The sequence below is a fragment of the Balearica regulorum genome, chromosome 4, assembly GCF_011004875.1.
Source record: "Balearica regulorum gibbericeps isolate bBalReg1 chromosome 4, bBalReg1.pri, whole genome shotgun sequence".
Classification (NCBI taxonomy): domain Eukaryota; kingdom Metazoa; phylum Chordata; class Aves; order Gruiformes; family Gruidae; genus Balearica; species Balearica regulorum.
The window spans coordinates 37,010,144-37,154,322 of NC_046187.1; the positions used below are offsets into that span (position 1 = coordinate 37,010,144).

General features: G+C 37.6%; 1 long non-coding RNA gene across 1 annotated transcript; it reads left to right on the forward strand.

Annotated features, from left to right (window-relative positions):
• The first annotated feature begins 382 nt into the window (after positions 1-382).
• LOC142601555 (uncharacterized) lies at positions 383-65,378 on the forward strand. The gene is made up of 3 exons (XR_012835074.1): positions 383-620; positions 15,839-16,022; positions 65,146-65,378. It is a non-coding gene; the product is annotated as an uncharacterized LOC142601555 (long non-coding RNA).
• The last annotated feature ends 78,801 nt before the right edge of the window (positions 65,379-144,179 follow it).

Below are 144,179 nucleotides of genomic sequence, written 5' to 3' on the forward strand. Positions count from 1 at the left end.
CTAAACAGTGACTGTTCCTTCTATGGGGATGGACCTGGTTAATTCCTGGGATAGCTGCAGTTATGAAGGGGTTGATGCACTGTGTGATATCAGCCTAGCTTGGTTGGCAGCTGCCTTATGTCCTCTTCCTATGACAAGAATTGTTATGTGCAGTCTTGCAGCATAGGCAGGTTGCCCAATATCCATATTGCTCCATATCCCGCTAATGGAATTTTCACCTTGCTATACTTGAGATAGTTATGGCAAATAGTATCTGGCCTCAAGTTTCTGAAATTACAAATACCCTGAGGCAAAAAAGAAAAGAAATCCCAGGCTGTTGCTAGTATACATTTTGCAATTTGGGAACACTCACCAATACATTTTCATCTTTTTGTAGGGTGCAGCTGGTGCTATGCAGCCATATGGTCCATCCCTGACAATGGCTTTTTAAAGCTGTTTGCTTGCCAGCAGAAACAGGATATGGAAATGTATGCAGAGTCGTCATTTGAAGAAATGGTGTTTCCTGTGCACTGTGGTTCATGTGGAAGCAGAAGAGAATGAATGCCAGCATGCGTGCATCCTCAATAAGTAGGCATATTCATATTGCATATTTTATTGCTGAAGAAGTTGAGTCAGTCAAGGTAATTGATTTGCTTACTTGTGTCTTATTCTGGGTCTGTGAGAACAGCAAAGATTGGTGGATAAGAATTTTGTAACAAATAGGATATGGTCTCCAGTGCAAGGACAACTTCAAGATACAAAAAGGGACAGTTTGCTGCACGTTTTACACTGGAGCAGTGATTTGATTCAGCTGCCTGAGGAGGTTTTGATTTAAACTTAGCATTAAAATCAAATTAATCAAGGTTCTGACTATGGTCACACTTATGAAACAAACATCATTCTGAACTGAGGAATTCTTACTTTATACTTTGATATGTGACTTCAAATTTATGTCCTTCCTGGGATTTGTGAACTTACATGACGTTAAAATTGCAAAACATCCTTTTTTTTCTGTAGTCAAAGGTGATTTCAATATTTTATCTCCAGATTTCCTTGCCCTAGTTCCAAATTTTGTTACTCTGTAAGCAAATACGCTTCTCTACAGATAGTGAGGTTAAGAAAGGAGTCACTAGGAAACAGATTGTACTTCCCTGAGGCATCTAACACCTGCTTGATCATACAGAAGAAAGCTGAGCTTGATCGTAGTCTTTGAGAAATGTAATCTAGATGTTCAGAAATGTTTACTACTTGAAAGATTTTTTTAGGTTAATCAACTTTTTAAACTGTTTATAAAAACCTATCATAGGTCTCATACGTTTTGGTAGTCACAGAAATTTAAAGAAAAAAAGAAAAGACATTTTAAAAACTGTTTTCAGTTGCACTTTAATGTCCTTTTACATAAAGACTTTAAATTATTCTATTTCATAAAATCATAGAATGGTTTGGGTTGGAAGGGACCTTAAAGATCATCTAGTTCCAACCCCCCTGCCATGGGCAGGGACACCCTCCACTAGACCACATTGCCCAAAGCCCCATCCAACCTGGCCTTGAACACTTCCAGGGATGGGGCTGCCACAACATCTCTGGGCAGCCTGTTCCAGTACCTCACCACCCTGATAGTAGTGAGTTTCTTCCTAACATCTAATCTAAATCTACTGTCCTTCAGCTTAGGGCCCTTAACCCTTGTCCTATCACTCCATGCCCTTGTAAACAGTCTCTCTCCAGCCCATCTTCAGGTACTGGAAGGCTGCTATAAGGTGTCCCTGGAGCCTTCTCTTCTCCAGGCTGAGCAACCCCAACTCTCTCAGCCCGTCTTCATAGGAGAGATTATCTAACCCCCTCATCATAATTTTACCATCATTTAATATTATTCATAATTTAATGACTCTGATCAGAAATTAATATTATTCTGTCTTAAATTAGGCCTATTTGAAGGACATTATTGCAATACATATGGTAATGTAGTCTCATGAAAACTGACCTTTGGACTCAGCCAAAATCTTCCCCTCCCCATGTGCAACAGTTACTAGATACATTTATGTAAAAGTTGTGGTGGGCTATATGTGTGTATTTTGAGCTGGGTGAGTGACTACAACAGCAAAATGATTTGAGAGATAAATCTACGTTTAAATAAACTTATTGCTGAAATAGGTGAGAAGTAATAAACCAGGATTTCCACTAGGAAAATATGTGCAGGAAGTTAATACAGATAAGAGGAACTGATAATGTCATAATGTTATTGTCCATTTATCTATAACAAGGTTTTGCCTGTATTTCTGATATTAGTTGTAATTTTAGACTCAGTGTTCCGACAACAGCTGCAGCACAAGTATTCAATTAAAATTAATTTTGAAATATAAAATACTTAATTCCTTTAAAAAAGAGTTACTTGGCTTTTCATGTACTGTGCTTTTTAGTTTATAAAGTAATCTCCGAATTCTCCACTTTTAGAAAAAGTTTGTGTTTTAATGCAGGTGAATGCCAGCAATGAGGTGAGCATTCTAAGAGAATGTGGATTTCACACAATTGTGGGTTCCGGACTAATTGACAAAGAACTGAAGATTATATTTGTTCTGAATTTAGTGATGTCGTGGTTTAACCCCAGCCAGTAACTAAGCACCATGCAGCTGCTTGCTCACCCCTTCACCTCCCCAGTGGGATGGGGAGGAGAATGGAAAAAAAACCCTCATGGGCTGAGATAAAGACAGTTCAATAGGATAGCAAAGGAAGAGGTTAATAATAATAAACATAAAAGAAGTGATGCACAAATGCAATTGCTCACCACCTGTGAAAAACCCCTGATGCCCAGTCTGTTTCCGAGCAGTGATCCCGCCTCCTGGCTCACTTTCCCTGTTTATATACGGACATATGGCAGGGAATATCCCTCTGGCCAGCCTGGGCCAGCTGTCCTGGCTGTGCTCTCCCAGCTTCTTCTGCACCTGGCAGGGCCTGGGAACCTGAAAAGCCCTTCACTTAAGTGTAGGGACTACAACTGCCTAGAAACAACTGAAAACATAAGTGCGTTATCAACAGTATTCTCATCCTAAATCCAAAACATGGCACTATACCAGCTACTGGAAAGAAAATTAACTTTATCCCAGCTGAAACCAGGACAAGTAGTCAGAATCACAAGAAGTGCTTTTTGACAATTGTGGAGATGCTGTGTACCTCAAATCTAATTGCTTGCAGGCATTTACTGAAAATGACATTTGTGAAGTAATAGAAATGACTTGCAAATTTGGAGGGGATTTGGCCAGTAGTTCTTTCAAGGGAATAAAAAGGAATAGATTTGGGGAAATCTGAATTTTTCATTTTAGCATATTTCAAAATAAGGGTTCTTCCTTTTTCATCAATATGCAGCTATTCAGAAAATTGTGGAAAATTATAATAAAAATACAGTGGTGGAAAAAAAATATTTTCTCTCAATCCTTCCTTTTTGAATAAATTATCAGAATGTGGCAATCTTCTGAAGATGAAGAAAATTTAAAAAATTGTTTGTTATTCAGTTCACATAGCTAAGAAAAAATAAATACACTAAATCCTTTACCCATCTGGTTCTAATGCAATCACTATTATTCCATGTTCTGCTTAAATCCTGTGTTTAATATTCATTGTATATTCTCACCCTAATGAGTCATCACATTAGTAGGTGGCAACATTCTGTAGAAAGAGAGAGTGAGAGGGAGATGAAAGCTGAGCATTACTTGGGGTGATTAAAATGATAGATGTCTCAGAGCATCTTCTCTCTTTTTCCTGTCCTTCTTGGTTTGTTGGAACACAGCTCTCTTTCCTTGTTGCTGATAATATTACTTAGTAGTGAAGTAAGAATGTTTTTAAAATGTGAAAGAATGTGTTTGAAAAATTCAAAGCACTAGGGAAAGATCTAGACTGTGACCCAGTCACACAGATTTACTTGTGTACTCTGATTTTGCCTTCTCCTGAATATATATGTAATAACTGTCTTTTGTGAAGATCCCCAAAAAGTCAGAATGAAAGGGGAAGGAGATAAGATAATTTAACTGACTTCTCTGACCAAGAATTTTACTACTAAATATGGTATGTTCAGTCAGATTTAGAAAACAGTAAGTATATTCCTAAGTGAATAATCCACTGCCAAGGTATAAATAAAAACATAAATGTATTTGTTTAGTAGTTATTATTCCCAATGTAATATGACCAATATTTGTTTATAGCTGTTGGTATTCTGAATTATATTTTTTTGCTAGCAGAAACTGCTCATTCATGAAGTGAAATTACTTTATGAAAATACTGGTTACAGCATTTAAATGCAACCTGATAAAATGAAGAACTGGTATTAATAGAAGAATGATGAATAAATACCTTGCTAAACTGATCTAATAGCCTTGACTTATTTTAACCTTATGAATGAAGGAGTTTAAAATAAACTTGCTTTCATACAGTTGGGGTTTTTTTTGTTGTTGTTTTTTGGTTTTCTAAAATAGCTAGAATGCCAGAGAGCTGATTTCCATGGACTCTTACTGAAAGACTCACCCTTAAGCCTCATAAAGGTGAATATCAAATCCTTAGTCACTGCATGTGATGATTTTCAAACTAAGTTAATCAATACTTCAAAATAATTGAATTTACTACATACATCTCTTCCCAAGAGATGTATGAAGGATGGTCTGAAGTAAGCAGCACTGTGAATCTGCCATGTTTGTACTGACCATGTCAAGCATGGTATTGATATTTACTGAAATTAAATTTTAGGCTAGTAGGCTTAAAACATTTTAAATTTTCTTTTCACCTTAGCATACTGCTTTTACTTTGTCTCTTATCTACCTTGCTGTGTGGGATTCAGAGAGCTGAAGACTGAGGAAAAAATACATTGATCTTGCAGTTTACAGTTTATCAGAAGCACAGCAATAGCGGAGAATGTAGCTGGAAGGGAACATGTTTAGACTGTAGGAAATAGTCTGAAGAAGGGGAGGAAGATGGAGAAAAAGAAATAACAGTTGACCTCTGTGGGTCATATCATATGTAAGAACAGCAGAAGCTACTTTTCAAAAGGAAAAAACCCTGAACAATCCAGCCCTAGGGGACAAAATAAAACTTTCCTGGAGTTTGTAGTAATATGTGGGTAAAGACTAGAGTTCAGAGATAATCTCAGAATATTTAATTCAGGCATCAGATTTTGGAGTCATTAAATAAAAAAAATCCCTGAACAGTTGTGAAGTAAAAATCTTACTTTTTTACCATTAAAGTATTCTAAATTCTGCTGAAATGGACATTTGTTATTTGGTTATTAAGAAGTATTAATTTCACAAGATAAAAGGTAACAGATTAAGAAGTTATAATAGGAGATAAACACAAATCAATAAGAAAATTTTTAGTTCAACACACTCAAAGTTTTGAGATGTTTTATAACTGGAGTCAGCTCTGAATTTGGAAATTAAATTAATTTGTCTATGTCCTGTTGGAACAATACATCTTCACTGAAGTGGATGAGGCCACACCTCCTCTCAGAACTTGAAAGTTTTCCTGAATGCCTATGGGACTGAATATCTACCCCACAGGGGGATGAATTTGAACATTTGAAAATGGCCACTATCATTTTAAACATTGAATTAAAATCCTCTGAGGTTTCTTAATTTTAGACATGCTGACTAATCGGAGTCTTTTTCAACCAGTTTTTTTTCCTGGTTAAGTAATCTTTTATGATTGATTAATAAAAATATGTCGCACAGGCAAAATGAGAAGGAAAAAAAAGAAAAGAAAAAAAAAAGTTGAATACTCTCCTTACCCTAAATATGCCTGTCTGCTTTGCAGTTTCTTAATGCTAATATTAAATGCACAAAGGAAATAGCAGAAAAGGCTCTGTTCCAGTATTTTGCTGTATTGACATGAAATGCTACTGTAGTTTCAAGGAAAGCAGATTTTAAAGAAAGATCAGTCCTGTGTTTGTGAGGTGATTGTCCTATGCTAATTAAGTAAAATTTGGAGTTCTGTATGTCCAACAGTTAGACAACTTTGGAATTCTGATCAAAGCTCCTTCCTGTCTAAATTAGAGAAATTGCACCTGTCATCATATATATACAATTATCTTGTAATGATGCAGGAAAAATGGAAATATTTCAAAGTGAATTTGGAAATCTATTTAACAGAAATAGATGAAGACGAAAGTGGTGTGGAGTAGTGGTGTCTCTCCCTGATATGTGCTCTAGAAGATTTACTGAACATTTACAATAACTGCATGAAGATAGCAAAAACATTGTAAAAGATTGAGTATAATGAACAATTCTCCAAAACATTGCCTTTTGAGGAAATGTCATGTGGAAGCTGCAGGTGGTTCATACAAAGGGAGGAAAAAAAAAAAAAGAAACAAGGATTCGATATGTACTGGAATAGAGGGGAGCAGGAGATCCTGAGGCTTTGGGAATCTGTTGGATTTTCTAACACAGGGGAGGAGAATCTGCAGAATTGTAAAGGGGTGTTCAGGGAGCTGACCCATTGATGAAGACTGGTAATGACGAAGAAAGGAGAACTAGGACTGCAAAGAAGGAAAGATATCAACCAAACTTTAGCTGCAGCTAAAGTAATCTCTTCATCTATGCAAAAGGCAACTAATATTTTTAAGATCAGTGGACCATTACAGCCAGAACCTAGTTTGATTCAACATTGGGTTTGGTGTTAATACCAGTGGGATACAGGGAGATGAAGGTAAGGAAGGCAAGTTTTATGTGATGACTTGTTGTTTGATTGTCATATTCAATGATGTGAGAAAGGAAAATACACTGTTGAGACAGTTTCTGTGTTATTTTTTTTTTTTATTTTCTTTACTTGTTTCTCAGCTTCCTTTTTTTTTGACCTGCATTGATGTATTTCAAAGCATCTCCTTCTTCTCATCCCATAGAATTATGAATGAACATAGATGATGTCATCATTAGGTTTGGTGTTAACTCAAATATTAGAGGAACAGAAAGGGAGGCATAACATTTACCTGAATGTTTTTAGACTCCAGGGTACTATTTGCAGGTGTAAACTCCCTCTGATGCATGCTCTACTGGCTTATATCTAGCTTAAATTTGTAGTGCAGCATTTGTGCAGGAGGAGGAACATCCACCAAAAGACCTCTCTCTGACTGTGAATGAGGTATGTTATCATTTAAACTTGACTTCAGGCAACTGTCATTTTGGAGCAAGTTGTGGCACTATCAAGAATACAGAACCAGAGGCATCGCAGATGAAGGTAGCAGGCTACACAAGAACGAATATACCAGCGTGAGGAAAACAGATAGTGCCCCAAATAAAATATTATTCAGTGTTAGAAAGAAGTCCATACATCACAAATGTCCCCAAAGTGTAGAAAGGTTGTAACATGGAGCTGAAATCAGTGGTTTAAGCTCAGTGCCACTCATGACCTTATGGAAACGAATGAACAAAAAAGTCAGAACTATGGCATGTATTTGACTGTGGCTTCAAACTTTTCTGTGAATGATATCAGGATTTGTTTTATTGATGTGGCTGCTTTCTTGGTGATCAAAGCAGCAGAGTACATCTCTACAGGAATAGTTTGGTGCAAATCTAATGTGGCTTATGCATACATTAGTTATTAATTACTACCAATGGAATAACACATGTGTAACATTAGGACTCAGAAAGGACAGTCCGTGTAACTACTTACTCTTTGGGGTCATATTAAAAGTTGGCTATCTTTTCAGGTTATCCTGAACATTGATGAGCAATTAAATGGGTACATTTTGATTTACAGGGAGCCAAAAGAATGCTGAGCTGCAAATATGCTTAGGTTCCAGAGACTTTTAACAGGGGTATAAAAAGAGAATTCTTCAAATTTGCAGTGAGAAAGAAGACATGGGCTCCTCAAAAATATCAAGTTGTTTAAGAATTAGGTGTCTTCTCAGCGTTTTCATAATTTGAACTAACAGAAACATAATCTATTGTTCAGTAATCACAGGTGAAAACTAGGCCTTGTGGGAGTCGATAGAAATTCTGCCATCAGAATCAAGGGAGGTATGATTTGCATACTAATTTCTGGATGTGTATGCATTATAGTAATGAATAGGTATAAAATTGCATATACTATACTCTGGGGTCTGTAGCCTTGGATATGAAAAGGTTGAGTCCTAAATATATCTATTAACAAATACACAGATTTTCTGAGAAAATTCTTAGATGCAGAAATTTACTGCTGGCTATATACAGTATGTGTGCATATCAATTGCGATGACACAATAAGGAATGTTATAGATTTTCAGAGAAATAGTGTGATATCAAGTTTAAAAGGTACTTGAGGAATATAAACTACTGATGAAAACTGTATGCAAGAAAAAGTAAACAGTGTCTCTATGCATTAGAAGAATGGTGTTAAGAGCATTAAACGTGATGGAGGTTTAAACTAGCTGCATTAATGTATATATTTTACAATGTATATATATAATACAGCACCATTTTTAGGAACAATGAACAACACACTGACATTTTCTCAAGTTTTCCTGTAAGGGTATGAATTTGGAGAGAGCATGGATCACTAATTTTTTTCTGGAAAGCAGCAGAGGTGGATGACAATTCATATTTTTAAATTATATGGGTTTTTTTATGTGTTCCCTTTTTATTCACTTTCCATGTACATTTATGTGATTGAGTTTTGTTGGCATGGCAGTTTACAAAAATTAAGTTTCAAAGTCGTGTGCATGATGATGAAAAGAAAATGGATTTTAAATGTACTTGCATAAAGTAATCTGACCAGCAGTGTTTGCACATTCATCTGCTCAGGAAACAGGTCTAATGGTGATGTTGATTTCTGCCTACTCACAATGAGTGAAGTGCACAATAACTTGTGAGCTCTTTAAAATTGCCCTGAGAACTAAGGCATTTCTCAGAAGGTTTTAACAGTTGTGTTTGTGTTAGGTTGAGTGATTGCAAAGATCTTGTCATTTGGTATAAAATTGTTAGAAGGGTCCAATAACCAGATAAGCTGGAGAACATTTTGCTGTAACTTTAATGTAGATTTTATTTTCACTGACCTTTAAAAATACTTTTATTATTCTGTGTTACTTTTTCCCAGCTTCCCCCTACATCCTGTCCCAAACTCACTTGGTACTATCTAAAAGAATACATTTTCTGCCTCAGAGGTTAAAAATTAAAAACTTTTCTAAATTTCTCAGAATAGCCTATATTTTATACAAGTTATTTGCAAAGAGTAAAATTGCACAGCAGTTCTACAAAGCCTTTGGAACCTATGCATAGTGATCTTGATTTGCAGTATTCATATACCTTTCATGTGAATCTGATGAGCACAATTTAATTCTAACATCTTTTTAAAGGTCTTGATCAGTTCTGGTTGAGTTCTATTGGATCAGGACTAGACAGAGGGAAATTCTTATTTTTGGGTAATCTTGTCTATTCCTTTTTGAATGGAACTTCCTTTTCTTTTATATTGTGCTCTCTGGAGCTTTGTTCAGGCTAGTTTTTAAAAGATTGAGTGATGGGTCTTCCAGTGGGAACCTACAAGATCTTTTACAAAAAGTCTCTACTGCTGCAGATGTATGAGGGAATAGAATATGCGTTAATGGATGTCTTTAATCGGAAGTTTCGAGATGTAGTCTAAGTTCTAATGGCTGGATCATTTTATTTCTCAATGAATGCAAAACAATGCTGTTATTTAGATATTGCACTGTTAAAAAATGGAAACTTGCTGGGGACAGAAGGTGTTTCTTCTATTAATTGAGTTACAATTCCCTCTGTGACACTGAAATGCAAAGTTAAACTTTTGCCAGACAGTAATGAGCAGCCTGCAGTCACACAAGTTATGTTTCCCTTATTTAATTAATTGCCCCAAAACTAAATAAAAGAGGGGTTTTTCTAGTTTTCTCTGTTATTCTGTGAAAAACATAAAAAAATATAATGGTTCCACTGGGCCAATACACAAAGAGATTTCATTTTCAGTCTTTAATACCACATTTAGGTTCTCTTTCTAGATTGATCTATTACTTCTTCCATTTTATCTGTATAGAAATTAAATACTGTCGCACAAATTCATGTTGCAGAGAAAAGTCTTTACTATTGAAGGTGGATTGTATCCTTCTTGTTTGCAAGAGTTTTGTTTTATTCCCTAATGAAAAAGTTGGTTGCTGAATTACAGACTTAAACTAGAGCATATAATTTCAAACTTTGTCCTTTATAGTCTATTAACCTAGCTTCTGTTTCTTCGCATTTTTCATTTTCACATATGGATCCATTACATTGTGCCTAACTGAAAATACAGTCTTAGAGCCAAAACATTCCATGTTTCTTTGGCTTCCAAATTAGCTTTGGGTTGTTGGTGGTATTTTTTTTTTTCTTTTTTTAAATCTCTGTCAAACTAGGTGTCAAAATTGTGTAAGAATTGTAACTTGAAGGATCCTAGTAACATATAACTATGTTCAGCTTGAGCATGGTTGACAGCACAACTATGTAGTGCCTAGTCAGTTTAGAACATACAGGGTGAGGAAAACTGTATTAAGTCCTCCTTGGCCAAAGGCGCACTAAATACATATTGGCATTTTTGCATCCCTTTGTATTTAAAAACAGTAAAATAGTGTTTTCTTTAATGATTACACTTTATTTGTGTATGTTTTCAGAAAGCTACAACGTTTGTGGTGATACTTATCTTCCATCTGATGGTGGAAGACATAGAAGTTGAGGGGAAGGAAAATCTTATTTATGTAGATTTTGGGGTCCTACAGTGACTTGCAATCCAGCTTGCAAGATACATGCAATGCTAAAATTATGCATTCAGATCCATAGCCTGGGTCCTCATAATGTTTCTTTGGGATTGATAAAACTCCTTTTTATAGTACAGCATAGCCAAACATCAGTATTAAGCACTTCCATTCAGTCTGATGAATAGAACTAATTTAACTTTAATTAAGTCCAAAGTGACTTAACTAAAAACATTACTGGCAGCTGAAAAGCATGTAAGCAAACTGCTATCTTTTCTTCCTTCATTCAATTTTTGTTCTCCTTCGGTAGTTTTTTCTGTGATCTATTGAAAAGAAACATTTCTGGTACCCAAATAATAGAGTATTTCACTAGACTCATGTTTCTTGCATAGAAGGAAGCAACAACGACAACAAAACTAAGACACGGCACATTGTTTAAAGGGACATGCAAACAAAATGCATTTTCTTATTGGGTATTGTATATTTTTTCCCCAAGTATATGTTTCTTCTGCTCTGGTATGTATAATTTGATTTATCATATGCTGCAATTTAATCTTTAGTAGCTCTTTTTAAAAAGTCAGTTCAAGTTATTTATGTGTACAGGTGAAATTTCAGTGCATTCTGGTTTAGAGGTATCAATATTTTCCAACACTATTTACATGGGATTTTTTTTTCTTTACTGGTGAATTACAGGTAGGGTAGGACAAAAAAAAATTCCATAGGTAGTTAAAAAAAAATTTAAAAAAAATCTAAGATAAGCAGGACTTCTTATTACAAAATTTCTCAAGCAGTAAGTATTATCTATCTCCAAATACCTAATATTGCTTTTTGCAACACCCCCTACGCAGCATTTTGTGAAGTTCAGTCCTTTGGTAAAGCTTATGCTTTCTTCAGAAAGTCAGATTTTTTTCAGAGCAAGTGATTTACTTGAGACTGAAATAAATATATGAAATCAGATATTTGGGACTTACTGTATACCACTGTATGAATTCCATTTTGATTTTTCTCTTCTTTATGATGCTGATTTTTAAGACAAGAGTTACATTTATGGACAAAAAAGTAGTTATCAGTGCTTTGTTATGATTGCCCTGACTATGAAACATTATATTATAGACAACATCCTATCTAAGAGTAATAATTCTAATTTCAAGGATGTTTGATTAAAAAATGTTAATCTGCTCTGATGGAGTTAGTATTTGGTCACTAAAAACATGAAGTTCTCAGAAGTTATTTTCCCTGCATGTCTTTTTGTAATCTTGCATACAAATGCAAGGCCTAGGAAAATATCTCATCTAATAAAGCAAGGTCTTAATCATCAGACTACATACATTATTTTTGTTAAGGCACACAATTCTGTATGGATACAAGAAAATAAATGCAAAAGAATAATAATTTATAAATCTTTGGTCACTTCAGTAAAAAAACCCAACCAACAACCAAAAAACCCCCTGGCTTTCACTGTACATTCTGTTTTGCTGGTTTCTACACTGGGAACCAGACTTCATCACAGGTTAGTGTTCTATGAATATTTTATTGATTGGCTGATTCAGTCTTCCTCATTAGACGAGAGAATGAACTGAGACACCCCCCTTAATGCAAGTGGAAGGTGACCACCCAGCGGCTCTCACCACCAGCAGTATGCATTCCTTTCAAAATTTCAAGGAAGTCAAAACCATCTCAGGTAAATTGCATGGCCTACTTCAGACTAAAGGAGGCCATATAAATTACAGAGCTGATACAAATATAAGAATTTTTTTTTTGTTTTTCACATTTGAGTAAATATCTAGTAAGTTGATATCAAACCATGTGTTTGCAGTAAGCCATATAATAAGCTTCATGGGCATCTGCTTGCTATTATTCGTTCAATGTCTTCCTTCAAATCACACAATGTACTTGTTCAACCTGGAGAAGAGTAGGCAAAGGATATGATCGAATTTCTGTCTTCAAGTGCCTAATGGGGGGTTATAGTGAAGATTAAACCAGACTCTTCTCTGATGTGAGCAGTGAGAGGTTGAGAACCAAAGGACAAAAGTTTCAGTTCCTTCAGATGGAAATCAAGGTGATCAAACACTGAAACAGGTTGTCCTGAGAGGTGGTGGAATCTCCATCCTTGGAGATACTCTGCATTCAGCTGGACAAGGTTCTGAGCCACCTAATCTGACTTTGGAGTTGGCTCTACTTTGATAGTGTGTGTGTGCTATAGGTTGGATTACATGAACTCCAAAGATCCCTTCCAGCTTAAATTATTCTATAATTATACAATACAGCTGAAGTGGGAAATTCATAGCAAAGTGGTAATGCCAGATGATTTTAAATTTAGATTGCAGTAATGAATATCCATACAGAGTCACCTGAATGCCAGATGTCCTACATGGTTGCAGTGCGGTAGTTTGCAAAGCAAGAGTCATCACATTTTGAATAAGCATTGTAGAAAGAATGGATATTTACTTTGGGATCTTTCCAGTGGGAACAAAAAAAGTAAAATCTGATTCCACAAATCAGAAGACTAGTATAAAGCTTCATTTCTGTGTAACCATGTGCGTGTAACCTGAGTGAGCTTGGCCAAACAATAATAGCATTTTCAAGCTGATACATATTTACAAGGTCTGCAAGTAAATAAATCCATTCCAAAATGATTTGAAGTCTGACTGCTTTTCTGATAACTGGTGTTTGTAAAATTGGATTGCTTATCTCTACTGTGGGTGATCCATGCAAGAAGAGAAATCTTTGATGTGAAAGTGAGTCTTGAAAGCTCCTTAAAAACTTTGATTTTTTGCTGAGCTCAAACTGAGGATACACCTCTGCTAGCTCAATGGAATCTGTAGGGGATTAAAAGAAATCTTTAAATGATCGTGTGATATCTATTACTGGACAGAAGAATAGCAATATCTTTTTCTGTCCACTGTACATCTTTCCCTCATACTGTTTCCTCTTTTCAACCGTAGTATACTTCCTCTTCCTTACACACCCCATCAGGCTTTTTCTATCAGCCAGATATGAATTTCAGCTCTCATTGTGGACTTGCAATTCTTTTTTTTTTTTTTTTTTTTTTTTTTTTTTTGAACAGCAACCATAGCTTTCACCAGAAATAGGAGTTATTTGTCCCTTTTGGTGTCCCTTTTCATCTCACTCAACATTATGGCTCTGACAGAGTTGTATATAGCCAAAGCATTTTAGCAAGCTTTTATTTGGGTGTTCAGCAAGTTTCCTTCAAGGATTTTGCAAAAGTTACTGACAGATAGTATTTTGTAGAAGTATTTGAGAATTTTACATTATTTTTCATGGGAGCAACAAGCTTGACACCTAAGGAAACTCAAGTGTTATCCTACAGTAGCTTTCCAAACATCATAACTCATTGTGTGTTTTGTTATCTATCAAATTAAGAAGGCAGAAAAAGTTTGTATGCATGTATGTTCAGCAGAGTGATGGAAATAGTGAAGCTAAGCAAAAGCCAGATCCTTTAGCTGGTCAATGCTTATTTGTAGCCTGATGGTGAAAGCAGAGGGAATGGTATAATAAGCAATTTTGGAATAAGAATGATTATAGCGTTCAGTTTAGCTGAAGGACAAAAGGGCAAGTGGCTTAGTCCTCCAAGCACTATATCAGGGAATCTATGAAGAAAAAACCCTTAATTTTCAGACAATCCCAATGTCTTGGAGTTGTTCTTAGTTGTAGCCTTAATATATTTGGTATGGAAAAGAATTAAACTTTCCTTTTTTTAAAAAAAAATATGAGATTAAACATTAATGACAAAAAAAGCCATTGGCCTCTGGGATGATTTCAGGGCTGGGATTTTAAATACCTTGTCTTCTACAGTGATGTTCTGTGAAAAGCATGAATGAAAAAGCATTCTAAAAATTTGAGTGAGTTTGTTATTGATGTGAATTAGAATGAGGTAAGCTAGCAGAATATATATTTTAAAAAAAAAGTGAAATCAATTCATGTTCATTTATTTACTTGCTTACAACTTAGATATGAAATGCAATCTGAGAACAAATTGATATTTCATTTTCGCTTAATAAAACTGAATTGAAATAAGTGATACTCCAGCTGAGTACTGCATAGTATGTTGATTTTTTCCAATTCCAGAAGAAATTAGTTATCCAAATTTGCTTTGAAAAAAATTGCCGTCTAAACCATGAAGCTGTCTTAGTCTCTTGTTCAACTCAACACTAAAATAAGAAGTCATTATTTAAACCAGCCCATTAGAGAGCTGAAGTGTAAATAACTATTTATTCTAGTTCTCTGGAGGAAAATGCAGCCCTGAAAATTATTTAATTGTACTTATAAAGGACATTCTGACAAAAAATAGAAAGAAAAAAAAGGAAAAAAAAAGAAAAAAAGGGAGAAAGAAGGAAGGAATTAATCTGACAGGGACTTATCAGCATCAATATAGTGAGAAACAAGTTAGAGGAGTTAATAAACTATAACTTGTCCTGAGGGAAATGAGGCTTTGACTTGAAACATCTTTTTCTAATGTTAACATCCTAAAGACCACAGTCTGCAAGAACCACGCAGGGTGGAGAGGCATGTCAACAAATATGCAAACATTGCCAAGTTATCCATCATCTAACTGTGCTACACAGAAATTGTGCTGGTGATAACACCTTCTAACTGCCTTAGATGGGGGGGGGGGGGGGGAGGAAAAGATAGTTTTATCAGTATTTAGGATTGTGTTTTCTTCTGTGGGAATGGATCTTGCCTCGAATTCCGGGTATTAAAAATATGTTTTCTGGAAAAAGCAGTGGACAGAGAATTGGTGACTCCTACTGAATCATCATGGAATGCTTGGTTAGTGAAAACATGAGAGGACTGACGCCCAGCTAAGTTCAGCACAAGAATATTTAAACCCTTTGATCAGTGCAGCTGTACAAGGAAGAAGAAAATTATTTTGCCTGAAGCCACAGCAACAGTAAACACGGCTCCCCAACCCTTAACAGATATTTCCATGCAGTTGGTCTCTGATAACCTATGTCAAGGCCTTTAGGAGGCCAATGATGATGTCAGTCTGTGGCCATGGTTTCACATATAGCTGAGACAATATCTCAGCTGCAGAAGGGAGCTGCCCTGGGCTTGGATGCTGCGTGGTCCTGTCCTGTGCAGTCTCTTCTGAGCCAGCTGAAGGACTTCACCTCAGCTGCACAATCTTGACACCTTTTCTCCTCCCCTTCTGCACAGGAAAGAATGAAATGATGCCTGGAGCTTCAAGGTGTCTTTCGGAATTGGAAGTTCACCTCCTCATCTGAAACCAGTCATTGCTGATATGTAGCTGTTGCAAAGTGAAGACCTACCCTTTTGCCCTTCTGCTGAAATCCCAGGTCACTTTTTCAGGATCGGCAGACTCACAAGGAACAGGTTCAAGGTTTGTCTATCTCAAATCCATCTCTTAGTTCACCTGCTCTTCTCTCTACTCTCTTTCCATGCGTAAGCAATCATTACGTCTGTCTGGACAGTATTTAAATATGTTATTCAACAGATGATAATTTATTCAATAATATTTGTTTCGTATTTGTTTCGTATTTGTTTGGTTTTCCAACTGGTCTGACACTATTTGAATGCAGTATTCTGTAAAACTATCTGGAAGGCTGGGTTCTACCTTTCATTGAGCTTTTATAGCATCCCTCTCTGTAAACAGACCCTCACAAAAATGAAAAAATACTAACAGTGGATAAGAGTGGCAGAATGGAGACTGAATAGCTGAATTCCTTTCTCAGTGCTGCTCCAGAAGTGCTGAATTACTGACCTTGGGATGTGAACTGGTCAGAATGCAAGAAATCATTTTACTGTGGAGGAAATAGATAATAATCACATTTTTATTAGAAGTATGTGTATCTCTATCAGCTCAGTTTTGTACTGTGATGTACTGGAGGAGTTAACTTGTTTTCTGTGACAAATGAGTAAATATGTCAGCTGTGCCAAGAGAAAAAATTACTCTGATGAACGTGCGGGTCTGTCAGAGATTATCCGGTGTTGCTGGTTGAACAGTCAGTATGAATACTTTTGTACTTGTTTCAACTAAAATTAGCTGGGTTTGTGTACACTTTTAAAATTGTGGATCTTTGATAACTTGACTCAGATTGTGGCTGTGGCCTTAGACGGTCAGAGGGACAAAGTTGATTCAGAATGCCAAGGGCTGTCAGTATGATCTGATTGCAGATACGCCAGGACTACAGCAGCAGGACATACCTTTTAATGTTGGCAGGTAAAGACTGACGCAGAAGGCACATCAGCACATGGTAAAAAAGACACAGAGAGAACTTGAAGCAAAGAGAGCCACCATAATGTGGGGAAAAACCTACAAAAGAAGAGAAGAAATGCTTTTGATATCTTAAGCCAGAGAGGCAGGCAGGGTTGCCAGTGCACATTGATGGTGCAGCATCCTTTGCCCTTTTAATTCAAGAAACCTAAGAAACTAACAGAGTGTGCTACTTGGTTAACAAAGATCATTCAACATAAGTCCTAGGAAAGATAAATCTCCAGGGTTCCTTTGGGGTTGGATGGAAGGTGATTGCTATGAAAAGAAACATGTATGCTGAAGCTGGTAAAATAGATTTTGGCATTGTGGAGTTCTGTGACCTAACCTTGTTTGTGTTTGTAATGTACATTGTATCTACAGCAGATAAAACTCTTATCCAAATTGTATTTAAACCGTTAAAATCTCAAACCTGGAGTCATGCTGATGCTCCAGGTCAAGGGCACATCAATATTAAAACAGAAGCTTTTGCCAATGTACTTAAACATCAACTTGTTTAAGCTTGTTCCACGTGTGCTCCTGGGTCATGTCATGTTGTTTTTTCTGTGAATTTTGTTTCCCTGCTGCAGCGCTTTACCCTTGCACAATGCCTGTTTCTGAACCAGATGGCAGAGAATTCAAACGTTAAGGGTCCTAAATAATCCCCTTGTCTAATGACTGCGTGTGAGAAAGCTTGTCCTTTTTCTCTCAGACATATCAGCCTGGCTATGAAAAAGGGAGCAAGGATAGCACTTTATGAAGATTAATAAAAGATGTCTAAAAAAACTTTCCTTCTTCACTCCAGCTTCTCATCTCAGTCACTGCCGACTGCAAAATCATTGGCCTTGTGCACTCAGTCAGCAGTCCCCTAACGCAGGAGTTAGCAAAAAAGGCAAGGAGACAGAGCTGGGAAACACTACTTTTCTGCTTCAACAACTCGTTACAAGTTGTGGACTGTATTTGTTGGAAATTTGTAAATGATTAGCAGTAACTACCATGGTTTTGCTACTTAGTTTTAATTTCCGTGAAGGAAGATGACCCAAAGAACAAACGCAACTCTGTACACACCTGTTTTACTTAATACTTCCCTTTAACAGAGCAGCCTTCACTGATGTGCTGTATGCTTTTGAACTAATCAGTGTACCTGTACCCTGTGTGATTTCAGCTCACTATCTGAAATTTAGGGATAATTTTTCCATTGTTAAATCTTTTTCAGAATCCCTGAGAAAAATATTGTGTTTGTGTCAAACACTAAAATCTTTGAAGAAAAAAAGGATGCACCTCAGTTGGTGGTGGCTTCTCACTCCTGCTCTTCCTAGTTTTTCAACATAGATTATGTCAACCCAGTAAACTGTAGTGGGTCTTTTGCTTCCTTGTTTGTTGGTTTGTGTAAAAAAATGGTGAAGCGATTATAAGGGAAGGCATTTGCAATCTAATTTGTTGAGGTGTTTTCTTAATGTAAGACCTGTAGAAGATGATGTACCTAGTGGCTTTATACTCATAGACAAAACATAGACATTCCAAAGCCATAAAGCATAAAGCCATAAAGACTTTGGTTTCAGCCTGCTTGTTTTGAGTGTGACTGCTGTACTTCAGGTGTTTAGAGGTTGAGTGTTGCTCAGATTTTAAAATAAAATATAAGGTTTTCTAATCTTAACTACTGTAACTAATGATATGATTCTAATGAATTGTGATCCATGTTACTACAGTGAAATATTTACAACAGTTGGAAATGTCAATTAGATTATAGGGTATTTACCAGATGGATTTTATGAAAAACCAGAACAAGGATGGGGACTATGAAAGCTTAATTTGTTGGAATGCTGCCAATGATACTCTGAAGATCAGGCATAATTCAGGTGAGTGTATTGTCTGCCATCCTGGGGATCTGCGGTCGCTATGTGCAACTATCGTTGCCAAATGTCTGGACTTCTCCAAAACAGGACTGCAAAATAAATAAATAAATAAATAAAAATTGCAGCTACATAGAAGTCAACATAGAATTAATAAAAAAGATAGTGATGTCAGGCATGATTTGCAATATAACAGTATCAATTATTCTTGTAATGATGGGAAACTGTTAAAACATGCAAGCAGATCAGCAGGAGTGGAAAGTTTTCAGTCTAAGATTTCTTCATGTTGTTCGGTGTCTTGTTCCTTTGCCTGCCTTCAGTCACAGAGGTGTCTATTTTGTGGAAGGTGTTAACCAACTGCCTGATAATCCTACTCCTAGCTGAATAAAGGAGGGGGAACAGTTAAAGGAGCAGTTACTGAGGTATATCCTTAATACACTGAGAACAGGTGGTAGTGTTATTAGTCATTCTCTTTTTCATTTTCATGAAATATTGTGCAGAATCAGTGACATATAGCAAATAAACATTTAAAGGCTTGGGACTTTTATTGCCTTCAATCTATTCTAATATATTGTCTCCACACCTTTGTCAGTAAAAATGGTGCAGAAGCCTTATAAAGACCCACCCTACTAGTGACTGCGTAAAAGAACTTAAACAGAACAGAGATTAAAAAAAACCAAACAAAAACCAAACTATAAAAAAACCCCAAAAACCCAAAACATAGGAAAGAAAGATACAAATCCTTTTAGAATTTTTTTCAGTTATGTTTGAGCAGAGAAGTGGTCATGGGCCATAATGATTTATTTTATTGGTGCTGCTTTTGTTCTAGTTTGGATTTATTTGTATTCATATATGAGCAGAGGCTGATTCTCTTACTTTAACTCTCTCACTCAAAATGTAAAGAAGAGTATCTGCAGTATATACTCAGTTAAATTATATTGATGTAAAACTTCTATGAAAAGAAGATTGGCCTTGTGGTTGGGATGATCTCATACTGAGAAAGTTATTGGTAAAATTTATCCCTGAATTTGCATGAGCTGTGACATTCTCATATATATATATATATTTATAAAATGTTTTTATCATTTAGAAAGTACAAATAATGGAAATATTATATAGCAGACGAAGAACAACATTCTATCATTTTTCTAATCATGCCATGCCTATGTATGAAATTGACCACACTGCCCAAACTGGATGAATAGGACAGTGAATTAAGGACATTAAAAGAACAAATTAAAAAAAGCTTCTATTCAGACACTTTTGTTCTGTCATTAGCTCTCCATCAGCTCTCATAAAACGTAGACTAGCAAAACAGTAAAGTAGTAACTGTATTTGGGTAATGGCACAGACAACAGAGACTGTTGAAAAGTGCTGGTGACTCCTGTTTTTTCTGTCACTGAGTGTAGGTAAGAGCCTGACTCATAATAAAGTGAGTTAGCAGCAGAAAAATTTGTATGATTTATTCTAAGCATTCAATATGCGTGTGCATGTCACTGTTCATTCTTACTGAACAGCAGGTCAAGTCAAAGTTCCAGATAAAACAATTCATACTTTAGATGGGGAAAATGCATGAGCAAGACAGACGCAGAGACTTTGTGCACTTTGACCTTTCAGCTGCCCACAGGGTTCAAATGCCAGTTACCACAAGAAACGCATCAGTCCTCGTTCCCTTTCTAGTTGTACAGATCATAGAATCCAAAGTATTTGCCTACCCAAGCTGTTCCAGTAGTTTTCTTTTTCACATCACTATAACACATTTGAATTAATTGGTTGCAGCATAAATTTTGTCATCAGCCTTCTTCACTTTGGCAGTGGAGCACTCATAAAAACTTAGACTCCTTGGCGTTTTTGCTTTTCGGTATATGAAATTCATTACACTGACATTTAATCACTTCAAGATTACCACACCAATTTTTTCTAATGCTAGTAGACTGACATCAGAGCAGAGGTACACTCTGCAATTTGGCTTACAAATGAAGTACTGGAAAGTCTGATGAATCAGAGTCCTTAAGCACGTAGTTAATTTGAGCTGATGCCCTCTTGACTTCAGAAGGAGTATACCCTTTTCTTAAATGTTTGATCAGGGCGGTGAAGAACATCAAATGCTGGCCTTTTATGCATTGCTTTCTGATTAGATCTTTGGAAGACAGATGACTGGTATGTGATTACCGAGTAACCTTCATGTCATTTTAACAGCAGCTCCACTACTCCCACTTATACTTAGAACTGGAAATCTTTCAAGATCACATAAACTATTACAGCCAGTGCGTGAACATGCTGGAGGAACCAAAGGGACAAAGTCAGGATCTGATCTGTATGAGGTGTGGGAAAATAATCTTTTGCTGATAGGGACCTTGATGGGATGCTGAGAGGGGGAGGGAGAGAGAGAAAAGGACAGATTTAAGTGTCTGTAAAGAGCAGCTGGAAACGAAAAGCAGAGAGATTTAGAAAATGAGATTTACGAATATAGTATTGCAGCTTTCCAGCATAGTTGAGAAGCTGCTGTATGGATAATTATTGAAGAACAATACTGCAGCTTACAAATATATTTGTTGCTTACAAATCTGGGAGAAACTGGATGCCTAGAAGATCTCTAGAACAAAAATAAAAAGTGCTCAGGTGCACTTCAGAAATTTTTCTGGATCTATTTGAGAAGAACGCATAGTCGGTGAAAATATGTGAACCAGATTAATATTTAAGAATGTATTAGATAATACAGTTCGGAGTCTACTGTAAGAGAAGCTCATGTTCTCTGGGATGTCCTTTCTCACTTCACTGTCAGTTATTCTGCAGTCTATAGAGCACCCAATACAATTATCCTTCAGGAAATAAATTGCTATTTAATTTCTAGCACTTAGATGTCCTAGTCACCAGGTATCATGTTCTTACCTGTAGTGGAAAAAACCCTCATAATTAAATGTAAGGGATTTTCATGTTTTCCACGCACAGAAATGTTGGAGCAATTTTGCCATGTGCTTTATTTTCTTCTATCCAGAATTGATTTGTTTGAGTTTCTTATGGAATGCCAAGATCACTGATGATGTCTACTAAGCTCTCAAAGTGTGTTGCTTCTTTTCACAATGCTGTGTTAAACCCTTCCTGTGTTAAACCTTGTCTTAAAAGTGATTTTTTTCTGTAACAAAGTCTGAACAGTTTCAGTATTTGCATGGGGTTTTTTCCACTGAACTGCTAACATTTTTTATTTAATTTTTAGTGGAGACTTAGAGTACTTGTGCTCCTTTTGTTACAAGGCTGACATCTACCAACTTTCTTTTTCTTTCATCTTATTTGAAAGAAAGCCGAAGAAATTACTTGCATCCAATACAATATAAACATGCTTGCTAGGCTTTTACTGAAAGAAGTGTTTTTATTGTAAGGAGACAATGTGAAATTGTAACAGAGAGATTCTAAAGGTCTTAGGACTCACCATCTTCCATGGCTCTGTCCTCTAGCATATGGGTAGAGATCTGGACTGGTTTTTAATCAGAGGTAAGCAGGAGGGCATGCATCACATTCAACAAATAAATTAACTATTCAGTTCCTCTAAGAAAAAATTGCTTTGTTTTTCCTTGTTACTCCCATTACAAGTTAGCTTGTTTTCTTGTAGTGATTATTACTGAGTATTCAGCAACATTCTGCCAAAGATCCACAATAATGTTTAATTAAATGTCTTGCAAATGTAGCCAGTACTTGTTAAAACTCTTTACTCAATAACTGAGCGTTTAAGCAGTCAGTTCAAAAGTGCTTGGACCTTTTATTTGACATGTACTTTCTTTAGTATATTAGACTTGAATCTCTGTGTTTAGTTTGGATGTACCCTGCACAGCTGAGTTTAAAGTGTATGTCAGTGCAGGAACTGTGTGACAAAAGTAAACAATTTTTATACTATGAAAATGCATAGACATAATGTTAGAGTTTCTTTACAGCAAAGCATCCTCTCTGGTGATCAGGAACTCTATCAGAAAGAGTCTAAATGATTAGCTGGGTGGTTAGGAGAAGTTACACAGAAAGCAAAAGAAGGAAGCTTTTTCTGGCAGAAAAGGAAGACAATCATGTATTCTTACCAACCCAAAATTTCCTCCATGTAAAGCATGAAGTTAAAGAACTCCAATAAGTTAAAGCAAAATGATAGGCGAGCACCTGGAAAACAGTCACTGTTATATAGTATGTGGAATGAATTGACTTATTTTGTGAGGATTTTTTTGAAGAGAAAAGGGAAGTAAAGTATACTGGAACACTTGAGTTATAAATGACATGTTAAGTATATGCTATAGATTAGTTAAGCCAGTTAAAACTGGTAGATGTAGCAGCAGTTCTTTATTGTGAAAAATAGAAAAAGCGTAAGTCCTTTATTTGAAGATGTAGTATCCAAATCTTAGCAATGGTCTACCCAAGACAACTTTGTCCTTCAAACATTTGAGTTGAAGGGTTGGTTTGACTACAGTTCTGTATGAGACAGAGGGATGGAAAATAGGAGAAGAGGAGAGAAGAAGCACTCCTAGAATTACAGCAGAATAAATGACAGGCAGAATCTTTAGAAAAAGTTTGGAGGTTAAGTGATGTGATGAAGAAATTTCCAATTGGTTATTACATATTTTTCATTGAGTTCAGTGAGGTACTCTCGAGCCAGTTGAAACAAAATACCAAGCAAAGAAAATTATGTGTTGTGCAAGGGTGTTTACTTTAGCAGGATGTTCCCAAAGCAGTGAAGCATGGGATCGGCAGGAGACAGGGAGGCAGGCAGTGCTGGCTGACCAGTGTTACCTCACCTTCTCTTTACCAAGAGGCAGTGCTTTGGGTCTAGGGAAGGAGGGGGCCTCACTGCAGTCTCACCTCTGGTCTGAAGGCTGAGATAGCACAGCCTCTCCCCAGCCTTGTTATTACAAGGGCACTGTGGCGTCACTGAGATGCAGAGAGGTGGCAGCAGCGCAGTGGGATTCTGCCCTTTGGTCTGCGGGGAAGGGAGGTAACACCACCAAATGGATTGTACCCTGCGCTGGCTTTGCCGTGCAGTGAGGTCAGGGATTGCCAAGACAACACTGAGGGGCTGGGAGGCAGAAGATGGAGTACATACACTACTGTTGATCTGAGGAACTGAACAGGAAAGCACATAGAGAGGGTTGTGAGATGGCTGGAGAGCATGAAGACTGTTGACTGTGAAATCTGCCTAAAACAGGGCAAAATAATTTTTGACAGTTGAGTTTCTCTGCCTCTGCACACTCGGCTAGTGTGTAAGCAAACAGTAGCATAAAGAATATTTCCAAAACTTCTTCCCATAACCAAATTAAAGGTGTAAGGGGAGGAGGAAATCACTGTCATCATCACATAGATGACAAACTGTAATGAAGGTTTAAGTTTCCCCACCCCTCAAGCTAGAGAAACTCGTAAACGTCTTAATTTAATTTTCTAAAAAACTATCTGGACTGCTGGTTTTTTTTTTTCCCCTGACAATAATGGCCATATTTTGTGCCGTTAGAGAGCAGTGAACTTCAGCATTGTTAAGTATGGAATACATATTTTAATGCCTTTAATAACTTTGTCACCATCCTTGGTGTTCTTATTTTGATTAATTTTTATTTTTAAAAAATTTCATTTTACAATGAACTTTGTAAAGGATAAGGAAAAGTTTATGTAACATCAGTGCCATATTTCATCAGTCATCTCTTTCTCACGCTGTGAGTAGTCATATGGCTTACACTGATACTATTGAAGTGGGAGCTGAGAAGCTGATGGTGACGTATAGAATTTTTCACAAATAAGAATAAGCTATTAATCTATTGAAATGCTCAAATCATTTGTTTCAGGGTGCTTTCACATGTATAATAATAAACCAACACATTTCAACAGTCAATTACGTCCAAAGAGGAATCTAATAGCAAAGCATAAGGGTGTTGAATGCTTAGAACCTAAAAAGGGAAAGTCAGAACACAGATGTTCAAGGATGGTCTGAAACAAGTGACTCCCTCTTCTCCCTTCAAAGTTGTCCAGGCTAATTCCTAAAGTCTTTTAGGGAGTAGTCTGAAAGCTTAAGGTGAGCACAGGTTCCCTTCTGCTTTATGTACAGAAAGCTGTAGAGCCCTTGACTTAAGATCAATATGATAACCTTGCTGTTGTGGATCAGAAGTACTGTCACTCTCATGAGCATTTCTACTGTGAGGGGAATAACAGGACTATTTGAATGACTTTACATCTGCTACATGAAGAGCAACATTTGGTGAGTACTGATATAATCCAAGGTGTGAACAACTGTGACAACGTCTATGTTGATTTTTCACAAACATTTTTGTGTAACTCATTTTTCTCTATTTGTATTTGTATTTCTGCTTGCCTAAAAGCAGAATGTTAAGTGAAAGTTATCTACGACGTTTCAAACTAAGCCAGTAAAATGATGGTGTCACAAGGGCAGATGGAAGCAGCATGAAGCTAAGGTAAAGTCAGACTGCCTGCATGGAGCAATATGCACACCAGGAGGTGGCCTTTGGGAATATCCTCAGAAAAGGAAAACTTGAAATGATGGAAAGCTATGGCCAAGAATTACTTGTACAGCAAGGCAATCCCACTGGATGTTGTGGAGGCTACATGTGATTCTAAGAAATACTCAGCTCATTCTATGAACAAAGAGAACCAGGTAAAGAAAGATAAGATATATGTAAAGTATGCTGGTATTTGGCTTTTGACTTTTCTGGTGTGAGTTACTTTAACTGGGTGCTACTTTAGACCCCAGGACACAATCCTTTGCCTTGTCCAAAGCCAAGTGGGTCTGTAAGTAGTATCGAGAGTATCTGGGAGCAACAAGCTGGAAACTGATTGAACCTGAGCAAATTGCAGAATTCCACATATCTCAATACCAGGATGTAAAAAGGCCTGAGGATAGAGACACGCCACGGCAGCTGAATATTTGAGCAGAACCAACCTGGTTCCACCTATGCTGACCATCTGTCTAGATGATTATTCATTGTAACTAAACAAATCCTGATCACCCTGGATCTTCCGACAAGGTCAGTGGATCTTCACACAGTGGTGGGTGTTGTATGTGGCAATAGATATTTCTTAGTTTTCATTCTCATTTGGTGAGAGATATATACGTGCTGCTAGTGAATTCCAGGTGATACAAAAGCAAGACGAGAGAAGCACTTCCTGGGATTTGGGTGCTGCTAGGGTGTATTGGGTCTGGCTGAGATGGAGTTAATTTTCCCCACAGCAGCCCTCACAGTGCTGTGTACTGGTAGCGAGCAAGGTGTTGGTAACACATCAGGGTTTTGGCTACTACTGAGCAGTGCTGGCACACATCAAGGCTGCCTCTCTCCAACATTTCTCCCCGCCTCAGCAGTAAGCTGGGAGTGGGCAAGATCTTGGGAGGGGACACAGTTCTGACAGCTGACCCAAACTGACCAAAGGGATGTTCCATGCCATATGACGTCTGCTCAACAATAAGAAGCTGAGAGATAGGGGAAGGAAGTGGGGGGGGCATTGTTCCTTATGTTTGTCTTCCAGAGAAACTGCTATGCATAATGAAGCCCTGCTTCCCGGGAAGCGGCTGGACATTCCCTAGTGATGGGAAGTAGAGAATATTTTTTTGCTTTTGCTTTGCTTCCATGCATAGTCTTTTGTTTATTAAACTGCCGTTATCTTGACCCACAAGTTTGGAGTTGTTTTTTCCATCTTATTTTTCTCCCTTCCCTGTTCTGCTGAAGAGGGGAGTGATAGAGCAGCTTGGTGGGCACCTGGTGTCCAGCCAAGGTTAAACCACCATATCAGGGAAAAAAGCAAGAACTGTAGCTGTGTGAAACAGGAACAAAATGTCCCCCAAACGCAGCTCGAAAAATAATATTCTCAATTGACATTTAAGAACAAGAAAGATGTTTGCTTACATGTCAGGCAAACAAATGAAATGAGAAATATGTCCTTAGGTACTACTTTAAATACAGTGGGAAATGTGAGGGAAGGGCATCAGAAATAACAATAAACTGTGTGAACTCCACAAATGGCAACTTAAAATGGCAAAAGATCCATATTGTATCATTCAGTACCTTTTTTCCTCTGTTGCCATTCCTAAAGGCAATAATAGGAATTAAGGCAGCTTTTAACTGGTTCATTGATAAAGAATTTTCAGTTAATTCAAATATCAAAAGTGGTGCTCATTTTCTCCTCAAATTCCAGATAATTTTGTCCTCTGCCAGTTCCTTTCTTTTTCCCTAATTTGGTGTGGAAGATATGCGCGCGCGCGCGCGTGTGTGTATATATATATATATATGAATTGCTTCAGCTTATATCCAGATTTGTAATCACATGTGGTCTGGGCACGCGTTACTTTTGCGCATCTGCCTGATGTCAGTGAGTTGGCTGTTGGTCTCTCTCACACTCCACCATTACATGGGAAGGCAACGTTTAGTGTTAAGTCCAGTCTCCAACAGCTGTGTACAAGCATGCAGACAGCCAGTTCAGGGAGATTTGAAAATATCTGCTAACATGCTATCATATGCCACCTGTAATGGAATGTTTCCCATTACCATATAGCATTAAGGTTTGTAGTACAAGGGCGAAGGCACAAATGTAATGAGTCTCAGAAAGACAATGTGAATGCTCACCAGTGTCCCATCCCCTGCACTAATATTGTATTAGTTAAATGAAACTCCAAACTGAATTGAGTCTATGCTGCATGCTATGGTGGTGAACGTGAAAAAAAACCCCCTAAAAACTCAAACAGTGAATGCTGCAGACCCACCAAAAGGAAAGAATTCCTTTCCAACTGGTGATGATTTACCAGTCCTCTTGGATACGTGGTTTGGATAAGTCCCACATGTGTACGTAACTTCTTAGATATATGTAGCCATGTAGGAAAGCTTGCAAGAGAAATAAGAATTCTTATCACAATGAACTCTTTTATCTAGTTATACAATTTTATACATAAACTTATTAGTCTTCATCTTGAAATAATAGAAATTCTTTGCTGCTTTCATTGCTCTAGCTGGAGGCCTTTTCCTGAACTTGTTGTAAAGATGTATTTATAGCTGATTCATTACTATTTGATCTTGTGCTGATCATACTGCTCCATTTAGTTCTCTCTAATAATTCTAATCATCTTTCTTAGCAGTTACTCCAATTAAAGTTAATCTTCACTGAAACTGGTTGACCAGAACTGTACACAATATTCCTAATTGGGCCTTTCGGTTCCTCTCACAACAAATGTCTTTCCTCATGCATTTGTAATTCATTAGCCCTTTCATAGCTTCAGCAATCACTGTTCATAGTCCGTTCTTCCAATGGACTACTTCCAGTAGAATATATCTTCCAATACACCTACTTTTTTTTGTACTTTCAACCTATATGATCAGGAGTTCTTAACAGATGTCCCCAAGTGCATGAATCTGCTCTTTCTACTATTAAATTTTATCTCAATCAGTCAAATCAATACAGTAATTTAATGTTTTTATAAGATAATTTGGTCTTTGTAATAATGACAATACTGCACAACTTTACATTGTCTGCTAATTCAATATATGTTTTTCCTTAAGATCTTTAAATAATTTATTAATCAGGACTGATAAGAAGACACACAGTAAACTCTCCTCATTCCATGGCTACCTAGTCAGTATAAGCTGTTGCTGATCCCTCTGGCCAGATCCTTAGCAGCTTTAGAAACCTTGTATTACCACTTGTCTTCACCTTTAGCAAACCTTTTATGCCAGGGATATTGCATCAAATGTCTTATTTATATCTCTGATAAATAATATTCTTCTGTCTAATAGAGCATATAACTCCTGAAAAGAGATTGGGTTGAGATGATCTACTGTTGATAAAGCCACATTATAATTTATACTACTCTCCATGTATCTCTTTGCCCTTAATTCTTCTCCTAAACTCCATTCTGGGTCTTTTATTTTTTTTTTTTCCTCTCCATTAAGTCCATTTAATAAGACTAGTGGTTCCAGAATTGGTCTTTGTTCCCATTCTTCTGAATATAGTTTCTGCGTTTACTGTTCTCCAGTCATAAAGATACTGCCTCCAAAAATCCTAGCAGTTGGACTTGCAATTTCATTTGACAGTTTCATGTTTCTTTATTCCAACATGGAGATTATCCAGCCTGTCTTATTTTTGCTTTATGAGGTATTAAGAATGTTAACAGTTATTTCTCTCTGAGGTGTCATAATTTCTGATGCTCTGCCTTCATTTTTACTCCTTACTCTACTAATGTCCTCATCATTAACTTTTTAGAAAATGGAGGCAAAATGTACATTTAATATGTGGATCAGATCTAGATTAATGTTAATCTCTATTAATCAAATCTATATTAAATAATAAATTCTACATTTACAGCACTGTAACTTTTTTTGTTCTCCATGCTTCTTTATTTTTATTATTTGTAAAGATTTCTTGCTGATTCAATGGTAAATGGAAAGTCGAGCTCAAGAAATCTCAGCCGTTTTCCTTTCTACATCCTGTAAGTTCCGAGGACAGTGCTCTCTCTTTGCTCTTGGTAGATTTGCACGTGTACGAAAGCAGCTGATTCACTGAAGGAGGCCCATAAGCTTCTTCTATTAGCTTTTTTTTATTTCTTGCTTGCAACGTGAACTCTAAATAGCGTCTGCCCTTTGATTTAAAGTAATTCCTTGCTTTCTATGTTTTAAAAGCTCTGCATTCCTGAATTCATTCTGTGTGGTTTCTTTAGTTCCTTTCTAAAATCCCAAACATTAGTCATAGGCTGTTGTCTGTCTTGCAGTTTGATAAAGACTGATTCAGCTCATGATCAATCAATCCAAGATTTTTTTTTTCCTGAAAAGCTGTTCTGTAAGACCTTATTTCTTGCTAAACCTATGTCCAAAACAGTGTTAATTTTCATTGGTTCACTGAGTATTTATTAAAGAAATCTGTCTTTTAGCAAGTTCAAGACTACCTAAGCCTTCAGCTCTTAGTGATGGCATTTATATTGCATCCAAGTTTGAGAGATTCGTCTCCCACATTCACACTCTTTATTTCTCATAATCTTACAGAGATTTCTCTTCGTACTCTATCCCAAGCTTAGTGATTCTGTAACAGTACTCCAAAGCTCTTTCTTCTGGGGCTTCTTAACTTTTATCCCATAGAGAGTGTGATTTTTTTCACTACAGGATTAGTTTTCAACCTACGGTCCACAGGTCCAGGGAATTCCAGTGTCTACTTCTTTAGGGTGAGGAGAAGGTAATTAGAAAAGGCAAGTTTAGTGTCAATAGGCTGAAATACCTATGTTCTATCTAGACAGCTTCATGCCTCCCTATTAATTGTCATACATTTCTGTAACATGCAGAGCTGCCCAGTCACCTCCAGTCTTATTTCCATCCTTCTTGAATAACTGAAAGGTTTAGCTCTTTTACTCAAACCGCAAATAATTTTTCTGCTTGTTTCCATTCCTGCAATATCCAGTTAAATTTTATGCTTGATGTTAAGCTTGCTAGAACTAGTTGAACATGTTTTACTCAAAAAGTAATTCACTGGAGAATAGACACTTTTTCCTTTTTCAAACCAAATTAGGAAATATTTGGGTTTTTTTGTAAGCTTTCAGCATTTTGTCCAATACTCCAAAATACAGGTTGGAACCAACATATTATAATACTAAAACCTGAGTGTTTCCTACTTTTTGTTTCTTCCTCAGAAGAATAAAATATTTGATTTAAAATTAAAGTAGTTCTAATGTAAATATTTTTGTTTTGGGCAATACATTTCTGAAGTAGCTCCTGACCAAACCCTCCTTCAGAAGTTGTGCTTTGCTTCATTACCCAAACACTAACTAGTCAACTGACATTAAATGCTTCTGACAAAGTCAGTTGTTTTTGAGGAGAAAAAACTAAAAAAAAAATACAAAAGACTGCAAAGTATCAAAATCTTCTCTGTGACAGCTGTGCTTTTAAAGTTTAGCGAACAATAGCATAGCTAGATGAGGTTAGAAAATTATAATATTTAACAGGGGAAAAAAAAAAAAGCAACAATCCTTCAAGCAGCCAGAACTAATTAGTGAAGACATTTTAAAATCCTGTTATTGAAGAGGCTTGATTTCGAATAAATGTCACTTCCTTTCCCCACATGAAGAGAGAAAATTTCACCTGTCGTGCTTTATTAGGATTATCAGGAGTATATTGCTGCTGAGCCATCAGGCAGGACTGCAATAACTCTCAGTACACTGGTCAGCAATTACTGCCAGCACCCAAGTATGAAAAGCTGAGTAGAGAAAACTGCCTGTTTCACTGGATATTTTCTTTCCATGTGATTTGCTACCCTAGGTGCTATAAAGCACCTTGTTCTCAGAATTTTCCGTGATGTTCTAAGGGCACCTTGTGACTCTCCCCAAGGACAAACAAATAATTTCACACCCAAATAAACCAATGAATGGAACTGGGTGGAAAAGATGGTTTTCTACTGTCTGATGTAATCTACAGGTAGATTCCTAGACATAAAATAATCAACAGGATTCTCAGGAAATGGAAGATTTTTAGAAGTCAATGTTCATCCTAATATTTTAATATTATGATGTTAATATTTACAAATACTCCTACTGAGCAACTGACTTCACTAGTGTTATTTTAAAGTTAATACTAAATAAACTACTATTTTACAACCGAGGATTAACTACTTACAATCTGGTGTTTGCTTTCTCTTGTAGGATCCAGGTGTTTCACTTTCAGATCTTCTTGACTGATGATAACTTTCTATATTTGTTCTTCTTTTGTCTGGAACCATAATTGACTTTTAAGTGTATTTTGCAAAAGATTTGCTCAAGAAATGGAAGATTAATGGCCATGAGCCCGTGAGTTTTTCCACCTTTTTTCCTTACAGATTCTAATCTTGATATAATGTATAACTTGAACATTAGTTTTAGGTGCCTGATCAGCAGAAGTACTAATGCACAGTGCTAATACTTTGGCTTTATAAGTTCTTTCTAGTGTAGAGAGCCAAAGCTTGAAAGGGATATCTGTATTTAGTCTTTTGTAAAACTGAAAATAGCATTCCTCATTTGCAGGTGGGAAAATGATGTGCAAAAATTTATAAATTGCCAAACGATACATTTGAATCTTACCTAAATATAGAATGTCCTATCCTATTGTTATGAAGAAGAGACAATAATTCTTTATTTATTATTAGGCTTTCTATTATTATTAGGGCTACAAGGATGATTAGGAGATTGGAGCATCTCTCATATGAGGAAGGGCTGAGAGAGCTGGGTCTGTTTAGTCTGGAGAAGAGCAGACTGAGAGGGGATCTCATCAATACTTATAAATATCTAAAGGGTGGGCGTCTAGAGGAAGGGGCCAGACTCTTCTCAATGGTGCCCAGTGACAGGACAAGGGGCAACGGGCACAAACTGGAACACAGAGGGAGTTCCAACTGAACATGAGAAAAGACTTCTTGACTGTGAGGGTGACTGAGCACAGGAACAGGTTGCCCAGAGAGGTTGTGGAGTCTCCTTCTCTGGAGATACTCAAAACCCACCTGGACGCCATCCTGTGCAACCTGCTCTATGTGATCCTGCTCTAGCAGGGGTTTGGACTAGATGATCTCTAGAGGTCCCTTCCAACACCTACCAGTCTGTGATTCTGTGATTTGTCCTGACTAGCAATTTTCAGGTGTCATTTTTATAAAATCCAGTGTAAGAGCTGTAAAAAGTATATGTTATTTGCACAAGGAAATTGTGAATTGATATCAGAGTGTGAATGAATCGAAACGCGCCCATATTTAGAAGATTTCTTTAAAAATAAAAGTGAATATCTGACTTCAAAGCAATATTTAGAATATCCAGGTGAAATTTTCAAAAGTGCAATATGATTGTTCACATTGAAAATAACATTAGCTATTAGCTATTGCAGCTATTAGCTATTACTTATTAGTGTTAGCTATTCGCTACAAGATGTTCATCAATATGAGAGAGTTATTCTGAAATTGCTTACCTGTTTTAAGGGATCTCTTCTATAGTGATTTGACAGTTGAATACCTCTGCAATTCAAACAGAAAGGAGCCAAAGACTAGAAGATGAGCTGGTCCACAGTAGCAATCATTTATTAGAAAATACTTTCAGATTTTGAGATGAGAGAAAGTTTCACATCTTGACATTAGGACAGATGAAATAATTTAACATGGCTGTCTGGCTTGCAGAAAACTTTCTGTTTTCTGAGTCCATTGGTACCAGTTGGTTTAATGAAGAGGAGCAGGAGACCTCATGCTAATAAGTTCACTGCTTGCTGTAGGTGTTTACTGCTTTGTTGGGGTTTTTTTACATCCAAGATTATGTGCTGATGTGCATGGCTCATTGCTGGAATGACTGTATTTAGGATGAGAAACACAGTTCAGTAACTTGTCTTCTAAAGAAAATGTGTTTTAAGAACTGCCATTCAGCTAAGTTTCAGTTCACGCCTCAAAAGTAGTCAGAAATAGAACCATCGCTCCAGATCCTGATAAATATCTTTGCACAGTGTCAGGAGAGGTATTGCATATATGTGGGATTTTATAGGTCCTTAAATGAGACTGAAATATGTTAGAGAGAGCTTGTTTTTCTCTTGAATTTATTTTTGGGAGGAGGGAATGACAGCTTTCCAGCATTTTGTATACATTCTAGTTTTCCTTTTAGCGACTGGCCTCTCTCCTTAGATATCCCATGATGAGACCTTTATGCCCATGCATGTTGAAAGAGATTAAATATCTCCAGCATGCATATGTGCAAAATGTGTCCTTTGGGGTCAATTATAATGAAGGCTGGGGTAAATGGTGTGAAGTGTTTTGAACTGTTAAATGAATTTGTTTCGAACAAGCTTTCTCCTTCTTTTCACCTCTCCTTGCTCTCAGATAGTCTGACAATCCCAAATGTTCACAGAATGCAAACCCCAAGGTTTCATGCGCTGCGGGAAGGAGACACATTTTACTTTCAGTTGCACAACAGTAGTTCAATTTGCCTGTAAACTTATCCAGTTGGCAGAGTGTGCAAACATCCTGCAACATAGCCGACCAACTGCAGCTAAACACAGCTTGGATTTTTACTATTTCAGTTAAACAACGAGGTCAATATTTTATTAGATATCAATCAAATCTGAGTATTAAATTCAAGCAAATGGTAGCCTGCTGGTAGTTTGTCCTGAGCACCCACTGTATCAGTATCGCTGAACAAACTGTTCTGTGAAAATTATTCAGTGAGCTCTTTGCAAGGTACAGGAATGTTCAAAGCTTTCCTGCCCTTGACTGCTACAAGATAGCCTGAATTTCTGGCTTCGTATGATATTACTCCACAGTTAGTGTGGTGCGGATGATGGCAGACCTCAGACACACATAGCTCTGAAGTTATTGTACATCCATATTGCAACACTTGTGTATTTCAGATGCTTCAGACTAGCTCCAAAGAAGGATTTGTGAAAGCTTTGAAGCAGTATTTTTGTAATTCACTGTTGGATGCTAGTGGAATGTGTGACAGCCTCAAAATAACTTTTGCAGTGTTGAGAGCTGCTTGGTTTTTGGTTCAGCTGGAGCTTCTCCAGACTGTCTACTACCTCTATGGCAACTGGGAGCTACACTTGGAAAATATTCAGTGAACTGCAGACTGTTGTTGTTTTTTCTGCCAAAAAAGTCAAGATCTGTTGAAACCCTGACAGCCGTACCTTGCCATGGAGAACATACTCCGAAGAAAAAAACAAATGACCATTAATCTTGATAGTACATTACTGTCTAATGACTAGTTACATTTTATACATCAGTTTTTACCACCTAGATACTGCTGTCATAGTTTCCCTGAGCAACCACCAGTTTATTTCTCTTTGCAAATATGTCTTGAAGCTTCATGTCTTGTCTTTTACTTTTAGTCCAAAATTACCACTGAATGTTACAGGAATCTATGGGGAATTTATCTGAATAAGAAAAATAGTATGAAGATCCTTTTGGAAAGAATATTGGACCTGAAATAACTAGGGAAATGACTGATGCCAAATGGGTGATTGACTATGATGAGAAGGACCTTGCAATAAGTAGTTCTGTTTCAATGTCACTGTTAGCTTTCCTGTTAGCTTTCACACATTCACAGGTGTCTGAGACCAAATAATTTCATTAGTATTTGGAGTTACCATTACTAAATGCTGTTCTTTTCTACAAAAGTTTATTGAGAAATTTTCCTTTGACATAGCTTCGTGCATACAAGTTAATTTGGCTGCAGCTATGGAAATTGAACCAATTTCATGATCCATATTGATAACCAACTGAATTTATGTTATGCTCCTGCTTCTCTGAAGTGCACTGAGTCACAAAGTGTTACTCAGAAATACTGACGTATATTTGGAGTGAATGCCAGAAATATGAGCAAAAACCTTCATGCCAAAGTAACCGTATTTGGTTGTCAGATATGCAAAGATGAGGGTAAGTGGGTGCTACTGTCATTCCTGCTGGATTAAGAAAAGCTGTTGTAGGAAAAGGGTCACATGAGCCCTATACATCTAGGGTCTAGATCTAGTAAAGTTCAACTTTTTGTGGTGTTTGAAAGATAATTTTCCATTCTGCTTCTTTGCTCCTGCCTTCTTTTCTTTTCACTTATTCTTGGCTCTGCAGTTCTACCCTTCCGTCATGCCAGCTTTGGTGCCTGTCAGACATTGATGGGAGTGTCCTGGTTCTGGCTAGGATAGAGTTAATTTTCCCAAGGAGCCAGGACAGGTGAGCCAAGCTGGCCAGGGGGCTATTGCATACCATGTGATGTCATGCTCCCCATAAAAGGGGGCTAGTCGGGGAGGGGCGGGTTTGGCGTGGCTGCGGGACGGGCTGAGTGTGGGCTGGGTGTCCGGTTGGTTGTTGGATCGGTAAGTTGCTTTCTGTTATCACCCGTTGTGAACATTCCGTTATCAGCACTGCTGTTGTTGTTGTTTCCCTCTCCCTTGCCGTCCCAGTGAACCATCCTTATCCCAACCCATGGGGTTTTGCCTTCGTCTTCCCAGTTCTCCTCCCCACCCCACCATGGGAAGGAGGGCTGAGCGAGCGGTGCCTGGTGCTCAGCTGGGGCTGGGGCTGAAACATGACAGGGAGCCAACTAACTTCTATAAGCCAGCAGAAAACACCCCCTGTCCATCGTGTCGTGTCCCGTCCCCCTGCCCCCCCCCCTTTTTTTTTTTTGAGCTAGTTTTCTGCTAGATTAATTCTTCAAATTCTCTTACATGGAAAGCCCAACAAATGCCAAGGCTGCTTCAAGACTGATGCAAGTGCACAGCAGTTGGGGTGGTGCCAGCTGATGCTGGATATTCGTATTATCTGGTTCTACGGATTTTTTTATTGAGAATTAAGAGTGAGAAACAGTCTCTTTAAGTGCTTCCAGTAGCCTAAGAACAGCTAAACACCTCTAATGGGTGGTGTCAGCTCCATTCCTAAAGTCAGGGAATAAGTATAAATACTTTAAAACAGGATTTTTGGCTAGTTTTCCGTCCTCAGGTCTAGAGGCACCGAACTGTTGCCAGCTCGGGGTCCCACTCAATGAATTTGAGAAACGCTGTTATCAAATAGAATACCTTTTCCAGTGACTGTCTAAGTATCTGATACTACAGCTGAGGCAGTTTCAGTTGAGTTCAGTCCTTAAAACAATGTGTAATATGGTATGCAATTAGGACTGTTAACTTTGATGTAGAAGGTAAGCCCCAGGAGGAAAAGTCAATGGTAATGCCTAGTATTAAGATATATTGGTAAACAAATAATCCTGCAATTCAAATTCCTCTTCACGATACCAATACTGCCCACGTCAGATAATATAATGACCCTCATACTTTTGACCCAAACAGTCAATTTTAGGAAGGCTTACAAGTTCTTCCCAGGAGGGGAATAAACTGATAATGGAATCATATTTCTTTCACGTAATCCTGATCATTTCAAAGAAAGAAAACTCTGTTCCCCTGAACACAGTGTGAACCAAACAGTGAAAAATAATTTCCTTTTTCACAGTTCAGAGCATCTTTCCAGCTGGTATTTTAGCCAAATTTCTTCCTAGCTGTTTGGTATTTGTATGTTATGGCTTTCTTGTTGCTTTTTTTCTTTGTAGCTATCATCTGATCTGTTTTCTGTGTCTCATGCTTTAGAGGTCCCAGAGAGCACTCCTTTGTTTTCTAGATTGTTCATCCAGAAAGTTATTATCAGCTGAATTGTCTTCCATGAAAAGTGAAACTGCCAAGAGCCTCTCAGCTTAGTAGTAAAAAACCCAACCCCCCCCCCCCCCCCAAAAAAAAAACCAAACAGGTAGTAAGTGCAGTCACAATTCAGTTTGGGGAAGAGTTAGGAGGTGAGCAAAGCCTTGGTCCCAGTCTTGCTGGTAGCTTAGGCACATAGGAATTGCAAGTATCTGATAAAGCAAGCAGAGATCCAAAGTCCTCAGCAGCCTGCCTGAAGACACTAAGTAAATGTGAACACAGTTCTCCTGACAGCAGTGAGGTGTCTGTCATTTCAAGTTCCTGGTGGAAAAATGACGGTTTCTCAGGTATTTTTAATGCTGTGGAAAACACAGATTTCATGAGGAGGATATTTTTTATCGGAGTATCATGCAGACTGGGTATTCCTAGCCAGCCATAAAGTTGGATAGTATTCAAGAATGCTATCACAAAGTGGCTGCAGTTCAGTCACAGTCATCATTCCCGTCTCGCACTTAGCCCTCTTTCTCATGGCAGCTGTTTTCCTCCCTGTTCAGTCTGCTTTGTATTTGTTCTTCTCTCTAGGACAGAATTTGAGCTGAGTTACATCCATGTCTTCCATTTTTCATGGGCACTAAAAAGGGACAAACTGAGTGATTGATAAATAAGCTTAATGTCGCATGCGGAATGGACGCAGCTCCTGTGTAATAACACCACTGAGCTTTCTTGTACTCGTCCTGGTATAATGATTGTGTCCTGGAAGAAACAAGCTGGTCTCTGAAAATTGCTGCAGGTTCTTGCCTGTTCCCAACACCCTGTAGGTAGGATGAAAATGTTGAAGAGAACCTCTGTTGACTGTCTTGGGACTTTGTAAGCAGGGAAAAGAGGTTGGAGATGAATGGAGTAGCTGAGACATTTCAGAATGCCCTTCCTAGTAATTCTACTCTTGATTGGTTTCCAATATCCTCTGAATAGCCTCTGTGACAGTTTTGGGGAAAATCCTGTGTAAACTGGTTGGAGCATGCCTAATTACAGTGGTGCATCAATGCAGTCCTTTGTCTTTTTGGTTTGTAAGGAGCTTTGAGGATCACGCTTATTATAGACAGACTCTTTAGAGAACTTAACTACTAAGCTCTTTAAAAATCTCTGCCGGGCACATGCAAGTGACAATTTTTTTTAAAGCTGTAGAACCTGGCCACATTTGGATGAACTCAAATCTTTCAAAAGGTGGACAGTGATGAATGGTGACCCCCAAGCAAATTTGAAGCTCCCTCTTGAAGTTTAAGAAGCACTAGAATTTACTAGAGCAACAGCCAAACTAATACTTTTTTAGGTGGACCTCCCTCACTGTCCCCCAAGCTCTCTCAAGTGTTTACAAAGTTGTTTATTTAGCTACATCTAAACAGGATTTCTGAATGTTAAAAACAAAAGTTCCCCAAATCCACCAGTCTGTGCAGACACCCAGCATGGAAAATTTCAGACAAAATGATAATGCCAATGAAAGTTATGAAAATAAAGACAGGGAATTTTGCTGTCTTAATGCCTTCTGTGCCACCTGTGAAGAGCTTCATGTTGCAGGAACCAGTACGAATTGGAATTGATGCATACAGATGGTGGAAGGAGCTGCTTTCAGTCTGATCCCGTCTACTGTCACAACTCTCAGCAAGCTTTGTTATCATTATACTGCCAAATCATTTTCTTTTGATACACACAAACCAAAAAATCCCCAGAAGCTAACCCCCAAGTAATCTAGAGGCTGAATAATGTTCTTTCCAAATGTGTGCAACTTTCAAATAATTTCAAGACTACAGCATTTATTACAGGAACTTTTTATAACAGATGGCAGAGAACTGAGGGAAGATTTTCATCCAGATATTCCTTCCTGTTGAAATGATTCAGTCTTCTCTCCCTTACTTTTGGCTCTCATTAAATAAACTTGATGATAAGATCCAGCTCTCCAGCCCAGGAGATCCTAAGCTCTGCCTGTTTATTCAAGCGCCACAAGAAGTGTCAGCAACAACTGTGGGGGTTTTGGCAGCATTAGCAGCTCTGTGCCAGGTCAAGAGTATGAGACTATCAGAGTCCGCTCCTTTTCCTCCTTCTCTATGTCTAAAAGCAGGTTTCTAAATTTTTCTTCTCCCCAATTACCACACTATCCCCAAACTCAAAACCTCAATCTCATGGCCATAGATATGTCCTTTGAGTCACAAAACCTGTCGTCCTTACTGCTAATCCCTTTAACCCTTCTGTCTATCCTGCTTGGTTTGACTGTGGGGTAAACCCTACTCACAGGTGGTTCCAGATGTGCAGAGGCATCACCTCTGGGGTGAATCGCCTCATAGGGACATTAGGCACTGCAGCCACGGAACCCTTGGAAGTGCTTTGGATTGGTGGTATGCACATGTGGTTTGGGAATCTCTACTGTAAGCAAGACTCTCAGTGGCAATTATTTCACACTGATGTAAACCAAATTTAACTTGGCCTGTGTAAAATTCCGTAGGCCAAGATGGGAAATATTTGATGTATGCAGAAGGAATGGTAATGACAGCAATAAATATTAAACATGTCTAGAGTTGCTTCATAACCGTGTGTTTAAATTGTTTTCTCAATGCAACATTTCAACACTCAAAAAGCCAGCAAGCTCTTTTTGCTGGCTGAATTTTTTTAAGTGGAGCAATAGTGGAAAAAAATAATTCTGGAGACCTAGTTGCAATATTTTGTGGTTTTTTTGTTTTTTTTTTTTTTTTTGGTGACTGAAAACAAAGATGAAAGCTGTGTATATACTGGTTTTGTACTGTCCAATTCTCTATTGTAGATGTAGTTTTATTGTTGATGCTTTTTATCAAGTTTTTACCCTCATGTCCTAAAATATATGTACTTATATTTACCACAGATTTTTGTTGCCTTGAAAAAAGATCCCTGTATTGCAGGATGTTGCAGCTTTTGGACTTAGTTACGACATTCTAAGTAGTACAAGGACCTGGATAATTAGCTGACTGTTAACTCATATCCATTTTCCATAAAGTGTTGATTTGCTTCTTTACTTGCTCAACAAACCTGAGATTAATCTACTTTTCAAAAAACTCAATACAGAGTATCTGCATTTTGAGCAGGTGAACTAGGAAAGGTTTTATACGAGGACAAGAAAGGGAATCTCGGAATTGCCTCTAGGTGGCAGTGAGTCATTATTTCTTGACATGCACTAATCTGGCTGTTTGAGAGGCTTCCTTAGTCTGAGCCTTGTTCAGTTTTCAAACCATTTTGCATACATCTTGAAATCCTAAACACCGTATTGCAGTAGCACATACATGGTTGCAAATCAGTCACTCCTGGAAATATGGCCAAATGTACTACGTGGGATGCGTGCTGTGAATCAGCAGGTCTCGGGTGCGTGTTTTCGTGTGAGCAGAGGGGACACTGTCAGCCCAGCCTGTGACCAGTGACTGCTGCAAGGGCTGAAGGGCTGTGTGGCATGCACACAGTGAGTTTAAATACTCTGGATGTACAATGTGGTGGACTGCACGTTTGTGAGAACTGTGATCACTGGTAACATTGGTGGGCTTACAGCAGATCTTCCTTTCCCCAGAAACCAATGGCTTCAAACTGTTTTTTCTTTACATTTCTGCATGTTTTGTGTGCTGATGTGGCTGCACACCGGCACGAGTTGCTTTCAAGGTGTTTGTACAGCTGTTTGGGCTCGGTGCAGTGATGGTATGTGTGATATTCTGTTCACCTCAATGAGCAATAGACCAGGCTAAATGCTGCTAATAAAGAGATTGCAGGCCCTCTACTAAGTCCTTGCTGGCTGACAGTAGTAATTGTAATGTTGAGGAGATCGAGGTTGGCTCTGCAATTTTGTAATTCAGGCTCTGCTTTAACAACGTGTTTAAATCAATTACTTTTAGCATGTGCTTGTGTTGACTGCATTTTAGCAGCGTAGTCACTAACTTTCTTATATCTCATCTAGTGAATGTTTTCAGTTTTATGAAGGTCCTTAATTCCAACCTAGGAAAGTCCTTTTTGTGCATAAACAGAGGAAAGCATGTCATTACATACTTTACAAATTGGAGTATATATCACCAGCTCTGATACTATGGGTTAAGAACAAGAAGCACAATATTGAGCTGTATGGGTTCCACAATGTTCACCAGAAAAGTGTTTTAAAAATTGTTCTTGCAAAGCACATGTCCTTCTGAATATCATCAATTTCCTGTTCTGGGTAACAATGTTTGGGGTTTTTTTCTTTATTTTTAAACATGTGACAGTTTTTAACTCTATGTTCTGCATGGCTAGGCCTAACAAATACCCCTAATAGCTCATCAGTTAAAGGATTGTGTTAGAATCATGGTGGGGCTCAATAGCCTAAGATTTGAAAGTGTCAGTAGAAATGTTTTGTGGATTGTGCCAAACAAAGTAAAATGTGGAATGAGTAAACAGTTTTAAACTGACTGAGAAGAAAATGATATATTTGGTAGAGGTTTCCAATACATTTTGGCATTAAAATTTAAAATTACTCTGAATACATCTCTTTTAGAAAACAGTGTTGTGATGAAAGACTTAGCAGCTTGATGGATGTGAATGAATAAGTCTCATAAATTGAGATACTGCAACTGGGATTGCTGCGTTAATAGGAATGAGATTATCATAGTGTTAAATCATACAGCTATACATTTAAAAGTACATACTGGGAATAAATGCATATTGTATAATATTTCTTTGTCTTCTGCTCTCAGCCCAGCGCTATCGCACTACATCACAAATATGAGCATTGGTAGATTCTGACAGTCTCACACAAGAAACAGTTTTCAGAGGCAGGTTTAATAAACGATTACATAATTGCCATTACTTAATGAACCACCGTGATTCTTGCTCCTGATACTAATGGAAAAAAAACAGGAGCTGGCACAGAATTTTGTTACCAAAGATGATGTACAAAATAATATTAATGAAAGGTTTTAGATAGAAACCAGTGTTTCACTGGAACTTCACTTTGAAAGGAATTTTATCCATCTTTAAGGTAATTACCATTTTCAGGACACACTCTAATTTCATATTCACACTCTGATTTCATAAGATTGTGTCTGACTAGACAGAATTTTCTTAAGACTGAGCACAATAGTTTCAGAAAAGCTCAGATCATAGATTGTGTTCCACTATAAACTTACTGTGATTTGAAGATGTTCCACATTTTGCTGTAAAGGGCATCTCATTGAGACAGATATGATGCCATAATCAAATTCCTAAGTTCTTCGAGAAATTTCTGTAAAACCTGCTTGTTTTGATTAATATTAGATTATTTTGCACCATTCTGAATAGGTTACATTTCTGTCTCAAATTATGAGGGATAATGCTGGTTTGCTGTGTGGGAGGTTTTCAGAGGATGGCAGCGGCTTCGTGAATCTCCCAGGGAAGCCGTGAGCACACTGTCAGCTAGCGTTCCTGTGAGAGACAGAGTCCTGCAAGGCTCCCTGCATGGACCTCAGTTACAGCCGAAGTTTCCTTACAGAAGTGCAGCTAACGAGAGTCTAGTGTCACCGAAAACTGTTCGTTAGGTCACATTCACGGGTTTTTTCTTAACTTGACTTTATCCTAGTGTTGGCTGTCTCTGTGCCTGACCTATTCAATAGCATGTGTGCTACGAGCCTGGACCTTCTTAATGCTGTCTCCCAACTAAATAAGCAACAATACTTATTATAGCAAGTATTATTGAATTAACATATGCTTCTTTAAGGGTACAAGGTGAACTGATTTAAAAGAAGAAAAAATCCCCTGTGCATTTAAGCTGAAGCTTGTGAGAAGGATTTAAATAAGAACCTTCTCAGAAATCCCTTTCCACTCAGTGGGATTATCAACCAAAGTTGACAAAATGCTTGTCAATGCTGCTTTAATTTAAGTATGCATTAATCTCTTTTGTTGTTTTGATCTTTCCTTGTATGCACTTATGTGCACATCAATGGGAAGGTATTAGTGAAAAATGAAGATATTGGAATGCTGGTTGCAATGTTTTTAGTTAGATGTATTGTCTTCAAAATATGCTGTTTCAAGGATATGGGTTAATTCTGATGACGTTTGAGTACTTCTGAGATTTCAGGGTTCTTTTGTTACTTTTGACTTGACAAAAATAAAGAGAATGGGAGGAAGAGATATACTAAATAAAACCAAAACATCCCCCAAATTTGAATTCTTCTATTTGGACTATGGAGACTGAAACATGTTGCAGTAATATTTGAAAGGCTTTGATTTTGTCACAGTAAAGGACAAAAATTTATTTCAAAACTTAAGCTGACATGTAATCAAATTACCTACTTAAAACTAGCTTTAGTTATTTTTTACTTAAATTTGAGTCTGCATTTGGATATTATTCCCCTCAATGTCCGTAACTGGGTGCTTAATGCCTCCATCAAGAGGTACTTTTTTTTTTCCCCTTTCTTTTCTGAGAATTAAGTAAAATTGGTGATTGGTGATCAGTGGTTTCCTACCTTTAGTCCATTCAAATAGTTCTATTGGAAGTCTGTGTTCCTGTCCCTTCATTGCTTGTTGTTCCTTACTTATTCGCAAAGCCTAGGTGCGTGAGCAAAATCAACTGCTTTGTGTTACTTCTCTTTTTCCTTTGGTCTTTTGCAGACTGCCAAATGTGAATGTTTATTTTTTAAAAAGTAAAATAGAGGAGATAATTCTGAATTAGATAAATTTCAGATCCTTTTGGGTTTTGAGGGTGAGCAATGCAGCATTAGCCTTGTATTTTTCCAGTCAAAACATACTTATTTTCTTTCTAGCTAGAAAAAGTCTGCATTCAACTTTCCCTGAAGGAATGTTCATTCTTCCACATTAATCCAAGTGGAGCAGATATTAGGAGATCGCTTGAAGTTGTAGGATTTTGACACTTATTTAAACTAAATCAGGATCTCAGGTATGGCCTCAAGTCCTATTGTGTAGCCTAAAATCAATGTTGTTATAAGAATGGTCTTTCCATCTTTTTTCTGTTTATTATAAACTGAATACATTACTGGTGAAATAGCATAATTACATATGTAATCCTCCATTTTTTACATTATCACCCTAATATGAGGAGAAAAGAAGGTATTTCATATTATGTGATAAGCAAATAATGATAGTATTCCCAAGTTTATTCACCTGTATTGTGTCTGTGTTATGTGAGCTTACTGGTGGCCAGACCCTACGGCACACCCAATTAACAGATTTGCACCTGGTTATTGCCTTGCCATATGTATCCCTCTTTGTGTTACAGCTGAGACACAAATGGGTCCCTTCTGGATTTGTGAAAGAGAACAGCTTTACCACATAAACCGAATCTATCTTCCTACTAGTAGCTAACAAAGAAGCAGTTCTGCAAAGATTGTCTCAAGTGAATGTTGCATTTTGATTTCACTATTTGAATTGCTCGGTAATGTTCCTTCAAAAGTATCTGTGCGTGTTCACTTCCTAGCTACCACCCTGGGCATCTGGCTGCGCTACAGCTGATTATTTGTAAGGAAATTCTCCAATGAATAAATTACCAGAAATATTATTTTTATGGAAAGGAAAAATACAACCCTTATATTCTCCTTCAACATTTATATTCTGCTGTGAGTCTTGCAAATGCCCTTCTAAAATCAGGATGAGGGTCTAGGTAAAAATCTGGAGTGAGAGTCAGGTTAATTAGCAATACTTTCCTTCCATAGTTACAAAGAATCCAGCTGACAATATGGATATGCAAAAGAACCACAGAAACAGCTCTGGAATTCATCCCTTGTAAATTGACATTAAAAACCCTAAATATTTTGCATCAGTGATTTTTTTTTTTTTTGTTACTAGTTGATCTGTGATAACTGGACATGTAGGATTTTGGCCTATAACCTCATGGTGGTGCAGTTGAAAGTCTTCATTTAAACCATGTTGTATCTCACATTCATTTGAAATATATTTAAAATTGTGTGTGTTCATGCCTTTCAGGTACATCTACTATCACAGAGGCTGAGAAGCAGGATAAATTAGCCCTTACTGAGCATAGTGCTGACAAGCTAGGCTGATAATTTAAAAATTAATTTAGGTATTTCTATATTGCAGGGAAATTGCCAAAGCCTACTGAGAAGGAATTAAAGCCTGTCTTTCTTCCTTCCTCCTCTTCACTGGCAACAGCTGCTTCAGTAGCTCTGACTCAGTCTTATGCCTGACTGCAGCTCCCCGCCCTCTGCCTGCAGCCGACTTGGGCTGTCTCAGCCCTGGAGAGTCCCTTGTTCTCCTTTTGCACTCTTTACAGTTCCTTTCTATTTTTTTGTTCCTTGCCTAATGGATGAGACAAATGCAACCTCAAGTTACATGTGTAAGCATAGGGCAGATATTTCTCACTCCTGCTGGGATTTCCAGAGTATCTCCAGGTGTTGCATGTCCAGCTTGCGTTGCCCTTGGTACCCACGCTCCCATACATACACACGTACATATATACAGCCTCCTGTGAATACGCCACTGGGAATTTATACGCTTACCAAGTAGACTGTAGCCAACAAATCTCTGAAGGACCATTTCTCGCTGACAAAGGGTGCAGTCCATATCAGACTTCTCCAGTGGTAAAGCTGTTCCCATTCAAACGCCTGCCCGCCTCAGTTCGACGGTCCCTTAATCACTGCGATTCAGTGCGGAGTCATGCTGCAGAGCAATCTGATTTAAACAACAACGAACAACCCACACCATTAAGTCGTCTCACTGCATAATGGCAGGTGCATGACTTGGGCCTGGAGAGAGCAGGTGTTTTCTTAAAATTGCTTTGGTCTTGGGGAAATTACAATGTAGGACCATATCCTAAGATGTTTCTGAGTGTAAAAAGACAGCCTGTGATTGCTGTAGAGAAAGGTGCTAGGAATAAGTTAAATTCTCTCTCTACCCCAATATGTAAAGGTAATATATTATTTCAGGAGAAACTTGACGACTTTTTATTTGAATTATGCCAGAGTATCCTGGCCTGACAGGTGTTTTTATTAATATATTTCTGGTGTTGGAGAATAAAATCAGATTACCTAAAGATTTTTCTGTTTTCTAGATCTGGTTAGAATGATGATAACACAGACTCTATGCAAGAAACATTGTGATGATGACATAATATATGTCTGAAATGATGTAGTGTTTTCACAAATCACAAGATGAAGGGATAGCTTATCTTCAGATTTTAGCACTTCCTACTGCAGTATGAATTACATTGTATAATCTCTACTTCCATTCTGAAAATTGTCTGCAGTCACATATATTCAATTTAGGGGAAAAGCACATAAAGTAAATTAGGTTAAAAGAACTCCCAACTCTGCATTTTGTAATGCTGATTTAATAGAACGCAGCCCAAAAAGAATTCAATAATGTTAGGGCATAAATGTTAACATTATGTATAAATAAATGTCAGGCATAAGTTTTCTTCTAAATTTGCCTTAAGAAGTGAGTTAGGATGGATGTCCCTTGTGACTATAAATACAGAATATCTGACAAAGACCTGGCAAACAAGAAGTTTATCAGAAAGCAGATGATAGGTAATTATGTAAAATTCAACACAGATCTCTCTTGAGAATTCCACGTGCATGCACCCACACCTCCACACACACACACGCCCACCCCCCCCCAGCTTGGTGCAACTGAGATTGATTGTAGTGACGAACCCCTTAGGTCCCGCTGGAGGCAGAGGGCTGGGCACTGGAGAAAGGCTACATCTGGGAAGTTTCTGAGGAGCATGGGGAAAGCTCAGTAAAGAAACTCGGTGAAAAAGAAAGATGGTGCATGAGGTCAATCACAAGACCTATGATTAACCTGACTACGAGATTCAGAAATGTAAAATTTCTCTGTTCAAGTGAGGGTTTCTTTTTTTATTCTAATAAGATACATGAAGTTAGAGGTTACAGTTACTTGATACAAACCAGAGAAACCTCTTATGTGTTAATTTTCCCTCTCTTTCCTTCATCTTCAGAGTTTCAATGTGGTGACATTTTCGAGATGATTATGAGGTATAAAAACATAAAGAACTCATTTAACCATTAAATGTGAGAGACTGGTACACTGTGATTTTCTGATTGAATGATGATAATTAGTGTACAGGAGACAGTTTTGACAATAGTCTGGTAAACAGAAAAGTATATTATTGTTCTTATCTCATGAATTGAAGGTACTTTTTAACTGTAGCTCACATTTTCTCTTTGAATTAATGTTTAGCTAGACTTAACCAAATATATGTTCTGGTTACGGTTATTGTATCAGGCAAAGAATAAATTATGCTTTTAAATTACAGTAAACCAAGATGAATAGAAAGATCAATAATTTAATTTTCAGGTGTCTTAAAGATGTCTGTGAAATATGTGTTCTGGCATGTCCTGCGATCTGATTTGTATTTTTAGGCGATTTTAGAGAAGAGAAGATCATATAGTGATACCAATTGCTGTATCCAATAGTAAATTAACATATGGAGATCTAGTTTGGTAAAGGATGTCTGCTTTTGAGGTTGTGGAAGCTAAACTCTGATCATTTCATATTCACAGAATACATCCTCTTAGGTTTGTGGTCAAAACCGTCAGTGAAAATTGTAGTGTTTATGTTCTTTGTACGTAGTGGTGATGTCTTCTACTGCAGATTTCATCTTGGGAGCAGGAGGAGAGAGACCCATCCTTCAGGGGAGAGAGGAGCCAGGGACAAGGGTCAGCACCATGGTTGCAGTCAGCACCATTCTAATCACTGCTTTTGGCAATTGGACACCAGGGATTCTGATACCAGCTCTGGGAGCTGCAGCCTCTCCTCTGCCCTGCTGACTGCACAGTATTTCTAGCTGTAGATGGCATTAATAGACCAAAAAAAAGAAAACAATTATAATGGTAAGTTTGTCCAAGTTCACAACTGTCCTGTTTTCATAGACATGCCACTTGATTCTCATGAGAAAGGAAAAGTTGAAGGGTGGGTGGTGATGGAGTGGGTGACCTGATGGCTGGCTGCTGGAAAGCTTGAGAACACCTATAAAAATGTCTGCTCCCGAGTGCTGCTCACATCTGTGAAATTTTTAGGAGATATTCCAAATGAGCTGAGTGTGAAATATGATCCTGAGGTGATTCAAATTTTGTGGACCGCAGCAAAAAATGGCCAATAAAATGGTAATAATAGTAAGAAAGAAAGTTACAAAATGGTTGCTAAAAGCATAACTCAACCCAAAAAGTAGTTCTTATAAAGCCATAATTGTCTCGTACATCGTTTTCAGCTGTAATATCTCAGAATAACTTACTCCAAATATGTTTAATATACTGAAATAAATAAATTATTTCATTATAACCTTTATTTTTTAATTTTTCCAAATCTGTGGCTGTTTGGAATAAAAATGGAAATTTTGTGGTATGCTACACTTTGTTCTAATTTCATTGCCAACCACTACTAAAAGGAGCCCAATAGAAATTGAAAGAGGGTTTGGTAGATACCTGGATTTATCTGCACAGTGAACCAGGCATGTGTGCGTTCAATTCTGTTAATTTTCATGTGAAATACTTGATATATTTAATTTTTTTATTTATAATTACTATACTTTGTTATGTAGCGAGGAAATGGCATGCCAAGATTCTTCTTTCCTTCATTTCTAGCACCGCGGATGTTGTAGGGAATATAGATAGGCAAGAAATTCTTAGAAAATCCTATAGGTCCTGCTCATGGAGATTTGGTTGGTAAATTTTAAAGGTCCCTTATATACAGAGTGCAATTACCTGGAATGTCAGAGCTTACCTGCCTTTAGCTCCTATGGGAGGTTTAAATTTCATACCATTTCATGGTATGTTTTTTTATTTTAAACATCCAGGCAGCTCTTTCTGTGTCCAACTACTGCTTGAGTTTCTGAAGTTGTGAACACCATGTGATTCCTGCACGTGGGTCGGTGCAATCCCAAGCAGAACTATAGGCTGGACAGGGAATGGATTGAAAGCAGCTCTGAGGAGAAGGACTTGGGGGTATTGATGGATGAGGTCAACATGAGCCGGCAGTGTGCGCTTGCGGCCCAGAAAGCCAACCGTGTCCAGGGCTGCATCAAAAGAGGTGTGACCAGCAGGTCGAGGGAGGGGATCCTGCCCCTCTACTCCGCTCTCCTGAGACCCCACCTGGAGTACTGCGTCCAGCTCTGGGGGCCCCAGTACAGGAGAGACATGGAGCTGTTGGAGCGAGTCCAGAGGAGGGCCACAAAGCTGATCAGAGGGCTGGAGCACCTCTCCTATGAGGACAGGCTGAGAGAGTTGGGGTTGTTCAGCCTGGAGAAGAGAAGGCTCTGGGGAGATCTAATTGCGGCCTTCCAGTACCTGAAGGGGCCTACAGGAAAGCTGGAGAGGGACTGTTTATCAGGGAGTGTAGTGACAGGACAAGGGGGAATGACCTTAAGCTGAATGAGGGTTGATTTAGACTAGATATAAGGAAGAAATTCTTTACTGTGAGGGTGGTGAGGCACTGGAACAGGTTGCACAGTGAAGTTGTGGCTGCCCCATCCCTGGAAGTGTTTAAGGCCAGGTTGGATGGGGCTTTGGGCAAGGTGGTCTAGTGGAGGGTGTCCCTGCCCGCAGCAAGGGGGCTGGAACTAGTGATCTTTAAGGTCCCTTCAACCCAAACCATTCTATGATTCTATGATTTGCAAACCGTGTTTTTAAAAAAATATATGCTTTTAGAGTAATTTTGTTAGGTGCATTTAGCAGAAGGCAAGGCACCCAAATGGATAGCATTACTGATACTTTTATTGTGTTTTAGAGCTTGGCAAGCCCATGCATATGTCTGCCAGTTGGGCTTACAGACTAGGTTGTTTAAAGAACAGTTACACGTAGGAAAATTTCACACTTCTTTCTAAATATTTAGCTGTATTTTCTACAAATAGCAAGCTTTTTATTACAAGTAGCAAGTATAAAATGAAAGAGGCTAATTCTTTCTCTAAAAGGGCTAATGCAACCAGTTTTGCAGTGGGTGGATCTTTCACAAGGCAGTGGGAAAGTGAAAAATTGTTCTTTGGCTGGAAAATATCATTATAAAATTAGAAAATATTGGCAGGAGCAGGTGTTACACCTGAAAATATTTTGTAAAACTAAGTTGTAGGGATTTTGTTTGTTTGTTTGTTTTTTGGGGGTGGGAGCAAGACTTCAGATTCTTAATATTTCAAGTTGGCAGCATCCTGTTAGATTGCTTTGTGAGAGCTGGGAGTGTGCTGGCTGATGAATGCGTACTCTGTAGTGTATGATACCATGCATGTAAAATGTTTTATTGAGCAAAATAAACAATTCTCTGCAGTCTCTGACAGACAATTCTATATTTCTCTGCAATCTCATAACTGACAGTTATGACCAGTCAAGTCTACCTGTGCATTTGCAATGGTTTCTCTCTGTTTCATATAATTTAACCCTAAATACCTCTTTAGTAGTGCACACCTGTCATTTTTGTTAGTTGGAATTTTTTTGATACTCTTAGTCATACAGTATTTTTGTGCCTCCTCAGAACAAAATAATGATTTCTTTTTCACAATGTACACATACAGTGTATTTTAAAATAACATATAACTGGAAAGCTTAGGCTTTCTTAGGCTGTCTGCTTATCTTTCTAATATCTCATATGAAGCTGTTCTTACTTCCTAATTAGAATACATATAATTTTTCTAGCCATTATTTTCAATTAACATAGGGGAAGGACTCAGTGTGTGCTGTTTATTTGGTGCTTTTAAAGGAACAACATTTTTGCAATTTATTTTCATCATGCAATTTTCTTGTTTTCTAAATGGAAAAGTGGCACTTACAGCCACACAGGGGCCCTATTTCAGAAGTTTTACTCTGACTCAGGAATTTATTTTGTACCTACTAAGTACAGAGTTTTATTCAATCCTTGCAACTGATTTTGAGTCTTTGATTTACTCATGCCAAAATGCATAGGAGGAAAAGGTGGAAATAGCAGAGCCATTATAACTTCATCCAATATGTCAAACCAACTTCAAAAATTTAAACTGGTCTTGTTTTTCTGGTGCACGGTTTTATCAGGACAGAATTTCTGCACTTGTACAGACTCTTCCAGCATCCTTTATTAGTACTAAGTATACTGAAAATGAAATGAATAGAATTTGTGCCTCAGTGATAGCCATGCAGTTCTGTGCTCATTATTTTTGAAATCTGAACAGTGTCAATATTCAGCTAGAGATGAGAGGTTGATCAAAATCAAGCTAGTCTTTTTAAAGTAGCCAATATAAACAATATATATGGTCTGTTGACAGCTATTTGGGAATTTTGTGTTAATGAAGAAAATTCAGAAGTTAGAAAGAGATGCACGAGGTTGAGTGTGTTCAAGCTGCTGCTGCTGCTGCACCTTCAGCATTCCTGAAAGGAGAAAACTCTTCAAAAGGCTTACCTTATGACTGGTAGATTTCAAAACACTTTGCAAGAGAGAAAAGTGAGCTTATTCCCAATCTTCAGCAAGGTAATTCATAATCAGGCAATTTCACTGCTTTGTAAATGACTTCTTTACAGAAGCCCAGGCAAAAGGTCATCGAGTTAGAGACAGCCAGAGTCTGTGCTGAAGAGGAACATTGTGCAGAAGTGCAGGCAAAGTGATGTATTTTCCCCTGTTATCTTTGAGGTAGCTGTGTAATGATATCCTGGGTTAGTGTCAACGTGAAAATGCCAGCAGGAGGCTGGGTCACTGTTATGTTGGGGTTTTTTTGGTTTTTTTTTAATGGTGTTAGGAAGAAAAGGCTTCGTACCACAAATATTAAGTAAAAGAGAAAGACAGCTTATTTTTTGGTAAGTTTACAGTGCACTAGGTTTTTCCACCAGCGAGATATTGAAGTTTTATCATTTCCATTTGACACCCTTCTCAGCACCCTTGTGCATTAAAATCCAACTCTACTTCCCTAATAAAACTGTTAATTTATGACTATTGTGAACTTCTATAGCATGGATCAATATTGATTCTTCTGAACCTGCTTCTCACTAGACTTGTTAAAATAAACAACCTGATTTTAGAAAAAATCTTTACATTTAAATTGAGCAAGAATGTGCTTAGTCTTATTGCTGTATTTTGAGAATTTGAAGACTCCTATGAAGACTTAAACAGACTCAGGCTTGCCTAAGGCAAGTAATAGGTTTTTATGGTTTTCAGTCAAAGAATTCAGCATGAGGAGTAAGAACATTTCATTTATTCAAATGACTAAGAGAACGATTAACTATTTGAGCAGCTCACAATTCTTGCTCCCAGGGGCAGATTATTTAGACCCATTTGGGTCACGTTGGCACATAGGCCGTGTGCGTGGAATCAGACTCTCCCATGGCGCTGCAGAATCTGACACACTGGCTGCAGTTCATTTGCTATGTGGAAGTGTCTAGGGCTATTTGAGATGCCCTCAGGGTATCCAGGACATCTGTGCAGAACTGGCAAATATGACACAAGACCAACAGGAGACCCATGGTCTTCTAGCAGATCAGCTAGAAGCCCTAAAGCATCTAAAAGGGCACTAGATGTCTGTTTATGAGTGAGTGTATCAACTTCACCAGAGAGTTGGAGAATGAACTGCTCGCTGTTCTTCTTGAAGCCCTGAGTGGATAGTGAGGGTGTTTTTGAAAATTTTGATTCTATGCTGCTTCCCCGACTCTTCCCATTCCAAGTTTTCTAGTTATTATTGATCTGATCCACACACACCCCGCTAACCGATGTGGCATTTTGGCTTGGCAGAAATAAAGATATATATTTGGTTTGATCTAAACCATCAGTTTTCCTATTTGTGGCATTTGTAAAAATTCCCTAAATTCTGCAATATAGTTTTGTTTGTTTATTTATTCATTAAACATGAACCCTATCTATGACTGTAATTGAGGAGAGTGCCCTGTGTTGTGTGTTTTGAACACAGTAATTTAAATAGGCAACCTCTGTGGTGCAGCTGTTGGATGTAGTCACAATCAGCTGCTCAGAAGTGCAAGGTGAAACCACTGATCAGAAGCAGAAGTTGAATTTATTGAAGGGAAAGTCACAAAGGGAGATTCAGACACGAGCTGGTGCAGTGCAAGATCCTCTGTTGCATGATAGAGTAATGGGTAAGCTTGCTCCAAACAGGGTCCCTGTCTTCCCTAGAATGAGCAGAGAAGGGAAGCCTAAATATCCAAGGAAGAGCTGATGACTGTGTCTCCCTAAAATAATGGTGATTTCTGATCATAACATACCATTTTAGTGCATTTTCCATAACAGAACATGCACTCCAATTAGAAGCAAGCTGCAATGAAAATGCTTGAAAAGGAAATATTTTATTCCCTCTTCTTTTGGAGAATTTTTTTCTGACCATCATTAAAAGAAGTTACCCAGACCTCATGATACAGACTTTGGTGTACGTATCTGCAAGCAGGATTTGAAATCAGCTGGCTGGCTGGGGTGAGGACCTCACATGTGCATTCCACATGAACTGTTGCGTAGTAGAACTTTCCTGAATTCTAGTGTAGCTTTTTCAGTGTTAGCTTGTGCCAACATACAGCTGGAAAAATGTTGATTAATGCAAACTTTATGGATTAATCAGTATGAGAACCAGTACCTCAGAGACTCAGAAATGTGTGCAAACTCTGCTGTTCCAATGCCCACAAATCTCAGACAAGTATCTCAATTGAAATTGTTGTGTGTTTGTTTCCTCTGAATCACTAAGTAGTAAGTGAGAGATTGCTGCAGAAATAAAAATGGTTTATTTTCAGTGACAAAGAAAGTGGGGAACGAGGCCATGGGGACTCTTCTAATCTCTCCTCTATGGTTATAGAGAGGTTTTTGTCTTATTTTTTTTTTGTCCACCAGAAAAAAACAAGAGCTGTATCTCTTGTCCTGTAGTTTCCTGAATTAAGTGTGTCTTCTGCGGACCTCTCACAAACAGATGCAATTAAAAAAAAATAAAATTAAAGAAAATAATTCTATTGGGAACCACCTTTCACTTGATTTTGAAGTGAAGGATATTACACTAATCAATGCAAAATAAGGAAAACGCTTACATGTGATGTATCTAATAATCTGCAGGTAGAACAGATTTGTCTGAAATTCCCTCTGTTATCTGTTTTCTGCTGTTCAAGAGCTGCACAAAACAAACATAATAACGCTGCAGTTAAGCTGTGTTTGCTTCTTTTTAACCTCATCAAAGAAATGTGAGGATGCTGGTATGTATAAAGGGTTTCCTTTGCTTCAGCTTCTTTCTTGTACGTTTCCCAGCACACTTGGGCACCCCCTGTTGCCCTGTGCTTCCTACCATCTCTAGAGACTAGATTTGATAAAAAGAATAACTTCAGCAATGAAATATTTATGATTGACAATTCTTTTTGCTGCCCTTCTTCAAAACGGAAAGCTTTTGTCTCAGTAGACGGAGGAATACAATTACCTCCTTAGAAGAAACTTTGCAAAGTGTTGGCCCTTTTTCAGCACGGACGTTAATTCATATTAGTCTCAGTGGGAAAAAACAGGACAGTAGCTATCCTACCCCAAGGTAATGAGGAATAGGAAAGAGAGACAGTAAATATCTTTGCTAAATATGGCCCGAGACTGATGGGAGGGAAAAAAACCAACCCACTTGTTGAAAATCATAGTAAACTAAAAATGTAAATGGTTCAAATTATTTTAGTGAATCTTAACAAAAACGATCTTAACTGTGAAAGAAATTGTATTGTATTGAAAGCATATTAATCAGTATTAGAAACAAATCTTCAGTATTTTCCAGTTCTAACAGTTGTATCTGTGTTCTTTCATGGGAGAACTGCCCAAATTCTGAGAGCTTGCATTTTCTGTAATTTTAGTCAAGGTTTACCTTTTGTGCACCAAAAAGTAAAGTACAAGTAGCTTGTAACCACTATGATTGTTGACATGATTATAGGAGTTAAATATCTCAGTGATTTTTAAACCAATTTTCTTAGGTGGTCAGAAGCCTGCCTGTTTAAATGCCAATCTGCTTTACTGGAGCTGGTTTTGATACATGCCAGGGAGAACTGAAATCCTTGCATGTTGGTCATTTAAGATAAATACAAATTATGTAAGAAAATTGTTTAGGTCTTAAAGGAACCATTTCCAAACTAATTTTAATTCCAAGGAATAGTTACTTTGTATTCTCAGAATAATCATTTTGTATTCAGAGGTACTCAACATAAGTGCTTTAAAACTAGATAAAAGAATGCCTTGATGCATTGCAAAGACCTGGAATTGCTGTTATAAGCACAAAACTCACCTTACCCTTTACAGCAGAACCAGAAACAAAGCTCCATAAAATATGTAATATGTTAAAGAAGTGCGCTCTCGGTATGGTGGGGATGTGTTGCATGGTCCTTGTTTTTACTGAAGAATTGTGTTGCGATCCATGAGCAGATGGGATCCACAGGTCCTCTTTGTGCCAGGCATGATATAAACCTGTAAGAAAAGGGACGGTCCCTGGATGAAGTGTTCAGGTGTGCTAGGCTTTGCATTCGTGCTACTGGGACCTAAAAATCTCTTAAATTTGCATATGTTATCTGATAATATGTGGAAGAGTCATCGAGTGAGCTGTTCACAATCTCTCAAACTTGTGCATTATCATAGTGGTAGCACCTGCAATACCACTGAAATGCAAATAGCATCTGGGGGACCCTACTTGCTGCCTGACTGCCCTATGAACGTTGCTGAGGGCAGATGCTATCTGGATCTTGGATCCCTGTTTGAGTTTGTTTTGTTTTCAGACTCTCTCAAAGTCTTTTTCTTAAGAGACACACTGAGCATATATAACATAATCTATACAAAGTATGGCTGTAAACAGGACTATACATCTCTATCCAGGCCTTGGGAAAGGTTTTTGCATGATCTTGGTTCTCTTAATGTAAAAAAACCCACAAAACTTTGGGACAAATATCTTTGATAATGATGCTTAATGGTTTTATACCGTATAAGATAAAAATAATGAGGCCACCTCAGGAACCACAGCATTAGCAGCAGAACTACAGCTTCTGTAGAGTTTGCACTTTCACTGTATTTATGAAGCGCCTTTGGTGATAATCTTTAAAAATTCATCTTCAGTTCTGTTTTCTTCAGCCATACATTGCTAGGGGCTGCAAACTAAGGTTTGGGATAATCACTGTTATCCTACACTTCTCTACTGATCAGTCCCTTCAAATAAGAGAGCTTTTTCATACAGTGATAAAAAGTCTCAGGGTTGGTACAGTTTTTTATTACTGTTATTACAACACTTTCATTCTTTTTGTTTTTCCTGGTATAATTTTATGATTCTTACTTCACTTCAAATTTTGGTTTAATAGGACTTAACATGACTTGCACGTGACACGTGTTGTCGAGACTTTTCACATACGGTTAGACTGACATGAATGCCTGCATGAAACAGCTCTTCATTCAAATTGCCTGGGAATATAGTGCAGACAGAATATCAGATCTACCAAAAGTTGAGACACTGGCCTGATTTTGATCTCAATTAAAATGTGTGTTTGAAACTCATGTCAGTTTGAAACTTATGTCAGATTTATATCCATGTAATTGAGAATGGTATCTGATCCTCTCTGGCTGGTCTCTCCCCTGAGTTTATCTTTACTTATCTCATGCATTACAAAGATTGGTCCTGTTGTCTTTTATATAACCTGTTAGATGCATGTCTCTCTTTGATCAAGTCCTGTATGCCATCTTTGCGTCAGTCTTTACTGGGCCTACCCTGCTCATTGTTGTATTTTAAAACTTTTTGAATAAGTGGCAGTCATAGCAAGCGACCCTTTCAGATATGAGTACCTATATTCATCACATGGCAATTACTTACGAATGAGTTTAAATATTTACTGTTGTTACCATTTCCGTGTTCAAAAATATACTAAAGAGAAGTCAGAAGCCTTTGCAAAGCAAGGTAGTATTGAAAAGGAGTTCCTTAATGTTGAGTGCCTTGGATTAACATTTGTTTGCTGTCTGAGGGATAGGCGAGCTCTGAGTGCGAGGCTGCTCAGCAGTCCAGTCCTGGCTGCAACAGTCTTTTGCTCTATGTGCTTTTGTGAATAGTTCAGTCATGCTGCGAGAGGTTTTCAAAAGAGGTATAAATGACCACTTTCTGTGATGCTTTTGTAGAGTCCATCTTTGGAGGTGGGGTGGGCTATTCTAGGTCTTGAAAGATTCTGAACCATCTTTTCCTCTTCTGCCAGACTTGTTCTGGTATGCCACCATAGGCTTTGATTCATCCACTATGATCTTAAACGCTTAACCTAAGTGCCCTAGTTACCATAGGTTACTGCTAAAATCAACAGAGGGTGATAACACTTCCAGAATACAACTCAGCTGGAGATGTGAACTGTCTTCTGGACTGGCCATTTTATCTCCACTGTATACAGGGAGCCCAGACTGATGTGGTTGCCAATCGGAAATGTGTTGTGACCTCATGTCTCAGTGCTTTGCAGTAAAAAGAGGCTAATATGACATTCCTTCCTCATATATAAACTGAAGCAAATACTTTAAAAGTTGTGGAGACATGCATGTACCTAAGATTGATAGGGCTATATTCTTCAATTTTAAATCAAGCACTGCAAGTACGTGCTTTCTAACTGTACAGGAATTTGTGAAGATTAATGCTTCTAGAATATTTGAAGATGTAAAATACTGAATAAATGATACTTTCTAGCATGTTATTTTTGTTACTTCTGTTTTATGGGGAAAAAATAAAATAAATAAATAGAATATGTTATACTGTGGACACAGTGAAATAATACCAGAACGGTCTCCAGTACAGTGATTGTGCTTTGTGATGAAGAAAGTGCCAAATGGTTCAGTGCTCCTAGGTGTACATGAGTCACACTTCTGTTCATCCCATTTTGAAGTGAAATGCTCTGGAAATTGAGTATATGAGCAATGCTAGCTAGTCAGAAAGATACTGGTAGAATAAAGTAAGTAAGTTGCTTGAAATTAATTATTTGGGAAGTGCTTTGCAAAGCAGAACTGTAAAGGAGGTAAAACTTTCAGCTGGCTCATTAAAATGCGAGCACGTTATATTCATCAGTGAATTAGTGATTAATGTCCCATTTTATTTTCATGTAAAGTACATTATCTGAAAACTAATGTACACCTATCTCTAAGATACGTAGCCTTCAAGTGGTTCATCTGTGAAGGTGTAGTTTGGTTACTCATTTATTATGAATTTCATCTGTTTTTTACTTTGAATATTGATTTCACTGTTTTGAGCTGCCTGGTATTCTGAAGGTTGTGTGTTTTCCAGCTAAACTTAGATCTGAATCCAACAGATTTGTCTTCTCTATTTGACTACTCTTCCTCAAATGGATTTGTATGGAATAATTTTCAGTTCTCAGTTAATTTGTTCCTTCTATCACTCTTCTAGATGTCCAAGGCTAAAAGTGTAAATGCACAGGGGTAAGATCTCTAATAGCATTGAAGTGCCTCAATGTTTGGATAGGTTCCTACTGTGTTGTTTTAGGGAGTACTGAGTCACCTGGCTCCCTCAGTGATTTCAGGCACTGAATATCAAAATGCAAAACCAAACAAAAACCCCACCTATTATCCCACTATCCTCATGATATAGGCACCAAATCCCATTTTTAAATGTGGTTTGGCCTCAAAGTCATTGGCATTTGTTGTATTCCAAACACCTACGTAACTTCTCTGGTTCAATGTGTATTAAATGTCCTTGTAAACAGTTCCTCTCCAGCTTTTCTGTAGGCCCCATTTATGTACTGGAAGGCTGCTATAAGGTCTCCGTGGAGCCTTCTCAGCCTGTCTTCATAGGAGAGGTGCTCCAGCCCTCTGATCAGCTTCCTGGCCCTCCTCTGGACTCACTCCAGCAGGTCCATGTCCTTCTTATGTTAGGGACCCCAGGGCTGAACACAGTACTCCAGGTGGGGTCTCATGAGCGTGGAGTAGAGGGGTAGAATCACCTCCCTTGACCTGCTGGTCACGCCTCTTTTGATGCAGCCCAGGACACTGTTGGCTTTCTGGGCTGCCAGCACACACTGCCGGCTCACATTGAGCTTCTCATCCACCAGCACCCCCAAGTCCTTCACCTCAGGGCTGCTCTCAATCCATTCTGTGCCCAGTCTGTATATGTACTTGAGATTGTCCCGGTCCACGTGCAGGACCTTGCACTTGGCCTTGTTGAATTTCATGCGGTTCGCACAGGCCCACCTCAAGCCTGTCAAGGACCCTCTGAATGGCATCCCTTCCCTCCAGCTTGTCAACTGCACCACACAGCTTGGTGTCATCAGCAAACTTGCTGAGGGTTCACTCGATCCCACTGTCCATGTCGCCGACAAAGATGTTAAGAAGCAATGAATTGAAAACGCATTGACTTTTCAGAATACTTCAAGGGCTAGATCCCCTTGGGTTTCAGTCCCTCCTGCAACTGAATGCTTCAGCCTTCAAAAATTTGTTTTGGCTTCTGAAGTAGGGATGTCATATCATTTTACAGTAGTGAGTGTTTCTTCCCACTTGCAGCAATGTGGAAATCACCGCAGGGACCAAGATTGTTCATGTGTTCAGCAAGAAAAGCTATATCCCATTCATAAATCTCTAAGTCAAATCTGAAATAAAAGTCATGCAGCAAACCAGAAAATGAATTTTATTTTGAATCGAAACAAGGATCAGCAGATATAGCCTGGGATTTGGAAATGATTAAGTGTAAGATTCAGTTAAGAAGTTTCACCTCTCAAGAAAATATAAAGCAAACATTCTTATTCCTGACCTATAGATCTTTCCTGTGTTCAGAATAATAAAATGACTGATCCAATCACATACTGATGCAGAAGATCTTGGAGCATTTTTACTGAGACATGAGTCAATAATAGATTTTGCAGTTTGGGCTTTTCTTTTCTGGTTAAATAATGTTTTAACTTCAGCTCCTCTTCCCATGAATTAAGTCCTACTGGTTGGTGTTGAAATGTGCTGATGGCTGTGTTTCATCTTATCTTTGCTTCCATTCATGGGAATCTTGGTGTAAATTGAGATTACAGACCTGAAGGTCCGAGTGTTCTCACTTTATTTCTTGTCCCGTACAGTCATATTCAGCAGAGAAACTGAGATTCACAAGGAAATGTATTGAGTGAAGTATGTAAATCCAATGTCCTAAGTGGATAAAATTAGAAAACTAAATTAATGGTGTGACTAATTGGTTCAATGTGTGCTTGCAGTTTTCAGCTTTGAATCCTAGAAAGATTTTCAAAGTCTGCTTAATCTTGTCTTCTAGGGACTCCTCCCTGCACCAACTATTAAACAGACTTTCCTTTCATTCATCTTGTCTCTCTGTACTTGTTTTTTGGGATTTGGATCATGCTTTCCTCTACTGCAGCAAAGATGACGTTTTATAGATCTTACTTCTCCAAATTCAAAAGCCGCACTGCTGGTAATGTTGCTGTATCTTGACTAATGGTACAGATAACTCTGTCACATTTGGCTATTGTTTCTATTTACTTACTTTGTTGGACTAAGGGAAACTGATATTACAGTTTAGCATAGCCTGTGGGGTATGTGGAGGTGTTAGGAAAGGTATTCAGAGCACTGACATAAAACCCTAAAATAACCCCATACTTACTGTGCAGAAATCATGCATCAGCGTAAATTCCAATGGGAAATTTGAATCTGGAAAAATACACGACTGAGAGGGACTTTTGCCATTTCCAGGAGGGGATGCTCATAACTCTTGATGTGAAACATTGCTGCTTTTACCCCATCGAGGAATCTGTTACATTGGAGCACTGTCAGCCTGCTGCTAGAGATAGTAATACAGCACTCAACTGTTAATTCCCATCTTCACCTGTCACTGGGCCTGTTCTCTGGCTAGCCCCTTCTCAGAAACAAAATGGTAAGGGGTGGAGGTTAGATTTGTAGGCATACACACACAGAGTGCATGGGCAAGCTTTTCCCATGGGGACACAGTTTCTTTGGGAGTAGTGTCAGGGTCAGGCATTTTGACCACTGGGAATACGAGACAAGAGTCCCTCCTGTTCATAGGATCCCTACGCTTTTCCAAAATTTCTCCTTGCTCTCTGTCCTGTCTTTACTTTTCCTGTTGCGATGAATTCCCGTGATGGGAAACTACATTTTATCAGTTGCTGTGCCCCACTGAAGGGAAGTAATGGAGAGTTTTTGGTTCTTGTTTCACCTGGATAGTTGGTGGGCAAAATTCTCCTTGCTTTGGCATTTTCCTGTGAATTGGAGCAAGGGATGCTACTTTTGATTTGATATTATTTCCATTAAGCTTTGTCAGATTTAAGACAGACTCACTGGAGCAGTGATCTTTGACTCTGAAGAAACCCTGTTCAACTCAGAGCTATTCCTGAGAGCATGACACATAGATTGGCAGATCTGTAAAAACTGGCTTTAATCCAACACTGTTCTTCCTAAAATTCACTTGTGTGTTATTTACCTTTCATTGCCCTATTATAAATGCATCTCTGCTGAACAATAATGTATATCTAAAATTCAGAAAATAATGATTTCAGTCTTCTGGAGCCTGAACCTGACATCATGGTAATGTAGTGGAGTGGAAACTGCTGCTAGTAGTCGTGAGATCTAATGCTTTATCTAGCTGTGTTGAAAACATTTACTTAAAACATCAATGATTGTTTTTTCCAAAATAAAGAGCTAACGTAAAGTAGTATCGTAGATGGGAAAAGGAAAGCAAACACAGATACTTGTTTTAGCTTAATCTGAAAAGTAATAATACTAAAACATGCTGCTGCATCAATTCTGTAGTTAAGAGACTTAAGCATCTGGAAATTAAGATGTGCTAGCGCTAAGCTTTTTTAATAGAATTGAGATCCTAGAGCTGGGAGGATGTGAAAAAATATGCTTAGCTAAGCTTCGTGATGAATGAAGCATTTATTATTAATTAATGCTTGGGAAGATAATGGTGTAATAATGGCTTGCAAAGATCAAAGGGCATAAATCTTCCAGGTTTCAATTCACATAAAATTTATACCGCACCGAACTTTATCTGGAGAAGTAATGCCATGAAACTTGGTACTGAGGTAGGATAGGGAATTCTGAAAGTAATTCTGGAGATAATATTTCAAGATAAACTATTGTTTTGATTAAAAAGAAATATGACTATTATGTTAACTTTTGTTTGCAATACCCTTCATACAATTATCAAATTACCGCTTTTGCTGCAGGCTGTTTCTTCTTTCATTTATACCCAGACATCTCAGGAAGAACTCTGCTGAACTCAGATTGAGCAGCCTGGCCTAATATCAATTTTGACTCTGTACTCTGAATGGCAGGTTAGACTAGAGGACCTCCTGAAATCCTTTGCAACCTAATTATTCTACAATTCTGTGTTATGCTGATGAGAGACCACAACAGGGCCCAAATAACAGGGGATGTACTTGAAATTTCAGGTATGCTGGAAATGCCGGCAGCCACCACAATACAGACAGAAGTATAATTGTACCTTTCAGCGTTAACTGACTTGAATGAAAATCTCCTGCTTTTCTAAGGAAGCAAGAGAGGAGAAACAGATGACAGTGAGTTAGGAAGGGAAAAATATGTTGGTGAGATGCTTTAATCCATTGAATTATGTGGTCCTGAAAATGTAGCAATAAAAGTTGGGGGGCATTATTTTAGGAGGAATTAGGTACTAGCAGGTGTTTTGTAAGGGACATGGTTACGCTGGCCTGGAGAATGGGGCAGTCAGCAGTGAGGAGCTCCGGGGTGTTGTGTCAGTGGTTCTGCACACCGCAGCCTATGCCGGCACTACTGAAACGTGTTCTCACATCTAGGAGTTAGGCTGCTCTCTCTAGGAGGCAGGTATCTTTCAGCTGTAGTTTCACCTCTCATCCTTTTTTTTTTTTTTTTTTTTTTTCTTCTCTTTCCTTACTCTTGGCTGGTATTGATGCAATCGGTTTTTAAAAGGTAATTCCAGTATTTTCTTTGCTCAGCCTGACTGACTCAATCCTTGGTCAGTAGTCATCAGCACTTGTGTTTTGTGCACTGAACTGAATGACATTTTCTACCTACTCAGGACAAATCTTTTTTTCCTCAGCAGAGATGGGCACTTTCTTCATCAACAGTGAACATGTCAATTTAAAGCTAACTGGAAGAACTGAACTCTGGCATACTAGTTCCAGCAGGCAGCCTTAATTTATATGCCAGCAAGTCGCATAGATTTACAACACTTTTATTCAGAACAAAAATGAGTAGTTGCCATAGTTACCACAAAAGTCACAAGATACTATACAAAACTGGGAGATAAAAAGCATTGTCATTAAAGGACACATTTGCCAATGAATAAGAACAGCCCTTTCCTTTTGGTAATGTTTTAACCAATAGATTAGTGACATCATGCCAGTTGCTATTATACGCAATGCTAAACCTGACAGAATATTGAACCCTTCATGGAGTGACTACACAAACATATCGCTAATACATTTCCAAATATGCCTCAAATGTATGCCTGGAATGTTTCTAGAAACAGTCATATGGAAAGAAACTGGTGCTTTTACTCTTTTTCATACAAGAAAATGTTTTCTTCGTATGGGGAAAATAGACTTGTTTTCCATCACTTATTTTTAAAGCATGAGAAAAAAAGGTTTTGATACTTCTGGTAGACACATTTTGGCTTTGTTACCTCTCTTGATGCTCTACATACGTAAATGGCTTGACTTTGCTAAGATTTGCACTTCTGCTGAAATCAGTGAATCCTGAATATACCAAAACTTTGGCAATCTAGTTTAATAAAGTGTCAAGCTTCTGCTAGCTTGCGTTGGTAGGAATCAGATATCTGTACACGGCCGTCTATCCCACTATGGCTTCCTACTGCAGAGCATAAGCGACCTGGATTTGAGTGGGTTAGACTCATTGGAGAGCTTTACTGCAGTGTTTGTAAGACTGGGGATTTCATTGGAGGAAAGGGAAGATGTTGACAAAGCTGCTCGGGTTTAGGAATACAGGAAATTTCATAGGCTACCGAGAAGAGGAAGTATGCTGCCAAAGTCTGTCCAAATGTATGGCTAGCTTCAAGAAACGTCAGGCTAAATAAACACAGTTTAATATTGCTTAACTATTTTCTTTCCTGGAGCTTAGCTTTACATTCCAGAGAGCTCTCCGTTATGAAATGGCAGGACCAAGTTCACTTTTCTGTATTTATTTAAGAGAGATATGTAACTGGCAGTGGTTTTTCCTGCTTTCAAATGACTGTCCTTTTTCAGAGCAGTCAGGTCTTTCTCTAGAATTTAGTTATCTAGATATCCTTGATAAGGTCATCAAAGGTCAATATCTTTTTGAGAGACATAATTATAAAATAGAGGTCATGATTCTAGGTTAGAACAGAAATACTGAAGCATACTAATATATCAAGAGAAACAAAGGAGGGTGTAGAAGTGTATCCTTTTGGGTCAACGAAGTAGCACGGAACAACAGTGACCGATTACTTTGAAAACTCTAATTAAATCCAGTTAAGGATGGTGGATATTTATTTCATCTGGAATCACTAAAGGCAAGTCCGACAATCAGTGAATAAGCTACGTACTTATTAAAATTCTATAAGATGGATGAAAATGTATGAACAGGTTGCTTCCTTAAAAATCTGTAAGTCATTTCAAAATAATACTCAACAGAAATTCACATTAAATCTTGAAAACTGTCTAAAAGTAAGTCTTATTTCTATAGAAATATTGAAGCTGCTTTGTTATTTAAAAAGGTGGCTAGGCTATTTGTGACACATAATTATGCTGTTAGATATGATCTTAATTACAGTAGAAGAAAATAAACCGAGCAAAACCAGAGGATTATTGTAAAGACTCACTCAGGACTTTATATTCCATGGATGTTTCTTTGTAGTATAACTATTTATATTTATACTCCAAAATCTTTATTTTCTATGACAATTAAGGTAATAAACATTTTCCTCATAGTGCTAAAAATAATTTGCACAAAATATCTCAACTATCATACATGAACTGCATTTATAAGATATTTGAAGCACTTTTGGTGCCTGTCAAGCATGCATGAACTGCCAGTCACAAACAAATTTCCACCCTGAGTATGTATCACAGCTTTATTTGTAAGTACTGTGTATATTCCTGGAACAAATGCAAGGGTCCAGGATGTGCGTGCTCATCTTTTTGTAAATGCGCAGGTGATATCTGAAGCTCTTTGGGCCAATCCATTGGAAATACTAATGTAACAAAAGATTATATCATACAGTAAAGTCTACTAGAATAGACCACATTGAACTATTCTTTGTGGACTTTCTTGCCAAATCTGATGACTTCTATTTTGAAGGTTGTTGCATGCAAGTATTTCTCTGTGACTGACTAGGTTTGAGGTGGTGTCTTTCCTTACTGGTTTTTTATTGCTTCTCTGTTGGTTCTACTGTAGCTTCCCAAAGGAATGATCAGGAATCACAGGCCTACATATGTAACAGTGTGAAGACTATGGCAGCTCCAAAGAAATGGCATCTTCATCTCTGCAGACTTCATCAGCAAAACGATAAGTAGTATCACAGTATTCCAAGTATTGTAAGTAAATACTCTTAAATTCTTCCTTCTATGTATATGTAACTTCTGATTCATAGAAATTACGTAGACAAACTGCAGACACAGCTTTCTTAGCTCCTCTTCCCCTCTGTGATGCTACCTAGAACAATCTGCAGGGTGGCAAGTTCTTCTCCCATGACTGAATAGGAGGAAAGACTAGACAGAGATATGAAAATATTTCTGTAGGCAGAAACAAAGAAAAAGCTTAGGGATGCTCCTTGGTGGTGATTATCTTAGATGATGACAATAACTACAAAGAGGATCCAATTCTCATTCCACAGGACTGGTCAGGAAGATGATTTCATCTAGCATGGTTTATCACAGACCCTTACATTTATTATCATTACGATGACTGGCAAGGACTCTGTAAATGGTTGTGCCTGACAACCATGAAATAGGATAAATAGGAATGAAATAAATACAAATATAAATAAGATAAATAGGAAAAAGTAAATATCATAAGCTCTGACAGCTTAAGTATAAAATATTATTCAGCAAGCCAAAAGAGGAGTGAGAAAAAAACTAGCTAAAGGAACAAAACTAGAACAAAACAGTTTTTCCAGTGTATTTGGAAAAGAAGCCTACCAGAGAGCTGTAGCATGGCAGCTAGATTATGAATGGAGCACTCAGATAGATAGGATAAGGTTATTTCAGGGCCGCGTGAATTTTATGCATTTGATGTTCATTGTGGAAGAAACTGAGAAGGTTTGCAACCTGGAATGCTCTAACAGAGGAAGAGAGGGCTCGGCATAGGATCTCTTTGAAAATACAGACTGCAGAAGAAGCTGCGGTACAACTAGACGTCAAGATCCCCCAAAAGTCATCAGGATTCATTAATATTCACACACAAATTCACAGACAGCTTAAGGGTGAAGTAGCTGATTTATTGACGTTAGTACGCACCCTTTGGAACAGCCCTGGTATCCAGAGACAAGAGAATGGCAACTCTAACATCTAAAAAAAACCCCCAAAACCCAACCAGTTTTGGTGGGAGCAGTGTGGGGAAGTGCAGGCTGGCCATTCTGACTCCTGTGCTGGGCAGATCAGCAGAAGCTCTGGTGAAGGGGTTTGACAGACTCTGGGGTGGCAGAGTTCAGCACAGCTCTGGTGGCAATGGTCGCACCTTTGTAAGGCTCCTTGGCGTCCTTTCAAGGCATCAGCAAGCATATCGATGGGGTGATTGAGTCTGCTAAAACAATGTGCTGAAGTTTCCAAAAGGCAAACCCTCTCTGAGGGCTTTTAAAGCAACAGTGGGGCAAGATGAAGGATTGTATTGTGGATTAGTAGTTGGCTGAAAGATAAACAGCTGAGTGTCTTGCTTAGAGACAAACAGTGACAAAGTGTGCGGATGATACCATGTTATTCAAGGTAGTAATGGGAGGGCAGGGGCAGGCAGTGTAGACTCAGAAGGACCTTGCAAGACCCAGGTAACAATGAAATTGTGGGCAAAATTTAATATAGATAAATGTAAAGTGACCCCTTGGGAAAAGCAGTCTGGGCTTTGCATATAACATGATGGGGTCTGAACCAGCCATCTCCTAGTGTTTTCCATTGTGATTACCTCAGGTTTTGGCAGATACAAGTGCAATCCATACATGTTTGTAATGGAGAACGCAAAGTAAATCACTTTCTATGTGTGCATTTGAGGAGAGAGATACTTTTCTCCAAGTCAGTCCACAGTAATTTCTGAACGAGAGAAGGTCTTAAATTGTACCGTAACCTGATCCATTAACTGAGTAGCACAGCAGTTTCCATTTTTAGATCACTTCACAGTGTGAAGCAAGGGAGCAATTTCATTGCCTACCCAATACAATCTGGGCTTCACTGTGTATATGGGCTTTTCAATTAGTTCCCAACCCCCCCACCCTCCCCATTTCCACAGGTAAATTTATTCAAGAAAATACATTTTTTGGCATATATCCAGGTTTTATGAGTAAAATAGCATTGGATGTGAAAGCAAACAGAACCATTTCTATGATTATGTCACCCAGGCAGGGAAAGAAAACAAGGTGATGCAAAAACCAGAATGATTGAATATTCATGACAATAAAACCTATTTAAACCAAAGTTGTTACAGTCGGCCATTTATAAGCAATCCACAGGCTGAAATTTGTGCACCGTATCTATTTGATAAACAATGAAGTAAAAGTAATTCAAATCGCAGACAATATAACAGTAGTGAAAAGGGCAACATTTAGCAGCCTTCCCCCCGCCCCCCCCCCCCCCTTTTCTTTCTGAAACTGTGCTGCATTAATATATTGTGGGGCTAGAATATCAGCAGCAACAGAGCCTTGTTTAATGAATATGGGATCCGGTTCTGGAATCCAAATTTCTGATACCCCTGGGAGCTGATGGTGTTGGCAGGTAGCTGTATCACTGATTATTATAGCACAGAATAGTCCTGCCTCATGGCTGATAGTAGGGGCTGGGGACATGTGTGACTCATTTGGAGACACAGTCCAGCACACTAAACACCTCAGATTAATTCCTTGCTTGGCACTGCAGTTATACCCAAGTGAATTTTGTTGCTTATCCAGCAAATCATTAGGGAATCCTTTCTGTTTTCTACAGCAAAAAAAAGTGACACAGCAAGAAAACCAATATACGTAGAAGCTGTGATTGTCCAAGCTCGTGTAGCCGAATCAAGACTAGAACAGAAATTTCCTGCTTAATTTGCAAAGTATGGTCTTCTGACTAGCTCTTATCCTCTTGTAAACAGTTTATGCCTTTTTGTATGGCTTAGGAGCTTGCATGGTTGGTCATCATCCCTCACATTTCGAACTTTTAAGTATCTATGTACCTGTGGCATTGATACATTAGAATACTACCTAAAAAATAGTGGTAAATTTGTAATGGGGATAATGACAGTAATACTAGAAAATGGTGGCAATAGAAAGATGGATATAATGGCAGTAATAGCAGATACTCACAGAAACTGGACATTCTTCTTATTCTGAATTCTTTAACTGGAAACATGACTATAATTTCATGTCGCCTTAGGCTTGCTTGAAAATCTTGCTTGTTAAAATCTTTATCAGAAACCTGTAAATAATATGGGTGCACTAGCCAGATGTTGCTTAAAGCTGTCCTCCTTACAAATATAATGATATCCACTCAGTCAGGGAACAGAGACGTTGCAATGTAACTGCTCGTGTAGCCGGGAGCCTGAAGTAAAGGAAGGTGAATGCTTAGAATGGTTAACTGCTTAAGCCCAACCCGTACTGGAAAAAAATGGTGTTTGAATTAACAATACATGTGAAGGTATAAGGTTTTTTAAACAATATTTTAAAAATACAAGAGACAAATCATGCATTATCTGAAGACATAGCACATCCAGCTTTTTACCCATGCATGTAATATTGTTGCAAAGTGGTAGGATAGTGTTATGACCATTAGCTGCCAAGCCACTGTAGCCACCTGTGATGTTTCTTAAAGGGCATTGTGTACCCAAAATGTGCAGAAGTAAACTTCTATGGATTGATCATGAGGACTAACTGTAGATGCCAAACTAATATAACAATAATTATTGCAATCTTGCACCATTTTCAGAGCTCAGAAGGAACAGTTCCCAGCTGTTTCCAACGTAGAACATCTTTGAGTCAACAGCTGAGGAAATTAAGTAGTAAACCTATTGCCTGCACCTGAAATTCATTACTTTTCCTTAATAAGGTATTGCTTTGTACAACTGCTTTCATCTTTAAGGACAGCAGTGAATTTCCTGAAGGTGAAGAGTGTTCTGTATTCATGTATAGAAACTCTGTATTTTATCAGTCTGAGGAACAGAAAGAACCTCAGGCTTATTGGATTTTGAGCCTTAGGAAGAAGGAAAAAATGAACTTGGTACAGATCTTTCAAAACACAGGAAGAAAAGGTGGGTTTTAATTCAGAAGAAAGTTAAAAGTTATTCTGGTGTTTCAGAGTGTTCTCTTGCTGATCGATGGATGTATGATGATATACTGAGGAAAATTGTAGAAGACCAAATGCACTTAAAAAGTACATTTTATTGGAGGTTGGGGTTTTTTTGTTTTTGTTTGTTTTTAAGATATACCTCACACTAAAATAAGATCTCAGTAAATTTTGTGGAATTTTTATTGTTTCCTCATCTGTGTGAGTGAACTGTCAAATAAATATTTTTTTATCTAGCTGTAGAGATGTATTTACACCTGAAATTTTTAATATTTATGTTGTGTAATTGTAAAGAAATTCTTTGATGACGGACATGCAATTTCTGATGATGTTCCCCCTCTTCCTTCATCAGCTTCTAAATTGCTGATTGTTTTGTTTGCTAAGATGTTCTGCTTTCTGAGAGTCATCAGATGTTTCCTTTCTTTTGCGCTGAGGAGAAGTGTTGATTAGGGACATACAAATAACTTTTATTTTAGGAATTACTGTCCTAATCAGTATTAATGCAAATAATTCCATTTAATGAAACCTGTAGTAGACAATAGCAGGCACCAGTGGCTTTTTTAAAATACCTTTTTTCATCCTCTTGAACTACATGAATGTTTTTGTACATCATATAAATGGTGCAATCTTCAGTATTTGACATTTTGCTGGTATCTGCTTGCACTTAGAGTTATATTAACTACCGACTTTGATAACATCCTTATCTTGGCATGTAGAGTTTCTTATTCATACAGATGAAATGTGCCAGCACTAGGCCACTTTCTTCAAGAAATTTGGACAAATGCTTTCAGGTTGTGCCCATCTTTGAAAGCTGTTTTCATAATTCATTTTTGGGGCTTTTTTTTCTACAGCAGGACACCCAGTTGCGTCTTGTCTTTGTCTCCTTTCTAGTCCTTTCACATTTCCATAGTAAGAGTCCACTTTTCATTCAAAAAATTATCTTCTCTTACAGCTGAGTGAGGAGAGATACAAGAAAACAACTTTTTTTCTGGGTTTTGAACTCTAAATGTTCACTGTATACAAAAATATAGAATATATAGAAAGTTGGCCTTTACATCTGGGAAGCCTGTTGTCACAGCGTATCTGAAAACTTCAGTGAAAGTTTGAGAGGCTTTATAAAAGCTTTAATTAAGACTTTTAAAGTTAAGATAACTTTTATACCTGTATAGCTAACAGGTGTGTGTAGAATCCTGTGTATGTGATGACTTGGAGGACAGAGTTTGTCTGCTTCACATAACACTGTACTAACAGCGTACATCTCGAAAGGTTAGAAATCTTAACACTGTGACAAACCCAATGCATATTTGCAGTTTGCAAGTTGTGTCAATGGTGTCTTGTTGATGATATTTTGACATGAAATACTCCATCTATAAATTCCATTTCATTACGTGTAATATCTGAAGAAAGGAGCTTTAAGCACTGACCCATGTAATGTATCAGAGTAGAACCCAAGTCATGCTATGAAGGAAAATACAATGACCACGAGTCGCTTCTAAGAGGCTCAGCAATGGAAAGTCTTTACAGAGACTCTTGCTTGGCTTATTCTTCAGATGGGTTTTTATTTTATGGCAAAAGTCAGTTAGTCTGATTTTGGTATTTGTGGTACCAGTCTGAAGGTCAAAATATGGCAGAGTTGCCATTAAGCTAACGTAGCTGGTCAGTGGAAAAGTGCAGGTGGAAAAAAGCCAATGAATGGCTTCTGTAACCCTCCTGCCTGCTTGCTGGTGTGGGAAGCTCTCGGGTACCTTAGAAATTTGCATTAATTCCACCAAGTAGAAGTAAAATTTTCTCCTTGGCTACCAAACAGCTTCAAACTCAATAGGTTTAACTTAACAGTTAATTGCTTTTACATTTAGGTGCACTGGTAAATCCATCAATATAAAGATACTAGACTCTGCATTCTTCAAAGGCCTTCTCTTTTGTCTCAATTAAAATGCAATCAATATAGTCTCAATTTCACTAGCTTGTATGCAAGTTATCAACTAATTGTGGGCATACCTATTCACTAATGTGCTTTACTAGGATAATTATCTCCACGATTTCTCAACTTTAAACCTTTAAAATTAATACTGAAGTTTCATAGCCAGCCATCCTTTATGCAAACAAACAAAAATAGCTTCCTTTGTGGCTATGGTCAGTAAGACAGAAAAATGCTGGTGATATTTTGGAAACTCAAAGCTATAGGCACCCAGTACTAGCAAACCTGTACTTGTGACTTATGCACATGGATTTGAGTGGTGTGCAGGCCAACAATATAATTCACTTCACTACTGATGATCATGACTCTAGATATGGAAGAAGACAGACTTCAACTGTATGCAGAATTGAAGTTGTGAATTCATGATCAAGGCACTATTCTCACTCCTTTCGCTGAGAAACGCTTCCCCAGGTATTACTGGTTCTCGGTGCAGGCTTTGACTGCTTTGTACTGCTCTGTTGTTCTAATGCCAAGTGAGCAAGGGGATGCTTTTGCATAGAAGGATTACACAGCTAGCGCTAAATTCACAGAAAACATTTTGCCTCAGGTGTAAGAGTTTCACACCAACAGGAACACCTTTGTTGCTATTATATTGCCCACAAACAACTGCACAGTCTTCAATACCTCTATGAAAATAGCATGGTTCTGCACTTTGACCTACCCAGAGCGATGATATAAAAAACAATGTAATAATCCTTCTAAGGTGGAAATAAGTGAGAAAGAAGAGTGAAAGCATACACAGATGTGAGCATCAATCAAGTTTTGTCTTTTGGCATATTGATGTATATATTTTTGTGAGGGATGAAGTCACAAAGAAGTATTTGTACAAAAAGGACCATGGAAACAGATTATGGCGGCATGAAGGACTAGGGAATGAAGAGAAAGGGAGGAATTAAAAAGTGAAGTGAAATAGATCTGGTGTAAATGAAGAAGTAGAAGGGATGGTGGAACAATGAAATATGACAAATCAAAGACTTTGCAGACGTACAACAGCTAAAATTGGTGGTGGGATCGTCAGTCAGAACTAGATCCTCCATTGTAATTAATATTGTCCTCCAGGGAATTAGGAACGATTGCTCAAGCAAGTCCATGGGGCATGTGGTTGACCGTTCTGCAATGGTTGGATGAATTCATAGAGCTGCTGGTCACAATTGTGGGGAATTCAGAACCTGTTAGGAGGACCGCTGTACTCGGCCATCTCGCAGGAGCTGACGTTGATCTGGTTGTTCAAGAGTTTGCCTGTTGACAAGGTAAAAGGCATTTCGTTGCCTGTAGATTTCTATAAAATAATAGAGGTTTTTCTCTAGGTTAAGGCTAGATTACTTTCAGAAGTACAAAACTGAAAAGGTGAACAAATAATTTTCTCAAGGGCTAGAAAGGAAATATCAGTCTTCTGAAAAATCCTAGATTACAATTAGTAAAGTGAATGCAAGTGTGACTTATCTTGCTGACTGACAACTATCTACCTTCTTATTTGGCACCCTGCTAGCCCATTTGAAAGCTGTCTTGCTACTGCACTGATCTGATTCCTTTGGGGCAACGTTTCAATATCCTTTCTCTTGTTTTAATGTCATCTTGCTGCATGACTGACCAAAAGGAAGATATCTGGTGAGAATGAGCGTATGAGAACCTGGGCCTTAGTAATATGTTCTGTACACCATGTAACTTTGAAAAGGACGATTTACAAAATACAAGATTATCTTTTTGTCTACAATTCGTGGGATATTTCCAAGCAGGAAAACACAGGAGAGACATCTTTTTGAATACTGGCAGTATGATTGACGATTGCACAGCAAACATCCGGTTGTCTGTGATTTCCTCTGTGGCATTTGCTGCAAGCTTGCTAGAAGCTGCATCACAATTTTCAAAATATGCATTTTGCTTTTTATAAAGCAGATTTCACAGGAATGCATTTACTGTTTTTTAAATCCTTTAATAGCAGATATAGCTAATCAAGGATGACAAAAATCTCATAAATGTGGTTTTATTCATTCATGGTAGTATCTCACAAGGTACAATGTGTACTCCAGGGATTTTGCAGATATTTTGTCTGCTGGCATTTTATTCCTTTAAATAAAAACGCTTTAAATAAGTAGAGTCAATTTCCAATTCATTGCGTTTCTGAAGGTATTTTTTAAAATCTAGTCATGACTAATGTGTTGAACATATTTTGTAAATGTTTTATGAATTTCTTTTCTGAAATGACTGTGAAGTACATAATAGGATGTAATGTATACCAACAGGCAAGGTGTACCTCCTGAATCTTAAATAATTTCTCATTTTAGGTACATTTTTGACATTTAATTGACCTTTCCAAAAAGAAACAGTGCATGCATAAATGTACTTAAAGTCTACTTCTTGAAGTAATGATTTTTCTCAGCCTTGATTGAATTTAGAAATGCACAGTTAGCAAACTTTTATTTCCTTTTATATTTGTGCTAAATAGTAGTAGGATTTGGGCTTCTTTTTTTCTTTTTTTTTTTCTTTTCACCTATACTTCATTTACTCATTACTTAAAATGATGACAGGAGAATGACTTGCAAGAGAAGCCAGGGTCCCTTCTTGCAAGCTGCTCCCACTGCTCGGTTGTGCCTCAGCCTCTCGTTGAGCTCTGGGCAGGCACATGGGTTCTGGGATTCACATTTATTCCAAAGCAATCAGATAGCTGAGCTATCCAAGAGTGTTTTGCACATCAGTACAACTGAGACTGCATATCTACAGGTTTGTAGGGGGACAGTATTGTCTAAGTTGTTTTTGGAAGTTATCCAGATTAGTCATCCGCATCTTTCATCTCTCTCTCTGGATACTTTATGTGTTTATGTTCTTATTGTCCTACAAACTTTTTGTCTCTCTAGGGGCATTGAATAATGCAGCATCTCTGAATATTGCTCCTAATCATTACATGCTACATGGGAATAATTCATGTCCATTTGGTGGATTTTATATCAAGTGTCACAGTTACATAGGAAAATGTTTTCCAGGCATGGATTTCAGTAAATGCTTTCTGATTCTTAATCTAGTTTGTACTCTTGAGCCTTGCCTCTTCTTACAGTCTGTCTTCCACCCATCTTCGGGATTATCATTCTAGAGAGTTTTATCATTCTCTGTACATTTCAACTATAAAACTAGCAGAGACAGTTCTTTACTGGTCAGTGATTTTTCTGTTTTTCCTGAAAGTACCCTGAGCATTAGTGTCACGTTATAGTGTGTTGCTCCTCTTTCTCATCATAGTTTGGACAAAAATATCTAGCAGTCAAGGAGAATTTTTTGGGGGGCACAACATTTTGTAGTCTTATGAAGAGTTTTGGTTTTCAAGAATTTTCAATTGGCTTTGAAAATTTCCTGGCCAGGTGTAATCTGACATCATTCAGAAATTCTTAAAAATTCTTTGAGTGGGAGGCAGGGGGAGGAAGGCTTGCTACGTACTGTTATAACTGCAAAACGAGTGAACTACACAGTTCTATCTGGACATAAAGATTTAAACCTGCCATCAGTAAGTAGTGGATGATTAACTCTAAAAGCTTCATCTCTCTTTTTTTTTTTTTTTTTTCTTCAACAAGTTTCCAGAGCAAATTGGCCACTGTAAGAATGAAGCTATCTAGAAACAAAGACTGCTTCATCTGAGGAAAGCTAATCACCCAAGGTACTCTCTATTTTACACCGATTACAGCGAGAGGGCAACCTTTAGCTGAGCTCTTAAACAACACATAACCTCTTTCTCATGACTATGAGAAAGAGGAAGACTAAAAATATTATACAAAAAAAAAGGTAAAAAAGATATGGCCAACCTTACCATATATACCCATTTTCACAGAGCTGACATTTTGACACAAATAATGCTTAAATGCTATCTCAGTTTGGTTTTTTATGTGGTTTAGAGGGGGTTTCCAAGTGGTTTGTTTTAAAATGTGTTTTATGTGTGAAGCGTAGTTGCATTTTTCACTCCTATAAATTACACTCTAAACCTATAGAGCATACTGGTGTGTGAAAAAACTATTTTTTTTCTGTGTGAGCATTTATAAAGATATTGTCTTGGTGCTACTGACATATACTGAAGAATTACACTGACTTGCTTAAAAAGATATCAATCTGCTTATTTGACTGTAATGATTATTGATATTTGTCTCTTTATTGGAGGGTGATACAAGACCAAACCCATCACTTTCACTATCATATGGCAAGGTACAGGGATGCTCCAGTGAAGTATCTGCTTTTCTAGATAGATTCTGTGAAAGGGAAAATTCTGTCTGAATGTAAAGGTTTGTAATATAGGAAACTGAGATTCTATAAGATGTTTGAGAAGTAATTCTAAGTATTGTGACTAAGACTGTTTATAATATTAAAAAAAATCATCAAAACAGGAAGTCATTTGCCTTGCTTTATGCACAAAATGGATATTTTAAAGCTTCTGTTCTGCAAATAGCTTGGGTTGTAATTCTAACATGTATCTAAAGGAAAAGCAAAGTATGACTTTTCTGAACATTCTTATTGTATTTTGTTTAAAGTGTAGCTGTGCCTACAAAACCATATTCACATACATCACAGAAGATGAACAGAGTTGTAGGTGTATTCTTAACGCCTGTCCAGGTTTCTTAAAAAAAATCTAGATTATTTTTTAATTGATAAATAACATTTTCGAGCATGAAATTGTATACTTAGCCAGTTACAATAATTTTTGTCTGTCTCTTGGATAATTAGAAAGTCATTGTACTTCTCTTAGAGAAAGAAAAATACAACGCTTTCAGCTGGAAAGTGAGACAGGCAGAACAAACTACCTCAAAGGGTTTAGAGCAAATGATAACAGTGGGATGAACTATACTTACAAAACCCCCTGGTATTATTCTTTATATACTTTGTTGGTTCACATAAGACCATATCTCCTGAGATCTTTTTCACATTAAAAACAAAACAAAAAGAAAGCCAAGGTAAATCCTAGATGCTGTGCAATATAGCTGCTTTCAGTTTCCCTGAAAAGGGGAGAAGCAGAACCCCTCCCCTCTCAACTCCACTTCTTGTTTATCTTAAACCTCCATTTAGAAAGCATTTCTAATAACTATCACATATTGCTCCATTTTAATATCAAGTGAACTTCAGTGGGCAAGAGGGAAACAATCTTCACGCACTGACTGAAAAATTCTCTGCCGACCTGTTATTCTGGTGTTCTCTGTGCCGAAGCTGTGCCTTCATGCTGCTGTGGGCTTGACTTTAAAAAGATCTTTTTAAAAGCCCTGAAGTCCTATGCCTGTATTAGCCTTATCAGTGAACTATTTCAGGGACAATGTTCAGAACACCTCCCTTAATCGAAAGTACAGGGAGAAACAGCTCTGCTAAAAATCCACCTTTAGGCTCCAAGCAGATAGCAAGGAGCAATCAAAGCACAAGAGGACGAGCTTAGTCATCGCTGCCCAGTTCTTCAGCTGTTTCCCTATCATTTTTATCTATCATAACTGAACTTGGACCCCCTAGGAACTACTGTGATTAACTTTTGGTCTGACAGACCCTGGGTTAACCACCCCCTTGCCCTTCAGCTGCCAGAGATGTCCAGCAAAGGCATCTGTAATGAGCCATGGCAATGCAAAGACGCGTGCCCAGGGCTCCCGGTGAAGACAGCAGCTCAGATGGAGAGCTAGCAGGCTCCTGTTTGGATTACTGGTACCCAGTCACAGCTTAAAATTGCCTTTCCTAAGCAAAGCGCTTTGATTTACTATGTGCAAACAGATCCTTATACATTAGAAGAAGTAAACTAACTTGTCACATGTAGGCTACAACACCACCACAAAGCATGACTGCTCTTTTGTCTTAGTATGAAATGCAGATTGCCAGAGTCCTTCCCCCAAAGAAAGAGTAATGGGTAACTGGTCAGAAAGCCTACAAATTTTACCACAGCTTGTACAACTTCACAAGTTTTCTTCATTTCTCTATATGCCAGCTGTCCAGTTTGCTGAAATTGGAGCAAAATAAGGACAAATAATTTCCTAGGTATTTATTTTTATATGGTTTGGTTTAGTTAACTAATATTAGGGAGATATACAGAGGGATTATGCAAGCAGCTGTGTGAAAAATTTATATTCTTAATTTATGTGTGATTTTTTTTGTTTTGTTCCCTAGCTGCACATCTATTTCATTTTGTTCGCCTGTGCTTTCAGACATCCAATAAATTCAACAGTTTTCTTTACTCATGTAAATGCACCTCAGAATGGCATAGCAATTAATTTATATAGTGGGTAAGTTGATTTGACACAAAGTTGCCAAATGACGAGGAAAACGTATGTCCCTGGGTAAAAGATAGGCAGCAAAGTGGAAGCGTTCAGTTGTGCAGCATAATTACTGTCCTGAAGTCTTAGAATACAGCTCTGCTGATAAATCATGGCTGGTATAACACCCCTAGCTGTCTTTAGGTCCAAACTACTTCAGTTTTGTTATATAAAATCCTGTATCGTATCTGTTTGCAGTCTCACTCCACACATGATAAAAAATTCTGTATATTCTTTATGACAAGTCTTTGTCTGAGTCTAAATCTTTATTTTGTTATTTAGGTTTTGATGTTCCTATGTGAGCAAAGCTCAAAGCTGACTCCTAAAGAAATTGTGCCCTTGCTTGTAAAGCAATTTGATACAAAACTAATCTAAAACTTTTTATTTTATTCACTAATTGTATGTAGCTGCCTGGTGGTTGATCAGGATGAGATTAAATTGCTAGGCAAAAGTCCCATCAGTGTGAGTGATGGCAGTGTACTGGAGGTTGTCATTGCATATATTTCTTTATCCTTAATGAATACCAAGATGAACTTTATAGTCAGGTTCTAACAAAGTAGTAGCCACAAGATAAGCAAGCGAGAACAACAAAAAAGGAGAAGAAAGAAGAAAAAGTGCTTTTATTAATGCTATTCAGTAATGTCAAAGGTGTTTTTCATTTGAAATGACAGGTTGGAAATCTGTAGTTCATTGCTGACAAGCAGAATTGCAAGTGTTTTAAAACTGAGCAGGTTTTGAAATTGTTGATTCTGTCTAAAACTCAGTCTGGTTTGTCTGTAGCACTGAATAAATTCATTATTTACTGTTAAAAAACATGTAGACTGACAGTTATTCTTATCCAAGAAAACTACATCAGAGAAAGTGAGTGTTACCCTTACCATCTGGCTTTTTAAACACTGAAGAGAAAAGAAAGTTAGAGCTACAATAAGTGCCCTGCAGGTAAAATCCAGGAGTTTTTTAATGGCTCAGGGGATGGTAGGTGTAACCTGAACTGTAGTGCATAGTATGAGAGAAGAATTGAAGGCCGAAGGTTAGCAATGGTGTTTTGTGACAGTGCCTGTCTGACAGACACTTAGGGCAAAAGGAGGAGGTCATTGATCTAAAGGTCAGTAGAAATAGGAATGTCTGTATTTTCCTACCACTTGCTTGTGTGAGATTTGGCATTTTAATTCTTGGTAAAGATCTTCTAATCTAGCCTTCTAGTAGAAGTTAATACTGAACATTTCCTAATTTTTTAAATGTATATCTAATGGATACATTTATAAATATGTATTTGATTAAATACGAATTTAAATATAAATTAACATAATTGTTAATTCAAATATAGCTTTACATAGGCCATGTAATAAAAACATGAGCGATAGGTATGTATACTATTTAAAGGACAAACATATGTTCTTTCATTTGGCTAAATTAGGAGACAATGGAAATTGCCACATGGGTTCCTTTGAAAAAGGATATGTATTAATTTATTGTTGTTACACTGTTATTTATGTGATAAAATATTTGCTTTAGTGTTCTTTGTACGAGGATGACACAAAGTTTTTTTTTTTTTTTTTTTTACTTCTGTCTCCCACTCTGATCTTAGATTAGAAGCAAGAGGAGAATGAAGCATGCATGAAGGTTAGCTTGTGGGACAGGTTCCAATAAAATTGAAATGATAATATTTGTTGGTAAAAGCTGATAGAATAAGGATGGATACAATTTATGATCTTTTAGTTTGTAAACTGAGGGCTGAAAAAAATGGTTTCATACAGAAAAAGATGAGTAAAAAGTAAATAAAATGAAATGGTTTAAATTTTGATTTTGAACTATTATAGTCAGAAACTTGCCTCAAAATAATTGTCACCAATTTTAAAAATCTCTGAGAGAAAAAGAGTGGAAAAAATATGCTTTCTGTCTCAAAACCAATTTTTTGTATTTTTTTTTGTATCTTTTTCCTTTTCGGTTTGGTCAACTAATTTCACAGCAATAACTGGTGCACAGTCAGCTTTCCGCTCAGCCTGCGGATGGCTGGGAGCCTGCTGCATCCTTCTTTCAGACTTTGTAGTTAGCACTCACCTTGTCATCAGTTGTATCTTCCCTGGGGCAGTGCTTGAATTATACGGAAGCTGAATAAATTCTTTCTAAGTTCCAACACTCCATGGATTGTCTGTTTTGTGTTTTTTCTTCTCTAGTGCTCCTAGTAGTATTAGAACTGTGTTTTGGGATGGGCAAAGACTAGTGACTTGTTTCCATAGTGAATTTACATCTTTTGTTTTAAGAATGCAACTTCTGGGAAGGTAGAAATTTTCCACTTGGGAAATAAAGATTTCCAGATTTTTTTTTTTTTTTTTTTTTTTTTTTTTTTTTTTTTTAGTGAAGGAGATTTGGAAATATTCAGGGAAATGAATTTTTTTTTTTTTTTTGTTATCTCTGGTTCAGAAAGTCTTAAGTGGACTCAGCATTACGGTTTGGGAGTAAACTGGCTCATCATTGATATGGGAAAGTAGATAACATATGCACCATTAGTAAGAATATTTAAAGCCTGTAGAATCATTCCTGTTCTTCACTTAGCCCATTGATTTTTATGGTCTTTTAAATTCTTGCTACTCTGACTATGTTTGAATATCATTCTCCCAGTTGAGTATGAATATCAAAGATTGTCACATCACCCTCCATTTTTATCTCCATTTCTCTCTTCTGTCTTCATCACTGGATGGCAATGCTTTGCACTTAATTTTTTGTTCATATTTTATATCTCAAAATTCATGGAAGAGAGCTAGGTCATATGAGCTTCTCTTCACATACGTTACATCAAAACTATACAGTCGTTTTATCCCTCTATCTAGTTAATACATGCAGTGAAGTTTTTGTGGCATTGGTATGAGCAAAAGTTATGTACCCTAAAACCTAGCACTCTCCATGGTTTTACACTGTCTCTAAGGTTAAATTTTTTTTGTTCTGTTTCACCAGGAGGTTTTTCTAGTTTCATGCTTTAAAAGTCTCCATATTACAGTGCGAGAAAAAACATTGCTTAATCAAAATGTGGTGTGGTTTTTTTTTTTTTTCATTATCAGTACCTTCAAAACAAGAAAAGCTCTTATTTACCCCAAAATCTGTAACTGACAGCACACCTGAACAACAGTGAAGAAGAAAGTAGGTCATGCTGCAAACTCCTGTTGTTTCCCTAGCAGGAGTGTTCTGTGCCTCATTAATGTGAATGTATTCTGTCGTCTGCTGCGATTTCTAATTATATATGATGGCTCACAACATCCTTTCAGAGCAGCTGAAGTGGGTGAAGACTCTCCTTGAATGCTGAGTCTGAGACCACATCCCTATTTCAAATTCTTTTAAAATTGGTCAATAGATTAAATAATTTTTTTCAGGTAAACTGAGCGCCAGACATACGTGCAGAGGTAGTTAAGAGACACACATGCCTGTGGAGCGTGTTGACTGTACAAGCCTTTCTTCCCTAGGATACCATGCTATAATTAATTACATTCAGAAATGTGGTGTGAATGACTATTGAACTCTCCACATACAGCAGTGTTTTATCCCATAAGCAACAGCAAGTCAGGTACTGAAGAGGTCTTCAGAAAAACGCTCCATTGAAAGAATGGACTGAATTTCAATGTTCAGGGTATTGGCAAAAAGTTGACCTTTTAAAATTCTTTCTCCCTGAGAAAGAAATGCCATTTTTGCAGGAACTCCCCTTCAGTGTTGACTTATGGGATAAAAAACAGTGATGTGTGCAGGTGACCCTGACTGCTGGGACAAGGAATCCATTTGCAATATCTTGTAATACCTGGGCCCGCCTCTCTGTACCTTCTCGTCCCCTGGCTGAGCAGCTGCTGTGCTGCGTGGTGGAGCACGGTTCCTGGAGCCCCGCTGCAGAGGGTTCAGTAGCATCTAAGCTGGGTTTCCCTGGCGCGTTGGCTTTGCTGCACATTCTCAACTGTTTTCTTGGTTGAGCAAAGGTCTAGTGCAGTTGTCCTGCCAGCATCCTACCACGATCTTCACTCAGTCCAAGCTATACCTCTAGAAGAGAAAGTAAAACTCAGTATGTAAAGGCAGTTAGTTGCTTCTCTTTGCACTTCTGAACCACTTCAACCATTCTATCACACTTTTATGACTAAATAAACTGCTTTTTTTAAAACATATTGCTGTAACGCACAACATGAAGTAAAAATTTTCAATTAAATTCCCTTTATTATTGAGCTAAAGAATTAGAAAATTAATATGCTAATGAATTTAGGCAGATCTTGTCTTTATTAGTCTCATACATGGTCTAAATCCATATGGAAATATGCGTATCTTTGTGTTTACTTGTGCAATTGAACAATTTTACCAAGGCCCCTGAGGTGTAAATCTTTATACCACTGAGGGCAAAACTTGTTCTGAGAAATCATTATAAATTATTTGTTTCACCCATGAAGAAAAGAGCAATAGAAGTAAATAGGACTCAAAGTATAAAAAGCTTTCTGGCATAATTTGGACATTATATTCACCACAAAGAAAAACCTGCTAAAACGTTTATCTAACAGGATGGCAGTAAGTAATCTGGATTGTTGTTATCTGTATTAAATTTTAGTCAGTGAGCCAGACCCTATAGAAAAGGTGTACAATGTCAACAAGTTGTGGATCTCAGCCCAACCATATAATTAAAAAATCTAGCGAATCAAAAAGCATCCATCTTGATTTTGTGAACAAGAGTAGCTCTCTGAAGTCAGTGGGATTGCAATGGTATAATTCTTGGATTTATGGTAGAAGGATGGCGCTTCCCATACATATAGCTATACAACACAGAAAAATTCAGCATTATTAAAGAATATCACCCTCCTGTGTAACTAGTGCAGTCAATTCCAAGTGCCATCCCACTCCCAACTAAGTGAAACAAGCCCCCTCATCCAAAACCCCAGCTACCTCTACGCAAATCTAGACCTCTCAGTTGTGATGCTGCTATGAATATCCTGAATTTTAAGGTAAATACAAACATGACTGATTTTATTTCATAAATAATTCTGACTTTCTCTTTTTGGGATTTATCCCATTAAAAAAGGAAAAAAAAGGCGAGTCTGGTAGTCTTATTTAATCATATGATTTCAGAAACATATTTTAATAATTTTTGATAACATAAAAAAGCGGAGAGAAATGGTGATGCAGCTTTACCAATAGATCAGAAACGTAACATAGATTCCAAAACAGGTGATGAAGGAACAGTGACATTTTAAAGGCAAAATTTGATGGCAATCTTTAAAGAATAAACAGACCAAAGGTATTTTTAAGGGCAAGTTTGGTGGAGCAGTCTGGCGCTCTGAGTGTGGTGATGTCCACAACAGATTCAAGGAATAATATAAAACATGTCAGAGGTGCTGCACGTAAAAGCAACAAGAAGTAACATGAAGTTGAAAGAACATAAGTGTGATTGTAACTCAAGAAAATAGGCACTGTTCTACCAACAGATTTTGGGCTTTATCTACTCTATGAAGGATGAATACTGCCTTTGCATATTTGTGGTTCTTTAAATCCAAGTTATGAAAATGAAAGTGCAAACACAGTTAGCTATTCTTCTGCAGAGCCCTTTTGAAAATCAAGTTACATTGAGATATGTTGTTGTAGTGAATAGTTACAGCAATAAAAGAACAGACATGTTTCTTCTGAGTGTTTTGCAAATGTTAATGTTTTTGTTACTTAAATTATCATATGAATAATTGTACATTAAACCAACTCTATAGAATGATCAAAAATCAATCGAGTTTGATGGTTAAATTACATCCTCATAGTCTTTGCAAGAAATGCTTTTGGAATTATGGATTATTGAAAAAAATAGCAACAACAAACAAAGGAAAAAAGTCAAAGCTGGTAATACTAACGCAATAGGTAGTTGATTGTTATGCACAATGGTAAAACAGAAGAGAAATCACACTTTAGCTGCAATGAACGCAGCTGATCTATTGGCTATTCTTATTAATACTAATGTATATTTTGTAGTCAGAATGTCTCAGCCTATAAACAACTTATTCTTTCTCATTAACACATGCTTCCTTGCTGCTGTAAGAAATATTGCAAAATTTTCCTCTGAAGTCAGGTACCTTATGTAAACATATCTGAATGTGTTCTTGTAAAGCTAGAATGCAGAATCCAGCAAATAACAACATAAATATCACTTGTCATGTTTCAGACATTCTTCTTTAGCCACACACATGCCAGGATATATACTACTTTTTAACTAGAAGAGCTCTCTTTCACCCTTATGTGTTGGTTTGTGTGTGTGGTTGGTTGGTTTTTTCCCTATAAGTGAGATTTTGCTTCAATGAATGTTCTGGAAGGAAGGTGTTCAATTTAAAAAAAAAAAAAAAAGTTTTAGTCTTTTTTTTTTTTAATAATTCTACTAGCTTAAGTCTACTGTGGTTAAAAATGTAAAACCCTGCATCTTGTGTGTGTGTTTATATTCCTTCCAAATACGTTTACAGGAATGATTATTAATAAACTACTTTTACTCTGCTGTTACTGTAGCAACACCAGAGTGTACTGATATTGCTATTACTATTTTTTTTTTTCAAGACCTTAAGCAAGCTAATTACACTGGCACTATTTCTGTGCTAATTTACCGATACCACAGGCATGAAATTGTTCAACTAGCTGTCTTAGGATTCTTTTTTGTACACTTGGGAGCAGTGATATTGCTGGTCATATCAAATGTGTTCATTTTACTAGACAATACAGTATTATCATAGACTAATTTTAAGAAACTGTTAGTAAACTGTATTAGATACTTAGTGAATGTTATAGACGCTGCAAGGTCAGCAATATTTCTTATTGATTGCATTAGCCCATCTCTGGAAAAGTATGTGCAATAAAATTATCTCTGTTCTCAATACCTCTAGTAAGCATGCCATGCATTTGGTTTTATTTCTGTAGCTTCATCTGCTGATAGTTACAATTAAAATTGCATTTTGTATTGGAATTTGTTATCTGATAGCGTATTAGGAATTAACATAGATATTTTTCTCACATAGGCTAACTAATTGGATAGACATTACTTAGCAGTGAACAGTGGTTGCTTGGTAACTTAGTGATGTTTTGTACTTTTTCTCAGATGTGTTTATATGTGTATTTCTGCCATATTAAATAACAATAAGAATGTTTTGACTAAGAAAACTTTTTGTTCACAGTAAGCTCATTCCTTTTCACGTATCTGAACATATTGAGAGTCCCATTTGAAGAAAGATGGATAATATGAAGGTATCCCACAAAGGAAGCAGGATTCTTTTTCTTTTCATTGCCTTATAGTGTTCTTAAATGGGTTTGTATGGTACTCAGCATATCCGTTTCCATTCTGAGACAATGCATTTGGGTTTTATGGTAGGGCGTAAGAACAGGCACTTGATAATGCAACTAAATGAAAGATCTCGGGTTCAAGGCAAGAATAATAAAAACAATCCTTCAGATCATATTAAAAGACATCCAAGGAGTAAATAATTTAATTTTCAAAGAGAAAGCTATAGAATACATAAAAGAAGTAATATAGATTGGGGAGGGATCAGGAATTTTTGTTTTTGTTAATATATTCTGGAGGTGTGAAGAGGAGCTGTTACCATATTATAGTTTCTTCTCTCCTTTTTTTTTTTTTTTTTCAGTGATTTTGTGGAGAAGTTCTGCATAAGATTGTCAGATATTCTCATAATTTCCATGCATCACTAAACTAAATGGAAATTATAATTTTTCCTTTTATCTGCTTGGGATGCTCAGCTGCATAGCCATCCACGATTTGATTAACTTTATAGGTAGAAAATTGTCCAAGTCAGTTTTGAGAACTAATTCATGCAAGCATAAAGGACTCGGTAGATACAGGAAAAAATATTATATTAGTATCTCAAGCATTTTTCTTTTTCTGTGGCATCAGTGGTCACACTACTCTTCAAAAATAAAAGGACTCCCTCCGTCTGTCTCTGCGAGCGAATAACTTTGGAAAAAAATAAGGAACAGGTCTGTGTTGGCTCTAATGTATAATGACACACAGTATGGTCATTTGCTTCAGTCAGATGGTTTAGGGTCTGTGGCTCTATTCTGTGCAAAGCATTCAGTGTTTTTTCTGGGTGTGGGACAGACCTTTAATGCATTGTTTTAGGCATCAGCCAAGTGCTGCAGCATCTGAACATCAAATAGATCCTTTGATCCAGTTACTAATGGCAATCTTTTGCAATGGTGAGATTCAAAGCGTTTGTTTGTTTGTTTGTTTGGGTTTTTTGTTTTTTTTCTGGTAAAAGCGTGAGAGATCAAAGCAGCTCTGGGGCTGTTATCACTGAACAACTTGTATGAGCAGCAGAACTTGGCAGACGAGGCAGTGGGGAGCTGGTTAGTCTTTGGGGCAGGCTGCCAGGCCACTGGCCGTACTACGGTGATGTGCCAGTTATGCTAACGTTCTCCTTCCCTCTGTGAAACTCCACCTGAAATTAGAGAAAACGATCTCGACAAAGGCGTACTTCCAGTCTGGTGTCTTAATGTTTTCTGCTTAATTGCCATGTTTCCACCAAAAATTCTGCTGCTACGCATAACTTTGCCTTTTTTTAATGTGATAAATTGCAAGAATTTCTGGAAATAGAAAGAAAATGCTTCACTCAACTACTGAAAGTGTTACAAAAAACCAAAAGTCAGTGGTGTGCTCTTGACCTGAATGTTTTGTTCAATTCTAGTCATTTAGAGGAAGACTAGTGAAAGGTTGCTGGAGTAATTGGGAAAGTAAGGAGCTCATTTTACCAGAGTGCTGAAAGAGACTGTCTTTTTCTATCTATCTCATAGATTGTATAATTGCTTGCTAGAAATTTATTAAAAGAAGAAACAACACTAGTTAAATGCCACAGAGAAACCATGCTGGTCAAAGAGCAAATGCACACAAAACAAAGGATCAAAGACAATGAAAACAATTACAGCAAACATTAGAAAAGTAGGGAGCTGGTAGCCATGAGAAGAATGAGTTTTTGGAGTAGCCTTTCTTTAGGTCTGCTTTGACTGTGCCATCTAACCAATTTGATGAGAGAGGGCTTATGAAAGGGACTGGGCTGCACAATACAGATCGTCTCAGGTAACAAGGGGTTAGACGTGATGGCAATGGAAGCTATTTTCAGTATTTTATTCCTAAAATACTATCTTAAGCACCTTGTACCACATCTGGGTGCTATTATTTACAGGTGGCTGTTCTGATTCTCTTTCAGCTCAGATGTATGGCATGCCTTATATACAGTAAAATTCTAGATGTTGTCAATGTGGCTGTATTACGTTACTTCAGGGCTTATCTCGCTCCAAAAGAAGCGTAATTCAGGCTGGTATGTTCAGAGTGGCTGTTGGATTTAGGTGTCTAAATCACATTGATGTCACACATAAACAAACATCAGTATTTAGATATATTGGTTTGAAGTCAGCACTCCTTAGCTGCAAATAAATTTGGAATTTAACAGTGCAGCTTGGGATTTTGAAAAATTACTTTCCAACCCTAGTTCTATATTTCATTTATAGTTCAGTGCATTGATTACCATTGCCTATTGACATAATTAAATAACATACAGACACACTGATCTTATTGCTTTTCCTGTAAACTAAGTTCATTCATGAATTTGTTACGTTCCAACAAGAGGGAACCAGTTTTCCTCTCAAGTTATTTCAGCTAATTGACACGAAAGTGTCAAGATTCACTGCACTAGCTCTGTAATTTTCATCACCTTTCTTGCTGCTGTTTTTTCCATTTCCTGACCATAAAATCCTGTTTCAGTGAAGAGGGTCTGAATATAAGAATGTGCTTCTGGCATCAAGCATATAAAACTTAAAAGTATATATTTACCAAAATTAGGTTCTCACAGAAGTAATCTCTTTGACTTGAATAAGACTATTTATTTGAATGACTGCTATTTAGTATCAGCAACATGGATCAATTTAAATCTATTTTCCAGGGAAATGTGCTTTTATCATGGGATGTTGCTATGGTCACATAAAGAAATTGTTTAGCAACTCCTTGTAAAAACTGCTTTCATATTCACACAGAGAAAAAAGCAGTCTGAAGAAAGATCTGACAACTAGAAAAAAAAAGGTGTCTGTTGGAATAAAATATAAAATCTTTTTCAAGGAGGTATTATCTCTCCTAGGTATCAATTAAGTTTAATTTCAGTATCAATTTGTTAAAGAGTTTTATTTTCTAATGTCAAAAGGGGCTAATGAAAAGTAATTTCACTGAAGTTAATCACTATTCCATACAGTTTTAAAAATATTTTGATGCAAGAAAATTCAGGATGAGGCCCTGCACTTAGTAGGTAAAAAGGCAGAGATCCCGATCGTGATGATTTTAGTTCTTGTAAGTTAGCTTGTGTTGAAGAATTTTTGTCCATGCAGAATTTAGGCTGAAGCCAATTGTAAGAGCTTCTAATTGAGCTTCCTATGAATATACGTAGCCTGCCATTGAAAAACTGCATTTTTCAACAAAAAAGGACTTTTTCCTCTCTGTTTCCAAAAGAAGCAAATGTGTTTACCCACTTGTCATTCTGGGGTTCTCTACGATGTTCTCTGTGCCCACGTATGAGATAAATTTCTGCATTTTTTTTGCCTGGTGAGGGTTGCTCCGTGCATGCTGGGCAGTGGGATGGATCGTGCTGGTTTGGCAGAGCGCGGCTCACTCTTCCCTCTCCTCCGTGCCTCTCGCCGAGGCCAGTGCGGCCACCGTGGCTGCGGCCTCTCTGCAAACCTTCGTGTCACTTGCCCGTTTCATCAGCACTGGGGTTTTTTTTTGCATTCAATTGTTGTTCAGGGATAAAAATTTCATGCATTTTGGGAACTGGTGTTAATCCACGGTTACCTACTGTGTTAGCCAACCTAGAAGTACATGCTTAGATGCGACTGACAAATATTTCTGATTAAGGCTGGGTTTAGCCAATTAACATGTACTTTCAGTGTATTCTATATAGCTGCTTTGGGCTCGGTGTTACATGACGGTTAGTGCCCATGCAGCTATCAGAAATTACATAACTTAGAGTTATCTCAGGGCATTTATTCTATAGAGCTTTGTGGGGTTTTTTTTGCTTCTGATAGTCTTTTTAGGATACTCAGATCTCCAGCTGGTTTATCTACTGTTGTGCTAACATTCCTTGGATCTTCATACTCCAAAATGACCAGCAAAAAATGTGATGTTGTTATAGTATTACTTTTGTGATTTTTACTTATAAATGAAACTGATCGTAATTTTGAACTGAGATTCTTTTTCCTCAGGAAATAACATTGAAGTTAAAGGATCTATAAAATCTCATCTCCCTTTTGTATTCCTGCATAAATACAATGTAATTGTATGAATGCTTTTTTGAGAATTCTCAATTAGAGGAACATGATATAAGTCAAAGTATAGTAACATTATTGCGATCATGATACAGGTAAAGATATCTGAAAGTGGCAAAGATGAAATATCCATCAAGCTGCATAATTTTTCTGTTATTCTCTGGTAATGTCTGTGTATATTTGTGTCTTTGTATATGTGTATATAGATAATTGTATGGATCTTTGCGTGTGTGAACATGTACCAAATATCCTAGGATTCAAACTCCTCTTTTTTTTTCTTTCTTTTTTCTTCCCCGTTTCTTTTTCTTACCCAGGACACTTTCAGATTATTTTATGCATTCTCTTCCCTCAGTCACCTGCTTGCTCATCTCACAAATCTTTCAAAAGATCAACTTCTTGCCCTTTGCTTTTTACAACTGCTTGCAGAACAAAAATTCCCTGAGAATGTTAAAGTGCCTTGAAATAATTTAAAGGCAAGAAGACATTCAGAATAACTTTTGAATAGCAAAACACAAGTATCAAAGTGGTTGTAAAAGTGTTACTCAGGTAGGCAATATTTGTCGTTAATAATACTGAACAGTCTATATGCACAAATTTGATCTAGATCAACTAAAACCAAATTCTCATATTGGTCAGAACAATTAACCAGAACTAATAGTTTTGTGGTTTGGTGCTTCCTGCCCCGCCCCTGGGTTTAAGTTGCCTTAGAGAGAACTGCTACCTGATCCAGGACAAAAAAGCTACAAAATCAAAAAACTTCTAAGCAATATGATTTATAGCAGTTCACCATATTGTGAATCATTCCTTCTTAGAATTAGTCTTCTTTTTTTTTTCTAGATTAAATAATTTAGGAAACAGAAATGGAATCTGAATTTATTTTACTTCTAAAATTGCTATCAAAATCAAGTAAGAGTTTGATAAGTAGACCAGTTATGTGACCATGTGACATCATAGGCAGAGTGCCTCTGAGTGAAAGCCAAATTGCTGAGTACTGGAAACGTAACATGCAAATTTTTCTTTCAAGTAAAGAGGAATTGCTAACAAAAGTATTCTGATTGCTATACCTATTCATTATAGAGACAAAAAATAAGTTTGAATCTCAAGATCATAGTCTTGAGTTTTCATTTATCATAATGAAAGATTATTATGAAAATGTTATATGTAAACCTAAAGAAATCTGATCAGGGAAATACTTTTCAAAATAAAGATTATATAAATATATAAAACCCCCTATGTATGTTATAACAGTAAATCCAAAGAAGAGAAATATGTCATGTTTGATTATGGATGTTGGATTAAAGTTGGGGGGTTTTTTGTTTGGGTTTTTTTTTTTTTTTTTTGCTAAGACTACATTTTTACCTCTCCTCCTCAGGTTCACTACTACCTATGAACAGAATTTATCCATTGTTTACCCATTATCTTTGAGTGTGCAAATTCACTGATCTTTATTTTCAAATTCCAGGAATTTTGTGGATTGAAAAGTTTGATTTGTACAGGACTGAGGCTTTTTTCCTACTTAATGAGGTCATGAAATCAGAGCAGACAGATAAAAAGAAATTCTAATGATAAAAAAATACTTCAGGGTGGAGTTCAAAAAATGTCTTGAGCCAAAACACTATCCTTTAAAGATTGTAGCCTAAGAAACTAATATAAAGAGGCACACCTCTAAGGTGGAATGAAAATGACTAGAAACATCAAAAGAGCTCAAAAAAAGGTGGCGATGTGAGGTTGGTAAAGAGCATAGGATGGCCATGGTTTGTTAACAGTGAATGCTAATATAAATTTGATAATGTATTTGGTCAATTGTCCAGGAACAAAAACCCCTTCCCTCTATATGTAGCTTCAGAAACAATATTTTCTCAATAAAGTATTAGAATTCTGAATTGCCACGTGATATTAGTAAAACTACAGTCTCACTTTGGGAGAAGAGACTAAATACATGTGTTTAGTAAGGCTTAGGACAGTTACACTTGGTAGGTAGACTGGAAATAATTCCTTGTGATTCAGAACAATAAGTGATATTTTCAAAGAAATATTTCCTGGATAAGTTATCACATTCTTATCTGCTATAAGAAGTCTTGTATCTTCTTTTGCTATGTTTAGTACTGGCCACTGTCGGAGACAGAACACTGAATTAGAAAGTCAGTGTGGCAAATCCTGCTTTGGCGTGCCCATTATACAGATATTTTCCACAAGCACGTTATCAAGCACGTTATTTTCCACAAGCAGCAAGTCTTGATGAGATTGTAGAAAATAGGGGAGAAAAGGAAAAAAGGTTTCCTTCATATCATTGTACAAACAGCATACAGCTATTGATTAGCTACACAAGTTGCTTCTTCAAAGAGGAGTGTAGAAGAAATTGCTTTAGTATTTTGGGTGATTTACTTGTACTGATCCTGGCAAGGTCCATTAAATACTTGACCCCCCCCCCCCCCCCCGACCTGATGCATGACATTAAATTTCTGTAAATGTAATTAAATCCTGTCCTAGGTTTGTTCATGTATCAGTAAACTAATTGCATTTAGTCAAACATTTGCGTTGAGTCTGTACAAAATTAAATTAATTTCCCCAGCTGTGAACTATAGAAAAGCAACATATAGTAAATTGCTCAAGCATTCAGATTATTGACTCAAAAGACAGAGTTACAACAGAAATGTTGATACATTCAGTAAAAGGAGCCATTGGAAGAATTACATTTAACTTGGGGAACAATTAATTTTTGGTTATTAAATTATATATAACAATTAAGGCAGATGAATAAAAGAATTATTAGGGAAGGTTTATTTCCTCTGCCTCTTGGGGTTCAATTCTAAAAACATGAAATTTTTCCTCAAATTCCACAGTATTGTTAACAGAGGTTAGACAAAGCTGAATCAGAATTTGACAGAACAGCTCATGAAGATACCCCTGCTCAGAAAGAAAGTGGGTGGAAAAGCGCAAATGGAGGGAATCTAAGAGGACCAGGACAAGCACCATTACCTGCATAGGAGAAAGGTTTCAAAAATAACTGTCATATGCACAGGTGTTGAAGAACATCTCAAGTCACAGAGGTGTTGTGTATGGAGAAAAAACAAATGAAAAGATTTGGAATAGATTTTGAGGGGAAATCTGTTCCAATTTCTATACAGATTTGCATCAAGTTGAAGAGTAAGATGGGTTATCTGTAGTCTTCTGCTCCCTTTCTGCTCCGAGCTGAGAGGAAGTCCCATGAATAAGGCCAGCGCAGAGCTGAGCTTGCCTGGTAATTGCTGCTGAGAGGCACGAGCTCAGCCCTGCTAGGTAGGAGGGTCCCAGCTCTCGCTAACAAAATTCATCAGGGTTTCTGGTTGGGACTGAGCGAGCTTGAGATATGTGGAAGAATGCCCTGAGACTGCCTAATACTGCTCACAGTATGGAAACATGATTGAGGTGCATGTCTGATGTCACAATTAGGACATTCGTTAAGAGATGTGGATTCTAGGATCGTTTTATTAGTGATATAATATGCAAGAGACTGAGAACATCATCTTCTTCTGAGTGCCCTGTACTCGAGGAGGCCTGAACTTGGATACTTTCCCTCTGAGTGAATGGTCTAACTCTTGAGGTCCTGCAACAGCTGTTCTCCATCCAGTAACTTTGTGAATCTTAACCTTCTTTCCTATTGCTTAGCTTACAAACGAGTTAGAAACTAAACAAAAAAATCAGGGAAGGATTAAAAAAATAGTAATAATCCTGATATGATCTGACATGATTTTTTTTTTTAAACTGCTGCATTGAAAAAAGCAATTTTTGATACAACCATATTTTAGTTAAGTGCAAAGAATATCTGGCTAAGTTTCTGAACTAGAGGAATACTTATCCTCCCTGAATCTCTGATCCAAGTCCTTTAAGGTTTTGTCATAATTTTCCATTCCTTTGAGTAAAAGGAATAGAAATGTGAATGCTAGAGATGAATAGAGAATTTTCAAAATGCGAGTCCAACATTCTTACTCAATTTATATTTAAACTATTATTGGTATATTCAGCCTGGCTCTTTCACACATGTTCTTCACCCATGTATGGGGGGTTTACGGTTCGCAGCACCCACCAAACTGAATGCAAGCACAGAAAGACAGTAAAACCCACTTTTGCTTAGTTCTGTGCATATTTAGTTGCACTAAATCATAGACAAAGTACGGGAGGACACTTCTGTAATAAACTCTGTACGTGTAACATTTAAAGGAAACCTCATAACCAAGGCAAGTAAACCTGCAGAACAATGTCCAGACTTGAACGTCGTACAAAACACGAAGAAGCTTGGTAAAGATCTGGCTGATATTCAGGAATCACTGGCAGATTAAACAGCAGTGGAAAAAAAAAAGGTATGTTTCTTATAACGCATTATGTTTTGCCATCTTCTGACTGGACCAGGTTTATCACACAAATACTGAAAGTCAAGACTTGAAATGGTATCTTAAAGTAAATGCCGGAACAAATTTTTACTTATGAAAGCAAAGAGCTGTAACTGGTTACAAAGTACAGTAAATCATACTTGTAGAATTTATACAAGGTTTAGAGTCTGTCAGTTTTATATTATTGCATCATATACTTCAGCAAGATATCATTTATTTTCTTGTATAATGAATAACCAAGCTTATCTTCGTCTATTCTGATATACCTCCTACTCATTTAAGCTGCATATTCTGACTCCTAAATAGTTGATTTACAACTGGATGAAAAAAAAATATGTAAAATCAATATCAGTAAACAAACAAACAAAAATTATTTTTGTGGGTCAATTTACATTGTTCACTGGTTTATTATCTACAGAAAAATTCAATTTTGTATACCACAATATCAATTCATAAGAATAAAACGCCTTCTGGTTATCAGAACTAGACCATCCAGTTCAGCCTCTAAACATATTTGATTTATTTTGGCTACATTATCCTGTTTTTTCTCTCGTCAGATCACACATTTCTTGGCACAGAGCTCGAGAAGCTGTGTTTCCTTATAGTTTTTGGTTTAACTGGCTCATATGCATAAACCTGATGATTTGAGTGTTAATAGACTTTATCTATAGTAGCAAAAATGAATCTGTTACCAATATGGTATGGATCCTCTACCAATTTCAGTAATTATATTCTGGGTTTTTTTTTTTGTTTGGTGTGGGTTTTTTTGTTTGTTTGTTGTTTTTTTTTGTTTGTTTGTTTGTTTTAAGTAAAGCTGTGCTAGTATGCCAGCTATTCTTGTTCACAAAGAAGAAGAGCTTGCAGTAAGACTTGAAAAGCCACAAGAAAGATAGAAATCAGACCAGAAAGGACGGAAGACTGTCAGACAAAACACAGCAGAACTTAGCAGCTGGAAAACAGAATGTGTGAATGAGGCTCTAAGGTGAAAGACATCGCTGAGACTGTAAGTACTGCAAATAAGATAGCTGAAGCTAACTTACTCTGCATAAATTATACAGCAAAATATAAAATGGAAAAAAATCTAGCTGAGAAAAGGGTCGTCTTAGAATCTGTTTAGTAAAATCTGGGACCCAGTAACTCTAAATTAAAGCAGTGTTAAAGTGATGTAGGAGAAATATAAGAAATGCCATGCAAAACCAATCCAGTCCTTCTTCTACTCTAGTATTCTGTTTTTAGCAGTGACTCTCAGCGCTATAACATGTTTTAAAGAAAGCTGGAAGAAGACATGTGGTAAGCAATTATAAAATCTGCCCTGAGGAAAAAGTTTCTTTCTGCAGCCCATCAGTTAGAATTTTGTTTATGCCCTGAGGCATGAGGATTAACATTCTCTCCAAATGCTTTTGTTTTATAAAGCTTTACCTTTTTTTCATATAAATGTTCATTTTAATTATTATTATTTTTAATTCTACTGACCCTCTGGAAGCCAATGATGTCTGCAACAATAAATTCCACCATGTAGTTATTTATTTATGTGACAGAAATATGCTTTTATGACTTTAAAGGGTAGCTGGAATAAGCGGGTACTTCTGAAGACTTGCTGACATCATCACTGACCAAACACAAAGGTGACAAGAATTAAAAAGGCAAACCATATGGTGAGGGAAGGAGGCAGATGAAATTTCGAGAGAATAGATAAAATACTATCTGTTTCACCAGACAGTTGCCATTCATAAGGTCCTTATGACTGCCATATACAACCAGTAAATGTGACAAACATTAACTACACCTAATTGCTAATTATAATCTGTTTAGAGTGCATAAACCCCAACTTTCTCTTGCTCAGTGAAAATTACTAAAAACAAAATTCCCAAGCCCCACAATATTAACTTATCCTTAGAGTATATGCAGCGTTATAGGAAAAGAGGGAGGAGGCTTGGAACTCCTGTTTGGAGAGATTAATTTCTTGCATCCATAAAGCTTGCTCAATGTATGTATTTTAAATAAATGAAGAGAAAATATATTCTTGGTTTTAGGAATCTGTTTTCTCAAGCTCTTGCTTTAGGATAAAAGGCTTGATCCTGAAAACATGTGGGCAGCAAGACTACCTATGCATATAAGTTCATTTATATATTCAAATCTTCGTAAACTGCAGTGTGACTTGCGATGCAAATACCCTAATAAAGAGCCATTTATGAAGCAAATTATTTTTTTTTGCTTCTGTTGGGAAGTTATGTGCAAGACAATTCAAAGCAGAGAGTGCAGTGCCAGCAAGGTGTTAAAGATTAAATAAAGCCTCTCACATTCTTAGTTTGTAAAGAAAACAATATGCTAGTATTTTTGTATTTTCCTTTTCAATATCTAAGCCCTTAAGAGATAATTTTTTTTTTTTATAGTAGACAGGAAATGTAGAAATTTTCTGCTTTCTAAATGAACAGTATGATTGGCATATAACATAAAAGTATGTGTCTAAAGAACAGGAATCTTCAGGTAAGTATTAAGTCTCACAGGAGTTCTAAAAACAAAACTAACCAAACAAAAAGAGTAAGACCTAGTAATTCTATGGTGACCCATGACCATCTAATATATTCTGAAATACATATTGGTTACAGGAATCTCTCCCAGCCCAAAAATTTCATATCTATAAAAAGCAAAGTAAGAGGAAAAAACAGATCAGAAGGAGATGGATGATAAAGAATGATAGGATGAAATGGGAATGCAATGACAAATAAAGGTCTTGGCTGTGGCATTTAACCACAGAGCTACAGTGACGGTAATGAAAAGTTATCTTGCTTCTGGTGATGCTTAGGGAGCAATTAGAGAAAAATAACCTTCTTGAGTTCCTGATGCCAAAGAGCTCTTCTGCTGATGTCAGTCTTTTAAATGGCCTGTGTGGCCTCCAAGCTAGTGACCTCAGAAGAAAAACTGCTATTTTGCTGTCTGCCCACTTCCCCAGCAATGCCTGTCCCATGGCTACTCAAAGAGTATTTTTGCAATACTTGCAAATTCTATCTTTTTTGCCTATGCCAAAATCAGGATTCTAGACTCTGGCTGGTAAGATCTTATAGTTTAGGCTATTGTGGTGTCTGAAGGACCTGTTTGCAGACAGATCCTAATTCCATTTTTATTTACCCTGGTAATAGATAGCACTGAAATGTGTATAATATGGATTCTTTTGTGCCTTTTTTTCCCTGTTTTCTATTGACATGTGCAGGCATTTTTTGCTCATTACATGACAGCCAAATTTACACTCGGGCTAGGGGGGACTTGCCATTTTGTGTGTGTGTGTATAAAATTTCAAAGAACTTTAATAAACAGGTAACTTTTTTATTCCTTTAATCATAGCATTCATTTAACTCTAATTATATTAAGTTTCAGTTATAATTGAGCTAAATAAAATTATCTAAGCCTTGTGAATGGGTAAATTTATTGTTTCACTCAATTTTTTCTACATCATTGGGTTTCACTTTCAGTGAGGCAGATTGGTTAGAAAAGGTTTAGCTGTGTAAACAGCGAAAATGAACAAGACACAGGCTATATCCTAACTCTGATAGGTGTATGATGATGAGCTATTGTCTATTAACTGCAACTTGCATTTAAGCAAGTCTGTTTCTAATCAGGAGAGCTCCTTGGCACCTGTGTCCTTTGAGACCCACTTGCTGAAACCTGTGTGTTGCTTTTGAACAGGGACACTTTCCTGAAAGCAGGGTATGAGTAATAATTGGTTTTGAATTGAATGCTCATTTTTTAACCTAATAAACTAAAGCCTCCTAGACCCAAACTATTTCAGAAGGAGGTATTGTTCATTGTCTAAAACTATGTTCTTGTAGCGTGATTTACATTGTTGTTTACATCTACACATTGTTGTTTAGGTCAAAAATCCATAGTTAAAAACTACCAAAGCACAGATTTACTGTACAGATAGAGTGTAGCAGCTGGGAAGGAGCCATTAAAGTCTATTGAGCAATTACCGTGAATTTTCAAGAACAGTGTTTATTTGAAATTCCACAAAAGCTTGAAAAAACCTTCTGTTTTAATAGGTAACTTCAACTGGAATTTGTATAGCAGTGAGCATATTGTTGGTATTGTGGTAAGAGAAGAGGGTTTGTTTTTTTTTTTCTCTTTTATTCCACCTGTTTCTCTACAAGATCTCTGTACTTTTTTCATGGATTAAAGACCCGGTATGTTTTTTTAGTTTTATGGTTTTTGGACACAGTCCACCAGATCATCTAAATACCAAAAAGAGAACTGCAATGAGAGAGTTTTATGGGATAAGAAGGTATTATTGAGGAGAGCAGGAGCAAAGTGACAAGGATAACTAGTGACCACAACAGTTCAACCTCTCAAAGAAGATTTTGAGATGCATTTTGAAGATGGATTAACTAAAGATGTAGAGTTAAATGGAAAATGGCGAAGACACAATATGGATTTATAAGAGGGGAATACATATCACAATGATGTAGCATCTTTCCTTGGTAACGTAATTGGTTTTATAGACAAGAAAAATACAATGGAGCTAATCTATCTGGAGTTCAGCAAAGAATTTGATTTAGTGTCTCCAAGACTATTATTATTTCAACATGAGAAGATATAGCAAAATTGTGGTATGGATAATGGACCACTAAAAGGAAGGGGAAGCAGGTAATGTTGAAAGAGGAAGGAGCAGTCTGAAAGGCAGTTAGCATTAGAAAGCCTGGAGGCGTGAGTTTGAGAATAAGTTTATTGAATGTTATTGCTAGTGGCCCTGGCCTACGGGATTAGGGCATGTTGGTGAGGTGTGTTACTAAAGCTACTTGCATGCTAGTACAGAGAAGGATTAGAATTTCCAGTAGGTAAAACAAGCATAGCAAGCTCATAAAAATACTGGATTTTTATCAGCTATCTGTGTAAATATAGATGTTACCAGTGTAGTAACATTGGCTAATGAGGATTTAAATTAGTTCAGCAGATTTTTTAATAGTATTACTGAAGAAGTCTAGTAAAAAAATTTAAAAAATTGTTTATAGGAAATGTGGTGAAGGTAGAGAAGATTGTATTTGCAGATCCAAAACTATCAGAAAGGAGTAATTTTCATCATTTCGTATTTCACTAATAAGATCTTTTGGGAAAAAAAGAAAAGGTGTAGAACATCATGCCAGCCACCTCAAATGGTCACTAAATTGGAAAGATACAAGCAAAATAAAACAGAAAGGCATTCAGTTTCAGAATTACTGCTTAATAGAATGCATTTATTTGCAAATGAGTGAAAAATGCATTATCTTCAAATGGTAAGACAAAAATCTTAATACAGGCAATCAACCCAGTTCCCATGAACACAGGGAGAGTACCTTAGTGCAATACAGAACTATACAGGAGAAGGTCAGGACTTTTTCTTACCACATGTCAGCCTTTATTATCCTTCCATGTACATTGCAGCATTTCTCCTACCGTTTGCCTGCAACTGACATACACAGGTTTTCACACGTATCTGGGGCTTTTTTTGATGCACTAGAATATCTTTTTTTCCCAGGTAGCTTACCTTCATTTTGAAAATTTACATTTGTATTCTGAATACAACTGAGTAAAATTTCAACCAGGCTTGGTCTGAAATGTCAGAGAAAGTTAAATTGGGGAATTTTGAAAGATATTCGTGCTTCCCACATATTGCAGCCTCACAGTCCAGGCTTGGGAACTGATCTCTTGCTGACCGGGGGTAACTCAGCCAGCCAGTGTAATAATGCAGTGGTTTAGGGTTGAACAGGTATTGCATGTTGTAAAAGAATCAGGTGTATTGGCAATGAAATTTCTTGTAAGCCTTTTAAAAAATAAGGGCAGAATTTTTTACTTGGACAATGTGCACACAAAACACAATGGATGACAAGAATATTTTTAGGACAATATATGGATTTGCACAACTACAAAAGTAAATGAGATCCCATTTTCCAGAGTGGATGAATGGGATGCAGACTGAAAAAATGCATAGGGCCTTGGACATGTTTTCTGTGCAGTGGGTGGTTTAACCCCAGCTGACAGCTCAGCCCTACACAGCCACTCCCTGCTTCCCCCCATGGCGGGATGGGGGAGACAATTGGAAGAATGAAGGTGAGAAAACTCGTGGGCTGAGATAAAGGCAGTTTAATAGGTAAAGCAAAAGCTGCACACAAGCAAAGCAAAACAAGGAATTCATTCACCACTACCCATGGGCAGGCAGGTGTTCAGCCATCTCCAGGAAAGCAGGGCTCCATCACGTGTAGTGGTGACTTGTAGGGAAGACAAACACCATCACTCTGAATGTCCCCCCCTTCTTCCTTCTTCCCCCAGCTTTATCTGTTGAGCATGATGTCATATGGTATGGGATATCCCTTTGGGCAGTTGGGGTCAGCTGTCCTGGCTGTGTCCCCTCCCAACTCCTTGTGCACCCCCAGCCATCCCGCTGGTGGGGTGGGGTGAGAGGCAGCAAAGCCCTTGGCTCTGTGTCAGCACTGCTCAGCAGCAACTAAAACATCCCTGTGTTGTCAGCACTAATTTCAGCACAAATCCAGAACACAGCCCCATACCAGCTACTATAGAGAAAATCAACCTATCCTGGCCAAAACCAGTGCAGATGGTAAGTCAATGTCATCTTCGTTTTGCAAAAATTATAACAGGGTGTTTTGGTGTCTAGTGCACTTCCACATGTAAGAGCTCTCTGCAGTCTCTTGCCCCCTCTAGTCTCTTCAGGCTCCTTTCAGACATCATTGCCTCTGCAGTGGACACGTGTCCCTTCTCCTTAGACAGTAGCTGCGATGGCAGCAATTGCAGAGGTTGTAGCAACTCTGTGAGAAAAAGACATTACTCTTACCCTGACCGTGTTATGTCTTTCGCTACTTACACAAACATTTACCAAGATTTTTCCTGTACTTTTCCTAAAGAGAGAAGTAATTCTGCCTCAGAGTTTTGTTGCTGCTCACATTCCCTATTGAGGTGGTGCAACTTACACATTAGTCCTTGATTTAGACCATTACCAGAAATCTAGCTGTATCAAACAACCTGTGAATTTGTTTCCAAAATGGCTGTAAACTGTGAATGTTCCTAGGAATTCATTTACTTACCAGCTTATTAAGAAGAGTGGTTTTGAGCTTTATTAAAACAATTTCCAGACAATTTTTGACAAATGCCAGATATTTTTAAATAGCCATAAATACTGCATATGCTGGCAATAAAAGCATACATCTTTCTAGCAGCAGGACTCAGCCTTCCTTGAAATACTGTTTTGGAAACTGTGAAAGAGATGTTGCAATTGCAGGAAAAATGGAATTCTGCTTGGTTTTCAGACTGTGTCGATAGTAATATAATCCACAATATCTGTAAAGTGCTGTTTATGATGCTACCGTCAGCTGCCACTTTGCAGAATACCATTAGAGAGTGATATTTACTATAAGAAAATATTCTCAAGAAGCAAAGTCAGCTACAAAATAAAATCAATGATAGCTCACTTTCTTTAGATGAGTCCAGTTTTGACATGCAATTGTATCTGTTTTCACTGGAATTAGCTGTGGATAGGGAGCATTCACTGTATATGGCTCTGCCTTAGGATATAGTATAACAAAATATAGTGGGCCTGGAACTTATACTAGCATGAGAGTATTGGTACAATGCTTAAACAGATAATAACATTTACAGATCTGTTGGGACTGTGACTTAGGTGCTGTATTTGTTTCTTTTATACAGTGAAGTAATTTTTGACCACTAGATGGGACTATACAACTTCGTGCAATAGTATTAACAGCAATATTTGAGAGTTTGTTTTTCTTGCAATTAATACTTTTTTTCCCCCTAAACACTTTACTGCAAGAGAGCTTTGTCCCCGCCCTTTGCAAAGGGTGAAAACAGCAGAGCCTCTTGTAAACAAGGATTTCTGTAATGCTGGTGAGAACGAAAAAAATAACAGACGTTACAGTCTATCCCAATAAAAGAGCCAGCATGCATATAAACCACTTTTAAAGTTGTAACAAATCAGCTTATCCTCCGTGGAGACTAACACTGCAATCATGCTGCTCGGCAATGCGCTACTACTAAATATTTCGTCTTAGTCATCTTTTTCCTTGGTATGCAATTATCTTAGCTGAGTCTGACTTTCTAAACTATACATTATATACATTTCTTTCTAATCTTAGGCTCAACCAGGGTTCTGTGATACTTATTCAGATTAAGATGCTATAAGAAGTAAAAGAAATGAAATCCAGTTATCCCTTTCCCAGATAATTCATTACATTCTTCTTCAGTTTTCTTGTGATTAGATTCACAGTGATCTGGAGTCTGATGTAGCAGTAAAGTACTTTCCTCTTTGATGAACTCAGCAGGTTTTATTTCATTGTGAAACAATGTTTGACAGATGGAAAACCGATCTTGGTTGGCTATTGCAATTCTAATGCTTATTTTTCCTTCAAAATTTTCTTTCTATCTTGCTTGTGCTCGATCTTAGAGTAGTAATTGCACCATAATTCTTTTCATTTTACATATAAAGATGTTGACTTTAATCGCATAGGATAACACATTTAAATCCCAAGGCTATTTTAATCTGGAATGTGTAGGAAAGGTCTTGACCATGGGATAGGGGTTGTTGCTGAATTTATTTTTATTTCTTGTTGGCAATGTGAATTTTAAGCTCTGAAACTGTCTTTTAAAAAAAACTAAGTAAAAGGAAACAAAGCTCAGCTTTTTGGTTTGTTTGGGGTTTTTTTTATTTGTTTGTTTGTCTGGAATATTCAATCAGAGCATCTGGAGCACACTTAATAGCTTTAGGACCAACTCTAATGAGATAGTGATTTTACTCACCCAGTCCTTTTGTGGCAAATACTATCTAATTTGCTGATATATCTACACTGCATATCTAACCTGGCTTTTACTACTTTTACTCTCCAAGCTTGGGCACTGAAAGCCATCTAATTTTTCATTTATTTTACTCCACTGAGAATTTGTACTCTAAAATAACAAACCAGGGGATCAAAATGCTATTATTCCATTTTAATTAGGCAGCATAGAATAGAGATAATATCATTAATATGCTGAAATATCACAGCTCTTCCATCTGACATGCACATATGTTGAAGAAGGGGATGAAAAACTAAGTTCCAGTGATGCCTCATGAAAATTAGATTTTGGTAGATGGGCGCTGGTCCACCGTGGTTACTCAGATACTCTTAGCAAGACAAAGAGATGAATTCCCAGGTTCCAGTAAATGCCATTTCCATCTAGGGTCCAGATATGTCTCAAAAATCCCTTACAGTTATTAACACAGCCAGAAACAGAGAAAGCAGAATGATCAGACGGTCTTTTACCATTGCCAGGAAGAGGTTACTGACTAACATAATCAATGTGGTTTCTAGATTTTACTGCTGTGTCAATGGTGTGTGCATGCCTGTATGCAATAAATATCTAGATAGATAAGTATAAACATGGATTGTGTTTGTTTAATGACAATTGAAGTGTGGTTAGGATATATTCATACCTATTTGAAACTAACTGTCTTAACCTTGGCTGATACTCAAGTTTCATTGTGGGTGAAGAAATCTGACTGGCAGGGTTCTTTGGCGTTTTCAGAAAATCTACAGATACATCTGGCTCAGCACTACCTAAGACTCATTGTGCGTACAAAGAATAAGATAGGCTGTTCCGCGTGTATTACAGAAAGAGAGCATAGATAAGTACATGCACGTGTGCGTATAGATATATATGTGTGTGTATGCTTTCATAAGCACGCGTTGAAGGCTGCTTCTCCAAACACCGTCCTAAATACCTTTAGGAAAGTGTCAAAGGTACCTTGAAAAACTGACAGAACTGTTCCAGCAGTAGCACCCTTTATTGGTCAACTTGCTCTAAAAATGAAAATTGGCTTCCACTCTGCATATCCCGCTTCATAATCAGCTTCAACACCTTCGTTTCCAGGTATAGCCCACAAATTGGGATGCACCATGGAGGAGAAAGAGTATTCAACGATGGGAATTTCCCAAGCAGAGGTGCCTAGCATTGCAACACGCGCTTACCTATTCTCAATTTCTTGTCACTAAGAGGGGGAAGAAGAAGGTTGTGTGTTTGTGTGCAAAGGGAAGACTGCAGGGAGAGGTTGTTTCATGTCTGAACGGAGACTGGATCAGGTCTATCTGATCCCCTAAGATCTAGGAAGCCAGACCAATCTTGAGAATATTCTTTGCTCCTTTCCTGAGCTTCACAAAGCAGGTGGGGGGGCGGGGGGGGGGGGGGGTGGGCACGGAAATCAAGCTTTCTTCCCCTTTAAAATGCTTACCCTTTTCACAGAAATTTTGCATCTTTTTTTCTTCCAACAATAGCTTAGACTTTTATACTTTCCTCCACAGAGGGAGATTATTACTGCTGCTCCTGTTGTTTAGATAAAGTAGAAGCCAAGCGCTGCTGCTGATATAGAAGTGAGAGGCCTTTTTCATTCCTTACTCTTCATGTTCCCAAGAGCCTGGCCTTTTTATTCAGCCTGGCTGCTAGAGAGAAAATTCTGTCTTTAGGCAGACCTGCTTTTGCATTAGAATTCCTGATTTTCAGAAAATACATGAGTACTGTTACTTCTTAGAAATCATATGTATTTACAGATAAAGCTGAAACATTATCTGTTTGCATTTGTGTATACAAGCTTGAGGTTACACAAGATTTTATGCAAACTTTGTTGATTTTATGTGAACTTCTGTTCTTGAGTAAGACAAAACCTGTATTTTGAGGAAAACCCCTACTGTGGAAGTTACTTTTACAGTGTGAAGTTAGCTGTTCCTCCTTCTCAACAGGTTTGTGCAGTGTGAAGAGGTCTAGCGTGGACATTTGAACAACAGTACTCTGCGGTATGGTGATGGCATCCAGACTTGTCTCCACTGAGGCAGCTGAGCAGGCTTCTTAGGCCATCAGTAACATGGGGTGTAAATGAGGGCTGCCTCCAAACACCATTACTAAAGTCTGAGGGGGTCAACAGCTGTAATACAGTTCCTTTGAGGGAGGTAAGCCTTTTGTTCATTTTATCTTTGCCTGAACAAGCTGATGAAAGTGTTTCATATACTCACTGGTATGACATTATGGTAATGTCATTGAGATGACATTAACTGGGTTAGTGAGGTTGGCTCTCCTGTGTGGTGTGTTAAACTTTCAAGCCTGTACTGACTTTAGGGATTAAATAAGTGTCTAGAGATGTTGATGCTGGACTCAGAGAAAGGAAGGAAGAATTTTGAGATTTGCTTGTATTGTAAGTGGATTATGTGTGTCTTTCCTTCGTTTTTATCATGTCAGAACCTACAACTCTATGAACCCTAACTAATGGTGTGGATTTTGCAGAGAAGTACTTATCTGGCTTGAGCTGCTAAGTGAGGCAAACATCAATGTGCCGCATTCCCTGGGGTGTGTAATCATTATAAACTGGGTACTAGACTACTCACAGAGAGCCCAAAACACTAACACATTTCTTCAAAAGGGTAAAAGGGTACATCTTCCTATTAGCCGCCTGAGCCTGTTTGTGAGTTTGTAGTGAAAGGAAAAAAAAGGTATCTGATGACCTGTGTCAGCTAGGAACACCTTTTCTACTCCAAGGCCTGAATTATTTTTTAACATGTTTTTAGCCCTGGTACCTTTACAAAATGAACATAAGACACTTAAGAATGGATCAATGTGTGGTTTCATTGGAGAGTAAGAAAACCAAAACTATTGATGAATTGTTTGAGGTTATCTCCCAGTGGACATGGAAGCTCTAAATTCATATAGCACAGATATGAAAAAGTGAAGTTGGGCTATGATTCATGCCCAAGAATGTTCTTTTCATCTTTATGCAGAAATAAAACCCAAAACAACAAACAGCCCTCAAAAAACCCCCAACAAATAAGTGAAAAACCAAACCATGGATAGCTCTGGGAATAATGCACAGATAAGCCATCAGGTAGGACGCAGTCTTTGAGCTTCTAGGAAAAACTGCAATATTTTGTTTTTTAATATATACTTAAGAATTAGAGAAATGTGTAATAAAGGGAGGTTGCTTTATTACCAACAACAGGATAAGGCTGATACTGGATTTATTTTGTTTTAAAATTCTTGATATCCTCAGGTTTCCAGCAGATTCCTTTAGAAAAAAAAAAAAAACACAAAAAAACCAGAAGATAAATGCTCCCGTTTGTACAGTCATTCAGTGTGCATTTTAGGAGACAACGTTCCATCTGGTCATGCTAAGGCTTACCAACAAAGTGCTAAAGTGTGCAGATGATGTCTGAATATGATGAAAGAGTGGTAGAAAAGCATGACTAAAAACTCTGAGAAGCTGTGGAATAGGTGGACCTGTTAAATTAAAGCATATTAAGGAAAACATTAAGTTGAAGTGAATCATAGAATGGTTTGGGTTGGAAGGGACCTTAAAGATCACCTAGTTCCAACCCCTTTGCTGCGGGCAGGGACATCCACCACTAGACCACCTTGCCCAAAGCCCCAACCCACCTGGCCTTGAACACTTCCAGGGATGGGGCAGCCACAACTTCACTGTGCAACCTGTTCCAGTGCCTCACCACTCTCACAGTAAAGAATTTCTTCCATATATCCGGTCTAAATCGACCGTCCTTCAGCTTAAGGTCATTACCCCTTATCCTGTCACTACACTCCCTGATAAACAGTCCCTCACCAGCTTTCCTGTAGGCCCCTTCAGGTACTGGAAGGCCGCAATTAGATCTCCCCAGAGCCTTCTCTTCTCCAGGCTGAACAACCCCAACTCTCTCAGCCTGTCCTCATAGGAGAGGTGCTCCAGCCCTCTCATCAGCTTCGTGGCCCTCCTCTGGACTTGCTCCAACAGCTCCATGTCTCTCCTGTACTGGGGCCCCCAGAGCTGGACGCAGTACTCCAGGTGGGGTCTCAGGAGAGCGGAGTAGAGGGGCAGGATCCCCTCCCTCGACCTGCTGGTCAGGCCTCTTTTGATGCAGCCCAGGACACGGTTGGCTTTCTGGGCTGCAAGCGCACACTGCCGGCTCATGTTGAGCTTCTCATCCATCAATACCCCCAAGTCCTTCTCCTCAGAAGAAAATGTACTTGCAAAATTTTGTACAGCAACGTGAGCAGGCAGGTCATGTTAAAGTGGAGACTATCGGCTCTGTAGTTACAGATGTCTGTAAGCAACTTATTGGTACAGTCCTTTTCTCATAAGACAGCGCTGGAGATGTGTGGCTCATGCATCGCTGGTACTAAAGAAAATTAAGTAGAAAAAAAGTCTTTGGCCTTAGTCATTGAGAATAAAAATAATTTGATCTTGTTATTTAGAGAAGGTTGATATTAGCTGCAACTGACTATAAGCCACTTACTGCCATTGCAAAAAGGTACCTGGCAAAAAGCCTCTAATGAATAAAATGATCATTTTCACCTGCAAATGCATGCTTTTTCAGAAAAACAGGATCTGAGAAAAAAATGGGTAGTTGGAGATCCAGATTCTCAGGCTACTTGACAAAAGCTAATGGGTAGGACGCCAGAGCTAGGTTATGTACCTGGCCATCTGGTACAAAGCAAGCAAGCAGACTTGCCCTGCAAAGGCAAAACAACGGGTGATTCCTTCCTAGTACTATCACCATGATATCTTCTAGGTGGTAAAACAGACTATTATTCCTAGGCAGTCAGGTATTGTAGTAAAGAGGATTTTGTTGAAAGATACCTGAAGAGCTACGTAACAATATCATAACAGGGAGGTAAGAAGGTGATGCAGAACTGGAAAATATCTTAAAATAATTTTTTTTTTATACCATGAAGACTGATACTAAGGAATTCATGAATATTTGTTCCATACATCAAGAATAGGGGATAGCTTAAGTGGTTTAAGAACAATAGTTCTTGTAGACAGCTCAAGAAAAAATGGCTTCTCGAGTAAAGTAGGCACGGATGTATTTGCACTTAGGAAAAAAAAAAAAAATCAAATATCCCTCTCCAGTTTGTATTCATTCTGGGCCACTGTTCTCTTTTCCATTGTTAGAACTATGTATTTACAGATAAATCTACACTGTGCACTTCAAATGCTTCTTCATCAGACATTAACTGTATTATATAATAGCTCACAATGGACTTCAGTTTAGAGGATATGAGATGAACCACTTCCTATCTGATCTATTAAAAAACTGTTCAAGTCATCCTTTAATCTTTTCCTTGACACTGTCAAATACTAAAACAGCAGAAAGAGTGTGTGTGGTGTTACCTTCTGCAATTTTACAAAGTAGAACGCCTTCACCTGTTAAAAACTGATATCAGAGCACCTAGTGATCTGCAGATAAAGGTGCATATAGAGTAGATATAACTTTGTATAATCTCTTGTCTGTAATAACCTGTATATGGAGATATAGAAAGCATTACCATGTCATGAAAATGCTGTTGAACCAATCTCTTATGATTACAGAGCTTATCAATCCAGAAATATATGTACTACTGAACTCTCTGCTTCCTAGCAGAACTTCTTTGGAAGAACCAGACCAACCAGGTCCAGACAGGATTTTTTTTTTTTTTTTGTTTTCTTCTAAATAAAATGGAGGTCTGAGTGATGATGAAACTTTGGTATTCCAGAAGCCTTTTGGGATGGCCCTCATGGTCACTTATCCTGAAAGATGATCTGGCATCCTCTGAGAATAGTAGGAAGGAGGGGCAGAAATAGGCTCAGAGTAAGCCAAATGCTTATAGATGTAACAGTCCCTTATGGAGACCTGTTTTCTGTTGTTCGCTTTCTCGTAACCACCAGATCCATATTTTAACTCATGGGATCCAAAGAAGAACCGGAATGTGACTCACCAGAGAATCAGGAAGATGCCCAGCAGGTCCTCAGCAAATCTTCTCTAAAAGTCTTTTCATTATTGCCCCTAAACAAACACATGCTTTTACCTCTGGCAGTGTTAATTTTCAGGATTTTTTCCTGCTGTTTCCAAAATGTCAGGCTCAGGCAGATAAAGTGTTAGATGAGCTCTTGCAGATATCCCTGCAGAGGAGGGGAACAACATCTGGCAGGCAACGGGTACTCTATTTTAGGATTGTCAGGCTGCAGGGAGTATCCCTGAGGAAGCCTTGCAAAATGGTGTGCTGTCAAGCAATGTGAGCCTGCCTGTGACTGTCATGTCTTGGTGACGGTGGATAGCTGGACTGACCTTCCCAGGGGAAGCCAATTCTTTCCTCTGGTGAGAGCATGCAGAAAACACCTGCAGCTCACACACCTCTCTCTAAGGAGTCCCTTGCAGCAGGACAGCTTTGCACTGCATGCCCAAATCTTCCTGAAAAATGGACTTTGCATATGCTGATCAACATGCATAAGTCAAACTGGGAGGTGGAGGATGTTGGTAAATACATAGGGATGTAATGTGGGTGGACTGCAGGCTCCTGCCTTACGTGCCCCAAAAGCACCGATGGACTGTCCTGGGACAATCCAAATCACCTTCCCATGTGTTTTTCCATGTGCTCACAGCCAGGGCTACAGAGCCCTGGCCTGTGGGAGCATTGGTCACGAGAAGAATGCCAAACTGATGTCTCGGGTAAAGGGGCATGGGGCTCAGGAGAACAGTAACCACAACCATGTGGCTACAGAGGGAGATGGCACATGTGCACGGGTGTCACTAGCAACGTCGACTGGACTGTGCCATCCCAAACTCTGGCCAGGTTGTTGGTTTCCTTATGGATTTAGAGTAACGGGAATCTCGGTTTGTGGCCGAGAGATTGGGCTTGAAACCTAAGCAGAGGGTAATGTTGTCTGCAGGCTCCAAAGAGTTTGGTTGGGTCTATGAGTGGAGCCGTGTGGCTCCACCCCTCAGACAGCCTTCAGTTTTGGGGGAGAGGTGAGATTTGGCTGCACTCGTTTCCTCTTGTATAGTGTGATCCTGTGGAGCGTTTTGGAAAGGATACATTTTCAATGCAGAAAATATCCTTCCTTGCAGTGTTGCCAGCGAGTGGCCGTGTAAATGACTGACAACGCTATTTAGTTTTTGTGAGGACATGCTCTAGAAGCAGCTATCCTGGCAGTAGGGCATGGGTAGTGATACTAGAGTCGGGAGCCATACTGGGCTGTCTTGTGGAGTAAGTCTTGAAAGACCTGAAAGTTTGGAGTGGTTGCAGTTCCAAAAGGTTAAAGCAAAAATTACACAATGTCTAAATTTGCTAAAAATGATTTTTTTTTTCTAAGAAGGCAGCTGAATTTTGTTGACTTGATTTACCCTTAATGCAGCTCATAACACACTATTTCACTTCAGCTGGTGACCATAATGTTTTCTGAAATAGATAAGAGAAAGCAAAATTGAAGCACAGTTCTATAATGAAAGGCCACGCAAAGTTTAAATGATTCATTTGGAAATGCTAACAATAATTTCTAACTTTTTTTTTCTTTTGTACATGTTAATTTTTTTTTTTGACTGAAAGAACTTATTGAATTAGGTAACAATTTGTGAATTCTTTCAGTTCATTCAGATCTGCAAATTTTGATGAAAGAAATAAACCAAATATTGACACTCAGCTGTATGTTTGACCTGAGGATATCTTTATTTTGGAAATGCTTAATAACTTACCTCATCTGTGAAAAGTTTACGTTAAAACTCCTGTGCAGTTAAGACGTAACAGGAGACCCAGGCAGCCTCATATCTTGGACTATGTGTTCCCAGAGTGTATCTGACAAAAGAAATAACGATGATGGAAAGAAAAAAGGATTCTTTATTTGTTATACTTTGGTCATCTTGCTTGCTGAAGACAAGTTATATTTATTCTGCTCTGACCTAAAGCAATTTCTTTGGTAATCAACACTGAGAAAAGACCATAAGGCAACCATGAACACAGGATTCATGTGGTAGCACAGATGCCGTTCCCAGCAGGCTTTCAGTGAGTGAAAATTGTGCTCATCTTTTATATTCAAGAGCAATCTTCTCCAGCTTTAGCATTCACATATTTACTCTTACAGTGTCCTACACAGCGGAATAGTGACTATGACGTTTAAGAAATGTAATCACAAATTCTCTGCATCAGCAAAGTTCCTTTCTTTTTGCAGGAGCTTATGCATTTTCTATTCAATACTGAAACTGTAATGACTGTTTTTAAATAAGCAATTTATCACTGAGAAAATTTATGATCTTATTTCTTTACAGTCTTTTTATGTGTTCTTAATCAAAGTTCAGATTTTAGATTTGATGAAAAAACTAATACTAAACCCTGTGCTCAGTTATGAAGGTAAAATGACACATAAAGCCTGCTTTTTTGAATTCTCACAGGTTTGGGGGTTTTTTGGTTGGGGTTTTTTTTTCCTTTTTTTTTTTTTTTTTGTGGTGGGTTTGTTTGGTTTGGTGGTTTTTTTTAAGATTTAGAATAGAGCAGTTCATTTCTGAAGTCAAGATTTTTCATTTTATCGCTTGATTATAACCTACTAGGACTCCTGGGATAGAATTCTAACATAAGTGGGTTTGTCCTTAATATATTCAAACCTCATCAATTTTGCTTAAACGATATTCAAGCATGAATGTTAACTACTAGAATTGTAGGCTTTGGATTTTTGTAATCGCTGTGGAATCACGGTGGAATAAGGAAGATGAGATTCTTTTATGGTTTTGACTGCACTGTTCAGCAGGGACATTGTGCAAATCACTTGATTTAATAGAGACTGATTCTGAAGTAAGTAAAAACAGAAGAAAAAGTCTCCCAAAGAGCCTTTTCAGCATGTAGTTTAAGGGAAGGTAGTTCACTTGCTATGATACTGCTTTTTCATTAGCAATATTGTCTCCTCCCTGTCTCTTACTGCAAAGTTACAGAGCATTAGAGGAAGAAACAGAAAGGTATGTGTTCATAGCAAGTTAGCATCGCTTTATGCTTTATATCATCAAAGAAGGAGCTATCTCCGGATCAACCCAGAGAACTGGGCCAGCCAGTGTACAACGGGCTGTTCACCAGATAGGGCTTCTGTTCATATCAGTATTTTTACATTCACATTGCTCGTTATATATTTGTAGAAACTTATAATGTGATTTATGTAAGGAGGGGTGCTCTGTGAATGAAGTATGCATAAGAAGAGCTTCTCAATAGTGTAAGCTCGAAAAGTCCTGAGCTCTGATACATCTTCTCTTTTTGACATGGTTTTGCTCTTTTGGGTCGATGATATTTTTGACTTGCATTTTTTGGTAGTTGATAAGCTTTTCATGTTGCAGTCAGTCTTTTTATCAGACTTCCTCCCCCCTCTTTTTCAACAGCTCGACCTTGTTGTATAGATTTTAGTTCTAGATGCTTTTACAACAGCTGAGTTCAAAGAGTGCTTCTCTGCATCCCTGCCGCTCTCCTGAGGCACATGTTCTAGTGTGTGAGTCAGCCTGCAGCTTCACTTTCCTTCATGGCATGTTGTATAGGGTGCCAAGTCTGAGGAGTTTTGTGGCTCCGAGGCTTGCCTGTTCCTAGGAAAAGAAGTATACTTGATCAAAAAGGAGAATTTCTGAGCTATTTGTATTTGAGTTTAAATCATACAGTCCAAGGATAGGTTAAGATACAGAGCACTTGCTTTCCCTGAAACAGTTTAGCATCTCAGTCCAAATCTTCAGTGTTAGTTAATGACTAGAAGACAATGTACTGATTGTGTTGATACCATAATATAAAGGCTTCCCCTTTCTCCTTGTACCCTGACTGAAATAGTCTAAATAATTTGCTAACATGGCTGATATAAGTAGGTAAAGCAGTTGGAGTCATGATTTCTAACAGGAAAAAATCAGGAGGAAAGAAACTCTACAGAATACAACATGACATAATTTTTTGTGTTATGTCATATTGTTGACATAATGAAAATAAAATTATATGGGGAATATAACATTAAAAGTTGAGAATGCAAATAATCCCCCACCATATAGAAAAGGGAATTCTGCGAGAAAAGGCTAGAGAGAGTGAAGGAGAGGTCGTGTCTCAATACACAAACAAGCAGAGACTAATGTGCGAAAAGGGCAGAGGAAACCTCCAGGAATTCAGGAGGAAATTGTCATATGGCATTTGTTGGTCAAGAGTTTTTAATTTGGGATGTGTAATAATTTGAAATTAGTGAAAGTAAGACTAACATAGAGCTACATCTGAAATGCCACTATGTCTTCAGTATAACTTCAGACTTTGTAATCTTAAAATGCCATGGGCTAAGTTGTGGTCTGTTACGCCTGTGTACCTCTAGCAAAAGCACTTGAATTCGATGAAGCTACACCAGCTCCTAATCAGAGCAAAAGCCTTCTGGCTTGAGATCAACATGATAAAGGAGAAATAAGATAGCTGGCAGTTCAGAGTACAGGAGGGCACTGAAAGTGAAATCCTAAACGCTAGTTTTAAATTACCAAAGAGGACCTATGAATACTGTTCTGATAGCCATTAAATGAGAAAGAAGAACTTACTAGAGAATATCATTCTATTTTGGGTATACAAAAATCTTTGACCTTGCTGCATTATTCACTCTTTGAAATTGAGGCACTCAAAAGTATTACATTATATATAGGACACTCTTTTAATTTTTTATCAGTACTCTTCTCCCAATGTTATTTTAAAGTCAACACAGCTAAAAAACCCATTTGTTACTAATGAACAGGATCATTGTTATTGAATATTTGTGCCATAAATGAATTCTGCTAGAGATGTCGTTTGCATTATTGCTGCTGTTTACTGTGGGTTTTTTTTTTTCTTTTTTTTCAGATTTGCTAGAGGTCCTTTTCCATAGGGGGAAAAGTTACTAAGAATTAAGTTTTAACTATTCCAGAAAAGATAAGCAAATACAAGTTATGGTATGAAAGCAGTCTACCTGATAAACACACTAGTTTATGATATCAGAATTAGTTGCTATGAATTTGATGTCACAGTGTAGACAGTGTCAGAAGTAATGTGAAACACTGGGCAGAGTTTGCCTTTTACAGCAATGTAATCCAGAATTACTTTTTAGACACATGTACAATTAAGATTCAGAATTAAGGCCAAGATTCCTGTTCTTCATGCAGCTAGTGTTAGGAAGAGAATGAATATTACAATTGTCAATACCTTTGTTCAGGATTAGAAAGAAAAATGTATATTTTTCTAAACTCATGAAAAAGTACTATTTATTAATGATAAAGCAAAAGATACTGTCACTGACCACAATTTTGTTGCTTGTAACGTGAACGTTATTTAAAAAAAACCAACAAAGCCAACAAACCCCAAACAAACCCCCAAAAGCCCGACACACATCACATATTGTATTTTCATTGGTTTTCTGTTTGAGAAATGAGTTCAGGAATGGGTTCACTTTTTGTGTATTTAATAAAGTAACTGTCACAGATTTTGAAAGTTTTAACAGCATATGACATTTCATCCTTTATTTGAGTAAGGGCTGACATTAACCACAGATTGCTACCTTTTCCATACAAGCCAAAGCTATTCTTTTGAGGTGTAAATTTCTTTGCTTCTTTACTTAGTTGTGAAATTTCCTTGGCAACCTTGAGCTTTCTCTTGTCTTTCAGAGCAGTGACACGTCGGAACTATGACCGCCGGAAAAAGTAGCAAATCACAGGGAAACAGTGGGCAAGACTTCCATTAGAGTACAAACAATAACATGTCATCATTTGAGATGCAAGCTATTCTCTGCTGCTGGTAAACTTAGTAAAGGTAGAGGACTATGAGCAGTTCACCAAATTTGGACTCTTGACAGCCTTCCCTCCCCCTCCACCCCCCAACTGTGTTATTAATTACATTTAAATTAATTTTCAAATGTATTGAATTAGTACTGTACATTATACTGACAAACAGATATCTTTCTCTTAGTTAGGCTAACACAAATCCAATACCTAAATATTTGAGTTAACATATGTTTTTGAGATTTAGGTTGCACTGAGTAGTTTTACTGATGTTCCTCAAAATTGCCCAACTTAATCCTCAATTGCCCAATTCAAAGGAGACAACCATTCTTCAAATAGTTAACATCCTCATTGTATAAGACTTCTCTTATTCACGGCATCATATGAAATATTAAGTGCATACTTCAAAAAGTAAACTAGTGAGGACTAACTATGTAATTTTTTTCATAATACAGTAAGAGGCAAATTTGACTTCTTTTGTTTCCTCACATCTTTAAAACTGAGAAGGTCAAGTATTTGGCTGATTTCTTTATGGGCTCAGTCTTGAAGATATTGAAATAACTATAATGTTAATTTCAGTGACTGCATGATTTTACTGAAGACTATGTGAACACTACTTCAGAATTTCTGGAGTAGAATTCTGGTCTGGACAGCTTGGGAAAAGTGATATATATTTCCTTAATGTTTAATAATTTTGAGACCTAATACACTGCGAACCTGATCTTTAATGGAGCCTCTACACAGCTGTGCAAAACAGCCACTACTCGTGGGCCACCAAAATTGCCTTAGGTATTTTTACAGTGATTAAAACCAGATGGTCAATAACTTTTTCACAGTGTAACAAATTTAGTTATACTTCTTGTGTAATCAAACACTGATTTACTTAGTGATAAAATTATTTTGTGATTGGATAAGGATGACAGATAAAATCAGGTTAGAGGAAAATAATGATTTTGGTAACATAATGTTATTCAGTTGAAGACAATAGCTAGTCTGGATTTACACCAGGATAGAAGATAGCATTTAGCACAGAATTCCTAGCTCTTGATTTTGAGAAGTTATAACGAGAATTAATGTTTTGGTCCAGAAGCTTGGCAAATATTCTCCACCATAATTTACATTCCTAATCAGGTTTTTCTGCTCCTGCTTCCTCCACCCCCTGCCCCCTGTTTACTAACAGTCTAACCTGTATCACTGAAGGTGCAACTTTGCAGCTTTGCATAGCTATAGCTGTGCTCCTCAATCAGATCGATACACCACCTATTCAAGGTGGTGCATGTCAGTCCTGACTGAACAGTTTTAGAGCTTTTCATAATATCGGTACTCCCAGGTACTGCAATGAGAGGGGTTGGAGATGTTCCACATGCGTGAAGTAGTGAGGAATTAAGGGCTATGTCGGCAACAATGTTGTTTTGAATAACTTAATTTTTAGTATCTTGTCTTTGTGACAGAATCTACATTTTCAGATTGGTGTAAAGTTGTTCAATAAGTAAGTTCAAATGCTTAAACTATCGCTAAGAAATGCCTGAATAAAGTATGTATGTTTAAATCCTTTTTTTAAAAATAATCTGTAAATGCCTCCTTTTACACACAGTTAGACACCCCTAGTCAATGCCTAGGTTTTTTTCATTTGCACAAAATTCTGATTATTTTGTAAAAATGCTGCTCTGTGCCTAGCAGCTCAGTGGTTACTGCACTCATACAAAATTTGAGAGCAGGTGCAGAAGAATAGGGAAGGAATTCCTGTTTATGCTTCAGATAAATTACTCCCACATATACCATCTATTTAGTATTCTTTAACTATGGAAAAATGGTTTGTTAAGGTGAGGCAGAGAGGCAAAGATTGTTAGTTTCCTGCATATGATGTCCCATTTCTCAAGAAATAATTCATGGTTCAGTGGGTAAAAGAGAAAAAGACACAACACGCAAGAGGGGGTATATGTTTCCAAATACTAGACATATGGCTATGGGAAGGGACCTTGTGTTCCATGTGAAATGGTATGATTTCTATAGGAAAGATTAAAAGGCCCTGCAAGCAACATACACAGCAGAATTCATCATTGCTTGATCCTGGCAGAATTCAGTGAAAATTTAGAGTCAGATTTTCATCAAGCGTAGCTCTCTTCAAAATACTTCTCTGGACCTAACAGTCCTGAAACAGCTAAAGCAGTACATTAAGGAATTTGGGAATTTGAGCATCGTGATTTTCATTATACGTTTCTTAAGCAGAATATTGAACTACAGGTATATGTATGTCTTTTATAGTCCTGCTCCTAAATTCACAGAATTATAGAATGGTTTGGGTTGGAAGGGACCTTAAAGATCACCTAGTTCCAACCCCTTTGCTGCGGGCAAGGACATCCACCACTAGACCACCTTGCCCAAAGCCCCAACCCACCTGGCCTTGAACACTTCCAGGGATGGGGCAGCCACAACTTCACTGTGCAACCTGTTCCAGTGCCTCACCACTCTCACAGTAAAGAATTTCTTCCATATATCCGGTCTAAATCGACCGTCCTTCAGCTTAAGGTCATTACCCCTTATCCTGTCACTACACTCCCTGATAAACAGTCCCTCACCAGCTTTCCTGTAGGCCCCTTCAGGTACTGGAAGGCCGCAATTAGATCTCCCCAGAGCCTTCTCTTCTCCAGGCTGAACAACCCCAACTCTCTCAGCCTGTCCTCATAGGAGAGGTGCTCCAGCCCTCTGATCAGCTTCATGGCCCTCCTCTGGACTTGCTCCAACAGCTCCATGTCTCTCCTGTACTGGGGCCCCCAGAGCTGGACGCAGTACTCCAGGTGGGGTCTCAGGAGAGCGGAGTAGAGGGGCAGGATCCCCTCCCTCGACCTGCTGGTCAGGCCTCTTTTGATGCAGCCCAGGACACGGTTGGCTTTCTGGGCTGCAAGTGCATGCTGCTGGCTCATGTTGGGCTTCTCATCCATCAATACCCCCAAGTCCTTCTCCTCAGAGCTGCTTTCAATCCATTCCCCGCCCAGCCTATAGTCATGCTTAGGATGCAGGACCTTGCACTTGGCTTTGCTGAACTTCATGGGGTTCGCATGGGCCAACCTCTCCAGCCTGTCAAGGTCCCTCTGGATGGCATCCCTTCCCCCCAGCGTGTCGACCACACCACACAGCTTGGTGTTGTCAGCAAACTTGCTGAGGGTGCACTCGATCTCACTGTCCATGTCGCCAACAAAGATGTTGAACAGTGCTGGTCCCAGTACCGACCCCTGAGGAACACCACTCGTCACCGTTTCTCCACTTGGTCATTGAGCCGTTGACCACAATTCTTTGAGTGCGACCATCCAGCCAATTCCTTATCCACCGAGTGGTCCATCCATCGAATCCATGTCTCTCCAATTTAGAGACAAGGATGTCATGCGGGACAGTGAATTGCTTCACTTTCTAGGATATAGAAGATAGGTCTTCCAGAGGCCATCCAAGAAGGCAGGTTGGGGAGATGAATTGGTAGCTGTAGCTTGTTCAGCTGTTAGTAAGCAAAGCAGAAACCTATACTTTCAAAGTAGGCGATGCATATGGAAGGAAACAAAGGCACACTATGGCTCTGTAACATGGGGGGATTGTAGTTTTCTTCATTTCTTCCTCCAGAAAAATTCCGGGCAAAGGGTGGAAAGGAGAATAAAAATGTAAAAATATGTTGGTCTCCGTCATGATTTCATATCAGTATCTGCAAAGAAAAATGAGGCTGAATGGTAAGGTAAGCAGACATCACCCATTGCTTTTTTTTTTTTTTTTTTTCCCCTCCTTCCCTCTTGCTTCTTTTAATATTTAAAACTAGTTTTGGCTGAATGTGGTATCTCAGTTGAGTCGAACACAACATATCTTCCCCTAGATGCTCTAGATATCTTTACAGTCTTAGTAAAACTTGAGTAGCTAATGGCTGTCAATCTATCAAAAGGATGCAGTGGTGCTAATGGCAATCATGGTGAGTAATTACATCCAAGGGGTTAAAATCTATTTCAGTGATGCTTTCTGGTTAACGAAATTGATCTTGACCCTTCTCTGGCAGATATCCCTGCACAGAATTGTATATAATGTCAATGCTGTTCTGCTCAGCACACGCTTTGCTTAATTCTCCAACAGAACGTACACCTTAGCTGATAGACTTGTTACATGCTGTACATGTAAAGATAAGCAGTTCTAATACAATAAACTGCAGTAAGAAAAACATAAATCACTTCTGTGTGTGTGTGCATAAACATCTGCCTTCTTTTCTTCAGTAAAATCTTTGAATCAGAACACCAACCCACATAAATCTGCATCCCTCTGTGGAAGACACACCTGATTTACAGCTTGTCCTTATTGGATAACTCCTCATTTTGTCTGGCACTTACATGATTTGTCTGTGGAACACAGAAGGCACTTAAATACTATGGAAAAATATAACTTCCAAGTTGTACTCAACAGCTGTGCTGTGTGCAAGTTCTTATCAGATATTTTGTTCATTTCATTGGGCGTGCAATAGATGTGTACAAAAAATGGTGATTTTTTTTTTCTTGTACAGAGTTGTTGATTTTTTTTTTTTTTTTAAAGAGAAAACTCAGAGGGACATCTCATAGGCTTGTTTCCATGGGAAACAAGCTGAAGTAAAACAAAGGAAATCCATGATGAAAGATTTGCATTGGAGCTCAGAGGTAAGGAAGTCTCTCTGGATCTGCAAGATGAATTTAGTGCATCAGATGTTCTTATTTGTGTTAATCACATTAGTTTGTATTTTAAGTGCACTGTATAATTTACCAATGCGTTTCAGTGATGACATTTTATTTCCTTCCTTGAGGCCTGTTACCATTCTTGTTAATGCTCTTGCTTTTCTAAGAATGAGAATTGGTGTTACTATCATTACCTGGTATCTAGAGGTCATCCTTTTCGGGCTAAGAATTGATGAAATCAATTTCCAGTTTCTGTTTGATACAGAAGCAAGACTATTAAGAGATAGAAAGAAACATAATCTGACCTGCATCATGTCAGTTTTATGAGGTGTCTCAGAAAAACTATTTTGCAATCACTTTCAAAAGACCCTGCAAATATTGCAAGATTTGCAACAAAATCTAATCGTGAAAAACCGAGGTCTTCTGCCCCCCCCAATTAAAAATATTTTAATTGTTTTATTTTGTTGTTGTTGTGTAAAATAGTGACTTTTCAGTGACAGTGTTCAATAGCTTTTCCTGTAGTCTACAGTAAAACTTTTTAAAACATAAATATTAATGTGATACTACCATATGTCTGATTATAGTGAGCTTTCACTTAGCTAATCTGTGTGTTGTTAGACACTTAGTATAACCAAGACATAAACAGTCTTTAGAGCCACATTGAGTTCAAGTGAAGGAATGGTAACAATTCATGCAGTTATGAGTTACTTTTCTGCATGGTATTTTCTAGTTAGTGATCTGGAAAAAAAATTACAAGTGATGAAATAAATAATGAGCCTGAGAACCACTCATCCATCACTACATTTTGTAAGGATTATTTTCTAATAAGTAGGAGTCTGTAATGCCTCAGAACTCTTCGCAATATCCTCGAGATATCCAATTATTCAATGTAATACTTTATTCAGACACAACAAAATTCAAACGTGAAAGTTTGGTTTGAGTCTGTGGAATACAGTAATTATTTTGTCACTCAATATTCTGATTTTTATTTCATTTACTTAGTAGCTTCTATAGTCGTGCTAAAAACATAGCAACCATGAATATCTAAACAGTTATTGTGATTATACACAATTCAAAAACCACAATCAGAAAAACAGTTCTTAGTAGCAGATAACATTGAATTGCCAAACTAAAACTAAGACTAGAGCCTTTTCATGATTCAGTTCCAACAGAAAGGAAAACAAAATAAATAGGATTGTATGAAACATTGTAAGAACAAAAACTGGGAAAGGAGGTTTTTTGCTTTTTTTATAAGAAACCACTACATAATTCTAATGAAAAGAATTGTGATAGTAGTCCACACCTTCTATATTGGAGGTGTTTTGAAGCAAGAGTTGCTGCCCGCTGCTCTCTCTAGCCATTTTTTCTTGTCTTCTGGCCAATGGAACACACGAGGGGAGGGTGGAAACTGGAATTCAGGCAGCAAACTGTTATCTTTCACAGCTCAGTAAACAGGAATTTTTCCATGGCTAGTTTAAGTTGACAGGCTTTTATTGACCTGACAGGACTTGGGCCTGAGCTGATTTTAGCTTCTTCTAACAATTTTCTAGTGGTTAACTCTTGCTTATCTGTTTGAATTCAAGCTCTGTGAATGCTGTAGATCATAAAAGTCTAACATACCTAGGGAGTAGATTATCAGGTCTAGCATAACAGGTAGAATGGTAACCCAATGAAAAACAGCCCTTTGCGCCAACTGAGACAGCGAGAGGTTATTGTGCAGCTTCCAAACTTCATCTGAGAACCAGGGGGGCAGGAAGCAGATACTGATTAAAAAACTTTAAAAAGTAGATTCAAGTGGATCTAAGTGTTAGGAGGAAGAGAGCCCCATCGGCAGCACTGTGCCGCTCATGGCAGATGATTAAGGTTGTTGGTACCTCACAGGACATCTCTGCCTGGAGGAGAGTGGTAGTTACCGACCTTCTAACTTAGGAGGACTTTGGAAAGGTGAGCATAACATGAGAGAAAACAAGTGGGTATAAGTAAGTTTTCCTTCATGACAGTTTTAAGGACTTTTTTTTCTGTTAATGGGCCATCGATCTTGTTGTAACTGAATTAATGATAACTGTTGTACTTTGATTGGATTATTTGGATATTAATTGAGCTAACACTAAATTTTTAGTTCCATTTACAAAATGTGTCCTACTTTTGCCAGCAAGCCTTAAACCCTAACATCTATGGCAAAGTCTTTGTGGAGACAGTGTTATCCTGAGCCATGCAGAGACGTATTTCTCTCACTCTTCCGTTTTCTCCCCTTCCAAGGTTTTGACTACTGGGCAAAGCTGTGGGTGGACTGGACTGAGCAGCAGCATGTGGCATAAGAGGTCTCAAAGCCAGAGAGAGACTCCGGTGCTGCAGGGATGGGAGGTACAGTTCTTGCCGTCAGAGGGGACTCCTGGTATGGACAGTGGGATTCAGACTTATAAGGTGCAGAAGTAGTTGCTTAAGATATACAGGATGCTTGTGAAAATATGGTTTTGGAGAGGCTTGTACTCTGTATCTGGGAGTTAGAGAAAGCACAACAGGCTTTGGGGTTAGAGAGTAGAAGACTGAGGAAGAGAATTGCGTTGGTTTTTGGTCTTGGTTTGGGAAGATACAGAGGGGAACACAGAGAGTGCAGGAGAATGTAATTTTTGGCTAAACCAGTTTTGGGCTGTAGTTACCAGAGCCTTGAAGTTTGACCAGTTGAGCAGCATACTTTTTTTAAGGTAAACCATCAAGGCTAATATCACGCTATGTTTACAGAGCTTCTTGACTTCACAAGGGCTTAAAGGTGGCAGTTCATAATTATGTCTGAAAATCAGTCAAAAATTTAAAGGTGTGATTATATTGCTTTGCTTCATCCATATTGCTTCCTATTAATGTTTGTTGTTTGTTTGTTTGTTTTTTAAAAATACCAACCAAACATTTCCTATATTTGTTGTTCCAAATGATACAGGAAAATGTTGAACAGGCTGCATCCCAACATACGTGCCTGTGATTTCCCCCTGTGAGTTCACTGGGAAGTAAAAATGTTTACATTTTGTTTATTTGCATGACTAGAACCAAGTTTCTGTTGACACAAATGTCTCCTCTCTGTTTTCATAGGTGCTTAGTTCCCCTGGAAGTCATTGTAAAAGCCTTTTAGAAATGCAATGTGAAGTGGGATAACCTTTATTCTCATGGTCTTTCAGTCTTTGGGACAATTCTAGTGACTTTTTGTGGCACAATTCGTCTTGACAAAAGCCAGGCTGAATTAAGTCCATTATACCTTATTTTTCTTGATTATTTTAATGAAGTCTTCTATCAATTTGTCCAGTATAGCCATTGGATTTACTGTTTTGTAGTTTTGGATATCCTCCCGGGGAATCCTTTCTGGGAAAAAAATAAAATATAAAAATCGCATTTACTGCATTGTAATTCCTGAGAACCAAATAGTTTTTAAATGCTTGTACTCCACTTATTTTTACTTTTAAATTTGTGTAGGACTCTTGGACTGAACACCATGTGGCTTTGTTTCTTGCTACTCCTTTTACATGTGTGTCAATCTCTTGCCTTTGAATTTTCTACATCTCTTGAAGGAGAATCCTACATTCACAAGATTTTTTTCAGGAACCCCTGATCCTTCAAACATGCCAGATTACATTTGTCAACTCTCCCCACACTACCACATTTTGTCTTGAATGTCTTTCATCTTCAGTGATGTAATCAGTCCTAACTGGTTAATCAGTGCTCTCCAGGTGGAAGGGGAGCAACCTGTCCAGCAGTCAGTATCACTTATCTTTTTTAAAGCACATACAGTTCAATTACTTTCTGTAAAACAGTTGTTCAAAGTAACATTTCTCAGAAGAGTGCACCTGTGTCTGTGAGCCCATCCAACACAAAATCTGAACACAGGCAGATATGAGATACATACTGCATATTGTATTTGATTATCTGCCAAGGACAAAGTCAAACTGAATCAAAATTGGATTCAGTAGGTGTACCTAAGGTGCAGCAATCACAATATATCCCCTTAAGCTATGTTACTGTGAGCTGCTAGAAATCCATCTGTCTATGTATATGTGTTTGAATCCTTCTAGCCAGGGAGTGTTTAACATACGCTGTTCTAGAGACCTGCACGTTCCATTGAAATATTTTCAGATAACCTGCTTAAGGGAGCACACTCATGTACTAACATATGTGACTGTCACGCAACTGATCTTATGGATTAGTGGAGAAGGAGCCTTTCATGGTATGCTCTTCATAATAGGCTTTAACTTGAAGTGTCCTCTTCAGATAGACCAGGATTGAGCCACTATCATTATTCATCATCTTGAGATGTGTAAAATTTTGATGTGGTAAGAATAGGTATGCAAAATTTTGTAAAGGGCTTAGAAGAGTTACCCCTTCTCAACATCAAACTTGGTTTAACAATAGCTGTAGTGCAGCTGAGTTCCCTTATTTTTTTGAAATTCACATCGTAGTGTTACATTTTGCACAACTGAGCTAGACCAAAAAATTGTTTAGTTTGTTTTAGAAAGAGTCTTTTAATGGAGTCCTCCTATGTAAGGCATTTGTTTCTCAGACATGTAGTAAAGTGCTGTATTTGTTTTTCACTCTGACTCACAAAACAATGAACAATAACATATTCTTCCATGACAGACCATCCCAGAGGAAGCTAAATGGAAACACTGCTTGGAGGACACAGTGCAATGTGACTTCTTACTGTCTCCTTTTCTCTCAGACAGTGGAAGTCCTCTGAACTCATAAGGCCCACATGAGCATTGGAGATGAATTTTTGGTTATGGCAAAGAAAAAAACCCCATGAGATCTGAATTTGTGAACCTGACGTTCCTGATTTCAACTGGAATGAGACAAGGTAACTATTTTAAATCATACCAGTAGGCAGTTCAATATTGTACCTCCGCTGACAGTCAATGTATGTGAAACAGCAGTCAGATTCTGTAAGTCTGTTGGATTGGCAAAAATGAGATCTAGTTTTCTCATTGTATTCAATGAAATCTAGATACTATTTAGGTACAAGAATTTTGCATGAAGGAACATATTACTAGCAATTAACTTGATTTAGAGAATAAAGGAGGGAGTTCACATTCTACTTTTATGTTTTCAGTATTTCAGGCTTGAAAAATATTTGACTGGGCTTTTCCTGTTGGTTTTGACCTGAGTTGATTAGAGACTTGTGTATCAGTAACTGCAGAGGAATTTTTGAACCTGAAGTAATTATGTCAAATAATAACTATTAATTTTGCACTTCTATAAGTTTTTTAGAACTATGCTAAAACCATCTATAAAAATGCCTTCCAGAATGACGGATCCAAAGCAGAATTTCAGTAGTGATTGAATCATAAGCTCCTGAAGTGTTTTTAATGGAAATGCTGACACAACATTAACCATAAAAGTGTGTGTAGTCATAATGAAGAGTTTGATAATGGGTCTGATAATGAGATACTAACTTTTTTTGTGCTGTAGAAGTGATGACATGACTAATTTATTTAAGTTTTGTAACTGTAGATTAGCACGTACATTTATTCAGCTGTTAAAATTCACTTACAATTGTTTTAGCTTTCTAAAATAAAGCGTGTTTCTATTCCAAGGTTATAATGGACTTGCTAATGGGGTATTGACTACTATTTCTTATCATCCATCTTCTGGTGTAAAGGTGATCATTACTTTTCACTTAATAATTCCCAGTTTTCTGCACATTCACATATCATTACTTTTATTAGGAATTCATTCAACTTGCAGTTGAAGATAGCCCCAGCAGCAGCTAGTGTTTAATAAAGTTATTTTCTGTTTAGTATAAAATTGTAGTTTCAGGAATTCCTCAGAATTAAGAACTGTTTTCTTAACTTGAGATTTAGCAACCATATGCACAACTTCAGACTTGAAATTTGGGTGCTATCAACTCAACTGATAAGGAAAATCTAATATAAAATTAATTTTAAAAAGGTTTAACGTGGTAGAATGTCTCATTGAAGTGAACTGTTGTTGAGAAACTCTTGAGAAGAAAGCGTGAAGTTGACAATATAATTCTGTATTTGGATTACTATGCTTTTAAAATGAGAGCCAAGGACAACATAATGGCTCCTAAGAGAGGAAGTTTCCAAGCATTTGGTCCTGTCAAGCTGAGCACAAGATGCAGAAAATGCAAGAAACATCCATTTCCCCACCTTTTCGGTAGGTCCTTGGGATAGTAACAGCTTTTATTAAAGCTCATAACGCCTTCTGTTTCCTGAGCAATTCCAATAATTTCGAGAAACTACCCACCTTACATGTATGTTTATGGCTGCATCACTGATGGCTAAAGTTGGGCTGCACCTTAGAAAGTGACACTTAGATGTGAACTGCAGCTCTCTCTTGGCTAAAAACATCCACTCCTTAGGACTGTACTGTTTTCCTGAATTCAAGTGCATAAAATCTCTACTTCAGTTATCAAAGGGTGATGGAGCACAGAGACTCAATTCTTTTATGATATTAAATTAGATCCTCATAAACACATTGATTTATACTGGAAGAAATTTTTTTGAAAATTTTAACAGTCCAGTTCATATTCTACTTAAATTGTACTTTAGTTTTCTGATGAGCAGCTTTCAACAGTGCTCCAAAAGAAAGGACAAGATTAAAACTAATGTATAGAGCATGAAAGGTTTCAGGTGTAGAGAAAATGCTTTCAGTGTTGAGAAATTTTCCAGATTTCTAGGCAGAGTGTAGAACTAGTTAACAAACTGAAGGAAACTCTTTTTCATGCAGGTTTAAAGTTAGCTTTATCTATGATCCTTCACTAAAAAATGTTCCCAGTTCCTGACCTCAGTTCCCATGGCAATCTGTGGCAACTCAAAGTTAAGGGCAAAAAGCTTTGTGAACACAATTTAAGCATGAGCATTCAACTATAAGATACTCTTTGTAGTGACTGAGTTTTTCTTTGTTACAGCTCTTAAGTTCCTACTGAGTTTTCTCTACCGTTACTGGTATGAGAACTTGACATATTGCATAAAAGTGAACTTACTAAATAGAGATGTTCTTTTTCTTTTCTTTTTCTGTGTAGAGATCTTCTGAGACTGTGATATAGTCTTCCAACCTGCGTGATCTCTGGTAAGCTTTTAAGGAATTTTTTTTTCTCTGCTTAAAGAATTTCTGTTAAGTTAGAGTATAGTGAGAAGAGTCATGATGCGGTGCAAAAGAAAGTCCCTAATGTTCAATCAGCTGTAATCAAGTAATTCTAGTCAATACTGAGAAACAGAGCGAAGAGTGGTTACTAGGTACTACTTGGTATATGCTGGTTGCCCGAGAAATATTGAAAAGTTAAGATCTGCGTTCAAATCTTACCATATTAGTAGACACTCATATTGTCACTTTCTGATTGCCTGTCATTATGAGCCCGCATAACACTTGTAACACATAAATACAAAACCTGCAGGCACAGACATTCTAGATAGCAAGAGCAAACAAAGTTAGGCATATGCTGATGAGTTTTTCAAAGATGTTAATTTCGATTTGAGTCAATGACTACTTGTAACAGACCATTGTGCCCACAAGTTTCTGCTAACTGGAAAGACAAAATAGAAAATATTAAATGAACTAAATCTACATTTAGACACTGTTTTTTTAAAAAGTAGTAAAAATGTGTCATTTCACCTGCGTTATATAGATCAAAGCTATTGATATGTGTTTGATCATTTATTCCCCTGTGAGTAAAAGTCATCAGGATACCACCTGAAATTCATAGCTTGCTACTCTGTAAAGAGATCTTATTTCAGAACTCTACTGTGCCTCCTCCATATAAAATGATTTTCACACCTAATTGCAACACTGTCATTTCACCTTCTGAGGTCAGTAAATCAACAGGGTGGTGTCTTAGTTGACTTCAAAGCTGGTAAGATTTCCTACCACCCAAATTTTCTGATACCTTAGTTTGAACTTTTTATTTTTAGTCATACACTTGGAAAAAATTATGTGAAAGATTCTCAGGCAGTAATTGTAAGCTGTGTGGTCTCATATACTTGTATGGGGCACAGATGAACTGAAAGAAGCACGCTTTGGAAAGAAGCATGCTTTGGAAAGGAGCACAAGAAGAAAGCTGCTTAGAAGAGAGAGGTTCCCTTACTTTATGTCTTGCAGCTCTGGAACAAGATCCAGGTAAGAGGAAGACCTGCAAAGCATGAACTATGTGGAGATGTCTGGTTACCCTGTGCATTATTCCCCTAAGAACTACAATCCTTACAGCAGTGGAGTTTACTGCTGTTATAAGTAGCGAGTTACTTTAACTTTAACCTGCTTTGGTGCATGTTAAATACATTGCCTATGTCCCAACATGACTTACCGTGCAGAACTCTCTAAGCACGAGGGACACTCTAAAAAAACATGGAAATAATTCAAGATTGTCCTTGTCTACTCTTGGTATTTAGAACCTTTTATTCAATGCCTCCAAAAATCACTTTTTTTCTTGACTGACTTCTAAGAGCAGGTGGTGCAGTAGAGCAGCAGTGGTACCACAAAACTTATTAAAACCTGGTCCTTAGGGACTGAAGGTAGTGGTTTGATTTCATGGAAATAATTGAAAATGCTCTGCAAATGTTCCATGGACTATATTGCATTGCTCTATTACTTCAATGCCTTTACAGTGTAAACAGATTTTTAAATTCATCTTATTTTCTGACTGAGAAAGAAAATTATCATCCCATTTACCTTCTAGCAAAGAGGAAAATGCAAGGAAGTTTCAATAATGCTATGCATTTGCTCCCAACAAAAAAATAGAGTAGTTGGCTCATTGGAATGTTAACAAAAATAATTATCACAGTTGTCATTTTTAATGCGAACAATATCCAAGTCTTTGATCTGTGACATGGCATAGAAAATATTGTTGAATTACTCTGCTGGAAAAATTAATAATGCATGTTATGACACAGCATGTACTATTGTACAAAGAAATGATTTTGAGAACCATTTTTGGTCCTCTGCTTAAATTGTTGTGCTTCATGTTTTGATGATCCAATTTTGCCCACAGTTTTCTCCTGAGTATTGTTACCTGAAAGAGTTAAATCTTAGTTGCTTTGTTGCTTGCGTTTGTCTCTACTAACCTGGCTTTCACAAGCACTAAAAATGTATTCTGTCTCTGGATTGAGTACTCCTTTCTGCACATCTGCTAACTTGTATCTGCATCCACAGTGATACATGAAGACAGCAGACCTGTTCTGCAGTGCAGAGAGCAGGACCCCATGGTATACTTGAGGGAAGCATTTCACCTTATATCACATAAGGTTCAGATAAATCTGCTTTTTAAAACATAGTTCACATTCCCTCTGGGACTGCGGAGCAAACAGATATTGGAGTGTTTTATTTGCACAATGCACCTTGAGCACCCAGAGAGGATGAGACAGGAATTTTTTCCAAGGTATTCTGATTTTTTTTAATATATATATATATATAAAAATCTCCTTTCTCATAAACTTTATTTTATCCCCTGTCTAGCATAGCATTTTCTTATCACAGTATATTATTCTGCAAATATTGGGAAAAAATGGTGCACTATCAAGGGAGGTATAAGTTCCTTGAAGATGGGCAGATCTGTTTAGCTTCCATTCTTGTGGGGGGGAAGCAGCTATAACAAAATCAGTTCTACAGACCAGATTACTTCACAAGACCCATGTACAGATAGGAGTCTTAGACTGAGGCTTTCATTCTTTCAGAAGAAAATGTTTATACCAACATTTAGCAGGTCATTCCTACTTCATTGGTCCCTCTGGAACTTTACCCAGAAGAGCCTCTATGGGGCATTTGGTTTCCAGATAAAAGTGTGGCAGAAGGTAGCGAAAGTGCAGCAAACGGTGTGATCTGGGAACACCTTTTACCTAGACTTGTAAGCAGCGTCATCTCTTTAGCCGCTTGACTCCTGTGTATCAGAGCTTAGATGAATGTGAGTTGTATCGAAATCCACGAGGTTCAGCTTGGGAGATCTCAGCCTGGTCTCATAGACCGCCTGGCTGGGGAGTGAAGGTTTTTTAAAGCCACTACTTCAAAAATTTGCTTTATTATGGCTATTCTTTGAAAATGTTTGTGCTAAGTTGATGAAAGTATCTGGAGAGTTTTATCAAAGAAATGATGTAGGAATTGTCAGGTCTGTGATGAGAGGGTAGATCCAGTCTGGGCAGATCTAATTGTACCAAAACTGCATTTTGCACTAATTTCAAAGCAACAAACAGACTACTCAAGTAAGATGTCAGGGTGTACACAGTCCAAGCACTGGTGTAATAATGTCATACAGCCCGTGGAATGTTTGCAAAGCATTTTCTCAGTTATCTTCCATGAAACCAAACTTCTACTTCAAATCCCTAAATAGCAGTACTTTTTTAACTCTTATGGTGCCACTGCTGCTGTGCTGCTCTCGGAATCTGTATGATGTACAGTTCCATGACTGACAAGTGCGAAAGAAAGATGCCAGAGGCATATTTCTTGCTGCTGAAAGATGAAATTTGTGCTTCCATATTTGAACTGTCAGCCATGAGCTGTTAGCAGGGTGTAGAAGAACGAGGTACAGGGCTATTGTAGCTCGCTCAGCTACAATACCTGAGCAGATCATCCAGGCATTTAACCACTCACACAGACTTCAGACTACTAAGGAAAGCAACTATAGGTCACTATCACTAGATAGATAACTATATTGGTCACAAATCACAATATATGTGTTAATTGTCTAAGATATCTAAGCCATTAAAACTGAGAAGATAATACTCAGCAAGAAGTAATGAATTTCCACCAATGTATCAAAAACAATGAAGAGATGAATTAAGGAGAACATTAGGAAGTAGGGCAAACAGAAGCATATGCATTACCAGAAACTGCAACCTGAAAAAAATCTCCAAAAAGTAGCTATATCCAGAATACAGTTTACCCATAATTTAGCTTCAAAGTTGATTACTGTAATATTTTTTTTTTGCCTACAGTCAACAAAAATATATACTATTTTTACTCACAACATGCGTTTCAGCAATTGTTGTGGCGCTTCTTGCTCTGAATTTTATTTTTTTTGTTCTGGTTTTCCTGACTACTCTTCTCCCGGTCAGGTTCTAATTGATTACACTGATGCTAATCTGAATGCACTCATAAGGTCCTCACTGCAACTGTTTCCAAGTGATCATTGGCTCAAAGAGCCTGTGAGCTGGTGGACCACTGTGATTGCTGTGGGAGAAAATACACTCATTTACTGTACATGCAGGAAAACCTGCTGCATTCTTGAGGTCCCCCAGGACTGACCCAGCTCCACCACTTCATCACTGCAGTTTAGCTTTGTCCATGGGTGAGTGAATAATAAGTAGTGTTCTGGTGATGATTTTGGGGTCTCTGTATGCACAATTTATATACTCTTTTTCTACAAATTTGAGCTTTAGAAATCAACAATTCAAAATAAAAAGACTTGGAAGTCCTGATGAGCCCATAAGAGCTAATCTCTAAATTAAATAAGCATGAGGAGCTGTTTATTGGCCACATAAGAAGCTTATTTAGACCAAAAATGCATAGAAACACTTTGTAACTTAGAGAAGAGCCAAAAGGAAGGAAGTCGGATTTCACCAGGGCTTAGTGTTTTGTATTTTTGGAACTAAGCGGAATACTGTGAACAAGTACAAATGCTACCTGTTTACTTCATTCTAAGTATGAATGAAGATTTGAGTTCTAACCCAATATCATCACATGACTAAGATAACTTAAGCTCCTGGTGAACCTTGAGAGATCAGCCTTGTAACCTGGGCCTACCGTACTTGGGTTGCAGATCTCCTACTTCCTGTAAAGAGGTAAAAAAGAGAGTGCCAGTGGTCAGGAAGCATGTCAGAAGGGTTGAGAGAAGCAACAATGTTCTAATGCTGAAAGACAAAATGAAAATTAGAATATACATATCCAGTGTGCTGGGACCTGACAAAACAGGTGAGAAGAAGAACCTGATGAGAATTTTCTGAACACTTCATCTGTGACAAAAATCTGGATATAATTATGCTGGTGTTTTTCCTAATAATTTCAATGCTAAGTTTCTGCATTCAATGTTAGTCCTGCAGCAGGAAAGTTATGACCCCATAATTTGTCTGTCAGTGTCCAGATCCACATAAATGCTTTTTATACCACCAAATTGCTTGCTACCAAGTACTGGTGAGAAGGTTATTTTGAGACATTGCTTACATGCTACAGAAATCTTTCAGCTTAGGAAGCAATGTACCGTGTCTACTCTTTGCTATTCCCAGGAAAAAGCACATAACAAAAATAACTGCTTTGGGAAAAGGTTGAGCTTAAGGAAAAGGTTGAGCTTACAGAGAACCAAAAGTAGCTACAACAACAACAGGGCCAGAGACCTGCTTTTGAGACAAGATGCTCTTCAGTTAAGTATAATGACAAACAACTTTAGGCAAACACATAAAAGGAAAGTTTAGTCAATAGCATCTTGCATGTGAACGCCTCACTGTGCCCCTTACCGGTAATTTTTTCCTCACGCAACACAGGATAACAGCAGAGGCAGCTAATGGAAAGGGAGCAGTTTTCACAGCAGTTTGCAGGCTCCTCTCTCAGGAAACAGCCCCTGGGAGCTGCATTTTCTAGGAACCTCTTCCGGTGGCTTGCTGTTGCCAGTGAAAGTTAACTACTGGAAATGGGATATAAAGAAAAGCTTTTCTTACCACGAGGGTGATCAAACACTGGTGCAAGGGCGTAGGAAGGTTCTGGGACCTCCGTCCTTGAGATGCCCAAAACTTGACTGGACACAGTCGTAAGTGATCTGATCCTGTCAATTCTGCTTTGAGTGAGTGGTTGAATACTTGACTTCCAGACATCCCTTCCAACCTAAATTATTCTATGATTCTGAGTTCTTCCAAACTGATTACTGATAACACTTAAAATATGTTCAGTAGCCATCACTGTTTTACCTGGCACTGGAATGAGTTATGAGGTCTTCAAACACATAAAGACAAAATCCTGCGTTACAATCTTTTCAAACTATGTCTAATCTAAGAGTCAAACTTGCTTTGGTTTTTGATGTGATGGCATTAACGAATTTTTTTGAAAAAGATTACTGCAACAGCAAGGAGAACATTAGTTTGGCTAGACTTACTCTGTTGCTATTGGCTATTAACAACATCTTTATCTGACCAGAGATGTCTCCCTTTGTGTTTTACAACATCCGAGGTAGTTGTGCGTCTGATGGTATTGAGCTCAGTAACACACAAAATTGATACTGCCAGGGATTGCATGAGTTAGGGTGGGTGAATTTTGTTGCTCTTTTTATTTCTATTGTTAGAGACAGGTGTGTTAAAGAATAAAGAAATGTGGGAGGGGGTTTAATACTGTATTTTATTGATGTTTCATACAGTAAAGAAGAGTCTGAAAAATAAACAGAATTTATAGAAATAGAAAAGTAGTAAGCAGTCTTTCCTCATTCCCACTTTTATTTGTGTTCTGTACATGCAGAACTGAGAGACTTCATGCCAGCCTAATGCATTACTCACCAAAGAACCTTTCCAACAAGTAAATTCAATAATGAAGTAGTGGGAAGCCCTGTATATTCACATTCGTAAATGGGAAATGTATCAGCAATGGCATGTTGTTATTGATTTTGTAATAAGCTGCACTAATTAACTAACTAATAGGCCAGCTGGAAGTCAAAAGGAATTTTTTTTTTTTTGCACACAATTTGAGAGAAGAAACATTACCGTGGAAGTACTGGAATTTTATTTTATTTCAAAGGCACATGCTAGGATTATTTACCAGTCCCAAACAATTGTGTGGTATGGTTTTCCACAAAGGCAATAAATAAGATGAACTTGTACAAAGAATTTTTTCTCTGCAGAAAGGTATGTGTATGTGTTTCTACCTGACTTGTTTAAATTAATTTTCTTTAGTGGGAGTGCCATCCATTATTTTGACATGTTTTATGGTGAGTAAAAATCCTTGATTGCAGCTGCATACCGAAAGAAGGAGTTTTGCCACTTTTCACAAAAAAAATCTTCAAAAATGTCAAAGGCCATTTAAATGTCATTGCTTGAGCAAGTACTTTGAGAATGCTCCAAAATGAGCTTTTTTTTGAGATGTCAACTCTTGAAATAATAATAATAATAATAATAATGATGATGATGATGATGATGTATCTCTCTTGCCATATTGGAATCACTTTTATACAGGTTTTCTTGTATGTATATAAGAAATATATTAGACAAGTGCTCAAAGCCAGAGTGCCCCCAGAAGGAAACACATTTGAACATTTCTCACAGAGAAAAATTCACAGGTTACTTCACAAGTAAGTTTAATTGGACTTATTTCAGTTTGGCTCCTTTCTCATGGATAAAAAAAAGATGATACAAAAATTACTGGTAGTTTACTTGCTTTTCTTTACTAAAATTTCTAATATACTCACAGATATTGTGAAATGTAGTAAGTTGTTTCACAGCTTTATTATCTCTGTTTTACACCAAGATCTAGTACTCTGAAATCCAGTTACTGAACCTCTATTACTTTGTATACGTATAGCTGACATTTTGGAAAAATAACAGAAAATTATGGGGTTGTTTTGTAATGTGGGATGTATTTGTATATCATTCTGGAGACTTCAGCAAAATTTTAAATGTTTCTTTACTGCTATTTAGGTTAATAAATTTTGAGGTCAGATGTCAGAACCACCATGACCTCACTTGCTCTGACTTCTTTTGCTACAGAAGCTATAGAACTTCTGTGAATAATTTCTGAATGGAAGATCCATGGTGGTGAGTAGCTGCTGCTTCTAGAAAAATACCCTCGAGTCTTCAGTCTCTTATTTTCATTGATCAGCACTGCTTAGTAAGCTATCCCAATGGCTAATTGCACTCTCTCTTAAAAAAAAAAAAAAAAAAAAAAAAAAAAATGAAATAAGCAAAAAAAGTTATATTAAAATTTAAATACAGAACTTGTACAAGTCTCATGATATATTAATTTGAGAAATAGAAGACATATATTTAAGAATTTGGTTTCTTCGTCTTTTCTATCCAGGTTATACAATTCTGTTTAATGAACTAAATGAATGAACTTCTTAATTTCTCTGTAACTCAAAGTTTATAATTATTTAATTGTTCTTGGGATTTTCTCTGATTTTTTTCCAATTTATAACGTTGTTCCTGAAATATGAAGGTCATATTTGGATGTAGTACTCTAATAGCGATCACATTGCTAGCACAGCATCTGCAGAGGTAATGTAACCTTTCTTCTACAACCATGGCTTAAATGAGACTAGAGAGAGTAAACAATGCCAGGTCACAAACTGTCTGTGACACAGCCCTGCAAGTTCACTGTATGATGTGACGTCTTCACATAGGCTAGATGAAATTGGAGAGTAGTGTTTAATAAACTGCTCCCCCCCGCCCCCGATTTTCAGAAAATTCACTTATATTCAGGAACCCGTTTTAATGGACATGGAGAAGTTCCCTGCCTCCAAGAAATTGCAATTAAACTTGCAAAATGTCTTAAGTGCTCCCGAAGCTCTCAAGAAATGATGAGAGCAACAACTATAGGCAAGCTGCAAACCCTAAGGAAACCATGGGCATCCTAGTAGCACAGTGCAGAGGTTCTCCAAGCTAGCTAGGGGTATGTGCTTCAAGCCACCTCTACGTGGGGTTGTCTCCACCTAAAGCAACAAAATGCTCTGTGGAGCGCTGCCTGATCTGCTGCGTGCCGTGCAGTGAAATGATGCTGTATTTCCAGAGCAGGGCATTCACCCCCAGTCACAGCTCTGCCAGTGCTGTCACCGTACTGTTTTAATTAACTTGTGCAGTCAGTGCCAACTTGGATAACTCTGAATTTATTTATTTATTTATTTTTAAAATATGATAGCCATGTCCTTTGACACAACAAGTAATCAAAACATTAGTGAACTGAGTGAGAGTAACCAACAGTTTCTAAGCCTGACAGTTGAGTCTCTGAATAAGCATAATTTCTGGACCTCGAAGTTTCCTATAATACCTATTATTGCACGTCCGCACCAAGCTAAAATTTGCATGAATGCAAGAAGAATTCAGTCTTTAGCCATGGTTCATAGGTTGATACACTGAGGCTACATCTACACTGATGAATTTAATCTAAATATAAATGCTTATATTTTACAGTATTGACACAGGCTTGGAAATTAAGGATGCCTATTGCTGTGTTAGACTTTGGGATTACTCACTCCATAGCAACCACCAAACCTCCAACTGATGATGATGATTTCTGTGCAATACTCCTGTTGCTTTATTTCAGCTGGTGAATTTCATTTCTACATCTACAATTTTCATTTTGCTTTCATTTGACCATACCCCAGATGCAGTGAAATCTGGTTACACTTTGCTGCATGGCAGAGCAAAGTGGAATGTATGCCAGGCAACAAATGTCAAGTGAATAAAAGTATTTTTACAAGTATTTTACAGGTATTTTTATAAGTTTTGCAAGTTGAGATTACAGTAGATAACTCTGCATCATATTGCTGGCTTTTATTCCTGCCATTAGAAACTCCTCTGTTGGCTTTCTGTGTTGAGGATTAGAAGGCAGTGAGATGCAAGAGCTGGCCACTGCCTACCAAAATCTCCTATGCTGAAGTCCTGCCAATATACACTGAAAGTATCATAACTGATAATGAAGCAGCAGGGAAAATATAGCTTCTCTGACTGGGATTAATTGAATTTGTCCTTTTTCCTTTGCTCTACATAGTTCCTACATAATCTAATGTTTCTTCCCTTTTTCCCAGTTAGATATCAGTAGCTCCCAAGGGACGCTGCCTTGATGGCATTATCCTGGACAGGTTTATCTGGACCTGGAGTAGTCTATTACCTATTGCTTAGAAGTATATCACACCTCTGGTGTTAGTTGTTTTTTTTCTATATGAGACTCCCTTTGTATTAGTTCAAGGAATCCCTACTTTCAGGTTTGTTTACTGGGAAGCAGAGGAGTTCAACACTGAAGTGTTTAAATCCTAGACTGCAGTAAACCATACCTTTATTGCCCATCCACAGGTTCCCTTGGCAGTAATGCTTTTTCCAGTCTTGTTTTAGTCTTGTTTCAGGCAAGGAGGAGACTTAATTCTTCCAGTAAGTTGGCACCACTGACATTTGTGAATGAAAAAGAGGTAACTCACAGGTGAGTCAAGTGAGTTAGCTCTCAGGTCAAAGCAGATTAATAGTAGGTCCAGACTGCTCTGCAGGGACCTTTATGGAAATACACAAGGAGTGCTTCCTATGTGTTATGGCACAGGAAAGATTTATTTATTATTATTTTTTAATTCCTACTTGCATGTAATGAATTATGTTTATTCCTTGACAAGTAACCTGAAATAGAGAATGAAACAAGAAGAATATAGCATAAGGTGTGGTGGGGTTTTTTTGTTTGGTTGTTTTTTTAAAATTAACTAAGAAAAGTTTGCATGTATTTGATCTGTATTTCTCTATTTTTCCTGTAAGAAAGATAGCATACCTGTATCAACAACATAAGAGGTTGTACGTAGATGGTTCGCAGGGTGAATTCAGTCAATTTTTCAATACATTTTGGTCATATTCTCAGCTGGTAACAAACTGGAGCAAATTTGGTTTATATCAGGAACAAACACACCATTAATGTGTGGTAAATTAATATTCTGTGCAGTTTCCAGCAACTGCCTTATCTTGAAGACATTTGGATTTGAACCAAAATTCCTGTATAAGCCACTAAAAGATTTCTATTAAAATTAAATTATATGGATCAAGCTTCTTGTCAGAACTCACTAAGATTTCTGATTAAAGATCAGTCAGAACCATATTGTTTCAATCATTTGTAATAATCTAGATTTTTGTTAAATAGAAAAGACAGTAGTATCTTACAGTTTTCAAGAGTATGAAAATAAATTTAGCTTATGGTTGATATGTGATTTGTTTCACTATTTTATTTGGGTGTGTGTGCACGTGTGTGAACCTCACAATCCTTGGGCTCTGTTAGCTTCCCCACAACTATTTAAAATATTCTGGAGTGGCACTTTTATGCCTGAGAAAAACAACTCTGAAACCTTCCTCTGAGGAAGAAAACATCTTACATTATGAATTCATATACATATATATATATATATAGTTTTCAATTTTCTAGGTGGGATAAATGAGACTTAGTAATTTGAATTGTTCTGTTACAGACAATTTAACATTTCTAGCATTCAGTTCATATTCCGAAGTACCGTAAGCCTGGTCCAACAAACAGTAGAGGTTGCTTCTTTATAGCTTGTTTGTTGTATGTTTTAATGATCCTTATACTTGACGTCTAAACATAACAGTGAACTATATCAAGAAAAAATTAAGGAGAAATTAAAAAAATTAAAATTAAACAGGCACCAAATCTCTTAGTCTATGTAGTTTGAGTCTACAAAAATAATTTTGTATGGTGGTAAGACTGGCTGGAAGCAAAATTGGAGGGAGTAGAGTGGGTAGAAAACAATCTGGAATCCTTGAAGATAAGAAGGGATTGCTAACATCCTGTATGTATCGAGAGATGCACTGAATGGCATAATTATTAATACCTTATCAGTCACTTTCTACTTACAAAACCTGTTTGCAAAACAGAAGGCACGAGCATGAGAACATGTTGGATTTCCCCTCCCCGAACGTCCCCAAGACTTGTTCATTGCACAGGATAAGCAGCAGACACTCAGCTTCAATACTTTATTTTATTTTTATTTCTCAATATGCAAGCCCAATCTAAAGTATTGAATGATATTGAAACCCTGCTCTGAAGACAGGATTTCTAATTTATTCATGTTTTTATATGATGTAAGTGTACAATACTGACTCGATTTTATGGACATTATTTAAAGCACATGAAACATTAGTTATTTCATCTGCTAATTCAGGGTGCACGGCTTGATATTTGTAGTTCAGAAAAATTCAGAATCTTGCATGGTACTTAGTTGGACAGAACATTTTTTAAAATCACAGCACTGACATTTGATTTTATAAAATCAAATCCCCTGACATAGTTTTCACAAGTGAGTGTTCGGTGGTTTTGCAATTTATATCATCAGGTCTCAAATATCTATGCCCAAATAATGGAGACTGATTAGTTGGGATTTCTAAAAGCTTCAGTTGGAGCATTTTGTTCAGATTCCTCCAGGAACTTTTTGTCAGAGACAGGGATAAAATCTAATATTGCAGGAAAGTATAAAAATTCTTAAGCCATATGATCTTTCTTCCCCTGCAATATCTCATTTGATTTGCCATAATTCTTCCAGCTCCTGAAGGAAATGAAACCAAGATCATTCTCTTCAAAGCAGCGACTTGCTATTTATTGAGTAAGATTAGTGAAATGTATGCAATTATGTAATTAACTTTACCGTAATTCAGAAATAGAGAGGGGAGAGATGAATTAATTTAAACATGCAGCCTTAATTACAGACTTTCCTAACTTTTTGTTGTTTTGCTTTCTGATATTTGCTTTCCATCTATTTTTACCCAGTCACCTGAAAAGCTTCTGGAGTTGCAGGTGGAATGTATGTTAGCGCTGCTCATGGCATCCTATAAGTAGAGGTTGCTGTTTTGACAGACATTTCTGTTTCTCCTAGGTCAGGTCAATATTGTTTCCATGTATATCAGGTATTGTATGAACAGGCCGTAGTGCTATCTTTACCATTGGTCAGAACAGATTTTCTTTCTGAATGCTGGCATAGGCCTGTGTGGTCCCTCTGTCCTGCAAGGGTGTGGAATGTTGTCATGCATTTCTTTGTACTTATGTTTCTTCATAGCAGATTGCTTCTTTTTGAACTCTTTGTTGAAGGTTTTATTGATCCTGATATTTGATCTTCATGCGGTCAGCTGGAAAGCCTTAAGAAAGGAATGAAAATGGCATTAGAAGCAGAGCAGTCCAACTTTCAAGCTTATAGTAAATTCCTTTTCAGGAAGGACTTCGACTTTAACCTAGTTTTCTCAAAAGCTTATTTTTTTCAAAACGGCGTAGACATGTCATGGCCTGAGCCTCAGATGTTATCTTTCCATGGGCAAACTTTCATGATTTCATTGGAGTTTTATTTGGTTGGGTTTACAATTTTTCATGATTCTCCTGACCAGGCAATAGATATACCTTCTTCTCAGACATGCCTTCAGAGGTATTTAACACTACAGAAGTGTCAGCTACAACGTTTTTCCAATTTAGATGGGTATTATCACTGTATTTTCATTTCTCCATGTGTATAAGCTCAAATACCCCAGCAGTGCCTCTGAGTAATTACAGCAAACCTTCTAAGGGTAAAGGGAAAATCCATTTATTTCCTTTAGGACAAGAGAGTATTGTGAATTGTCAAACTGGATGTTGCAGTCTTTTAGTTAAAGAAAAAGTGGTTGTTATTCTAATAGTTATATTGTCTTAAAATAACACTTGATATCAATTTTCTTCTTGTTTATTTGACACAACTTTGACTTCAGTTTCTACCTTCTTCTGGTAACAAGGATGATAAGGATACTCAGACATGTTGAACTAGAGGTTGACTCAAATACCTGGCTGCATGATGCCCCGCACTCACAGCATTTCCATACTTTACTTAAATGACTCTAGCAACATCACCACCATGTATGGTATTAATAATTCAGCATACATATTTTTTTAACAGAAGGATGAAATGAAACACTGACCTTGCCTCCAGTTGCATAAAACCCAGGTCGATTCAGTTAATTTCCTTACCTACTATCCTCCTTCTCACATGCAAAATTTATGCTTGTTTCCATTCAATACTAGATAAGAACAACAACAGTAAAAGCTGCCAATGTCTTTAGTCATTATTGGTTCAGTATGTCAAATAAAGATTCACAGACTCTGCTGAGTTGGTGACAGAATGACAAATAGGTCATTAATGCTCTTAATAAAATATAACTTGTCATATTTGGATTTGAAAGATCAGGCAGTTTTGGTCTTTCTGCCTTCCTCAGCTCTGACATAGTTCTGCATTCTCATGTCAATTTTCATTTTGTTATTCAGCTTTGACTTAATTTATAATTTAAAAAAATAATTGATTCACTGACTTATTGATCTGTTCACCAAATAGTTCAAATGAAGTCATTATCCTATTGATCTCTTTGCATTTTATATTTGCTCTACTTCCACTTTATCAGTCTAGCTGCAGACTTTTGCTTTTAGGAGGTGTGAAAAGATTTTGAATTGCAAATTGTAAGCATACTGTGATTCTTTATGCTTTTCTATGACTTCTCATTTAAGCATTTAAGGTTTTCTCCCCTCCACGATAGCTGTGTCTGAAGAGATGGTTGATTTTGTACAACTGATTTAGTATCAAAGCCCTCCTAGGGATTAGTAAACACATTACCTCTGTACAGGTGTTCAGCTCCTCTGTAGCAATGCCTTGTATTTCCCTTTCAGATTTGCAAGTTTTATAAAGATGTTTTTCTTATTTTTATTGGTGGTCTTCAACAAAGATAACAAGGTAAAGAATTCTATCTCCTCCCTAACAAAGTAAAAAGTTTTTTTTTCTAAAGGGAAACCAAATTCCCTCCTTTAGTCTTCCCCCATGTTTTTCCCTCAGAAATGACCACAAGTCTGAGGTCCCTAGTTTTTCCTGTCAGTCTTGGAAGACCATCAAATTTTGTCAAATGAAACTGCAGGATAACCTGCAGCTTCTGAGGAAACCCCTTCAGAGCACCACAATTCACATATTACTCTGCAAATACAGGTCAAAATGAGCTGACATATAGATTTAAATCTGGTTTCAATGGCTAAAATAATAAACAAAATAAGAAAACAATTCTTGAAAATTAGTCAAATTCTTTATAAAAAATAGAATAATTTTTAAAATCAATGTATCTAATTGGGACTTTTGCTTGCTAATGTTTTGAAATGTGAATACTGTGCTTTTTTGTTTGTTTTGGTTTTTTTTTTTTTTTTTTTGGGAAGTTATCACATTTTCAGTTGCTATAGCACCATTTATGAGAGAAAAATTGCAAATAGGAAAGCACAAAGAAAGTCTCTGCGTAAATGACAGATACTTTCTGACCTTGCATTACTACTTGTTCATTTCACGGGGAAAAAAAAAAAAAAAAAAAAGCGTTTGACAAAATCCTCCACCAGACTTGTGACAGTGACTGGAATTAGATACACACTGTTATTGTGTGTCTGAAGATGCTAGTAGCAGAGATACAACCAGGGCAGCTCAATGTAACATTCAGAAGAACATACTGCATTCCATTCTGCCTGCCTGCTGGTTCCAGCAGGATTTTTAATACCAGGAATTTCTCAAGAAGCTTACATATTGTTTGTACCCCAATATTAATGCACCCTGAGAAAGTCTGATGTAACGTAATCAATTATAAAGAAATAGTAATTTTAATACTTTTCCTTGTTATAGTAAAGCCGTATACAATATGTTGGGCTAAACATGTTAGCTGTACTTTGATAACACTTTGGTGTCATCTACTATAAAAGACTTTCACCTTTAAACCTATGGCATTTACGGGTGGTTTATTACATACACACGGATACATATGGGAGAGAACGTGGGCTTTTTGACTTTCTGTTCTCTATAGGCCAATTTTGTAGCTGTGTAGTATAATTGACTTAGAGGTTTTTTTTGATTTACAGTGCTGTAAGTCAAAGCACTATCAGTGTTACTGTAACTTATTTTTGTTAAAAAACATTTAAGCCTCTTTGTGTATCAGCATGGTGAATCGAAGTGATTTGTGCTCTGCTGTATGCACTGGTGAGACAAGGACAATTTTCAGTAGTGTTTTGTAGTCTGGGGTAGAACATGGTCAGTAAACAAGTTTAAGTCACAATGTCATCCAAAGTCCTGACAAGGCCACATGAGATGATGTGCAAAATTAATGTAGGGCTAACTTACAATTGCAGATGAAATACAGTGGGGAAATTGTGACTCAGATTTGGCTGTGATTAGGAAAAAGATCCCACCAGGTTTTCCTATGATTTGAAAGTGCCTGGTAGGAAGGTACAGAAAAAAGTCATCACTGATCACTGTGCCATTTGTCTGTGTGTGAGAAACACCACCAGCATGTGAGAGCATGCCAAACTCTCCACAGATACATCCTTTCCCCTTGATCTGGTACTCCCTTCAAGCACAAGCTGAAACTATACAATCTGTACAATTTTGTGGCTTTTTTTTGTACAGGTAGCCTGAAATGTTGGAAGAGGAGAAATGTTTTTCTCAGTGCCACAGCTCTTGAGAGTTAACTAGATTGTCTGTATTAAAAGCAGGTAATCTGGTTTCCTTTTGGCTTATGCAAGAAATCTATCGCTATCTTATGAGTTACCGTATTTTGGCATACTTTTCTCTTCTGCCTTTAAAAATGCATTATCAGGTGATATCTCATTTCCTACATAATACTTTCAGAGACGTTTGAGCAGTGGAGGCAGTCTACAGTACGTATTATATGCATGAATTATACCTTTGGCTGTACCTAGAAAACTAGATGCTTCTTTAATTAAAGTTTCTGCCAAGCTCAGAGTCAAGATGTGATTTGTATGATTAGTCCACATCCTAGATGAATATCCTTCCTACCATGCAATTGACTGTGCTACGATGGGTCGCTTTCTACCTGTTCTTTATTTTCTATAAGTAATTAACTATCCATTGGTCCAAAGAGAGTAACTCTGCTTACTGGGAATATGCCAGAATCAACCAAGTCCATACTCCAACTGCTTCAGTGTAGACACTTGAATCTGAGCTGCTGTCTGTTCTTACTTTAATTTGAAATTATGTAATTAGAGACCTTGATCTAGGCAGAGAGTTTTCCACAGAACATTTTGCTATTGCTTCCTTTTAACTTTGCAAGAGGAACAGGTATTGTAATCAAGAAAAGTCCACATATCTGTAAGTACTGCTGTGCCACATTTGTGAATGTCAGTGGTCAATAGCAGTTTCTCTAGATCTGGTCATTGGGGTCACAGATATGCTGAAAAAAAGCATTTGGTTATGTAAAATGCTGTGCGGAAAGAAAATAATGGGGATATATTCACATCACCGTCTAAGGCTGATCTCTCTAAACTTTCTGCACCACTGGAACTTGTTCTTCACTTCTCCAGATGTTTGGGATAGGAGATTCATTTTGTTTCTCTGAATTGCACAAAGCAATAACCTTCTCTTCTTCAGTGACTGCAATCTAGGTCTAAGGAGACTAATATCTTAACCTCAGCCTCAGATAGACTCTTAACATTAGGGTATATGAATATTCATTATGTCAATGTGTAAATTTCTCTTACTTTCTGTTTCTGTGCCTAGAAAATTGAAAGCTTTGAAAGGGGAATCAATATGTTACTCAAGTACAGAAGGTAAGGACTTACAGAATTACACTAAAAAATTTTTGCCCTTGTTAGGATACTTTTGGTTGTCTTTGAGATATTTCCTTGTCCTTTTGTGAGGTGCTGAAGTGCAAGGATTTTTTTCTTTGTTCTGTGTCATTCACCTTGAGCGGCTACTCATATAATTAAACAGAATGAAGTCCTGTGGTTGATTACATTTTAGGAATCTCTTTCTGCTTGGGAAATAATATTGCATTCGCTTACTCTGAGATACAGTAAACTATAGATGCAAGAGCAATATTAAAGCCTGACAGATGTTTCCTAAAGGGGAAAAGTTTTGCAGACCTATTAAGTCTTCAGGTTATCTGACCATTTTGTATTTCTCAGACCCAAGTAATGTTTTGTTTTGCAGTTTATAGTATAGTAAATGGAAACAAGTTTTTCAAACTCTCAAGGCTCTTCTAGGATTTTAACTACTGATTGGTGATGTTACATATATATATAGACATATATATAATCTTTCTTTGGACTGTAGACGGTTCAGGTATAGATGGAGCATTTTCTGTTGAAGATTTATGTGTCTTGTTGATAATTTAGAAATTTTTATTATCATTCAGTTATGAACAGTATGTGCACAGACTTGGTCAAAATATAGGTAGTACAGTGGTTAAAACATTAAGAATAAATTATTCTATGGGAATTAGATTATATTCCATGTCAGGACATTTGTTATTACACTTACAAATTAAATGGCATTGTAGTTAGAAAGCAGTAGAAATTTTTCATTGGAATCCAACACCAGTGCCACAAACAATTAACAAGCATTCTTCTTATTCACATAATTACTTTTCTGTATCTTGTGTGTTTATCCAGAATTTGTCCTCTTGAAACTTCCTAGGAAAGTATTTCCAAGCAGAAGAGTTTTATGTGTGCTTGTGTGTGTGTGTGTGTGTGTTGGGGAGAATGAGGAGGAGAGGATAGAGGAGGCAAGAGTGAGAATAGATGAGAACATCAGTATAGCTAGGGAATGCTAAAGGATCTCATATCCATTTTTGCACTGTAAATACTGCACTAGACATTGTAAATAGCTGCTCTGTCTGCAAATATCTTAGTGGATGGCTCCTTGAAATCCACTCTCCTTTGCAACTTTGCCTTGTTTGTAAGCTCCTATCATTTGTCATGGGAGCAGCTGTCATGACAGGGCTATAGGCTGAGACAATCTGTGAGCCAAATGCTGCTATGATACGCTCTTGCTAAATTCAGCTTATGTTGCTCCTATCCAATCAGCATAGAATCCTTTCAGGATGGAAAATGGTGTTACAAGGAAGAATTTGTTGGGAAAGAGTCAGCAAAATACTTGCAAAACAGTGTGAAATGGATTCAACAAGAACAAGGAGGAAATCAAGACTACATAGAAATTGTCAAAAGACAATATAGTCTGAGAGGAAATGGATTTGCAGAAGAATTGTCATCTATAGTGCCTAGGTTATAGTGGAATACCCATGATGATGTACTGAAGGGGGAAAATGTCAGCAATTTTTGCTGCAAAAAGATACTTTTTAAGATTATCTCTCTAGGACTTTCCTTATCTAAGACTCACCTTAGAAAAGTGTACTTCCTTGATTATGTATA